At 43.1% G+C, this 128,711-nt stretch overlaps 1 protein-coding gene across 1 annotated transcript; it reads right to left on the reverse strand.

Moving 5' to 3' along the window:
* Nucleotides 1-3,981: 3,981 nt before the first annotated feature.
* On the reverse strand, nucleotides 3,982-73,462 carry KCNJ4 (potassium inwardly rectifying channel subfamily J member 4). The gene is made up of 3 exons (XM_063426455.1): nucleotides 72,922-73,462; nucleotides 14,498-15,143; nucleotides 3,982-5,644 (listed from the first exon to the last, which is right to left on the reverse strand). Exons 2-3 carry the CDS (start codon nucleotides 14,515-14,517, stop codon nucleotides 4,342-4,344), a joined length of 1,323 nt encoding a protein of 440 aa, XP_063282525.1. The 5' UTR covers nucleotides 14,518-15,143; nucleotides 72,922-73,462; the 3' UTR covers nucleotides 3,982-4,341.
* Between the last annotated feature and the right edge of the window lie 55,249 nt (nucleotides 73,463-128,711).

The following is a 128,711-nucleotide window of genomic DNA, read 5'->3' on the forward strand; positions in this document are numbered from 1 at the left end:
GCTAAATAAATACACACAAACATACACACAGTCTGCTGAATACACACACACTGCTGAATACATACACTGCTGAATACATACACACACACTGCTGAGTACGCACACACACATAGACTGCTGAGTACACACAGTCTGCTGACTACACACAGTCTGCTGAATACACACACACACACACTGCTGAATACATAAAGACTGCTGAATACACACACACATATACTGCATTGAGGGGTACAGTGTATGTGTTTGTGTGTAAGGGTGTGGAGTGTGTGTGGAGTGCTGTGTGTGTGTGTGAGGTGCTGTGCTGTGTGTGTGAGGTGCTGGGTTGTGTGTGTGAGGGGTGTTGTGTGTGTGTGGGGGTTAGGGGTGCTGTGTGTGTGGGTGGGTAGGGGAGATTGTGTGGGGGTTCTGTGCTGTGGGGAGTAGGGGTGCTGTGGGGGTAAGGGTGCTGTGTGGGGGGTAGGGATGCTGGGTGTGAGGGGGAAGGGGTGCTGTGTGTGTGTGGGGGGGGTTGAAGATACATTAAACTTTTTGGTTTTAAAAAAGTATATTAAATCAGTACCCCCACCCCCCCTTCTTCTTACCTTTGATGAAGCGGGGGGGGGGGGGGGGGGGGGGGAGGGACACAGCCATCCCTGGTGGTCCGGTGGTGGTGAGTACTGTAGGGAGCAGCTCTCCTGTTCTCCAGCGCGATGCTGTGTGGAGCGTTGCCATGGTAATGTTCGGCAATGCTCCACACAGATTGCTCGCGGGAGGACAGGAGAGCTGCTTCGAGATCCCTCCCCCTGCTTCCTGTCCTCCCGACAAGAAAGCAGAGTAGGCACCTGCAGTAGGTGAACCTATGGCCGCGTGCCCACAGAGAGGGCCTGGCGTGCTACCTGTGGCATGCATGCCATAGGTTCACCATCACTGCTCTAGGCAATAATCTGCTGGGAAATCATGGGTCCTGGCATTCATGTGGATGTTACTTTGACACTTACACTCATTCATTCTGGCATTTACATTTGTCAGGATCTACACATTTATTGATTTATTATTTATTTGTTTTTTATTATTGTGTACCTTTCAGCAACAAATCAATTTAGTCATGTTTTTATTCGTGATCTGATTGATTTATAGATTTATATGAGTTTTTTTACTAATAAATATACATTTGTACTTTAAGTGTCACTTTAGTATTTCCAGGAGCGCACATACTTTTCTGATTTTGAGCTTACACTCAATTTAGGACGCTTGTAGACGTATGTTGTAGCCCACTTAATTGTTTGACACTTATTACACCTTCTCTATTAGTTCTCTATTAATGTACACTCATGCATGTCAATAGTGTTCCCTGATCGCAGTGGCCACTTTCAGCAGGATAATGCATCCTATCACACTGCAAAAATTGTTAAGGAATGGGTTGAGGAGCATGACAAAGAGTTTAAGGTGTTGCCTTGGCCTCCAAATGATCCAGATCTCAATGCAATTGAGCATTTATGGGATGTGCTGCAACACTAAATCCGATTCATGGAGGCCCCACCTCACAAGTCGTAGGACTTAAAGGATCTGCTGCTAATGTCTTGGTGCCAGATACCACAGGACACATTCAGAGGTCTTGTGGAGTCCTTGCCTCGATGCGTCAGAGCTGTTTTGGCAACACAAGGAAGACCTACATGATGTTTGCCAGAGGGTTTTAATGTTGTGGCCAATCAGTATATAGGCTCACTTTAATAATAGTGTTTTCTATTTTTATTGTTACTTTTTTATTATCTCTTGCTTGTGGTTCAGTTTTTATTGTATTTTAAGTTATGAAAAAATTTATTGATCTTGTGTTTTTTAATACATATGTTTTTTTTTTAATATAATATGTCTTTTGTAAAATATATCATCCTCATATCCGTATAGTAAAACCATCTATATAACCATTTTTATGTTAGAGGTTTATTTGAAAATTTGAGCAGAATATTGATTACACTGGTTTCAACTAATAGGCATTAGTTAAGTAATGCCTCCCAATCTAATTTTCCATTCGGCACAAGCCATGCTAATAAATATTGTTACCGCCTGGTAAGTGTGTCTTATTAATTTTAAAAAAACTGACAGGTATAATCAAGAGTCTGTGAAATCTGAGGTAGCTGTATCTTAGGCGAAACGCATTATTACACATACATAAGAACATCACGGCTTCACCTCACGGAACTGTTGGGGCTCAGGAGCAGACATTGGCACTCTGTTCAGCATTGGACTGTGGGTGTAAGAGAAACTGGAGAGTTGACCTGTTTTATTTATTTTGAATAAAGAAATTCTTTTATCTGCATTTCGACCCAGTGGATTCTGTACACTACCGTTTGCCTCTGCTTCTGTGAAATCTGTTATGAGAATGAAATAGTGAAGTAGTGTTATCTTTGGAGCCTGTAATTTTGAGCTGTACTTTATCTGCTCCCCTTTTGTAAACATTATTCTTTTCCCCTGACCCCTGTCCTCCTGTTTCTTCTAAAATAATTTTTAATAATTCTTTATTTTTGCAGTGCATATGTGTACAAACATGCTTGAGGTGCCCCAACACAGCATAACACAAGCAAATAATCATTTTTAACATTTAGGACAATGAAGCAGACATACACGTTTTTCAGTTCATGAAGTAAAGTAAAATAAAGTTAAACGATAATCAGGTAGTGAAACGTGTATGCAACGTCATGGTAACTTGTTTAGGCCACTGTTTGTGATAGGGGGTTGTATCTTAATCTCTGGTTTAGCTTTGGGATCGGTACTGCCTTTCACAGCGTGAATCAGTGGGTTTGGTCTTGGAAGATTACTACTCTAAGCTAAGGCCATGCTGGATGCCCTTGTAATCCCAGAGCCTGTGGGCTAGTGACTATAAGAGAGAAAGGCGTAGGTGCGCCTGTGGCCCGGTTATGCAATGGAGCCCATATGATATAAGCTGGATACCAGTCGCAACTTAAATGGCTGATGCTAAGATGGCCCACAGTATGAGAAGGTACCCCTAACCAAGGCAGCAGCGGGTGTGGGGGTTGTGGGAGGAAGGACTACACTGTTAGCTGTGGTTCGGAACTAATTAGGTTTGTGGCTCAATACTAAATATAGAGGCTTGGCCCCTAATGACGGCTCAGATGCCTAAAGGCCACTTTGACGTGGGTCAACAATAATGCAAAATGTGGTGTGTTAAGAGAAATAACATTCAAGCAATAATAAAAAAATTAAACGAGTGCCATTCCTGGCATGTGTTTTTCCTAATTTTATGCAAATTTACACTATATAATTTTTTTCTTTTTTATGTCATTATTGTGGATTTTTGCAAATTGTATTAATGAGGTAGAAAAAGTGTGTATCACTTATTTTTGTAGAATAATTTGCTCGTTTCTCTGGAAAATATATTGCATTTTATTAAAAAGTGTATTGTGCTTTTTAATATAATAGATCATTATATTTAATGGCACAGCACACCTAATTATTTGTATTGCACACTATTTGTCAAGTCTCTTGTTTCAATCCTTCAATCCAACGTTATCATTTAACAATATTATCTTACCTATTCCGATGTAGAGTATAAGTTTCAAGTTTCGTTTTTTGGTGCCAACATAAACTTAGCATTAATTTACATTGTAATTGAATTGACATTTGCAGCCCGGGTCACCAAATTAACCAAATCACTCTGTAGAGAAAAACATTATTTTCACGTTTTATTACCTTACTGATCTTTGTGATCTGCAAATATTGACATGTGGCTTCCAGTAATTCCTCAAAGATTATGAACAAACATATTAAAGATAAATTGAAAACAATAGCGCTGAACGAAAAAAAAATATCAAAAAATAAAACACTCCGTTTTCCTGCTCCTTACAGTCGATGAAGAGTAACCAAAGCTACAATTTCTCTTTCAATAAGTGTAAAATGTGTTTTTCTTTTCTTTTTTTTTTTCTTTGGAGGGTAATTTGAATAACTGAACAAGTGATATAGGATTTGTAGAAATGTTATATAGTCTAACAGATTGGAAGAACACAGATTCAAGATTTATTTCTTGTTTTATCTGTACAAAATATTTATATACACTGATTTCAAACAATCTTTGCTGGTCCCCAAAATGTGACCACATTCTGCCCCTCCGTATTATAACCAATAAAACATTGTTGTATGTGTCCTACATATATGTCTTCCAGAACGTAAAGTATTTTCTGAATAAGTCATCAGAACATATTCGGTAAAACCTTTTGGTACGGCAACAGATTGTTATTTAATGGGTGCCAGTGTCTTCAGACATAAGTGTAAATGCTTTAGTTTTATAGACACAGCCAATATGTAATCACTGCCAGCACAGAAGATTTTTCTATCTAATTAGCTCCGTCATATAGCCGATTCTCTACGATAGGAAATGTTATCTAATGCAATGGAAGCCTGGAGACGGTCTAGCTCTAGATGGCTTCCCATGACATGGATAACTCCTTCATCTGCAACGCCACCGACTGCATCTTCATCCTCATCCTCCTCTTGGCTGAGAAGGGCTAGTTCATTCTCATAACAGAAGGCGCTTGGTGATGGTAAAGCAGTAATACGACTCTCATGCATTTCCCGGGCACTGCACACAGGTGTGCCCGGAACTTGGTAGGTCTTGTGGAAATGCGAGTAGTCAACTTTGTAGTGATTCTTCTCTTCAAATACAACAGGTTCAAAACGATGTCCCCAGCGAATCTCACTTGCTAAATAGGAGCTTCGAGCTTGTGTTGTCATGGCTGTAGCTTCTACCATACCTTCGAGGATAACTACAATCTCAAAGTCCTCCACCTCAAGCTGCTCCTTACCCATGGAGTAAAGTGGGCTTTCCTCATCAATTTCATGCACAATGATGATAGGAGATACCAGGAATATGCGATCCAGTCCACTATCATATCCTACATTCAGGTCCTTCTGATCAACAGGCAGGTATTCGCCCTCTTGAGTAACATAAGGTCTTATTAGCTGAGCACGAACATGTGCTTCCACAATATGACTTTTACGTAGATTACCCACTCTCCACATTAAGCAGAGTTTTCCATCTCTTTGTGCAATGACAGCATGGTGACTGAACAGCAGTGTCTGGGCCCTTTTTTTGGGCCGGGCCATTTTGGCCATAATAGTTCCGATCATGAAAGAGTCAATGAGGCAACCAAGGATAGACTGGGCTACCACAGCAAGTATGGCTAATGGGCATTCATCAGTTACACAACGGAATCCATAACCTATTGTAGTCTGTGTCTCTACTGAGAAGAGAAATGCTTCCACAAAACTGTTGACGTGCATTAGACATGGCTTAGGTGGCCCTGACTTTCCCCCAGTAATAACCCCACTAACCAAATCTCCATGGATGAAAGCAACAAACCAAAATACAAAGGCAAAGAATAGCCAGGATGCCAGAAAGGCAGCTGAGAAGATGAGTAGCATATAACGCCAACGGGTATCTACACATGTGGTGAAGATATCAGCCATATAACGCTGGGACTTGTTGCTTAGGTTGGCAAAGTAGACATTGCACTGACCATTCTTTTTTACAAAGCGGTTGCGCCTTTTCCGTCGAGAATGTGGGTGATGGAGAGAAGCAGCCCAATGACCATTAACACCAAGAGATGGCAAATGGAGGCCTTCTTCATCTGTGGACACAATGCTGTATCTACTGTAGGAGACAAAGAGGAAAAATAATTAGCTGAAAATTTACTGTAAAAATTGCAGCATCTATAAGACTAACCCCTGAATCACTGAAATTCCAATGAGTTATTTTACTTCCTCGTTTGCTGCCCAATATCTGTCCTAATTGTGAGTGCAGCCCCACAAGTCTCTTTTCCCTTGAACCTTAACTGCACACATGCATGGTTGAGCAGCTGAGGAGACTTCTACACAAAGCACCATTCACAAAACTGATAACGGCAACTGTATGATTGCTATGATTTATAGATCATCCTATGGAATGCTGCTGAAGAATAAACTACTAAGAATAGACCTAATAGTCCAGAATGAGTGACTGGAATGCATTCTTTCTTCCAGTTTAGGGTGGATCAAGGACCGGACTGGGAACTAAAAGTGCAGGTTTATGGGATGTACCATCTCTCTCATTGACAACAAGAGGAAAGCCAGGATTGTTTGAGATAGGTTTCACTTCCTTAATGTTACTGACATGAACATCATAATGGAGACTGCCTCCAAAGAGGAAACTTTAAGTGAGTATCATTTTATTTAATTAAAAATATTCTAATATTTGTGTAATTTGTTAAAAATGGGAAGGGAAATTAAAAAATATATACATTGCATTGTATATCTTTTTTTTATTCTTTGGAAAAAAATGCAATAAAACTATAAATTTTAAAATAAACGTGGACGGTTTATCCCTAGCAAAACCGAAAGACCCCTCACAAACGCAATCCCATTTACTATTTAATACCGTCTAAGTCTATATTGTGGTGTTTGCCTGCTGATGGCCTCCACAGTTCCGGGTAAATTTTGACATCAATGTTAAAAAGCTGAGCAGCATCTCTAAATGTTCGTGATGATGCGTTGTGTAATATAACACCCAATGACACTGTAAAACAAACAAAAAAAAAAGCTAAAATATCTCGTCTTAAACTGATAAATTCTAAATTGATGAAATCCTTGACCATTTATAGCCTATGTGTGAATATTAAGGAATTACTGGTAGTGGGATAAGATAACATTGTCCACAAGATACTGTTGTGGGACACATAGCTCCTCTGCATTCTGCATGTTATGTAACACAGGATCCTATATTTTGCTCTCAGACTCGAACAAGTACCATCTGTGACTGTTTCACACACAGCATAACTCAGTTGCCGTGGCAACCTGCAGCCCTGGTGGCGTCTAACAGGAGCTCAGGGCTGTAATTTCAGCATCAGTCTCAAGCTAGGACACGGCAGGGGACTCAACTGTACCTTTTTCTACCACAACTCTCCCCCACCTCGATGCCCACGCACCCTGACTCACCCCTCTCTCTCGGAGTTGTGAAGCAATGTCATTCCCATGACATCATGATGGATTAATGACAAGGATGATAGGGGGAGGCCTAGCACAACTGCTTTCTGAAAGGGACACAGTTTGGTGGAAATTACCCCTCTACCCCTCCATTCTAAGTGCATTTTATCATGCAAAAAAAAACAATGAAAAAAAAATACAATGTAAGTATAAGGAGCGCCACTGATACTTTGTACAACGCTTAGGGTTCGATCTGGACGGGTTACTCCGGATGCCCAGCGAGGACCGGTGTATCCCCTGCTGGTCCAAGGAGGTGGGGTTAGGAGAGAGGAGAGCTGAGGGACTCTCGTGACAGTTTGCAAGCGAGGAGAGCAGCCGCCTCTCCCCTGCTCGATCCTCGGTAGACCTCAGCAGATGATTCCGGATTGGGTATAAGGATGAGTCTGGTGTCCAAGAGTTCACCCGGGTGTCTCCAGCACAACTGTAGCCCTCCAGATCGTGGGCGTTTTCTGTTTTTTTTCCCCCAAAGTAGTGAATTTTGTCAGGCTATTTTGAGTCTTTTAACTAGGACTTTTCATCACCAATGTCATGCCACTTGGCTTGATTCCATGGCGTGCCAGGTGCCCTGTTAGGTGAAGTGACACTATCTGGGTCAGGCATAGGCAACCTTCGGCATTCCAGATGTTTTGGACTACACCTCCCATGATGCTTTGCCAGCATTATGGGTGTAAGAGCATTATGGGGGATGTAGTCCACAACATCTGGAGTGCTGAAGGTTGCCTATCCCTGATCTGGGTCATCATATTGACCAGCATCAAAATGTTAATGCTATGTCTAACTTTATCTGACCCTAATCATAGCTAATGCAAGCTAACCTCAACAGCCTGCAGAAAAAAATCCAAGCACGTTTTGTTTGGGATATATCTACTAAATAGTGATTATTGTTGTTGTTTTTCTTTTAATCAGTGAATTGTTCCTTTAAAAATGTGTATATAACATGTCCAGCACACAGCAAACCATAGGTCCATGTAGACTTTATCATCTTTTGTTACAAATAAACACACCAGTAGATTTATATTTATACTGCTGTCTCGCAATTTGTAGATTCTGCATTCATATTGTATGGTGCATGGAGTAGCTTCATAAAGTCATGTGATAAACATGGCTCTAACTGTTTTTAAATTTTTTGTAGATTTATAGAATTTAAAAATCTATACTTCTATGTGTCTCTTTTTTTCAGTACAACTTTCAGTGTCTCTGAATGCCTCTTCTTAATTGATCGGGTATATAACTATTACAATTTGTCTTGAATTCTCGCAAAGGCTTAATTTTTCTCCTGCAAAAACAGCAATGCTGTGTAAAAGTAAGGGGTTTATTCACTGAAATGTAATAAATGAATTACCAACAGACTTGTGCATTTGGTTTCAAACAAATTGTGATTAGTTGAGAATTTTGGTGGGGTGGGTGAACGAGGGGGGGCACTGTAGGAACTTATAGTGCCAGAAGATTGTTTTTTTTCTTGGCACTACAGAATCCCTTTAACACACACCTGAATGCTCCAGACAAGCAAAGTGCTAAAAATGTGGCTTTTGTAGAGGTGATCACACTTGCTGATGATCAATTATTCAAGGGCATTGATTACCAGCACGTGTCTGCTTTTTAACCTCTTAATTCCTATGGAAGTAGTAAGGGTGTACTTAGTGTTTCACACGTAGTTTTTCCTTTTTGGCTTTATTTTTGTTAAAGGACCACTATAGGCACCCAGACCACTTCAGCTCAATGAAGTGGTCTGGGTGCCAGGTCCATCTAGGGTTTACCCTGCAGCTGTAAACATATCAGTTTCAGAGAAACTGCTATGTTTACATTAGGGTTAATCCAGCCTCTAGTGGCTGTCTCATTGACAGCCGCAAGAGGCGCTTCCGCGCTTCTCACTGTGAAAATCACAGGGAGAAGACGCTGACGTCCATAGGAAAGCATTGAGTAATGCTTTCTTATGGACTGAATGAATGCACGCACAGCCCTTACTGCGCATGCGCATTCAGCGCTGACGTCAGAAGAGGGAGGAGATTTCCCCAGCACCGAGGGAGATTTACCCAGCGCCGATTTCCCCAGCGCCTGGAGAAATTTAAGTGTTTAACCCCTTCCTCCCCCTTCAGCCCAGCGGGAGTGGGACCCTGAGGGAGGGGGGGACCTAAAGACCCTATAGTGCCAGTAAAACGAGTTTGTTTTCCTGGCACTATAGTGGTCCTTTAAATAAACCATGACACGTGTAATATGTTATGTGTTGTTGTTCATCTAATTTTAAAAACCTGCCAAGGAACAGACGGTTTTTATTATGTCCTGATATGTAAAACCATAAAATTCATAGAGGGTGTACTTTCTTTTTTCCATGACTATATATACTCACTAATCAGCCACAACATTAAAACCCCCTGTCTGTAAAGGTGCCCCTTGAGCTGTAAAAACAGCTATGATGAGTCGAGGCATGGATGCCACAAGACCTCTGAATGTGTCCTGGTGTATCTGGCACCAAGACATTAGAAGCAGATCCTTTAAGTCCTGCAAGTTGTGAGGTGGGGCCTCCATTGATCGGATTTGTTCCAGCACATCTCACAAATGCTCAATTGGATTGAGATCTGGGCAATTTGGAGCCTAAGGAACACCTTGTTCCTCACACCATTCCTGAACAATATATAGAATGTGACGGCAGATAAGAACCATTTGGCCCATCTAGTCTGCCCAATTTTCGAAATACTTTAATTAGTCCCTGGCTTTATCTTATAGTTAGAATAGCCTTATGCCTATCCCATGCATGCTTAAACTCCTTTACTGTGTTACTGTGGATGCATGGAATAGCCTTCCAGCTGGAAGGCTATTCCATGCATCCACTACCCTCTCAGTAAAGTAATACTTCTTGATATTAATTTTAAACCTTTGCCCTTCTAATATAAGACTATGTCCTATTGTTGTGGTAGTTTTTCTTCTTTTAAATATAGTCTCCTCCTTTACTATGTTGATCCCCTTCATATACCCCGTCTCGTCTTTCCTCCAAGCTATACATGTTAAGTTCCTTTAACCTTTCCTCACCAGTGTTCTGTACAATGGCATGAGCACTTTCCTCTTTCTACTGCTAATACCTCTCCCTATTCAACCAAGCACTCTGACAGCATTTCCTGCTGCTCTATTACATTGTCTGCCTACCTTTAAGTCATCAGAAATAATCACCCCTAAATCCCTTTCCTCGGATGTTGAGGTTAGGACTCTATCAAATATTTTGTACTCTGCCCTTGAGTTTTTATGTCCAAAATGCATTTTCTTGCACTTATCCACATTAAATGTCAGTTGCCACAATTCTGACCATTTTTATAGTTTACCTAAATCATTTGCCATTTGGCTTATCCCTCCTAGAACATCAACCCTGTTACATATCTTAGTACCATCAGCAAAAAGACATACCTTACCATCAAGACCTTCTGCAATATCACTAATAAAAATCTTAAAGAGAATGGATCCAAGTACAGTACCCTGAGGTACTCCACTGGTGACAAGCCTATGCTTCAAATATACTCCATTGACTAAAACCCTCTGTTGCGTGTCACTCAGCCACTGCCTTACCCATTCAACAATATGGGAATCCAAACTCAAAGATTGCAGTTTATTGATAAGCATTCTATGTGCAACAGTGTCAAAAATCTTACTGAAATCTTGGTAAGCAATGTCTACTGCACCACCCTGATCTAGTTCTAGTTACCCAATCAAAAAAATCAATAAGATTAGTTTGGCATGATCTCCCTGAAGTAAACCCATGTTGTCTCTGATCTTGAAATCCATGTGATTTTAGATGTTCAACATTCCTATCCTTTAACATGGTTTCCATTACTTACCCCACTACTAAAGATAGGCTTACTGGCCTATAGTTGCCCAACTCCTCCCTACTACCTTTCTTGTGAATGGGCACAACATTCGCTAAATTCCAATCTTCTGGGACTAATTATTTTAACAATGATTGGTTAATTGAGCTTGTCTTCACAACACCACTACCCTCAGTGCCTGAGCCTGTCTCCACAACACCATAACCCTCAGTGCCTGAGCCTGTCTCCACAACACCACAACACTCTGAAAGTGCTGAAAATGAATTATGTAGAGCAACAGACTGTGCAATATACCTTTATCCACAACTCTAAGTCTACCAGATCCTACAGTAATCCATATGCCTTTCCTACTACGTCTCTGCGGCAGTGGCTTTGCAGCAGTTCCAGCCTTAGTTTGTTCATTATGCATGTGTGGCAGAGAGCATTATCCTGCTGAAAGAGGCCACAGCTAACACGGAATGCTATTGCCATGAACAAGTGTATGTAGTCTGCAACACAAGCCATCACTATTTGGCCCTTGACAAAATCACTCATCTTTTCACTTTTTTTCCTACTTCCAACACATGAAGTTCAAAAACTGACTGTTCACTTGTTGCCTACCATATCCCACCCCTTCACAGGTGCCATTGTACCATTGTAACAATGTAATCAATGTTATTCACTTCATCTGTCAGTGGTGTGTGTGTGTGTATATAAATATTTATATAAAATATGTGTGTGTGTGTGTTATAATATTTATGTATATATTTATGTACATACACTCACATTATGCAGTGGTGGACATCCAAGTGAAAGGCAGTTATTTGGAAAAATTGCTGAGTGTTCTAAAATAATGCGATTTACCAATGGAATGCATTTGATTGAGAGAGTTTTCTTCTATTCTATACAAAGATCACATATGGAACCTCAATAATAAACTTCTTAATATTTTATGTATATTTTGTAAGTTGCTATTAAATGCCAATATTATCTGGAAATGCCTATTTTTGTTTACTAACAGATGATGTGATTGATGTTTACGTAAGAGAGTCAATGTCAATATCCCAAAATTTGAAATGTATTCAGTCTTCACTGTCATTCATGATGATTTTCTATGTATACGTGTTCAGGGTAAAATTCTTAGATTTAATTGATATGACGTATTTCTATATTTTCCTAATTCATATTTTTTTTGTTGCTGTTGTTATGATCCCAACCTTGAATATATACAGTCTGTACATTCTGCCGTTACTGTTGGTGTATCGTGGAGGAGAGGCACATGTTTAACAGCTATAATTTAACAATTCATTCTTCACATAACTGTAGTTTGTGCCTTAATCCTAAATAACCCATAGAATAATGCAAGACTTTTTTTTAAAATAGCAACTAATTTAATCGTTATTCATTATTCATACAATTTAGTGATAAATTCACAGCTATGCACTATTTAGTGAATATGTCTCTGAAAGATTTTGCTGTCAATCAATAAGACTGTTCATTCACGAAATACCAAACTGCAGTGAATCGAAAGCCGAATTGCTAAATCTAGGCAAAAAGTACTGATTTAGATTAATTCTCCAATTTAGCTATTGTCACTACTATTGAGTTTTTAGAGATTAACTCCTATAGTCTTTCTTATGAAAATAATTTAGGGATTATTCATCATCAATGCTGTACAATCTTTGTATACAAGATTTCTTAGTTCATTTAGAATGTTGATTTTGTACCAAAAAGTAAAAGTATAATTATTAGAATAAACCTCTGACATATTATTTTATATTTTCTAAGTCACTCCACCGCTGTGTCATTAGTTTTAATAAACAGTAGTAAGAACACTCCACAAAATTATATGTTATTGGCTTGCCCTGTGCATTTCTGCCAGAAAGGAAATAATCTGTATTTCAACTATACGTACTCCAGCTTCTGACATTTTTTCAATGACGGCGTTTATTTGTTAATCTTTGAATTGCCAGAAAGTTGTGCTACAATAATTAGCCAAAAATGGCTAATCTAGAAAAAATGACGCCCTGCAACCCGGTATGTACGCCAGTGTGGCCAGCCTCTTCTCCTGGGTGGCCCAGGAGCTGGCCACCTCATGGTCCCCCGCGAGGGTGGCCCTGGTTTCACTGGGCGGGCTAGCGCGCGCGTAGAGCACTCTCCCCTGAGCGCTCTCTGCCCAGCTCCCTTGCGCACCGCACTGATGCCGGAGCCGGAATATGACGTCATATTCCAGCTCTGGCATCAGTAAGTGGCGTGCGCGAGGGAGCTGGGCAGAGAGCGCTCAGGGGAGAGTGCTCCCTTGCGCGCCCGCAGGACCGGCCGCCTGGCAGCCCCACTGGATCCAGGGAATACCCTCAGCACTCACAAAGGTAGGGAGGCTGGGGGATCACATTTTTTTTTAAAAAGTGTGTGTGTATGTGTGTTAGTATTAGAGTGTGTGTGTTAGTTTTTGTGTCAGTGTGTGTGTTTCTGTGTGTGTCTGCTAGTGAGTGTCAGTGAGTGTGTTAGTTTTTGTGTGTGTGTTACTGTGTGTGTTACTATGTGTGTTACTGTGTGTGTTAGTTGTGTGTGTCTGTTATTGGGTGTGTGTCTGCTAGTGAGTGTCAGTGTGTGTGTGTCAGTGAGTGTGTTACTGTGTGTGTCTGTTACTGAGTGTGTTAGTTTGTATGTGTCTGTTAGTGAGTCTGTTTGGTGTCTGTTAGTGAGTGTGTGTTTGTCAGTGAGAGTGTATGTTTTGTAAGTGAGTGTGTATGTGTGTCTGTCTGTCAGTGAGTGTGTATGTATGTCTGTCACTGAGTGTGTCTCTGTCAGTAAATGTGTGTGTCTGTTAGCTAGTGTGTATGCGTCTGTTCTTGAGAGTGTGTGTGTTTAAAACCCCTTCAGCACTTACCTTTCCCCAGCGCCGTGCTTCCTTGGCGCTAGGGATCCCTCCGCCCCGATCCGCCTCTCAGCTCCGCATGCGCGTCAAGGGCCGCGCACGCATTCAAACAGCCCATAGGAAAGCATTACTCAATGCTTTCCTATGGACGTCCAGCGTCTTCTCACTGTGATTTTTACAGTGAGAATCGCGGAAGCGCCTCTAGCGGCTGTCAGTGAGACAGCCACTAGAGGCTGGATTAACCCTTAGTGAAACATAGTGGGGGGCCCACTGATCAATTTTCGCACCGGGGCCCCATGGGTCGTGTGTACGCCACTGCAGGTGGCATAACCATAAAGAAGGCAATTTTTCTAATCTAGCTAACCTGATGCATAAAAGATGTTCGTAATGTGAGTGTAGCCAATTTTGTATGCGACTCTGTACCCTGGATTCCAATATTTTGGGCCTGAGGGCCTCTTCTGTATCTCTCCTCATTCTTGCACATGCACGAAATGTGAGAAAGAATGCGATGTTTAGTTGTTACTATTAACGATCACTCATTATTCTAAGCTTGTTTTTTTTGTTAATTTCTACACTATTTGCAAGTTGATAATGAAATGAATGTTATGCAATAATACAACTTCTTATTACTTCTATTATATGGCAAATCAGTTAACTGGATTATTATGAAAAAGTATGTCAAATCCTTAAATGGGAATCTTAAAATCACAAAACTCAATAAAATATTACAAAGAGGCAGATATAAATGCTCGTATTCTAGCTTACACAAAAGCAAGGACATTAATTTAAGACAAGAACGAAGGGGGAACAGTCTTACCTGCTACGCATTGTATCCATGGCAGCTGTTATTACTGAGTCCCAGGTAACCAGTATGGGAATCCTTTCACTCTGTAGTATAACCGCTCAGGCCGTATTGGGCGATAATCCAGTGCCCGAGAAGAGGCATCACTAGTGTTCAGAAATCCATAACCATTTTCGGAAAAGGTACATTGCCATCAATGCTGGGTCCAGTTATTTGTAACCTGCAATGTACAGTAGTGCACCTTCTTGTAACAATTAAATGTTTATACCCCCTCCTCTTCAATTCAGGTGTAGTAGCTCTAAATCTGATGTTGAAATTGGGATGTTTGGCTCTTTACGTATTACTTTAAAAGTCTGCTTTGTCACGGTAACATGATTCTACTTGAGGTCACTTTTAATGAATATGTTTCAAATGATATATTGAATCCAGAAATCTGCACATTCTGCAGCATTGTGAGAGGAGATGTCCCCCAAACTCTATTTTTGGTGGCAGGAATGGGATCCACACGTCCGCAGCTTCTTAAGCAGTTTAACAATTGTCTTATAATTTTCTGCACAAAGCTCTTAATATCTTAAATCTCCGTAACACTGTGAAACGAATCCGCTTTTACTTTCCAGGAGAATCGATGACTGCCCCCCTGGGGTAATAATCCACTTTCTCACTGTAAGGGAAGAAAAATAGCAACAGATAAAAGAAACAGCAAGCCAAATCCTTCTCAAAACCATCTGCTGCAATATGAATGCTGTAGAACGCAGGTTATTTTTATCTGTTTCTTCATCTTCTACTTGCATAATAATTCATGATAGTCAGACATTACTGCATATGGATATGGATTTCAAAAGGGATATTAAAGTGTTGGGGTTCTGAAAATAATATCATATTACTGAGTAGATAAAATCTTTTGGTTAATATCTCTGACAAATGGTATTAGGTAATGCAGAACAGGATCATTATATTAAGTAAAAATAGAGGACATCGTTGTCTAATATAGCCACAGAGAGGTGGATACAAATTAATTGGACTGATCTTAAATATCAGATATAATTTATTCCTTATAGAACTTGCCTTGTGTCTGTGTGGTATTTGTGTTTTTTGTTACAAATATTTATTCCTAACGCTATAGTGTTAGTCTACCTATGTAGATTATTGGGCTCCTCCAGAAGTAATACAAAAATTATTTTACTTACCTTTCTTTCCCTGATCCGTCGATCTTACCACGATCACCCCACCTCCCTTAATTTTACATATCTCCTAACGGTCCCTATTTATCAGGGACTGTCCCTATGTTGGACCCAAATCCCTTTTCTATTGTAATGCCCATCTTTTGTAGGAGTGCAGTATTCTTGGTGTGTGTGAGTCTTTAGCAGATACCAGTTAGCTGAGTCTATAACGCAGCTCCACAGCAATATCACACACTGTAATGTGTCTTTAAACTACAATAAATGAGTTTAGAAATCAGTCTGTGTAAATACGACACATTGTTCTTGTTCTAAATTACATTTTAGTTCCATAAACCTATTTTATTTATTTATTTATTGTTTAGTTACCTAAAATTTCTCAGAACAGCCCTGCCCCTGCCCACAACTCCACTCACACCTCTAAAATGAAAGTATCGCTCTTTGTCAACTTAAAATGTTAGGCGTTATGCATTTAGCCTAAACTATATATAATCCAATTGTACTTGGGTTCTTAGGTAGAAATTTGTACCTTTTTTCAGATAAGTGTCCTCAAATATTTGTGTTAAGTAATTTCTGGTCCGAGCAGGTTTGTAGTAAAAATACACATTGAATTAGAGAAGGGGTGGGCAAACGGTAAACCCCCAGATGTTGGAGAATTCCAACTACCATGATGCTCTGCCAGCCTTTACTGTAGAATGGCAAAGTATTGTGGAATTTACAGTTCTAGAACATGTGGGGATCTAGTGTTTGCCCACTTCTGCATTACAGTGTACACCCTGAGAAAATTACCATCAAAATGTATTTTAAAAATATCAATAAAAAAGAGGTAAACAATAAGCATGTTTGCTTTAGTATTAACTAGGTGTATGGAAAGATAGTCATAATTTATTTCTTCTCCATTAGTTATCTTAAAATCACACAAAAGTACACAGAAAGACCTAAACAGAGGAAAAGGGTGACACGTCGGGTATGTATTAGCAGGCCTCCCAGTTGTCAGACACACAGATACCTTTGCTTACTTCATTAGACTATTAAGAAAGGTTGGGGGTGAAAGAGAGGTAAACCGATTGAGTACGGATAACTATTGAGTACAAGTTGGTGAATAAATACACTTCTGTGAGCAATAAAACAGGAAGGCGTAGCATGGAAATGTTGTAATAGGATAAAATGGGTTTTTTATATTGTTGAGAAAAAGGATGGTAGAGAGAATAACTGTGGTAAAACAAAAAGGACACTGTAGGCGCTATATTCGTTTTATCTCACCGAATTGATTATTGTGCCTGGCGTCTCCTGGCACTCTCCTTCCATTCAGTAGTAAACCGTTTTCAAGCAGTTTAACACTGAATAAAGAATCCTTGCTTCCCATAGCCCCACCCCGACTGCAGGTATGGCTAAGGCAGAGATTACGCACTGCCTTGTAGCCATAACATCTCATACCTGCAGTGGCACTGTGAGAAGGTGAAAGAGGTCAGCGGACACTCTCAACCAATCACAGCTGCTGCTCAGTCTGCTGAGGCTTGTGTTTCCACGTTAGCACAAGTTGCACAGCAGGGATGGGTTAATAGTGACTCTTGATTACCTTTAACATTAAAAACTGTCTAATGCTGAATGGAAGGAAAGTGCCAGGGAACTCCAGACACTATAAACACTCCAATTAGACAAAGACGTTATGGTGCCTATAGTGTTCCTTTAGCATTGAGAGAAGAGAAACTGGTACATTAACATGGAGGCTTTTGAACGCAGAAAACCAGAAATATTTTTGACTTTGCCACCCCATTAGAAACCACAGGTAAGAAAACATGAACTGTTAAACATTGCTATAAAATGCAGATATCTGATGTTCTCTAACCTGGTTATAATATAAAAGAACCTAAAATGAATAATTTTATTCTCTTTAAGATGTTTGAGGTTGTTCACAAATATAAGACATTTTTAATTGCATATGTAAAAAAAAAACTGATGGCAGGTGACAATACACGGTTTATAAAGTTTATTATGGCAGAGTCAATTTTGGATAACATTTCCCTTTACACGAAGAATACCTTTAATTAACAGTGACAGTTTAAATTTAGAATTTGACACATTCCATTACAATATGTTGTGTTAGACTTCCCTAATTTCTCCTGCAAAGCAGAACCCCAAATCTCAAGTTGATGCAGGGAATGAAGCAACAGCTGGTGGGTGCGTACATTTGGATGAGGAACGCCCCCTTGAGGATCTTGAGTGAGACAGGTAACGATTTCTGCTATGTTTGGGGAAAATGTAGCACAGTAATGTTTCTCTAATATTTGTAACTGCATTATGGAACATTAACCCCTTTCCTACTCGAAACACGTCTGTTGTAAAAATGTGAAACAATTATTCTATTATGTTTTTTTGCATTCATTTGTTTTTGTTTCACAATACCTACCCGATCAGTTTGCCCACATGACTTTCGTCAATCTGGACAATGAGGCTTGCAGGCCCCCTCTTAGCAACATGGTGGACGCAGCCTGATAACAGCGTCCCTATTTATATAATAAACGAACGCATTTTGTAATTTCTGGTCCTAGTTCGTCACTCGCAAGAGTGACCTCAACCAATCAGTAAGTACCTAAACATATGCAGCTTTTTAGCCCCATATTCTTTGTCCCGTTTCCTATAAGGTTATCTGAGAACGCATTTATTGTCTGTTTTAATTCCCTGGTATCTAACTTTAGCTTGTTTCTGACTCTTCCATTTTCTGTAACCCTTGACCTCAGCTTATTCTCTTGTTTGTGTTGTCTCTGTGTATTGTCCATGAATTTAATTAGTTCCGTGACCATTCTCTTTTATACCATTAAATGGACACTATAGTAGAAGGGTGCAAATATTTGAAATATTTCAACTCCATATGGCTCTGAATAGAAGAAAACAATACATTTAAAACAGTCTAACGATAAACAAAATAAAATGTTAAGGTAATTGCATACAAAAACACATAAAATGTATTCAAGTCATATTGAAATGTGCAAAAAATCTAAATAAGTTAGGTTTTGTCAAGTAGCCAAATTTATTACATTTATGATCCAACGGGATACGAACAATAGCAATGAAAACGATAAACTGAACTCAGACATAAAATGACAAGATTGAAAAGAATACACATTGTAACAGCATGGAGAAAGAAAAAAAACACTTCTGGATCTAAGTGACTAAGTGACTAAGTGACTAAGTGACTTCAGATTTCCAACCATAGACAAAAAAAACAGAGCATGATTGATGGGAAAAAAGATGATTGTTATGAGAAAGCCACTAAATATTTATTTTATTTACAGATCAAGTAAATGATCGAATGAGGGAAAAAAGTACAAACAATAAAAAAAAGTCTGTATTTCTATTGCCTCTCGAGTTTAGCTCCACTGTGCTAACCAAACCAGGAAGTAACGTGACCAATTGTGTGCTTAAAGGCCAGGGGGTGTAACCAGATTAATTTATAAAAGTGTCAATTTCTATTGAACTCTGCAATTAAAAAAAAACAAAAAAAAAACACACAGACCCACTCTTCACACAAAGTTTTCCAGCAAGCTAAAGTGCTTTAGTGGTCTGGAATGTCCCTTTAACCCCTTAAGGACACATGACATGTGTGACATGTCATGATTCCCTTTTATTCCAGAAGTTTGGTCCTTAAGGGGTTAAAGGGTATCACCATTGTCTGACTCACTGATGACGAAGGATGGCTGTCTGCATAAGCTGTTAAAGACAACTGGACATGTGTAAGATATAGGCTGTATGTTAAATCTGTCCAATCAGAGAACATCTCAGATATGATCAGTATGCCCCTAGAGGTTATTTTTGAAGTTCCCTACTAAACCCCCAGCAAATTGTCAGAATTTTATTTCAAGTGTATGATAAGTTCAAAAGTCTGAAACGCTAATTTAATATTATTACTTACAAGGTAGCCTAATGATATTGCACTGAGTTTGTAACGCAAAGGTTGTGAGTTTAATTCTTACGTGGAGAGGTGTTGTACCCAACAAAATTTCAAACCAGGTTGGCAGCACAAAGGGCAGAGACCATGACCACTAGGCTACAGTGGAACTCAGTTTTAAAACTAGTATGATGTGTTCTGTGGGGCTTTGTAATCCTATGGAAGCACTGTGTATTTTCTGTAAATGTCTCCCTCATAAAGGGAAACATAAATTGTTTCTCAAACCACAGCACTTTGCGCCTTCTGGAAATGTTTCCATGCTGCCACACAGGGACAGAACTACTGCAGGTGCAGCAGGTACAATGGCACTGGTGCCCACCAGAGTTTAGGGCCCATTCTTGGCCACCCATCAGAGCAGGAACACCAGCAGAGAGCTGAGGGTCAGGTAAGGTGAGGGGACGTGAGACCACACCCAGGCTTCTTTATTACTTTCAGGCAAGGTTCCATGAGCAGCAGGAAGTATAGGATTCTGATCCAGTTGCTGCCCCAATCTAGTCCTCAGTTTGCTCTGGGAGTGGCCTCTGATATGTGGCACAGGAAGGAGCCATCCCCTGTGGTGGCTGAGAGTCTATCTGCCTTTCAGAAGAAAGGGAAGAGGACTGCTTGTTGTCTGGCTGTAGAGGGTGGTAAATGTTGTTTGCTACCTTGGTACTTTAATTTATCAAATTAATTTCATTTCTGCAAAATTTCAAACATGTGTGGTATCTTTCTGGGAGCTGCATGGTGTGTGAATGTGGGTGTAAACAATTTGTGGTGTCCTGAGCCATCAGTTGGGCCAGGAGAGGTCTGCCAGGCAGTGAGGGCAGATTTATGACAGGGACCAATTCTTTAGGAACAAGAATAGGGTCCTTTCACAGTGTGTGTGTAGCAAGAAGAAAGAGATGATCTATTTTTTGGGATAAGGAAGTGGTTAATAGGAAGAGGAATGGGCCAATCTAAATTGGGAAGTGAGATGGTTATTTGGCAGGCAAATGGGGCAAATCTAATATGGGAAAAGAGAGCGTTCGTAGGCAGGCAATTGTGACAAAATCTAGTTTGTGCAGGAAGAGGGTTAATTGTCAGGTAAATGTGTCTGTCTAAATTTGCTTTGGAGAGGATGGAGGACTGGCATGGGGATGTTGGGTGACTATAGAGCTGAAGTGGGGACAATTTTGGTAAATTAGAGTTTAATTGTCTGGAGAGGTAGCCCCTCTCCAACAAAAGGTAGCACTAGGGACCTCTGTCAGGAGAAGGAAGGGGTTTATTAATTTTGTTACTGCTGCCAGACTATGCCAGATTTCCAGGTTGAGTCCCATTATTGTATTATCCTGTATCATCGAGTCTTTTTTATAAAATGAATTTTTCTGTGTGATAATTGTAATAATTTCATATTTTCGCATAATTATTTGTATTACATCCCCAGGACGTACTTGAAAAACAAAGTAATCTGAATGTACCTTTTCTGGTTAAATACTTTGTTATTATTATTATTATTATAATAGTGTAACTCATTAGGCTAAGCAATGTTCTACACACTATGACATCGTTCTAACCCTTTCATTGCCTCGAGTGTTCCACTCACATTTCTTTGCAATGTGCTGGTAATATCTCCTGCAGTCAAATATAAGAAAGTGTTTTTTTTTTTGTTGTTGTGGTTTTGTTGTTGTTTTTTAACATTTAAAATTTAAATTTAAATGTAAGCTATTTTCATATTCAATGAGTTCAATATACCAGGGGGTGGGGTTTCAAGAGAGAAGGGTTATAGTAAAATACTGTGACTGTAGTCTTGTGCCTCACCATCTTAAAATTTCACCATCTGCAACCAGGCCCGAACTAGCCATCGGGCAAACTGTGCAAATGCCTGGTGGGCCTAAATGGCCATGGGCCGCGGTCAACAGGGGAGATCAGAGGATCTTCTTGCCGACCCATGCAAAGCCGGCACTATCAAAGCGTTGGCTATGCGGTGTGCCATGACCGTCCAGTGTGGAGATCAAAGATCTCCCTCACCGGGTCCATTGGCCCTTTACTGCGGCTCCCTGCAGAGGAAGGAAAGGGAGAAGACCCGGGAGCTCTAGCATGCAGCTCCTCCGTGTTCTTCTTTTCGTGAAGTTGCTGCGGTTACCATGGCAATGCTCAGAGGCTGAATTTCTGAGGAGGAGGAGCTGTGACAAGAGTTCACTTCCCACCAAACCACCAGGGCTTGCAGGAAATGCCCCCCTCCCTGAGTAAAGTTAAGGATATAGTGGAGGGTATATATAACGTTTATTAGTATTGTTTTAAAATTCAATAATAATGTCCCCCCCCACACACACACACAATTTAGGCCTTCTAGCACTTTCAAACATTGCACCCATCAAACACACATACACACTGCACTCCTCACAAATCTCACAAATTCACTGCACCCCTCACACACACACACCCAGCGATGTATTTTCCACGAGGCTAACAAGGCATTTGCTTTGAGCAGCACTTTGAGAGGGGCAGCCAAAAAGTTGCCCCCCCCCCCAAGCGCCCGGACAGTTGCCTTGTTAGCCTCTTTCATGCGGTGTCCAAGAGTTGACCGGCTGTCCACCTTAGGGCCCCCCAGAGGTGGGCAACTGCTCATATTACAGGCGGGCAGCAGCAAAGCGCTGTCCTCTGAGCTCTTCTTCCTCCACTCCCTCGCGCCCCACAGTGATGGTGGAAGCTGGAATATGACATCAGTCCGGCTCCCGGCAACACTAAGCGACACGCGCGACAGAGGTGCAGGAGGTAATAGCTCCTTCACCACTTCCACTATGTGCTTGCCCGCCCACATGCTCAGAGAGCCCAGCAGCAGCTAGCCCCACTGGACCCCAGGGAAGAATCCACTCCAGCTCTCTTAAAGGTAGGGAGGCTGTGTCTATCAGTGAATATATGTGTGTCTGTGAGTGAATGTGTGTGTCTGTCACTGTGTGTCTGTGAGTGAATGTGTGTGTGTCTGTCACTGTGTGTCTGTGAGTGAATGTTTGTGTCTGTCAGTGTGTCTGTGAGTGAATGTATCTGTCAGTGTGTATATGTGAGTGAATGTGTGTCTGTGAGTAAATGTCTCTATGTGAGTGTGTGTCTGTCAGTGAATGTATGTCACCGTATGTGTATTTGAGAGTGTGTGCCTGTTAGTGAGTAGGTATGTCAGTGTTTGTCAGTCAAACTGTGTGTTCATCTTAAACAGGTAGGGTCAGGCAAAATGAGGTTGGGGTGCCTGAGTTTCATCATGCCTCGGGCAGCACAAATCCAAAATACACGACTGCACACAACCACTGCACTCCTTACAACCACTCCCACTGCACCCCTCACAAACACACTGTACCCCTCACAAACATACTACACCAGTCACAAACACTGGACCCCACACAAACACTGTCCCCCCCACAAGCACACTGTACCCCTCAAAAACACGCACTGTACACCTCAAAAACACACACTGTACTCCTTGCAAACACACTGTACCCCTGACACACACACATTGCACCCCTCACACAAACACACACATATTGTACACCTCACGCACATTGCACCCCCCCATGTGCTCACTGCACCCTTCTCACACAATGCACAGACTGCATCTCTGACAAACACACTCTGGATCCCTTATGCACACACTAGGTTCCCTGTATTCAACAAGCCCCTGCACACACTACATCACCCATAAACACATACACTACAACCTCTATACACACTATACCCCCTATGCACACACTATCTAACTCTCTACAGCCGCCAACCACACATATTACACAACACAACTGAAAACCTAAGTTGTCCACATGACTCACAAGCATGTTTTCTTAACACCCCCTTATTCTAAGTTATCCATGTGTCTAGCCATCTTACTCAATTGCAAGCTCACTATACCAACTAGGGCTAGGCATGCATGTTTAATTTGGGACGATTTGCATTTTTTTTTGCAATATATCCCAATAAAATAGAGAACGACACAAAAACAAGAAGAAAAACTACCACAACAAGAGGACATAGTCTTTAATTAGAGGGGCAAAGGTTTAAAAATAATATCAGGAAGTACTATATTACTGAGAGGGTAGTGAATGCATGGAGTAGCCTTCCAGCTGAAGTGGTAGAGGTTAACATAGTGAGGGAGTTTAAGTAAGTATTGGATAGGCATAAGGCTAGCCTAGATTTAAGATAAGGCCAGGGACTAATGAAAGTATTTAGAAAACTGGACAGACTAGATTGGCCAAATGGTTGCTATCTGCCGTCACATTCTATGTTTCTATCACCACCAGATGGAACTATGTAGCTCATAGTTAGTGATGTTCCGAACGGTTCGCTGGCGAATAGTTCCTGGCGAACATAGCTTGTTCGCGTTTGTCACGACGGCGAACATATGCGATGTTCGGTCCACCCCTATTCGTCATCATTGAGTAAACTTTGACCCTGTACCTCACATTCAGCAGACACATTCCAGCCAATCAGCAGCAGACCCTCCCTCCCAGACCCTCCCACCTCCTGGACAGCATCCATTTTAGATTCATTCTGAAGCTGCATTCTTAGTGAGAGGAGGGACAGTGTGCTGCTGCTGATTTAATAGGGAAATCGATAGCTAGGCTAGTGTATTCAGTGTCCACTACAGTCCTGAAGGACTCATCTGATCTCTGCTGTAAGGACAGCACCCCAAAAAGCCCTTTTTAGGGCTAGAACATCAGTCTGCTTTTTTTTTTTCCCTGTGTAATCTAATTGCAGTTGCCTGCCTGCCAGCGTGTGTGTCAGGCTCAGAGCATATACTGTGCCCACTTGCCCAGTGCCACCACTCATATCTGGTGTCACAATAGCTTGCATTTAAAAAAAACTAAACTTTTTTGACTGTAATATAATAGCAGTCAGTTTCCTTCACACGTGTGCATTTCAGGGCCTGCCAGGGCACAGTGTCACACCAGTGCAACTCATATCTGGTGTAACAGTAGTGTACATTTAAAAAAAAACAACACTTTTTTGACTGTGAAATAATAGCAGTCAGTTTCCTTCACGCGTGTGCGTTTCAGGGCCTGCCAGGGCACAGTGTCACACCAGTGCAACTCATATCTCGTGTAACAGTAGTGTACATTTAAAAAAAACAACACTTTTTTGACTGTGAAATAATAGCAGTCATTTCCTTCATGCGTGTGCGTTTCAGGGCCTGCCAGGGCACAGTGTCACACCAGTGCAACTCATATCTGCTGTAACAGTAGTATACATTTAAAAAATATTTTTTTTTTTACTGTAATAGATTGAATATCAGTTAGTTGTCTACAAGCGTGTGTGTCAGGCCTACATCGTCTACTCTGCCAACTTCTGCCAGTGCACAGTGCCAGTCATATCTGTTGTCACAGTAGCTTGCACGCATAGTACCACTAATCGAAAAAAGAAATGACAGGCAGAGGCAGGCCACCCCGCAGGGGCCGTTGTGGTCGTGGTGCTGTGATTCCCTTTGGCCCTAGAATAATGCCCAGTGTTCAGAGGCTCGAAAAGTTCTGAGGACATAGTTGACTGGCTAACACAGGACACCCAATCTTCTACAGCTTCCGCTTGAAACCTTGATGCACCATCCTCCTCCAGCTTAGCTTCGGGCACCTCTCAAGTTACCACTCGCCCGCCTGCCGCCACCACCAACACTAGCACCACAGCCGCTTCACTTGATATGTCAGAGGAGTTATTTACACATCAGTTGGTAGAAATGAGTGATGCGCAAGCATTATTGCCAGAGGATGTAGATAACAGGGATATGTCTCAGTCAGGCAGCATTACACACATGGACGTACGGTGTGATGATGATGATGTTGTACCCGCTGCTGCTTCCTTTGCTGAGTTGTCAGATACAAGTGAAGCGGTTGATGATGGCGATGCGTCCGTGGATGTCACGTGGGTGCCCGCTAGAAGAGAAGAAGAACAGGGGGAAAGTTCAGATGGGGAGACAGAGAGGAGGAGGAGACGAGTTGGAAGCAGGGGGAGGTCGTCGCAAGGTGCTAGTGGCACAGTCAGACAGCATGCATCGGCACCCGGGGTCAGCTAGACAGCACGCCAATTAACGCATGCTGTGCCACCACCAGAATGCCGTCATTGCAGAGCTCAGCAGTGTGGCATTTTTTTTGTGTGTCTGCCTCTGACAACAGCGATGCCATTTGCAACCTGTGCCAAAAGAAACTGAGTCGTGGGAAGTCCAACACCCACCTAGGTACAACTGCTTTGCGAAGGCACATGATCGCACATCACAAACACCTATGGGATCAACACATGAATACAAGCAGCACACAAACTCAAAGCCGCCATCCTCCTCCTGGTCCAGCATCTTCAGCCACGTCAACCACTGCTGTCCTCCTTGCCCCCTCTCAACCATCCGCCAGTTCCTGCTCATCTGCCCACAGTCAGGTGTCTGTCAAGGACATATTTGAGCGTAAGAAGCCAATGTCACAAAGTGACCCCCTTGCCCAGCGTCTGACAGCTGGCTTGTCTGAATTATTAGCCCGCCAGCTTTTACCATACAAGCTGGTGGAGTCTGAGGCGTTCAAAAAATTTGTAGCTATTGGGACACCGCAGTGGAAGGTACCCGGCTGAAATTTCTTTGCACAAAAGGCAATTCCCAACCTGTACTCGATTGTGCAAAAGGAAGTAATGGCATGTCTGGCACACAGTGTTGGGGCAAGGGTCCATCTGACCACTGATACCTGGTCTGCAAAGCATGGTCAGGGCAGGTAAATCACCTACACTGCGCATTGGGTAAACCTGCTGACGGCTGCCAAGCATGGAATGCGTGGCTCTGCAGAGGAGTTGGTGACACTGCCACAACTTGCAGGCAGGCCTGCTGCCACCTCCTCTACTCCTCCTACTCCATCCTCTTCCATAACCTCCTCGGCTGAGTCCTCTTCTGCTGCTGCGTCTTGCTCCACATCAACGGCACCCCCCCAGCTCCCCAGGTACTATTCCACATCCCGGATAGGGCAGTGTCACGCCGTCTTGGGGTTGACTTGCCTGAAAGCAGAGAGTCACACCGGACCAGCAATCCTGTCCGCCCTGAACGCACAGGTGGATCAGTGGCTGACTCCGCACCAACTGGAGATCGGCAAAGTGGTTTGTGACAACGGAAAAAAATTGTTGGCGGCATTGAACTTGGGCAAGTTGACACATGTGCCGTGCATGGCACATGTGTGTAATTTGATCATACAACGCTTTGTGCATAAGTACCCAGGCTTACAGGACGTCCTGAAGCAGGCCAGGAAGGTGTGTGGCCATTTCAGGCGTTCCTACACGCCCATGGCCCACTTTTCAGATATCCAGCGGCAAAAAAACATGCCAGTGAGGCGCTTGATTTGCGACAGCCCGACACGTTAGAATTCAACACTCCTAATGTTCGACCGCCTGCTCCAACAAGAAAAAGCCGTTAACGAGTATTTGTATGACCGGGGGCTAGGACAGCCTCTGCGGAGCTGGGAATTTTTTTGCCACGTTACTGGACGCTCATGCGCAATGCCTGTAGGCTCATGCGTCCTTTTGAGGAGGTGACAAACCTAGCCAGTCGCACCAAAGGCACCATCAGCGACATCATACCATTTGTTTTCTTCCTGGAGCGTGCCCTGCGAAGAGTGCTGGATCAGGCCGTAGATGAGCGTGAAGAGGAAGAGGAAGAGTTGTGGTCACCATCACCACCAGAAACAGCCTTATCAGCATTGCTTGCTGGACCTGCGGCAACGCTGGAAGAGGATTGTGAGGAAGAGGAGTCAGAGGAGGAATGTGGCTTTGAGGAGGAGGAGGAGGAAGACCAACCACAACAGGCATCCCAGGGTGCTCGTTGTCACCTATCTGGTACCCGTGGTGTTGTACGTGGCTGGAGGGAAGAACATACCTTCAGTGAGATCACTGAGGATGAGGAACGGGACATGAGTAGCTCGGCATCCAACCTTGTGCAAATGGGGTCTTTCATGCTGTTGTGCCTGTTGAGGGACCATCATATAAAAAGGCTGAAGGAGAACGACCTGTACTGGGTGTCCACGCTACTAGACCCCCGGTATAAGCAGAAAGTGCCTGAAATGTTACCGAATTACCGCAAGTCGGAAAGGATGCAGCAGTTCCAAAATCAATTAAAAAGTATGCTTTACACAGCTTTTTAAGTCCTATGCATCGCCAGAGCCCTTTCGGGGTCCACCCTCAGGGAACGACTCGACCGACAGGTAGCAGACTACCTCACCTTAACTGCAGATATCGACACTCTGAGGAGCGATGAACCCCTTGACTACTGGGTGTGCAGGCTTGACCTGTGGCCTGAGCTATCCCAATTTGCGATAGAACTTCTGGCCTGCCCCGCTTCAAGTGTCCTGTCAGAAAGGACCTTCAGTGCAGCAGGAGGTATTGTCACTGAGAAGAGAAGTCGCCTAGGTCAAAAAAGTCTAGATTACCTCACCTTTATTAAGATGAATGAGGGATGGATCCCGAAGGGAATGACAGTGGGCGATACATTCAACTTAAAAAACCTGATGAGGGGGACTACTTAACACACCACTCCTATCTGGTGGCACATTAGATTACATGCGCAGTGCCCCAAATTTGAAGTAGGAGGACCAACCAAGCATCTTTTTCCATCTTCCGGTTCCTAAAATCGATGCCATATACACGTCCCCTGATAGGGGACGTAACAGGGATTAAACAGATAAGAATAGTACTACTTAACACACCACTCCTATCTGGTGGCACATTAGATTGCACGCGCAGTGCCCCAAATTTGAAGTAGGAGGACCGATCAAGCAACTTTTTTCCATCTCCCGGTTCCTAAAATCGATGCCATATACGCGTCCCCTGATACGGGACGTAACAGGGATTAAACTGATAGGAATAGTACTACTTAACACACCTTATAGCAATGCAGAGAGAGGAGTCTGAATCAGAGGAGGAAGGTGGCTTTCAGGAGGTGGAAGACCAAACACAGCAGGCGTCCCAATGGCCTTGTTGTCACCTTTCGGGGACCCTTGGTGTTGTACGTGGATGGGTGGAGGAAGAGACCTTCAATGACATCAGTGAGGACAAGGAACGGGACATGGCTAGCTTGGTATCCAACCTTGTGCAAATGGGGAGCTTGCGGTTGTGCAAATGGACTGTTTGCGGTGCGTTAAACAGGGAGTTTGGTCTGTCACTGTGAAGCGGGCGTAACCCTTACACTACCTGATCGATACAACATCATACCTGATATTTTAAAGCATGTTATTCCAAACAATTTAGGAATGTTAGGTGATTTATGCCCTTTATGGATTAAAACCAGACTCTGCATCAACTATGTAATTTTCCATGGGAGTTTTGCCATGGATCCCCCTCCGGCATGCCACAGTCCAGGTGTTAGTCCCCTTGAAACAACTTTTCCATCACTATTGTGGCCAGAAAGAGTCCCTGTGGGTTTTAAAATTCGCCTGCCCAGGGGCGGGGCCGGACCGCCGAAGGGATCAGACGTGCTCTGTCTGAGCTCCCGCTTCAGGGCCGGGAAAACGGCACTAACTGGAGGCCAACGCTAAGCTGCAACTCACAAAGGCGACCAACTTGATTCCCAGCTACCGGGGTACGTGAGGATTCCTCCCAAGACCTTACCTGGAACTAGCAGTGGCCCGACAAAGGCCCGGAGCACACAGGAGCTTGAGCCGGGACGAGACGGCCGCTCTCCCGGGTCTCCGGCCGGCGTCTGGCTCCCCCCCCCCCTGGACCGGGGGGGTCATCCCGGTCTACACAGGCAGCCATTAATGCACCATCCTGGGCCTCAAGCAACCACCCTGCAGTGGATCACTTACAGAGCAGCACCCTTTAAGATGGCTGCCGCACACACGCCATGTGCGCGTTCTGCCGACATAGGTGAGCCGACAGCAGAGGAGTGCGACTAACACAGGTCAGATACAGGGACGAAGACACCTCTTACCACAGCCGGGGAGAGAGGGGCTGGAAGAGTTCCTGAACCCTCGGTCTGCAATTGACGACCCCTGGGGGAGCTGCGCTCTCATGCCACACGGCGTCTCAACCGGGCGCCCTTCCATGCAACATCAAGCTCACCAGCGTTGCACTCGACTACAGCCCCAGCTAGGGAGGAGAAGCTCGTCCGCCACCCAGATGAGTACCCGAGACATCTGCAAATGCCTGCGGATCCCTGTCACTGTGTTTTGAACCGGACTGCAGTGTCTCCAGGCCCAACATTCTTTAAGGGAACATAACCTTCAGGGACTCCATCCTCCATGCCAGCACAGAGACAGCCGCAGTCCTAAGCTTAACTCTTACCACCTAAGACCTAGTATCCCATGCTCTGCACTGCAACGGTTGCCCGTCCTACCTACTGCACCCACAGACCTAGGTCGACCGACAGCGATATACTCGCCCCCAATAGTCCTACCTAAGCATTGTTTAGCTGGCAGGTTAAATTATATTCACTGCTTAAAATGTACCAATGCTTACTAAGACATGCCTATCCTGTTAAATCTATGGCATGTCCGGCAATCCTACTGCATAGGGTCTGCCTGTTCTCAATTACTCTTGTATAACACATGCATTGTTATTTTCTCATTGGAAGAACAAACAAACAAAAATCGTACGAATACTCATATTGGTCATATAACTTCCTGGTGTAAGCTTGTATAATCTGGTGGCTCTTACTACTACCCCGTATACTGTCAGTCAGCTAAGCATGATGAATCTACCATTTGTTTCCGTATCTCATGAAGTATACTAGTCAGCCATGTTTAATATAAAAAAAAAATTTGCAACTTACAAGTGCCATGATAATGTCTTTGATGAAAAACGTATGTGTGCTGTTGTGGCACGTTAAACATGTCTGTCAATCACTTGCACAGAAAAATAAAGAATTGAAAAAAAAAAATGTGCCTGCCCATTGAAGTCTATGGCGGTTCGCCCGGTTCCCCCGTTCGCGAACATTTGCGGAAGTTTGCGTTCGCCGTTCGCGAACGGAAAATTTTATGTTCGCGACATCACTACACATAGTATTTTGGTGCCACTAAATGAGGCATAGGTAGAGGGCTTGACATTAACTCTGGTGATGGGAATGGGTGATATATCTATTTTTCTGGAAGATAGACCATTGTGAGTGGATGATGCCAAGTGTAGGAAGTTGATATAGGGCCAGCAGGCCATCTAAACATTACAATAATGGCACAAATGTGGGGAAACCATCAAACTCTGAACAAATTACCTTAGACAATTGTCTTCTGTTGACATTTTGATGCTTCTGAAATCTGTTTTCAACTTTTTTATTATTATAAAACATTTTTAAGAAAATTTTAGATCTGTTTTCAACTTTTTATTATTACACAACTTTTAAGACATCCAGAAATATATATATTTATATATTTTAGTTTAGCTGGATTATCAGAGAATTTACCGAAATGTGGGAAAAACACGTTTCTGATCTGGAAACAAATAAGTGTATTTAACAAAATCTTTCCAAAAAAGCCATTTAAATTGATAATACACAGAAGCTCATTCCCTGCCAGATGCAGGACAAATAAAGGATTTCATTTTGTTTGTTTGTAGAAAAGCCTTCCTGTCAAGAGTAACCCTATAAATACATTTTAAATCACACTAAGCTGCCCGAATAAAAAAAAAAAAAAAAGATCAATTTCTTATGTGTTTGAAAATTTACATTCATCTGGAAATAACCAGTGTATAATAGAGAAGCTGGGATAGATTTCTAAATACGTTGCAATTAAATAGTGAGAGCTGAGTACAAACCAGGATCAAAATGAAGATACATTAGATAATGCCAGCTAATAGTAGCAGTTATATGGCACATTAAAAATATAATTTAATGCAACACCAATATTAACCCACTATAGTGTTCCTCTCCTTAGTCAGAAATAAGCCCCCACTCCTGTTTGCAATAAAAATATTTTACTTACTTTTTTCCAGCGCCGAAGCTCCCACAGCTCTGCTTACTTCTCCACCTCCTGCAATGTGACAAAGGAGACATGGCCTCCTCTGCTGATGTCCAAGCCAATGCTCTCCGCTGAATTAATGTCTTTCTATGGGGGCTTCCGCATCATATTAATACGTTTTATTCAGTCACTGCAATGGAAGCGCCTCCTAGTGGCGATCATACAGACACCCACTATCATACAGACACACACTAGAGGTGAACTTAAGAACCACAAACAGAAGTGGGATACGGCTGTACAGTCTATATAGGGAACATAAAAGGAAAAAAAAAAAAAAAAACAATAGTGTGATACAATATATACAGTGAAAATGTGCGCTTAAATGGATGCACTCACGAGATAGTAAAGGTAAAACAGCATTCAAGGTGCCTCCCCGGGAAATATGGGGGGATGCTGGTATCCTTCGGTAGTGTCTAGCAGCCAAATGGGACACAGGACTCCAGGTGAGTAATGGTAGAAAATATTTGTAGTTTTATTTTCTTTAAAAGGTGATACAACACCAAGCAGATAAAATATAAAAGTGCAGCAGTAGGTCCAACGCGTTTCGTTCAACACAGGAACTTCATCAGGGACCGCACAGTAAAAGAAATCAACAGCAATATTGCAGATTGTAAAAAAATACACATCCTACTCACCCTAACAATAATCACTATAAATAGGGCTAATCCCAATGTCCCATTGGTCCTAAGTGTGGGGGGTGTCCTCCGGGCTGCTCTCCATTGGTCAAGGGATAGTATCATCCAGCTGATTCCATTTTCGGCATTTCAATGCCCAGAAAACGAGCGCGTTTTTTTCATACACCGGAACCGGAAGTAGACGTTTTCTTTCACTTCCGCGTTCCACGTGCGTTCCACGTGCGTTCCACATGCATTCCAAGGGCAGTCCGCACATGCTCAGTGGGTATTACACAACTATCTTAATCGGAAACATCCTAATGCATTTAAAAAAGCCCTTAAAAGCTCAAAACATAACTAAAGGTGCAATTAATCTCTAGAAAGAGAAAAAAATAAATTAATATATGATATACAAACATAATTAGTTACTTTAGTGAACTTGAACTTGTCATGTGACAAAATTAAACATTAAACATAATACTTCTGGTGTCTGTAGTTCTATGGAAATAGCAAACACCTTCTCTACATATCTATTTAAAGTGACAGACTCTTCATAAATTTCTATAAACCTCTTCTTTATTAAGGATATTGTCATAGTAAACCCCTCTATAGGTTTATTTTAAAGTGACAAGCACCTTATCTCCAAAAACCTGTTTAAAGTAATAGATTCCTCCGTGGATCAGTAAAGGTGACAAGCACCTATTATAAAATTATTCAAGTGACTCATACCTAATAAGCTGAAAAAATAAAAAACCATAACCTATAAATTTTACAAATGTTCCCTGAATATTATTAGTTAAGGACATTATAAATACCTGATTAGTACACATACAATATCCTTAATAAAGAAGAGGTTTATAGAAATTTATGAAGAGTCTGTCACTTTAAATAGATATGTAGAGAAGGTGTTTGCTATTTCCATAGAACTACAGACACCAGAAGTATTATGTTTAATGTTTAATTTTGTCACATGACAAGTTCAAGTTCACTAAAGTAACTAATTATGGTTGTATATCATATATTAATTTATTTTTTTCTCTTTCTAGAGATTAATTGCACCTTTAGTTATGTTTTGAGCTTTTAAGGGCTTTTTTAAATGCATTAGGATGTTTCCGATTAAGATAGTTGTGTAATACCCACTGAGCATGTGCGGACTGCCCTTGGAACGCATGTGGAACGCATGTGGAACGCACGTGGAACGCGGAAGTGAAAGAAAACGTCTACTTCCGGTTCCGGTGTATGAAAAAAACGCGCTCGTTTTCTGGGCATTGAAATGCCGAAAATGGAATCAGCTGGATGATACTATCCCTTGACCAATGGAGAGCAGCCCGGAGGACACCCCCCACACTTAGGACCAATGGGACATTGGGATTAGCCCTATTTATAGTGATTATTGTTAGGGTGAGTAGGATGTGTATTTTTTTACAATCTGCAATATTGCTGTTGATTTCTTTTACTGTGCGGTCCCTGATGAAGTTCCTGTGTTGAACGAAACGCGTTGGACCTACTGCTGCACTTTTATATTTTATCTGCTTGGTGTTGTATCACCTTTTAAAGAAAATAAAACTACAAATATTTTCTACCATTACTCACCTGGAGTCCTGTGTCCCATTTGGCTGCTAGACACTACCGAAGGATACCAGCATCCCCCCATATTTCCCGGGGAGGCACCTTGAATGCTGTTTTACCTTTACTATCTCGTGAGTGCATCCATTTAAGCGCACATTTTCACTGTATATATTGTATCACACTATTGTTTGTTTTTTTTTCCTTGTATGTTCCCTATATAGACTGTACAGCCGTATCCCACTTCTGTTTGTGGTTCTATACATATATATGATCGTTTTGTGGTGGATAACGATCTTGGGAGGCTACAGACTAATTGAAGTTAAGTAATCGATATTTAACACTCAACAACGTAGTTGTTTTGTTTTGCAGAGGTGAACTTAACCCTGGAATGTAAACATTGCAGTTTCTAAAAAAAAAACTGCACACCCCCTACCTATGTAAGGCCTGGACAAGATGGCGGACACACCTGATACTGTCGCCACGTGAGATCTAAAGGTATCACTCATGGAGTGATTAGACTGCATCGTTAAGGCTATTTGGCTGGAGGTACCCACAACTTCAAACCTGCAACTACGAAATAAAATGTCTCGATCTCCCACCTCTGGCCTGACCATCATTGTAGCCCTGCAACTGTGTTACCAGGCTGAGGGCAGTGAGCTTGTCTCACACCTCCTGAGAAAACATGCACGCGACACCAAGCTTCACATTGTTCACGGTGCCCAGAGCAAATGGGTGAGTGGGGATCGCATATGAGGTCTTTTTGAGGCCTGGGGCTGGCAGAGTAGATGGCTTTGGCTCACTGGAACTGTGTCTGGCTTGGGGGATCGAAGACACGTTTGTGTCTGATGGTGAACGTAGTAGAAGTTGTAGCTCACGCTAGGCCTTCTCCTTAGCAGCTTAAAGTTGGCCTTAGTTTGTCCAGGTTGCATGCCCATCCCATAATGATATGTCTTACAGGAACACCATCATGATTTAATTTTAAAATTTTAATTTCTTATTTTGTTTATTTCCCTTGTCTTAAAGCTGAAATGTTGGTTACATGACATTGTAGCAGCGTGACCATTGGCATGGAAAGGTTCTTTGTCCTTGTATAAAAGAGGTCTCTCGTTGTGACGAGAGCAATCTCGCCACATTGCATTGGAGAAGCCTGGCTGCCCGCCTCCTGCCTTTGGACTATGGCCCTGGGAGATTGGGCCCTTTAAAAACAGTATTCGGCCCTAACAGAGTGCATGTCACTCATTCTGGCCCTTTAAACACAGTGGGGCCATTCGGTACTTGCCCTGTGTGAGCAGTGATACTCCCAGATAGCTATGCCATGGAGCCTATTCATATAATGAAAGACTATGGGAAAGACTTTAGCTCAATGGCAATTGAACTGTGTGAATAGGATCTGAGCGCTATTCGGTAGTTTTGTGCGTTCAGATCCCAGCTATCTGGGGATATGTGAAATGTCTGTGTGTTATGTGTAAAAGGAGACTTTATGTATTTTAAAGTGTTTTATGTCTTTTTGCAACCATGTGGTTAATGGAGTCTGCCTCTAGCCCTGGATAATTGGATTACTTTCCCCTTTGTCTCCAGGATAGAGGCCTCTGTAAAACCTGCTTAAACCAGTTTGCCATGCTGCCAGTGTTGCGGTCACCGGCCCGCCGAGCCTCACGGTCGTGCCCGACCGGCACGACCGCACCGACTACACGAGCTTACCTGCTCGTCGGCGAGCCGGGAACCGCGCACGTAGTTCTTCCGGGCATGACGCCCGAATCCAATATGGCGCCGACCACGTGGTCGCGTCTATGGATAGCCCCGCCCCCGAGAATTATACTAACGTGTGCGTGACGTCACACGTTAGTCTCTAGCGTATTAGTCCGGCCATTCTAAGGTCCGGTTTACGCTCTATCCTGTTATTTTTCCTTTTCTTACTTATGTATATGTTTACATAGTTTCTGCGTGCTGGACCACATTACTAGTCGTGACATTACGACATGGCCATGGATCCTGCAGAACTATGCAAACATATGATCGCCTGTGAAAATAGGGTGGAGGATATGGACCATAGGTTAGACCAATTTGCCCAGGCATTTCAGACCTTGCTCCAGAGGACTGCCTATTTAGAGGTTCCTCCTGTACCACCTGTGGTTCCGCCACCTGTAGTGGTTCCCGTACCACATAAACCACCGTCCATAACCCTGTCACCGCCCCCTCGTTATGGAGGTGATTCTAAGGAATTCAGAGGTTTTTTAAACCAAATTGAATACCACTTTGAGGCCTCCCCAGGTTCATTCCCAACAGATAGATCTAAAATTGGCTATCTGATGAACCAATTAACTGGAAAAGCCTTGACCTGGGCTAACCCCTTATGGGAAAGTGGTGACGCAGTAGCCCGTGATTACAGTACCTTTCTAATGGCTTTTAAGGCTACGTTTGAACCTAAAGGCAGGGAGAAGAACGCTGCCAAAGCCCTTATGAGAATCAAGCAAGGCAGTCGTTCTGTAGCCGATTATGCCATAGAATTCAGGACATTAGCGTCTGAGGTTGATTGGACCAATAGTGGTCTGGTGGCTGCTTTCTCTGAAGGTCTAGCTGACTGTCATTCCCTTCGGGACCGACCTTAGGTGTGATGTATATGTCCCCTAAATTGACTAAGAACCGTTTTCTTGTCAAAGTAACCTTATCTTTCAAGAACACTACTGTTCAGTGTGAGGCTATGATTGACTCTGGGGCAGCGGAGAATTTCCTAGACAAAGAATTCTCTGCAAAACATCTCCTGCCCTTAAGACATAAAGAGAAACCTATAGCAGTCGAGGCCATTGATGGAAGGCCTCTTACCCAGCCTTTCATCACACACGAAACTCTGCCAATCACTGTTTCAGTGGGTATTCTCCACTCTGAAGAAATGACCTTTCAAATCATATCTTCACCTACAGTTCCGATAATACTCGGTTTCCCTTGGCTCCTGAAACACAATCCACATTTGGATTGGATTGAAGGAGAGATTGTGAGTTGGGGTGAGAGATGCAAAGGTGTTTGCCTTAAGCAAATCCCACAACCTATTGGTACCATTAATGTTCCTGTTGCACCTCCCTTGACCACACAAATTCCACCACAGTATTTGGATTTGAAAGAGGTTTTTAACAAGGTCCAGTCAGAAGGGTTACCTCCTCATAGACCTTATGACTGTACTATAAATCTATTACCAGGGACTATGCCTCCCAAGGGAGGAGTTTATGCCTTGTCCCCCCAGGAAAATCTTTGTTTGGAGGAATATATTAAGGATGCTCTCAGAAAGGGTCATATCCGTAGATCCTCCTCACCAGCCGGGGCTGGATTCTTCTTTGTCTCTAAAAAAGAAGGAGACCTACGCCCCTGTATCGATTATAGGGGTTTGAATAGGATTACAATAAAAAACGCCTACCCTATTCCCCTTATATCAGAGCTGTTTGACAGATTGAAGGGAGCTCGAGTCTTTACCAAGCTTGATCTCCGAAGTGCATACAATCTAGTCAGGATTAAGGACGGCCACGAATGGATGACCGCATTTAACACCAGAATGGGACATTACGAATACCTGGTTATGCCGTTTGGATTATGTAACGCTCCAGCGGTATTCCAGGATTTTATTAATGATGTCCTAAGAGAGTACCTTCACATGTTCGTTCTAGTGTATTTGGACGACATTCTCATCTATTCCCCAGACCTAGAGACACATCACGAACATGTGAGAATTGTACTGAAAACCCTGTTACAGAACGGCCTTTACTGTAAACTGGAGAAATGCCAGTTTGACCAAACGGAGATACAATTCCTTGGATACGTTATATCTCCGTCTGGTTTCCAGATGGATCCTCGCAAACTGGAGGCAGTCTTACAGTGGCCATTACCCAAGGGCCTTAAAGCTACTCAACGCTTTATAGGTTTTGCGAATTACTACCGCAAATTCATAAAGGGATTTTCCTCCGTGATTTCCCCTATAACCAATTTAACCAAAAAAGGAGCAAATTGTATATCTTGGCCCAAAGAAGCAAGAGAGGCATTTGAACGATTAAAATCTTTATTTTCCTCAGCACCTGTCCTGACCCATCCTGATCCATCCAAACCATTTATCCTAGAGGTGGATGCATCAGAGACAGGAGTTGGAGCCATTATGTCTCAAAGAGAAAGTCCTGATACGCCTTTACATCCCTGTGGATTTTACTCTCACAAACTCAAACCTGCAGAGAAGAATTATGACATAGGGAATAGGGAACTTTTGGCCATTGTACTTGCCCTTAAGGAATGGAGGCATCTCTTGGAAGGTTCCAAAGAGCCACTTTTGATCTTTACTGATCATAAGAATTTGGCTTATATTGGGGACGCTAAGAGACTGTCCTCTCGTCAGGCTAGATGGTCATTGTTCCTCTCCCGATTCAATTTCGTAATTACATACAGACCTGGTACTAAAAACACCAAGGCAGATGCACTTTCTCGGCAGTTTGAGACAGATGAAGTTCCGGAACAGGTGATATATCCTATTGTACCTCCTGAATGCCTCATTGCCACTACAGTTTCCGAAGTGTCTTCTCCACTCTTCTGTGCTATAATAGCAGATCAAACTCAGGCACCTGTGGGAAAACCTCCGGACAAACTGTATGTGTCACCTCAGATTTGTTCCATGATAACCTCACAGCGGGCCATCCTGGAGTCCATAAAACTCTCTCTGCCATCTCCAGGAGGTTTTGGTGGCCTGCTCTTAGAAACGATATCAAAGATTATGTTGGGGCATGTCAAATATGTGCCGTTTCTAAAGTTCCTCCTAGGTCACCTCCTGGACTGTTACAACCACTGCCCATACCTAGTGCTCCATGGACCCACTTGGCCATGGATTTCATTGTGGATCTACCCAGTTCAAACGGGTTTAATACAGTCCTTATGGTTATTGATAGATTCACGAAGATGGCACATTTTGTCCCACTTAAAAAATTACCATCTGCTCAAGTTCAAGTACCATCTGATCTAGTTCAAATATTCTTGAGAGAGATCTTTCGGTTGCACGGTGTACCCAAAAGCATAGTATCTGACAGAGGTACCCTGTTTGGTTTTGGCGTTCCTTTTGCAAACAATTGGGCGTCGAACTCTCCTTTTCGTCAGCATATCACCCTCAAACAAATGGAGCAGCGGAGAGGGCGAATCAGTCTTTAGAAGCCTATTTACGTTGCTTTATAAATGCCAATCAATCTAACTGGTATGAGCTCTTACCCATGGCTGAGTTCGCCAGAAACAACGCCACTCATGAATCTTCTAATCACAGTCCATTCTTTGTAAATCAGGGTTATCACCCCGCTGTTTTTCCTTCTGCATTCTCAGACACGGAAATCCCTGCTTTGAACACCTGTTTAGAATCGATTCATGATACCTGGGATTCCGTCCATTCAGCTCTGCAAAAAGCCTCATTACGAGCAAAGGTCCAAGCTGACAAAAAACGGGGCGCTAATCCTGTCTATCTTCCAGGTGACAGGGTGTGGCTCTCCACAAAACATATCAAGCTTAAGGTCCCGTCCATGAAATTTGCCCCTCGGTACATAGGTCCCTTTCGAGTTACCCAACGTATTAATCCAGTGACCTATTCTTTGGCACTACCGGCTCATATGAGAATAGCGAATACTTTCCATGTGTCTCTGCTCAAGCCCCTTACTTGCAATCGCTACACCAGGGTATCCACTCCTCCGCCCTTGGTAGTGGGTGATCAAGAAGAATACGAAGTCCGTTCTATCACCGCTTTCCTCTTAAGCCGGGTCCTTCCCGCCCGGTGCGCGGTCTTTGAGTGGGGGGTACTGTTGCGGTCACCGGCCCGCCGAGCCTCACGGTCGTGCCCGACCGGCACGACCGCACCGACTACACGAGCTTACCTGCTCGTCGGCGAGCCGGGAACCATGCACGTAGTTCTTCCGGGCATCACGCCCGAATCCAATATGGCGCCGACCACGTGGTCGCGTCTATGGATAGCCCCGCCCCCGAGAATTATACTAACGTGTGCGTGACGTCACGACGTCAACGCACACGCACGTTCTGGGGTCAGAGGTCGCCCTCTGACCAATCATAGCTTAGAGAGGGGTATTTAAACCCCTAATTCACCCCAGTACTTTGCCATGTCGTGGTTTCAGTTTCCTGGTTTCCTGAAAGTGCTATTTTCGTGTTTCTGATTTCCTGGTATCCTGATCCTTGGCGTTTCCCTGGTTATTCTGATCTCTGTTTTCCCTGACTTGGCTTGTTTTATCGGTATTGAGTATTTTCTGGCTTCCTTGACCTCGGCTTTCCCTTTGACCATTCTCTGTCTCTAGCGTATTAGTCCGGCCATTCTAAGGTCCGGTTTACGCTCTATCCTGTTATTTTTCCTTTTCTTACTTATGTATATGTTTACATAGTTTCTGCGTGCTGGATCACATTACTAGTCGTGACAGCCAGCCAGGGACCAAAATATACTTTTACTAACTTTTGAACCCCTGGTCTGATTCATGCCATTTTTTAATATGTTGTTCCCCTGAATGGATTGATTGTGAATATGTAATTTTTTATGTGAATGTGAAGTATGGTTTTAGAATTATGAATGTTAGGTAAAAAGTATGTTAAACTGTAAATGTTCTGGCCAGCAGATAATTGAGCTATGTATATTGCTAAAACTCAATTATCTAGCCTGGCCCAGAGGAGGAGTTTTATGCTGCATAAATTGTGAGTTCTGTGTGCCAGTAAATCAGTCCTGTTCCAGCATTAAGCCTTGGCTCATGTGTGGATTATTCGGCGATACCAGCAATTTATTACTCTGTGGATTACTTGCTGATGTTACTTTATGGGAAGAAGGGAATGCTTGACGGAGTAACGGATTGTACCGTCACACTCGTTATACGTTAACCCACACAGTTGTACATTTCAAGCAAACTCGCAATTTTGCTAGCTACCTTGGTGTTCCAGTTCATTTAAGCCATTGAGTACATACATGTAAGGATCGTTCCCTAGCATGAGTTACTTGTTGTAAAGGATACTGCTATCCCTGCAGAGCTGATCCTTGTAGCTTCTCCTGAAATACCAGCTGAAGTAGAGCACAGCAGTCATTATAGCTCCCAATCCCCAAAACATGAGTTGAGACTTCATTAAGAGGTAAAACGATCTAGTTTAATGCTGGCCAAACTCGGCCTTTTATGATGATCTCCCAGCAAGGGAACTGTGACACAAAATACAAAACCAATCAGTGTACAGTACAATTATTAAACACACCCACAGTAACAGTAAAAACACACCTCTCTATCCTGGAGATAATTGGCTTAAGTGGTTGGAGAAAACCTAATTATCTCCAGGTAGAGAGAAACATTTCTGTTTTACATTTTAACAAAACTGTATAAAAATCCATAACTCATATTTTGCCGAATAGAGTCCCCATGTCCAACACCCCCCCAGATAGCTCGGATCTGAGCGCACAATATAGCCGAATAGCGCTTGGATCCCACAAACAGAGTTCAAATGCTATCCAGTCAAAGTTTTAGTTCACTGGCTGTTCGTGCAAAATGTATCCGAAAACAGCTCCATGCTTCCAGCTATCTGGGATCAGTCTCTTTCGTATGTTGAAAGTCCCAAACGGTTTAGTGTTCGTGCCTAAATAAACGAATGGGATGGAGGTTGGTGAGCTTCAGCGGCGTTCGTCTAAATAAGTGTCCAAAAATAGTTCCAGAGCGTCGACGACAAACTACCGCTGAGCATTCGTCGATTTAAAATGGCCGTCGCCACGCGTTCGGCAAACGGACGCCGGCCACCCAGGCATTCGACAATTAAGCTGCGGTTCACCGTAGCTTCCAGGTGGCTAATAAGCAGCAAACTCCACAAACAGGGTGGTCGGCTGTTCAGCAGTTTATTCGGTAGTTTCCAATAAAAGGTGAGCACTTTTGGAGATTTGTCTTGACCATTTTGCCCCTGAGGAAGTTCAGTTATCTGAACGAAATGTATAGGGCGTGTTTTTTTAGTGCTTAGAGTTTCTTTATGTGGTTCCTTTTGTTTTTAATTTGATCCTGATGCTGCTGAAGGACCCCATCAGATAACATTGTTGTTGAAGGTGTTCCTGTATGCTGCCACAGTGATATCTATTTGTGATGTGCCTATTCAATACTTCTGTCTTGTAAGTGCAATATTTATTAAAGTTTTAAGCCGTTTTTCAAACTCTGCACTATTATTTCTTAATTTCTTTCTCCTACATGCTGGAATCAAAACACGAGGATATTCTTCATATTATTTGATATGCCTTCAATCAATCTGGGTTTGTGAGTGTACAATTTGCTATTTCTTTCTGTTTTAGAAAAGGCAATATTGCCCTATGTTTTTCCCTTTGTTTGCAATGTAGTTACCTATGTGTTGGTGCTGTGTATTCTGTTACTGAGGGCTGGGAGGAGTCCTTGTCTACATGCAAATATTGTATTATTGTACAGTATAGTTTTACCCATATTCTCTCCCAGGGGTCAAGTCCTGGGGAATAAAGTGTGAGAACTCACTCGAGTTCCACCCTCACCCCACCACCAGAAAAAAACAAACTTGCATGCATATATAAACACGTACACACACACTCAGGTGCACACACACACACTCACAGACACACACACAGACTCACAGACACACACACACACACACAGACTCACAGACACACAGGTACACACACACACATACATACATACACACACACACACACACACACACACACACGCACACTCACATACACATACACTCACACACACACACTCCCAGACACATACACTCACAGACACACACTCCCAGACACATACACATGCACTCACAGACACACACACACACACACTCCCAGACACACACACACACACACACTCCCAGACACATACACTCCCAGACACACACACATACACTCACAGACACATAAACACACCCACAGACACACACACATACACACCCCCAGACACATACACACACACACTCACACATCCACTCACAGACACACACACACACACTCACAGACACACACACACATACACACATACACTCACAGACACACTCCCAGGCACATACACAGACACACACACATACACTCACAGACACATAAACACACACACTACCAGACACACACACACATACACTCACAGACACACACACATTCCCAGACACACACATACACTCACAGACACACACACACATACACACAGACACACTCCCAGACACATACACAGACACACACACATACACTCACAGACACACACACACATACACTCACAGACACACACACACACTCACAGACACACACACATACACTCACAGACACAGACACAGACACATACACACACACACACACTCACAGACATACACACACATACACACTCCCAGACACATACACAGACACACATACACTCAGACACATACATACACTCACATACACAAAAATTATTATTATTTTTTTTTATTTATTTAAAAATGGCCACCCAGCCTCCCTACCTGGGGTCTAGTGGGGCTTCAGTGCGGCCGGCTCTTGTCTCGCTGTCAGACGCGGCGAGGGAGCTGTGTCCTCTCTGCTCCCTCTCGCCGCGCGGGCTGTCTGTTGATGCCGGGAGCCGGAAATTACGTCATATTCCGGCTCCCAGCATCAGCAAACGGCGCGGCGAGAGGGAGCAGAGAGAACACAGCTCCCTCGCCGCGTCTGACAGCGAGACAAGAGCCGGCCGGGGGGGATCCTTCAGGTGGCCATTAGGCCACCTCTTGGGCCCCCCATGACAGAGGGAACACGGGGACATTTGGGGGCGGCATTTTTTGCCGCCCCCTGAGTGCCTGCAGGACCATAAACGGGAACGGCGTTCCTGCACTAAAAAAAGTGCAGGAACGCCGTTCCCACGCGTTCCTGCAGGACTCGAGCCCTGTTCTCTCCTTAGGGTGTCTCTGTCACACGTGGTATATCTATATAGTGTAGATGTGGGTGCCTGGTGGGACTTAAAGGGACTCTCCAGTACCAGGAAAACAAACCATTTTCCTGGAACTGCAGGTCCCCTCTCCCTCCCACCCCCCATCCCAAGTTGCTGAAGGGGTTAAAACCCCTTCAGTGACTTACCTGTATCCAGCGCCGATGTCCCTTGGCGCTGGGTCAGGGTCCGCCCACGCTCCTCCCCCGCCGACGTCATCCGGCAGGGGAGACCTATTGAGCATGCACGGCTGCCGACGGGGGAGACCTAATGCTTTCAATGCTTTCCTATGGGTATTTCAGTGACGCTGGAGGTCCTCACATAGCGTGAGGAAGTCCAGCAACGTTATAGCACACTTTTCATGTGCTATAAACACGGAAGTGCCCTCTAGTGGCTGTCTAGTAGACAGCCACTAGAGGAGGAGTTAACCCTTCAAGGTAAATATTGCAGTTTATGAAAACTGCAATAATTACACTTGCAGGGTTAAGGGTAGTGGGAGTTGGCACCCATACCACTCCAATGGGCAGAAGTGGTCTGGGTGCCTGGAGTGTCCCTTTAAGAAACTTGTCAAACCATTCTTAAACAATTTGACAAACAACTCTGAGAGGGTGCCAGGGCACCTACAAAGGGCTGCTTATAGTAGGGATATCTGTCAAGTGTTTTAGATTAGTTCTTTGTCGTGTTTATTGCTAATCTTTGGTAAAATGACAATGCCACTTTGTAAAGCTTTCGGTAGACCACATTAAAAATTCTTTGTTTCCACATGTCTTTCGTTCAGTTTGTCTCCTGAGCAATATAACTGTGAATTCCTGTAAACTGTGTGTGTCGTTGGCATGGGATTGTATACAAAATCTGCAAACCTCCATTCGTTTACAGCATTACTGATGTTGGAGACGGCGGAAATCACTGACTGCCATCATATGTATAGAAACTGGTACATTAATGAGGAAAAGGCCCAAAGTATCTGTACCTTTACCAGTTGAGACTAATGACGTCCAAATATGATGGTATTTTAAATTAATATAAAAGTAAAGGTTTATTTCGCCAACGCAGGCTCAGAGCAAGCTGTCACCAACGTATGTTTCTCACAGCAAAACCAGGAGAAAAGTGAGAGAGGAAGACATAATTAACCGTTTACCTCTATCTAGTGGGTGTTATTGGGAAGAGTATTGTTTCAGCTTAGAGGATGATACAAATAATACAAATGGTACATACTCACAAAAACCCAAATTGTATCTTTTTATTCCAAACTCATCTGCTTTATAAAACTAAAAAGTTTTTAAAGGCTTTTTTTTGCCAATATATTTAGAGAAGGCATGTGCTTACAGGTTTATATGCACCTGAGAAGGCTTTTTCTTATTGTAGTCAAAGTGATAAAAAAGAAAGTATACACACTAACCACAAATTATAAATCTGCTGAATTGAAAGGGTCCCAGGTGTACCTCACTAACACCCAAAATGGTAAACAGTGAAACAAAAAAGTGGAAACCACATCCAATCGGCATATAATATAAAAATACAACCTGGAGAATAAAAACCAGAGTTGAAGTATTCTATATGAGAATAGTATTGAATCTAGAATGATAAAAAATACAGATCATAGCGTAACACAATATAATAATAATAGTGAGAAATGTGGTGCTGGTAGCAAACTCACAAACAAAGGTAGAAATCAGGCCTCTCACCCCCCTGGGGTATATGTAGTAATGAGCTTGATAGTAGATTCAGGCAATATAAATGTCTTCAAAGGAATGGATAAAAAGAGCCAAAGAAAAGAAATATATAAAATATTAAAAAATTAATAAAACAATAAAGAGTTTTTAATATTTTATATACCGGGTATTTCTTTTCTTTGCTCTGCTGCCCAAGTTGGAATTGTGCTCCAATTGACCAGTTCCCACCACGCTGCTATTCAGTTCCACTTGGAGTGGAGATATGCTTGTTACATCTCTATGTTTGTAAGTGCAATCTAATAAATATATTTGGTATTTTTCCTACATACTTCACCATGTATGGCTCTTTTTATCCATTCCTTTGAAGACATTTATATTGCCTGAATCTACTATCAAGCTCATTACTACATTTACCCCAGGGGGGTGAGAGGCCTGATTTCTACCTTTGTTTGTGAGTTTGCTACCAGCACCACATTTCTCACTATTATTATTATATTGTGTTACGCTATGATCTGTATTTTTTATCATTCTAGATTCAATACTATTCTCATATAGAATACTTCAACTCTGGTTTTTATTCTCCAGGTTGTATTTTTATATTGTATGCCGATTGGATGTGGTTTCCACTTTTTTGTTTCACTTTTTCTTAATGTAGCTGGCAGTAAAGGTCAGGAAAAGGGATATGGGAGTATCTCACACATGTGTAAGTTTTATATAAACATAGCAAAATGTTATTGTGTGTAAAAGGGGTTGGGTGAGTGAATAACCGGGTATTGTATGTAAATTGAGTTTATAAATATAAAAATTGTATTGTATGTAAAGCAAATGTAGGAGTGTGCATGCAATATTCTTTGAGGCTGTGGATGGTAGAGGGGTGTCTGAGAAGGTCCTGGGCACATATCTAATTTATGGTGAAATCCTGCCTGCAGATTATCAGGACAGGCTTAGACAGTATTGGGTTTATATGTAATGTAGGGTGAGTTTCTGGCTGCAGATTAGCAGGATAGGCTCAGACAGACCTGAGTTTATATGTAATGTAAAATGAGCTCCTGGCAGCAGATTAGCAGGACAGGCTCAGACAGTATTGGGTTTATATGTACTCAGGGCCTGCTGGGGGCGCCCACCAGGAAGGCGGCGAGAGACTCCTCCCTCGCGCGTCCTCTGTAATGCCGGGAGCCGGAATATGACGTCATTCTGGCCCCGGCATACTAAACGGCGCGCTGAAGGAGTGATGAACTGCCCCACAATGGACCCCAGCAGGGAGGTGAGTTTTTGAGTGTGTCAGTGAGTGTCTGCCTGTGTGTGTGTTTGTTTGTCAGTAAGTAAGTATGTCAGTGTGTGTTTGTGTGTGTGTGTGTGTGTCTGTCAGTGAGTGTATGTCTGTCAGTGAGTGTGTGTGTGTGTTTGTGTGTCTGTCAGTAAATGAGTGTATGTCTGTCTGTCAGTAAGTGGCTGTGTGTGTGTCTGTCAGTGAGTGAGTGTATGTATGTCAGTGAGTGAGTGTATGTCTGTCTGTCAGTAAGTGAGTGTACTGTCAGTGATTGTGTGTCTGTCAGTGAGTGTATGTATGTCAGTGAGTTTCTGTGTATGTGTATCTGTCAGTGAGGACAGTGCTGGGTTTATATGTAATGTAGGGTGAGGCAGGGGCGTATTAGCCGCGAGGCAAACAAGGCATTTGCCTTGGGCGGCATTTTCCAGTGGGCGGCAAAAAAAAACGCCGCCCCCAAATGCCCAGGGCAAATGCCTTGTTAGCCTTGCGGCTAACTGACATGCTGGGCTGTGGGGCGGGCGGCTGACGAGGGAGCACTTCCTCTGAGCTGTCTGCTCAGCTCCCTCGCGCACCGCAGAGTGAGGCTGGGAGCCGGAATATGACGTCATATTCCGGCTCCGCCTCCCAGCCTCACTCTGCGGGCGGCGCGCGAGGGAGCTGAGCAGACAGCTCAGAGGAAGTGCTCCCTCGTCAGCCGCCCGCCCCCCCCGACAGCCAGTGCCGCCCGCCCAGCAGCCACTGGACCACCAGGGAGGAAGAGACACCCCCCCCAGCATTCCCAAATGTAAGGAGGGCGGAGGGGGGTGTTTAAATAAATTTAAAAAAATGTGTTAATGTGGGTGAGTTTGTGTCTGTTAGTGTATGTGTCTGTTAGTGTGTGTCTGTTAGTGTGTGTGTGTGTGTGTGTCTGTTAGTGAGTGTGAGTGTGTCTGTTAGTCTGTGTGTCTGTTAATGTGTGTGTGTGTGTGTGTGTGTGTCTGTTAGTTTGTGTCTGCTAGTGAGTGAGTGTGTGTCTGTTAGTGTGTGTCTGTTAGTGAGTGTGAGTGTGTCTGTTAGTGTGTGTGTGTTTCTGTTAGCAAGTGTATGTTTCTGTTAGCTAGTGTATGCGTATCTGTCAGTGAGTGTGTGTGTGTGTGTGTATTTAGAATGCGGGGCGGGGTGAAGGGTTGGTTGGGGGTGGCGCGGGGGGGCGCCTGAGTTTTGTCCTCCCTAGGGCAGCACAAAACCAGGATACACCACTGGGGTGAGGACAGGCTCAGTCAGTATTTGGTTTATATGTAATATAGGGTGAGCTCCTGGCTGCAGACTATCAGGACAGGCTCACACAGCGCTGGGCTTATATGTAATATAGGATGAGATCCTGGCTGCAGATTATCAGGACAGGTTCACACAGCGATGGGTTTATATGTAATATAGGGTGAGCTCCTGGCTGCAGACTATCAGGACAGGCTCAGGTAGCGCTGGGTTTATATGTAATGTAGGGTGAGCTCCTGGCTGCAGCTTGTAAGGACAGGCTCAGACAGTGCTGGGTTTATATGTATTATAGGGTGAGATCCTGGCAACAGATTATCAGGACAGGCTCAGACAGCGCTGGGATGTTATTGTAATCTATTATCATTTTTATATAACAGTTATTATGCATGACTTTCTAGCACCCTTTCTCATAGACAGTAAAAGGATTTGTGATTGACAACATTTCTGTCAATACAGAAATGATGTATACTGGAATCTTCACAGAACCTCCTCAGTCTGCCCCTGCCTCTTCTGCATCATAAACAATATGTATGTACTAATCTAAACTACCGGTAACTTCTTACAGGCTATAGTAGGGAATTTAATGGTAACTAGCAGTGAAATGGTTAACCGTGCGTTTTAAAGCCGCAGCCGGCACAGCCTGACTCAGAGATATTCATAGCTCCTACAACCAGCTGTGTCGTCAACTCAGGGGTTCAGGCATATTATTATATCAATTAGCATCTTAATGAACTGAGCAGCATCATCTAAAACTGAGCTTGGAAGGAGAGCTATGGGTGCAGGCTTCCACAGTGTGAAACCTCTAAAACTAGAAGGCAAGGGGAGCTTTTTTGTGCAAACTCTTTTATTACCTCTAGCCTTTTATTACCTCTAGTCTGGCTTTTAGGAGACCTAAGATTTCAGAGTCATGCTAAAAGTACACCGCAAACAAATCACATGGAGCCCTAAGCTATTCCTATTTTTGGATTACAAGAATTGCAGCCCCCCCAACAATCCCAATTAGGGCAGGACAGTCCTGATTTCGGAGTCCTGTCCCAACGTCCCGATTTAGTTGTTTGGTGTCCTGTAGGGGGACACCAGGGAATTGTTCTTGAGCATCACAGAGCAAGGGCATCATCATCACTGCAGTGTAATGGAGGCCAACCAGACAGACCCATGTGGTCCTTCAATGGGCGTGCTCAATTATAGGTCCGCACACCCAGTGCGATGTATGAAGTATAATAAGAAAGCTTATGGACCATACGTAACACCACCTGATGCAGTTAAAGTGCCAATGTTACTTTTTATTTATTTATTTTTTACAACGATTTTTATGAAGTCTTGCTCAATTTGCACTGGAATTTCAGTAAAATATGGATTAGTTTATATGATATTGGACCCAATTTCCTTGGCAAAATATGGCCATTTGTAGACAGAGGAGAGGAGGCTCTAATATTCAACTCACCTCATCACTCCTGCTCCATAATCTCCATCAGTCACATTAGTTCAGCCGTTTAATCCCCTCATGGCCCACTCATAATATTAATAATAATTACATAACCACTCATCCCTCAGCCAACCATCACATCACCCGACCCCCTAATCCACTCATAACCAATATCCCAACAAACCCTTCAACTAACAAATATAATACTGTATTCCCTTAAATCCTTATCACATTGTCCTAATACCCTTAATCCGCACAGCCTACCCCATAAACATCTCACCCAATCCCTGTAATTCCTTAATTAGCCCCAGTAACATTATTGCATCCCTGTAATTGCCTCATCATCCCCAGCCCAGAACAATACTCCACCTATGTAATCCTATCACCATCCAATGTACTGATCACTTTACCCTATCACAATAATTCCTCACTTATGATGGCTGATGGGAACAAGCATCTTCTTTTTAGATGCTGGCACCTTATTGGTCATTAAACAAATCTATAGAAGCTTGGTCAGAACTTCCTTAGAATTTTATTTTGCACTCTGAATAGATTAAGCCACCAGGTGTTGAACACCAGGATGAAGAACTTGGCAGTTGTAGAGAGCAAGATGTTCAGGTAGATATGTCTGCTTTTTCCCTCCTTCTTCACCCTTTGTAGGATCAATTGGTGGGATATAAAACATTCAATTTATGTCTCTGATCTTAACATATCTCAGACAGGGTTTCATATATTAGCAACATAAATTTTTGTCACATATAGTGGGATATATAGGATATATTAATAATAGGTAAGTGAGAATTCATACATCATTATGTTTATAGGTATTTGTTATGACCCTGATTGTATTTTGGAACATACAACCTTCTAAAAATTCCATCAGAATGTATAAACTATAATCATAAACCTGACAGGTACAGTTGCATAAAACTTCTGCATTACACTGGAGTGACGGGACATTGTAGGTCTGCAAAGAATCCATGGAATTTTTTGAGCTCCGGACTGAAGGAGGAAGCTCACATAACCAGTCCTTACATAGAGCAATGACACTTATTCATCTAGAGTGGATATTAAGGTGCTCCTTAAACACAAAGACAAAGGGCATCTTTGTTGCATCATTGGATCTAGAGATGCTTGAAGAAAAGATTAAGGGGAAAGATTCATATTAATTGCATCCAAAACAAGTCTTGATGTCACTGCACAGTTACAGTACCCCCATCATTGATCTCTGCTTCCTGGTGCTGGTCTAGAAGGGATAGAATATTTATATACCAAAGGAAGCTACCACCTGGCTAAACCTCGCCTGGCCACAGAGGTCACTAAAAGTGATTGTTCAACTAAGGCAACAGTTAAACAGCAGTGCTCAATAGCAAGAGAGACATGGATGTCCCTCATAAAATTTCTCATCCCTTGCACTGACTTTATGCCATATTATCTCCTTTAATTGGAGGTTGCCTCTAAGACATATTACTTAAGCGACCACTTAATGAAATATCATAGATCTTGGACAGGAAACAAGGGTGGAATGGTGGTAAAGCTTCAAGACTTTTCTCAATCTCAGGCACTTTTATAGGCCCTAGATATTGATCTATCCAAAAGTGACTCACAAAGATTTCAATTGCAGCTGTCTGGGATGTAGATAGTGTTTCCCTTTTATTTATTTTTTGTCAATCTCTTTTTTTATTTGGGGTAAGGAGGAATAACATCACACATATAAAAGAGTTATAACAAACATTCACATGTGTATACAAGCTTAGCATGAAGAAAAACAGGAGTACTGCATTGCTAATTAGTGCAATGGAATAAACTCCTAGTTAAGTCTACCTCTTTTTTAAATTAGGGAGATAACAGGTAGGTACATATGGCTATTCAGGATTAGGATGGTAGGAAACAAAAAGCATGGTATAGGCTCATTGTACAGAAAGGGTTATTAATAAGAAGATCACCTTATAACATGCTATAGAAATAGGTAATAGGCTGAAAATTTCCACTGGGAAGAAAACTAAAATAAGTTAAAAGACAACAGGCCAATAAAAATTGTGAATGGGCACAACATTCGCTAACTTCCAATCTTCTGGGACTACTCCTGTTAACAATGATTGGTTAACAGATTTATTTAACCAATCATTGTTAACAGGAGTAGTCCCAGAAGATGGGAAGTTAGCGAATGTTGTGCCCATTCACAAGAAAGGTAATAGGGAGGAGTCTGGCAACTATAGGCCAGTAAGCCTTACTTCAGTAGTGGGGAAAGTAATGGAAACCATGTTAAAGGAAAGGATTGTTGAACATCTAAAAACACATGGATTTCAAGATCAGAGACAACATAGGTTTACTTCAGGGAGATCATGCCAAACTAATCTTATTGATTTTTTTGATTGGGTAACTAAAATTATAGATCAGGGTGGTGCAGTAGATATTGCTTACCCAGATTTCAGTAAGGCTTTTGATACTGTTGCAAATTGAAGGCTTATCAATAAACTGGAATATTTGAGTTTGGATTCCAATATTGTTGAATGGGTGAGGCAGTGGCTGAGTGACAGGCAACAGAGGGTTGTAGTCAATTGAGTATATTCAAAGCTTGGGCTTGTCACCAGTGGGGTACCTCAGGGATCTGTACTTGGACCCATTCTCTTTAATATTTTTATTAGTGATATTGCAGAAGGTCTTGATGGTAAGGTATGTATTTTTGCTGATGATATGAAGATATGTAACAGGGTTGATGTTCCAGGAGGGATAAGCCAAATGGCAAATGATTTAGGTAAACTAGAAAAATGGTCAGAGTTGTGGCAACTGACATCTAATGTGGATAGGTGCAAGATAATGCATCTTGGATGTAAAAACCCAAAGGCAGAGTACAGAATATTTGATAGAGTCCTAACCTCAACATCTGAGGAAAGGGATTTAGGGGTGATTATTTCTGATAACTTAAAGGTAGGCATACAATGTAATAGAGCAGCAGGAAATGCTAGCAGAATGCTTGGTTGTATATGGAGAGGTATTAGCAGTAGAAAGAGGGAAGTGCTCATGCCATTGTACAGAACACTGGTGAGACCTCACTTGGAGTACTGTACACAGTACTGGAGACCGTATCTTCAGAAGGATATTGATACCTTAGAGAGAGTTCAGAAAAGGGCTACTAAACTGGTTCATGGATTGCAGGATAAAACTTACCAGGAAAGGTTAAAGGATCTTAACATGCATAGCTTGGAGGAAAGACGAGACAGGGGGGATATGAAAGAAACATTTAAATACATAAAGGGAATCAACACAGTAAAGGAGGAGACTATATTTAAAAGAAGAAAAACTACCACAACAAGAGGACATAGTCTTAAATTAGAGGGACAAAGGTTTAAAAATAATATCAGGAAGTATTACTTTACTGGGAGGGTAGTGGATGAATGGAATAGCCTTCCAGCTGAAGTGGTAGAGGTTAACACAGTAAAAGGTTTAAGCATGCATGGGATAGGCATAAGGCTATCCTAACTATAAGATAAGGCCAGGGACTAATGTAAGTATTTAGAAAATTGGGCAGACTAGATGGGCCGAATGGTTCTTATCTGCCGTCACATTCTATGTTTCTATAAAAACACAAGAGCAAGATGGCGTCCACTGAAAGCATGTTAACTCTAATCCTAAGCAGGGGACCTTCAGGGAACACGGAGTCTCCAATCATCCGATTCCAGAAATTGGGAAGCATCTGGGATTCACAATAGGGTGGCAGAGGGCAGCTGTGAAACGGGATCCAGGTAGGGCATATGATGAGTAAATTTGGCATCTCTCGGCCACAGACTCGGGGACTCTCAGAGTCCAAGGCCTTCCCATGCATGGGAGAGCAGAAGGACGCGCTAGTCTCTTGCCACTTTCAGGGGGCAGCCCTTTGCCGGTGTGGGCGATTCTTTGAGGCCAAATCCCTACTGACTTTCAGCCCAGGTGGGAGAATAGTGGTAAGGACTGGCACTTGCAAGCATGCTTTACCTGGAGGGGGTCCCCTCACTTCTTGCTGCACCCTCCAGAGGCAAGTGTGGTGCTGCAGCTGTATGCACATCCACAGCAGCCCAAAATCTCTCAAAAATTGCGTCCAGCTTTTTGAGGGATCCCTCGATTGCGCTGGGTTGAATGGTCTGAAGAAGAATAAGGCTTTCCCTGGTTAGAGATAAGGTTTCTGTCATCTTTGTGAGTTGGAGAAAAGTATGTTTAGGTAGTCTAGTCCAGTGGGGGCCAGGATATCCCCGCCGACCCGGGGGGGGGGGGGAAATGGGACAGTGGAAGATTTCTGCAAGGGTCAATGCCACACCGACTAGGGAGAGCAGCCGCCTCTCCCGCGCAGCTCTGCACTAGGCCCCACAGTTTCTCCAAAGAGATCTGCTGACTGGCACTATGTGGTACCGATCCAGGTCATTCTGGCTGGTACAGACGACAGGTAGGGCTGTTTTAGTGCCAGTTGAGATTGCTGGTATACAGAAAAATGGTTGATTGAATCATGAAGATGAGGAGTTCCAGGAAGATGCATCTGGCCGCCATGAAGTTCAAGCCCCGCCCCCCAGTGTTTCCCTTTTCAAAAAGGATTCCAATGTCAAAGACAAAGCAAACGCTAATGATGGCAATCAGTCACACAATTCTATGAAGTCCAAGGGCTATGACAATGAGTGAGCTAGGTCAGAGAGGTCATGTTAAAGCAACTTTTTTCTTTTACAAATGTCTTTGGTTTTATCTGTCATAGATTTCTTGGATGCAGTCAAACTGTACTTTCTCACTAATCGGCGTTTCTGACTTTCGGTTACTTCCCCTCCCCCTCCCGACACTTTGATTTCAAAGCGATGTATCAATTTGTATTATATATTCTCATGCTCCATTTGCTCTGGCTGACTGATCTTTGGCAGCATTTACTCTGCTACGAACATATTATGTTGTTTGGACTTAACTTGAAAACTATTATAAAAATTGTAGTAGGGGATTTTATTTATCATTGTCATTTTGTTTTTGCTCAACAAGCTCAACTACTCAATAAAAAAATGTGATTACAAAAAAAAAAAGAGTGGTATAATCCCAGTAGCAGCTGTATTATTATATTTTGAGTGGAATAGTTTTTACATATATTATACAGCTAGAAATATTTAATATTATGAACACTTCTAATAATTGGTTCAACACAAATTTGAAACACCCCTGCATCTAATGTCACAGGTCCCCTTTAGGTAGGTAGACAATTAATCTATTTGTTGTGCTGTATAAATCATAAGCAAATATACAGATTAAAGATATTTAATTCAAACTATATATTCTATTTGCTAGCTATAATAATAGCTTTGCTACCCTGGCTGATTCTGTCTCAAGCTCCATTTATAGACTTTTGGTAAATGTTAAAGTAATTAATGAATATATCTTCCTATATATTGTTTATGTTCTTTCTTGCTTAGTTCTAATTAACTGGTTAATTTCGCTTAAGATTTAACAAATAGCGAAGACAACTCCTGAAAACCAGCCCACACAAATGTACTGTCAGTTCAACATTGTATAACTACATTATGCTTGACTAAAATGCTTTATTTGTGCAAACCATTTGGTTCAACATTGTAACTGCAATTTAAATATATATACTGAAAGACAGAATGTGTAGGAGACCGTGTGGACAAACTCCATACAAGAGCATGTACAACACAGCTTCCGCTTGTGATGTAAGTGAATGAAGAGGTGGGCTTATTGCTACATTCTTGCATGCAATTAAGCAACGGTGTGCAGGGACCTAGTGACAAGGGTCCTCCTTGCAAGGAGTAAGAAACATATCTCTAACAAATGCACTAGTTCTCTTTAAAGGGATACTATAGTGCTAGGAATCAGTGTTAATTTTGCCGACTAAAAATTTTAGTCAACTAAACCTAGACTAAAACTAGACTAAACTAGACTAAAACTAAAATAATTCAGATGACTAAAATACGTCTAAAGCTAAAATGGCTTTTTAGTCAAAAGACTATGACTAAAACTAAATTGAAATTTGCCACCAAGTTAACACTGCGCAGAGGGGCTGTGAAAGTGGAAAGAGAGACAGACCAGGGATTCGGAGAAAGACACCTACTATAGCTCCCACATGCCCCCCTTCCCCCTTGTGCCTCCTCCCATCGCATAGTAAGGGTTAAAATACTTTTACTGTACTTACCCGATTCTAGCACCGATGTCCCTCGGCGCTGGGCTGGTGCTCTGCCAGCTCCGATGTCGCCCACTGGGGGGTGGATAATGCGCATGCGTGGTCTGGGTGCCAGTAGTGATCCTTTAACTTGCAAAGAAGACTTAATGTGAGGAATCTTCACTCCCGTACACTCCCTCCCTTTATGTGCCAGTATTGGAAGAGAAGCTTATGTATGTCCTTAAATAGAATACTTCACAGCACAATGTATTTCATACACATCTGGCAATGAAGGGGTATACAATAAGACTTATCAAGTCCAACATCTGATTTTTTTTTTAATTTATTTAAGAAGATTATGACGCCACTAAGCATCTGTTGAAAGAATTGGTCTCCATCTCCCACATGTGCCACAATAATTGAACTTCATCCAATATTCTATAAATAGCATGAGCTGCTTTTTTTTCCCTTTTACTTAAAATTACCTTTTTTCCGCATTATACTGTGCACGGTTATATACTCTCATGCATAATACAGTGAGGTGGAAGCTGTTAATATGGTGCTTTAACGAACACAATGGGGTCTCTTTGTCAAAAGTTCTTATTTCTCTTACATGAGATAAATACAGAATCTTTTTGTGTCGTTCCTTGGTGCATATTAATCAAGCAGGGAGAAATGTTAGACATGTTGATGAATTACCTCCATAGAATAACATAGATGTCTTGTTCTTACAACATGACAGAAATTAGAGCCTTTGATTTACAGATCCCAGAGAACATTGCACCTGTCTCCACAGCGTGTTCTGTAATGTTTCTGAGAGTTTAAGTAACAAAGGTGGAAATTTTACTGGAAGAAACGGAAACGTTCAAAAACATTTAATGCTAATTAATATATAATTAATGATAAAAAATGCTTGATTAAACAATTTTTTTTCCTCCACAAAGGGAACCAAAAATGATTTGTGGATGTATCGTTTTGGAAATAGGTAACTGACTGTTATCATTAACCAACTCACTAGTGATCATTCTATTGAGAATCACCGTATAAGATTATCTATTGCTACAGCGATGGGTGAATTTATGAAACCAAAAATTGTGAAGAACGAAGGTACTGATATTTTAGGCCGAACTGGCCAAGTTCAAAAGAGTGTTAAAGGGACACTATAGTCACCCAGACCACTTCAGCTCAATGAAGTGGTGTGGGTGCCAGGTCCCCCAGGTTTTAACCCTTCAGATGTAAACATAGCAGTTTCAGAGAAACTGCTATGTTTACATTGCAGGGTTAATCCAGCCTCTAGTGGCTGTCTTCCTGACAGCCGCTAGAGGCGCTTCTGCGACGCTGGGTGCGAAAATCGCATCCAGCGTGCAGAACGTCCATATGAAAGCATTGAGAAATGCTTTCCTATGGACTGTTTGAATGCGCACGCGGCTCTTGCCGTGCATGCGCATTCTACTCCACTGAGAATTGTCCCTCTCAAGCCACTGGTGCTTCTTTTTAATCTTTTTTATATGTTTCTGCCAATCCCAGAAGTCGGAGCTGCTGTTCCAACGTTACCGTTGGACAAGTTGCTATCTATTAATCCAAGGGCATGTGCCTTCCTGTTACGATGGGCACCCAGTTTATTTCTTTTGTTTCTGTAGTTTATTTGTGAAACGATTTAGGGTTGTAGAAGTTTTCAAAAATATGTTCATTGTTTTAAGGGAAAAAAACAACAGGTTTATAGCCATAAAGGTTATTTGACTCATTTAATCTGTACACACATGGGCCAATGGTGATCATAGAACTTTGCTATTGAAACGGTTTTGTGTGATTAGGCCAGGAAACATCAATTGAAGTCTGCCATAAGGATCAATCAACTGGTGGCTTCTCACACGAGTACTGCTTTTCTATTGTCAGAAATACTTTACATATTCTGGGTGTGATGCCGAAGTTTAAAGGACCACTATAGTGCCAGGAAGACAAACTTGTTTTCCTGGCACTATAGTATTAATAGGTCCCCCCCACCTTCATGGCCCCCCTCCCGCCAGGCTGAAGTAGGAGGAAGGGGTTAAACACTTACCTTTCTCTAGCGCTGGGGACTATCCTCCTCCTTCCAACGTCATAGGCTGAATGTGCATGCGCAGAAAGAGCCACGCACGCATTCAGTCAGTCCATACGAAAGCATTACTCAATGCTTTCCTATGGACGCTGGCGTCTTCTCACTGTGAAAATCACAGTGAGAAGTGCGGAAGCACCTCTAGTGGCTGTCAGTGAAACAGCCACTAGAGGCTGGATTAACCCATATGTAAACATAGCGGTTTCTCTGAAACTGCTATGTTTACAGCAGGCAGGGTTAACCCTAGATGGACCTGGCACCCAGACCACTTCATTGAGTTGAAGTGGTCTGGGTGCGTAGAGTGGTTCTTTAAAGAAAATAATATATACTTCCTGTTCAGCACATAAGGGAGCTAAACATGAAAAGCAACATGTAAATCACCTTAATTTTCTGAAGCAGCAAAGGATAGCTCAGATTTAACATGTATACCTTTGTATAGAAGCATAAAGAAGCATGTACCAGCAGACTTTCTATTTCATAGACTTTTTCTGCTATGGAATGACATCTTCGTGCAGTGCTTGACACATTTGCCTTGAATCTAGGAGACAGCCAACAAACTTAGCTGCAAGGTTTTTGTTAACTAACAAAACTTTATTTTACTACATTTTTTTTAATAACTTTATTTAAACTACAAAAATACATTGCTTAAAGGGACACTATAGTCACCAGAGCCACTACAGCTTAACGTAGTGGTTCTCTTGTCTATAGCCTGTACCTGCAGGCTTTTTAGGGTAAAAGACAGTGTTTACATTGCTGCCTATTAACACATTTTGTGGCAGTCACTCAGAACGCCACTAAAGGTGCTTCTTAGCTCAGTGCTGCACACTCTTCATGGAGGTGCAAAACGTTCCTTATAAAGATACATTGTTTCAATGCATTTCTATGAAGAGATGCTGATTGGTGCAGCATTTTGAGCATGTGCAGTAGCCTCCCAATGCTTTTCTTTGGGAAGTCATTTGATTAGCTAAAATCATCAATCTAGAGCCATGGAGGCAAGGCCAGCCACAGTGAGATCGACACAGCGTGAGAAAAAAAGGTATGTAAACACCTTTCCCATGCAATCTGAGGGGGCGGTCACCTAAACAGACACACCTACTGACAGACATACACATTAATTGACAGACACACAGATACTGACAGAGACACACACACTCACTGACAGACAGAGACACACACACACTCTGACAGACAGACACATACACTCACTGACAGACACACACTCACTGACAGACAGACAAACAGTCACACTCACTGACAGACACACACATTCACTGACAGACAGACAGACAGACACACCCATTATCTTACACACTCACAAATGACGTTATAATTAAATTTGGGAGAGTTAGAATGGTTTCTTTCCCTGGGGTCCAGTGTGGCTGCTGAAAATATATAAATTTTTTAAATCTGTGTAATGCCTTAAAAAATAGGGGCCATTTTAATGCATAATTCTATGTGTTAAAGCAGAGAAGAGGTTAAATGCCAAAACATTTAAGTGTGAGATGGGAGCACAAAGTTTGCTTGACAATAATATTAATAATGTTGTAAAGTGCAGCAGAATCTGTTGGTACTGTATAAATGCTAATAATAATAATAATAATAATAATAATAATAAATTGCTCCAAACTTGGATGACATTGATTGGCTGCGATTTGTTGGCCCAGCACTCTCAGTGAATCTATGCTGGGCTGTAGTGGCTATGTTGATTAGAGTGTCCCTCCTGGTACATAAAAGCAATATCAGCTAATTATGAGATTTAAATTTATTTTTGTAGCAAGTTACTAGTAAAGTGGCTAAGGTGGCTTCCATGCTCAATTCTAAATGATCAATTCAGAAATAAAGCACTTCTGTTTAAATATACAAATATTATTTTTATAATACATTGCTTGTAAACTGTTGTATTTGTCCTAATTTATTTTCATTGAACGATGACTTACATGAAAAACAAATTGTGCCACAAAAGATTAGCATTATAAAATTAATATAGATTATTGTGTAGAATTAATTATAGGCATTGTAAATCTGCTGCCATATATTGATATACAGTTTCTCTTATAAAATACGTCCATATTCCTAATTTATTTTATTCTTTTTTTATGATAAATACTGTCCATTTAACCAATATGTTTTGTTGTTGTTGTTTTTTGTTGTTGTTGTTGCAATTGAAACAAATGCAATAAAATTGTACCCATAGGATGTACGATTCACAAGCAGCTTAATTGTGAATGAGGTTAGATAAAGATCAAGTCTTTTTTTAGCAGCTGGTTACCATAGGAACACTAAACAGTAAAACAATATTTTTACCTATAATTTATTCTTGTAATGTATACATGGATACAAAGAATTGCATAATCTGGCAGTACGTTCAAGCAAATGTTGCTTTTCTTGCCAAATCTGTATTAAAGCTATATTCATTATGTCTATATGACCTCTAGACCTCGTATGTTGGCCCAGCAGTGGTTGCTGACACGTGGTGGGAATGGTTTAGTTATCTGCACATGTCAATACTCCGTTAGTGTTCCTCAGATGTAAGTGTCGCTCTTCTATGTGGCCATTTACATCCCTTCATGTGTCTCTCTCTGAAGTTTCAGGCTGGGATTGCTTGCATTGATGGAAAAATAATAGCGTCAGTGTATCGATCCTCTATGTGCTGTTATAGCCCCAAGATAGAGACAAACAGCCAAAGAGAAAGAGATGTGGAGAGAGGGGACAGAGAGAGGGGGAAGCAGCTACTGATAAAAGGAGATAATGAAGGAAGGAAAAACAGAATGAGAAGGAAAAAGAGACAACTAAAAAAAAGTTAAATGTACTTTAAAAAAAGTGATGAAAAAATAGTGAAAATAGGATGAGAAATGGGTCTAGTACTCAAAAAAACAAAATACATAATGCGTGATAGAACATAACTGAGATACTAAAATGGCAATCACAAGGTATATTCTGGTAGCCTAGGTTACGCGGCCAACAATATCAGGGTTGGAGATTCTTAGCATTATCTCATAAATTCAATGTCATATGGGTTATTTTAGACAACTTGTTCAGCTGGAGAAGCCCTGTGTTTATATAACCTCCAGTCGAGGAGTTCAGGAATATCTACCGGTAGTAACTTTTATGTATTTATATTTATTGGTAGTGTTAAATCAGTTTGATAGAAAAAAAATAAAAACGAAAAAGGTAACAGAAGTTGTCAAGTTTAATTTGACAGGGAACTGCAAATTTTAGGAGAACATTTTTAATTTTCACATAATACTCCAAGTCATGTACATATATTTAGTTCGGTTATTTCAGCCTTAAAGGGATTTTAAAGTGCCAGGAAAACGAACACGTTTTCCTGGCACTGTAAATTTCCCCTTTGTCAAGCCCCCTCCCCTCCCCGCCCCCGGCACTTAAGGGGTTAATAACCCCTTATTAAGATAACGGACAAAAATTCAGTTTCAGTTTCGGAAGTCCTTCCAGTGGCTGTCCGGTAGACAGCCACTTTAGGAGAAGTGAACCCTCAGAGGTAATTACTGCAGTTAAAAAAAAAAAAAAAAAACTGCAATAATTACACTTGCATGGTTATGGGTGATGTGAGTTTGCACCCAGACCACTTCAATGAGCTGAAGTGGTCTGGGTGCCTACAGTGTCCCTTTAAGTTTTCAATTGGAGCATTCACATTATGTTCCAATACAATGGTTAAACCTTTGTGCAATAAATTTGTTAGAAAGGGACTAGCATTATGAAGGGTCGTTTAAAGCACCCTTACATGTTTGGTGAAATGTGTGAGTTAGATAAAAGTTTGTTTTAAAAATGAAAAAAAACATATGTCCATCTTTTTTTGCTCCTTCTTTTTAATCTGTAGAACTTAATTTTTATTTCAAAAGCACTACTGTAAATGCTGTTATACTGGAGGGTATAGTTCTTTCACTCCGGTTTGGTAAAGGAATCTCAATTGTAATTTTACAAGATATAGGCATACACAGGATGCCTAGCAAAGGTTTGTTAGGTATGGGGTCTTTGTGTGTAATGGTGGCTACACAATATTAAGCTTTAGAATTTGTATGAGCCCATCAAAGGACAACATTACTATCTAAGCATCGAGATGGGTGAAGACAACACCAACAATGAGAACAGGTTCAATTGCTAATATGGATAATGGTGGAAGACACAGTGGCATCGCTATGGTTGGTGTCACCCATGGTGTCACTTCAACCCCCTTAGTAATGTGTTTTTTTATTTTCAGTTATGTGCAGAGTACATGAATGTATTACACACATCCTCTGTATTTTGAGTGTGATATTATGAGATGTGTGTGTGTTTGACTGTATTGGTTGATGAGTGTGATGTGCGTGGGATCTATGTGTGATTGGGTGAATGTCTTATGAGTGTGGTTGGCTGAGTATGATTGTGTATGGTGGCTGTGTGTGAGAAGGCTGAGTGTGGGGGTTGCGTGTTCCTTAAAAAATTAAAAAAAGTTAATTTAGTAATAGGGTTTTCTTATCTGTTGTTTCTTTTGCACACTAATCATAATTTTTTAATATATGCCATTTTCAGAACAATTAAATATCCCCCACAGAGTTATACAAACACACATACACACATTCATACACTCACGTACAAAAACATACAGACGATTACACAAAACACATATAAAGAAACACATACACTCTCAAACAGACACTGGTCGACTGTGTCTGTATAAGTGTGTGTGTCTGTCTATGGCTCTCAAATATAGACACATCATCACAGACGCATATACACACATGCATACACACACTCATTCTGAAACATAGTAATATAGACAGACATATACACACATGCGGACATAGTTATACAGAAACTCATACAGACACATATATACACACATACTGTAATATAGTCAAACAGGCACAGGAACAAACTCATACAGAGATACGGTCATACAGACACATGTGCACCCACTGAAGTTAAGTGACACCACTGAGAAGACATAAGAATGCCAGAGCAAGTCAAAGGAAAATGTGACACCAAATGAAGAACTATTAAGACTAGCTTAATTAGAACAACTGAAACAGGCTCCTGGAGAGACATTCTGCTCCGAAGGAAATATGAGACAGGTTTTAGGGACAGAGAGGCATGACGGGATGTAATGCTTGAAGTGAGACATATTCAATCAGAAGATGAGGATAAAATGAGATAGACAGAAGGAGAAAAGGAGAGGTTACAAGAGAGAAACGTTGGAACAACTTAACAAAAATATCTTCACAAAGTATTACTGGCTAAAAACCTGATACAAGAATTAGAAAAACACTGGATTAGATCATCAGAAGTAGGCCTTGAAGCGCCGTAAATCAAAATGAGTGTCTTGCTCATTTAATGGTGGTAAGACTGTGTAGAGTTTTAAAAGCTAAATAATCATTCACCACACTCTTAGATGATCGTCAGGGTCTTGCATCTGATGAATACATGGAGTATCGTTAAATTAAGAGGTTAATAATTTGATTCAACATATATGCCCTGTATAAATATAAATGTATATACATTTATATTCATTACAGTAGTGGGTGTGAAGTTTGCAATGAAAGCACATCACCATTAAAGTTCAAGTTATTAAAGCAGTGTACCCCATGTCCTTAGAGTGCAACCAGAAGTACTCATCTATAACTAGAACTGGGGAGATAAGACTGTAACTCCCATCATGTTTATGCAGGAAACACAATCTGTAGCTAAGGCAAAACTGTTAAAACCTCTGGATAGTCCCTAAGCACAAAAATGGACACTGGAGAAGCTGTGGACAGTATATCCCAGCATCTTGAACACAGGTGTAACAATTTACTCCCTAGAATAGTTCCTTACCTCTATACGTGAATGCTGAGACACTGTAAATGGTCTCCCAATGCTAATCCTGTGATGTTATCCTGGGATAGCCCAACTCAGAGGTCAGCAAAATGTGGCACACTAGGCTTTCAGATCCTACTGCAGAATAGGATGCACTACACCCCTCCTTCTTGATGAGCTGTATAACAACTCCTTGGGAAGAATTGGAAACTGTTACCTTTTCACAAATGTCCCTATACTCTTCAGGCATAATAAAAAAAAAAAAAAAGACAAATATAGGGTATTTTCTGAGCAAAACTAGCATTCATATTTGTATATTTCATTCTAGCATTATGAAAAGAGAATTGTATGTGCTTTTATATATTGAAATCATTAACTTTCTTTTATTATTCCTGACAGGTTGTAATTTAATATGTCTTTAAAAAATAGAGAAACTTATATCTTTTATTTAAATAAACTCTCATGAACGCCCCTGTATTCCTTAGCCCTTTTTAGCACAATGTAGCTATGCTTTAGTTTTGTCAAAGCGGTGACCGCTGGTGAAGCTTTAAGATGGTGGGGCGCCAGACTCCTCCCCCACAATTTTACTTCTCCCTATACAGTACAGAGATACTCATAGAATACAGAGAGCTGAGCAGAATACAGAGATGCTCATACAATAAAACAAGCTGAGCACAACATAAAGTTATCTATAAAACATAGAGCTGAGTACAATACAGAGATAACCATAACACAAACAGAGCTGAGGAAAAATAGAGATATGATAAACAGAGCTGGGCACAATAAGGAGATACGTATTAAAGGACCACTCTAGGCACCCAGACGACTTCAGCTTAATGAAGTGGTCTGGGTGCCAGGTACCTCTAGGATTAACCCTTTTTTTTATAAACATAGCAGTTTCAGAGAAACTGCTATGTTTATAATGAGGGTTAATCCAGCCTCCAAATCCTCTAGTGGCTGTCTCACTGACAGCCGCTAGAGGCGCTTGCGTGATTCTCACTGTGAAAATCACAGTGAGAGCACGCAAGCGTCCATAGGAAAGCATTATGAATGCTTTCCTATGCGACCGGCTGAATGCGAGCGCGGCTCCTGCCGCGCATGCGCATTCAGCCGATGACGTCGCGATCAAGATGGAGAGGAGGAGGAAAGCTCCCCGCCCGGCGCTGGAAAAAGAGGTAAGTTTAACCCCTTCCTCTCTCCAGAGCCCGGCGGGAGGGGGTCCCTGAGTGTGGGGGCACCCTCAGGGTACTCTAGTGCCAGGAAAACGAGTATGTTTTCCTGGCACTAGAGTGGTCCTTTAATATGCTTTATCTATCTATCTATCTATCTATCTAACCATCCCCTTGCTTCCCCTTACACGAGCACATCTTCAGTAATGTTCCTGCTATGATAACTTTAGCTTTTTATTAAATATTGCTACTATGTTATGAAACATGTCAGCTACTCCATTAGCTCTCAACACACAGTGTATACAGGGTTAAAGCAGCAGCATACTGATAGACTCCTTATTACCTTTGCAGCTGGCAATATAATCACTCTGCAGTGGTAACATGGAGCCAAGAAGTATTTGAAATTATTAGCAGGATCAACAATCATGACAGATTAAAATCAGAATCAGATCAGTCCTCAGTGTCACAGCTCCAGTCCCGCAGTTTAAAGCTTTGCAACTTTTCAGCTAGGCACAGCCAGTATTGTTTCAGGCCTAAGCTGTAGAGTGACTGAGCACTTCAAAGAAGATGGTGGGTGTGTGCAGTAGGAGGTTTTAAAACTATTAGTGGCAGGCAGCACAGTGTTCTGTCTCAGAAATTTCCCCGCTCTCTTGTCACACCTTGGCTTCCCTGGCTTTTTTATATTATTATATATTTGAGTACATTTCCTTGCCTAATCAGCACTCAGCAGTCACTAAGGCTATTGGGGGAAATAAAAAGATAATATTAAACACTTACATTTGGCAGAGGCCCGGAGATGCTGCTGTTGACCTCACCCTGTGAGCTTCCAAGATGGCTTCTTGCTTCTCTCTCTAGTGGGCACTATAGCCTCAGCCCCTCATGCTATCAGCCGATGATGGCCCCTGAATAGAGAGGCCAATAGCATGCCTTCACTCATGGGCAACTGGTTCTGCTGCCCGAATGGCAACAAATTACTTCTAGAAGGACACTAGGCATGTGCAAAACCTGCTGAAACAGGGCAAGTTCCAAACTAGCCCCAGTTTATGCCATGCATAGATGCTCTCAAGTAAGCTTTTCCAAACAACTACCAATAAGGTGGCAGAGGTCATGTAGAACTAAAACCCATAACATAAATATAGAGACACTACTTTTTTCCCATATTTTTGGCTTACCACCTTCCCACTAGAAAAATAATCCTAGTGTTTCTAAACTACTGCAAATATTTTTTGCACACACATAAAAACAGGGACCAGTATAGAGACTGAATTATGAAGAATCTAAGATTTTTTGAGAAAATATTTGTGATTTACCGGGACACCATCAACCCATCCCTCTGGGATCCAGAAAGAACTGTTCCATTCTTCCTCAGGAGTAGTCTGAGGCAGGAGGCGGTGACCTGAACACCTCACAAAATACATATTACTAGTTTCCATGTTCTGCTGTTCTCCTGTCTAAGTTCACCCTACTGTTCTCTCTACACTCCAAGTTTAGTAACTGTTTCCCCTTAAACAGGCCGTGATACGATCCCCCCCCATGACCCACAACACTATCCACCAATCCACGCACCTCACACCCGACACACAACCTCTGCTAAGGCTCTGATAGAGGCCCTAGCAGTGGTGTATCCTGGTTTTGTGCTGCCCTAGGCAGGACAAAACTCAGGCGCCCCCCTCCCCCATGCCACCCCCACCCAACCCTTCCCCCCGCCCCGCCTTCTAAATACACACACACACATTCACTGACAGATACGGATACACTAGCTAAAGAAACACACACTCGCTAACAGAAACACACACACTCACTAACAGACGAACACATACTCACTAGCAGACACACTCACTAGCAGACACACACACACTCACTAACAGACACACACACTCATAGGCAAACACACTCACAGGCAAACACACTCACACTATCAGACACACACACACACACATACACAGTCAGACACACACACACTAACAGACACACACACACACACACTAACCGACACACACACTAACAGACTCACACACACTAACAGACACACACACACTCACTAACAGACACACACACACTAACAGACACACACACACATACACACTAACAGACACACACACTAACAGACAAACACACATACACACACACTACCAGACACACACACTAACAGACACACTAACACACACTAACCGACACACACACTAATAGACTCACACACTAACAGACACACACACACACACACACACACTCACTAACAGACACACACACACACTAACAGACACACACACACACTAACAGACACACACACTAACAGACAAACACACATACACACTAACAGACACACACACTAACAGACACACACACACACACACACACTAAAAGACACACACACATACTAACAGACACACACACTCACTAACAGACACACACACACTAACAGACACACACACTAACAGTCACAAACACACACACACACACACTAACAGACACACACACACACACTAACTCACATTAACACATTTTTTTTTACTTTAACCCCCCCCCCCCCCAGCCTTCTTACCTTTGGGAATGCTGGGGGGGTTCTCTTTCTCCCTGGGGTTCCAGTGGCTGCTGGGCGGGCGGCGCTGGCGGTCGGGCGGCTGGCGAGGGAGCACTTCCCCTGAGCACTCTGCTCAGCTCCCTCGCGCGCTGCAGCCTCACTCTGCGGCACGCAAGGTAGCTGAGCAGACAGCTCAGAGGAAGTGCTCCCTCGTCAGCCGCCCGCCAGCGCCCCCCAACCGCCCAGCAGCCCGATCGGCATGTCAGTTAGCCGCAAGGCTAACAAGACATTTGCCCTGGGCATTTTTTTGCCGCCCCTTGGAAAATGCCGCCCAAGGCAAATGCCTTGTTTGCCTCGCGGCTAAAACGACCCTGGGCCCTAGGCTTACACAGGGGCACAAACGCCAACTTATAACGCGATAAACGACAAAACTAACCTACCACATTATGCCCCCTTCCCAAGCAACAGAGGATTGTGACACCCAACCACTCAAAAGAACATAACACAGACCATGCACTCGCCTTACTTAATTACACCCTGATCTCCTTATGTGTACCAATAGCATGGGCACACTCGCCTCACTTAAAAAATTGTGCGAAGGGAGTTTATTCCATGAGTACAGTATTAGAGTGAAAATGAACAAGGCTGTGAAAGATCACATGTGTTGTAAGGGTTGCAGACATAAGGTATACAGAAGGGAAAGAGAGCGGGCTGAGTTTTGTTAAAACAGACTGAAGGAGGGATGAGTGGAGTGAATAATAATTATATTCAGACAGTTTTAATGATAAATAAATGTGCTATTACACCAGCTTAAAATATAGGCAGAAAAAAACTAAAAAGTCTGTAAATGGCATTAAGCCTTAGTTTATAACATATCCTTGTCCTGACGTTGCAGGTTTGCTCTCTGGAGTCATGTGTCTACAGATACCAGAGACCAAGTCCCCATAAGGCACTGCAGAACTGTACTATTGAATACGTTCTTGCTATACAATCTACACTGACGGCGTATAGCCCATGGACAGAATTATTTAAAGGACCACTCTAGGCACCCAGACGACTTCAGCTTAATGAAGTGGTCTGGGTGCCAGGTACCTCTAGGATTAACCCTTTTTTTTATAAACATAGCAGTTTCAGAGAAACTGCTATGTTTATAATGAGGGTTAATCCAGCCTCCAAATCCTCTAGTGGCTGTCTCACTGACAGCCGCTAGAGGCGCTTGCGTGATTCTCACTGTGAAAATCACAGTGAGAGCACGCAAGCGTCCATAGGAAAGCATTATGAATGCTTTCCTATGCGACCGGCTGAATGCGAGCGCGGCTCCTGCCGCGCATGCGCATTCAGCCGATGACGTCGCGATCAAGATGGAGAGGAGGAGGAAAGCTCCCCGCCCGGCGCTGGAAAAAGAGGTAAGTTTAACCCCTTCCTCTCTCCAGAGCCCGGCGGGAGGGGGTCCCTGAGTGTGGGGGCACCCTCAGGGTACTCTAGTGCCAGGAAAACGAGTATGTTTTCCTGGCACTAGAGTGGTCCTTTAATGGCACTCTGTGCATGTGCGGCCATATTTTTGGAGCTTTCCTGCCTTTTTTTTTTAGCTGGATCCATTACTGTGGGCATCACTAGTGGTGTTACTGCATCATTAGCATATCACCTTACACCAGTCTTCCCCCAATGCCAGTTTCATACCTTCCAAGTTGAGAGGTATGGCATTTTATCTTTAAAATATAATGCACACCAATCCTTGGTCTCAATTTAATATTTTTGAAAAGCCATCACATATGATCACAATCATGTTAGGAAATATTGCTAGCTTGTTTGAGCAGGTCTTCCTCACCCTTTTCTTTATGAGAAGAGCTGCAGAATATTTTGGTGGCATATAAATAATAATAACAATATTAATAAAAACATTTCTAGCAGATTGTGAACAATTTCAAAAGCTTATCCAAAAATATTAAATCGAGGCCCTTGTTTGCATGGCTTTGCTATCTTATATGCAGCTCCAGCTCCTCCGTATGTCAAACATGTTTCGTTAGAATTAAATATTTGTCTTGTTTACCTATTGTACAGCACTGCAGAATATGTTGGTTCTATGTAAATAATTGTACCTATCACGATCTCTGTTGGTGCAGGCACCATCCATGATAGGATGGACAACAAAAACTTACATAGTCAAATAGGCTGAAAAAAAATATTCAAAATAATCTAATTCAGCCTTTTCACACAGCTCTGTGTCAGCTGTTAAAAACAAAACAAAAAAACCTAGCCTGAAGTGTTTTTCAATTTTGCCACAAAATGGCGGGCCGGGGATATATTTTTATTCCAACTTGGCAGATTTTCTGAAGTCTTAATGGGGTTAAATACCTTCTATATAGCACCGTGAAGTGTTTTTCTAAATGTGCTGAACATTGAGTAATGCCTTTCAAATTTAAATCAATGCTCAGCCAATCCTCCAAAAAAAACATTCCTTCTGGAGATCTCTTTCCCATGCAATTTTAAAGTCCAACTTAGATTGGGGCCTAGCATTAATAACCAAATACAATCTCATGTTTAGGGGAAGCCGAATCTTCCAAATTATATTTCAGTTGAAGTTTATCAAATCACATCATCCAAATTAGTAAGAGAGTAAATCCACATAAACCCTAGGTGTATCATACTTCAGAACAGATGTTGGCGTAGCTCTAGACCACAAAACACTACCATTAACTTCCTTATACATGATATCCCAAGTCATGAATAAGGAAGTTAACGATATCCCTTTAAAGTCATCTTGGTAGTGGGAATTGTTTCCCTAATCTTAGGCAGTAACTTACGTGGAAGCCATGATACCTCTTTAATTGAATGGGTAAGCAATTTATCTCTCTCGGTCAAAAACTAGTGAGGCAAGTTGGTGTCTGAATTGAATTTAAAAAAATGGGCCGAATTTGCTGCAAAGTAATAATTTCTGAAGTTGGGCACACCCAAGCCACCATGCGTTTTAAGATCCTGCAACACAGACATCCTTATTCTACTAGGTTTTTTCGACCAGATGTACGGTTTTATGGCTGTGTGGATCTTCCTTAAAAATGATAATAGAACCGACATTGGAATGCCACGTAAAAAATACGAAACCTATGGATGGACATTCATCTACAATCATCTTCAAACAAATCCTACCCAGCCATGATATTTCCAATTCCTTCCAACTCTGTCTGTAAATCTGGCCAAACTTTCGCGAGATTACACACGTGCATTTTCGACAGGTTTTTGGTAAGAGTAATGCTCAAATAAAAAATGTGCCTCCACTCAAAATTTGAGGTAGCCGACACTGCTTGAGTTTTAGTTTCATTCAATCTAGATTAGAAGTACCGTCACCAAATTGTTTTAATATGGACATTACGTAATGAAGTGAGGAAGCGGGATTTCTTAAAGACAATACAACATCGTCCGCAAATATTCCCATTTTATGCATGATATTTTTAATTTAATATTTTCTTTTGTTGGATTATTTCTAATTAATTTGGTAAAGATTTCTTTTTGGAATACTCACATTGAGTATGTAGGTAATTCATTGAAATTCTAATGCAGTCAAAAAGATATCACAAGACACATTGTGCACTAGTCTTATGGTAAAGCCCAACGTTGACAAAACTTGATAAAGGGTGGAGCTTCCACTGTCTGGTTTTGTCACTTCCCTCAGCCGTCACTAGTTTTTTGGGGGAGGATGGATTTTTTTTTTGGGGGGGGGGGAGGGGGAGGGCTTGTTATCAAAGAGCCCAACCATATATTTTCACTTAAACCCCTCAAAATACCTGTTTGAATACACTACAATAATGTAGACAACAGAGCTCACAATTTAATGCTATCTATAAATGTTACAGTCAATGTGCAGACAACAAGTAACATATTTACACTATTATGTTGTATTTGAAATATTACATATTTTTGTTGTATTTTTCTAAACATTAGACTATACAATTAAACATTTTTTTTTTAAATGTTGATTTAATTTTACAGCACCAGATCTACCTGAGTGTTTGATTCATTATTAAAATAACCAGAGCACATCAAATGAAGGTGTTGAGATTTTAAGAATTTAATTCTGAAGATCTGATGCAGAAATGTTATTGCACCCCGATACTGAATGTATTAGAGGATATTTGTTCCACGGCACATATGCTATATCATCTGCAAAGTACTAAAAAGTGCATTATGTGATCTGGCAATAGGAAAGAATAGTAAACCATTGAAACCTACAACAAGATGTTGAATAACAACATTCTAAACTTTTTTGGCAAATACGATTATACTGATTTTAAGATGTCATCACATACAGGGATCCAAGGTGTTAAAGCAGCTGGGGAAGGAAGGGTTAAGTGGTTCTTAACTGAACTGCCATCAGATTCTGTGTTTCTATGGAAATATATGAGAAATCGTTTGGGTTTCAAATATGGCTTCTAAAACGAAGTGCTTGCCTTGACATTTATCTTAAACTGTAGCAAAGTTTTACCCAAAATACTATTGGACTAATGGACCCATTATCTCACGTAATTGCATTTTTCCATCACGGTGGTGTTAATTGTTCCAAAAACTGCAGAAGGGGAAGTGATGGCAGAATTATCTTGTAGCTCTTTTTCATGGATAATGAGTTGCATTAAAAATAGTTTTAAAAGAACCTTTAAAAAAAATATATATATATATTCTTTATATAGCCAGTATCAGTATTAAGATACAACAAAAGATGTGAAATAACTTTTGTCTACCATAAAATAGTCACTAGAAGGTTTATTGGAAACTAGGCGGCTTATTCGCTATCCATCAAATTGTAGTAGAGTGATGACCAGCTTGCAAAATGTAGACAAAAAAATGTCAATTTGGAGAAATTCACTACAGCTTTTGGAATTAATTTTGTGGTTCAGTTTTCAAATCAGTACAATTTGGTGTTTAGTAAATCAACAATTAGGTTTAAATTGTATAAGGCTTGGCTGCAGGATTTTATAATTATTTTTAATCCTGTCCTAATTGGATTTATTTAACCCTGTGTTCACATCCCTGCTGATACCTAAAGGTTATGCGAAAGACCACCATGAAAGCAAATCAATACACTATCTAAGAGTAACAACTGATATGTGCTCAGTATTACAAACCTATTAAATGCAAAAGTTCATTTTCTTCAACTCCAAAACTATTTTTCCTTGCATTAGAACTGTGCTTAAAATACATGGTTAACTAATACATGTACCACGGAGATATAAAAATAACTGTTTGATGTTAATATAATTATTACCTTTCCATGCCTGTCTATATGATACTAGAAAAGTTATATAATTACGGCACAGTAAGCTGGCATATTAACGTTAACAGTATATTGTGTCTCTCGCTCCGTCTCCTTGTGTGTTTTTTATTACATAAGCAAACACCCATCATTTTCATCTGTTAGGCACGTACATATAATATCTATTGTTTCCGAGGCTATTTTTCTGTTAATATACTTATGCATTTATTTGACATTAAAAACAACTACCTGAGAATAATTCTACAAATTACAACACTTTCTAGAAAGACACAAGTACATATTCTGCAATAGATATATATATATATATATATATATATTGAGAGGGATAAATATGGTGAATATATAATCTCAAATATAATTAATAGGAACACACACAGATAAATATGTATTATGAATATATTCAGTATAGATACACACATATTGTTCTAAAATGGATATATATAGTTATTTATGTAAGTAACACCACCACTACATGTGTTTATTCCTATTTGTAATACACTAATACATATTGACATACTATATATATTTATGTAACCAGTGCAGTTGTTCATCTACACACACCTCTGTATATCATATTGCCCATTAATATGAGGAAAAGTCATCCCGGACCTGCACGTCATGCCCCGGTTACCTACAGCATTGTGCACTAAAGCACCAAACTCCCAAAACATTTGTAAAAAAGTACAGAGGAGAAGAAAGCAGAATGTCTTACCCGAGTACTGTCGGAGATGTGCCCAGGCTGCCTGTGGAACTGGCACTATGTGGGTGCAGATACACTTTCATTACATCCCCCTGCCTTTCTCCTCCCAAATCTCTAACTTTCCTCAGCACCGAAACAAAAATTGCGAGCAGAATGTTCCTAAGGTGACACGTATCATCTGACTTGGATAATTCCTTACTCCCACTAATATTTACCCATTTTCTATTCCACCCTTTTGTCTGTTAATCGGCTAATTCTGACACTTCTGATACATATACTATGTCTCCTCTCTGTCCTCTTTTTAGTGACTTCCCTTGGTTTCCCTTGCAGTGCTGTCCTTCTCAATCTCTCTACCTTTTATCATCTCCTTTGATTTATGCTTTTCTAACGCTCTCTCTCCTATTTGTATATTTTTAAGTCTTCCCTTGCATTATCCTCACTATCCTTTTCTCTCTGTCCTTCTTGAAAATATTCTCTTTTTCCTTTCTTTTCTCCGCTGACACTTTTCTTCAGTTCCCTCTCCCTGTGTCTCTCCGTGTCTCTCTCTGCTGCCTCTCTGTGCCCCCTCTCTTTCACTCTCTCTTTCTCTCTGCATCTGAGCAGTTTGTGGTTGTGCAGAGGAATCTGACAGCACAGGGCTGGGTGATCTTCATCCTACATGTGATCACAGCTGTGTATTCACAATGCAGCCTGGCAGGAGATAACAGGGCTGTGGACTCTTAGGGCCATGTATTAAGAAATACAGTTTTATAGTCACCTGCAAATTGTGACAGTTGATCTCGTACCAAAACTAATTCTCATACTGTTACGCCATTCTACTGCAAAGAGGCCAAATGTTTCCCCAAGGCATATTCTAAATATCCAGTGATGGCTATTCAAGGTTTTTGGTGTCTGTGACATTAGATGCAATCTATACGGATCTATTTGTATTAATTACAGAGTGAGAACTCGGCCTTTATTCCTAAATAATAAAGGGTTAATATGAGAACAAACCCAGAATCTGGACAATGCAAGAAATAGAACTGACAAACTGTCCATCACTTAGTCAACGTCATGGAGCAATCTTTCTGTTTAGGGAAGTACACGGGTAAGAAGTGACAACATTTCGACCAGGACCAGCACTTGACTAAAATGCTGTCAGTTGTTTTGTGTGTGCCTGCCAAGGTACAAAAATTCGTAACTGGATTTTAAGTAGTGCTGAAAGTTTGTTTTTGTTTTGTTTTTTAAATATTGTTTCTTGAAATTTTATATTGTATTATTTTTAAATATCGGACCTGTTTTGACTGTGATATTGGCCTTTGTTTATGCTCATGATAGGTTTAGACTTCTCAAAAGTTTTATGGAATCAAAGAAAACCTTTGAATTAGTTATTTTATTGACATTCTCAAAAATGCCTACTTTTATGTTCTTCATACAATAACTCCTGGCCATCCCGGTGATACATACTGTATAAGAAGTAACCACTTCACATTACGTATTATCACAGTTTCATGAGAGTACCTAAGTTAATAGTCCATTATAGTTCTGTTGTATGTCATCGTTCAGTCTCTGGGTATGACATAGTTATTGGTGCCATACTCAAGATAATTTGGGAAATCCGTTATATTCATTTGTATTATAAAAATAATTCTTAGAACAACAATACACCAGGATAATTTTCTCAAAATGAACATTGTTTCCATTAGGAGCAGGTCGTCACAGCACAATCTGTGCAACATTAATGCTTCCTAATTTAGTGCTGGTTTCTCTAGAGTGCAGAGTAATGATCCATGCCTCTAGGCCTGCTACTGGTGCAATAATAACGAACTGGACGCCTGCGGTTCTGTATTTGAATGGAACACGTGTTTTTTCGAGCTAGTCAATCCATTCAATGTAAGCACTCATTTTATATAAGATTTACTATGATAACTGTTTCCACAAGGTCCCTGTATAACTCAGTTATATTGTAGAAACGCATCAGGGATTACCTGAAGTGATCTCTGCTAAGAAAAAATTGTAACCTCTTAACCTAAGCTCTCCGTTACTGAGATTGTTCCTATTCAGATTTAATCTCTGGACCACAAATTTGCTAACTGAGTATACTTAGCGATAAAGTTCTATCTGAACACCCTCAGACACTGAAAGTGATTTGGGCCACTGGAGACAAAAATCACTCTGCCCTCCTCCGCTAGACTGCCAGGTTTTACCAACCATAACTGTAACCTCTTACGAGTTGTAAACCTGGTTTACTATCAGTAGGGGAATGTGAACCCCCATAAATATTGCAAGATACAGCTGTAATTACTAAAAAAAAAGTCTATAGAATCAAAGGGATGTCTTTCTTGCATTCTGATTTATCTTGACCAGTCAGTGATCAGTATATAGTGTGACCAATACATAGCCCCTAGGCATTAGAATGTCCTGAGGCTTTCTGCTCGTGAGTCTTACTATGTTGTAGTGAATTATTTACAAGAAGGTAGGTAGTGACCAGCCATAGACGGAGCTGACCGTGGTGCTAACGTGCCATCTATATAACAATATTTAATCTAATTTACTGAATACATTAGAATGAGTTAGACACCTATCTTTTTTAGTAGTATATCTAATGGTATTCTATTTCTCATTGCATAATGAGCTGGGCACCTCAATTCATTATAGTTCTGTTGCTGTTTTTTGTCTTAGGAAAGTACAGTGTTGCACAGTTATATGAGACTTCTAAACAAGAAGATATATAACCATAGCAAGCTTCATTTTTTAACACTCCAGTATGTGTTTTTTCCTTTTTTATTATTATTGTCATTTATTTATCTATTTATCTTTCCTTTTTCCTTCTTTCTTTCTTTCTTTTTGTTTCTTTCTTCCATACAAAGCTCCAATGGAAACAGAAAGCAAATACTGGCCGCTGACTACAAACGCAGAAGAAAGTCAAATCCTATAGTAAGGAACAGTGTATGTGGAAAAAAAGAATGGCATGGTGCAGAGTATACAGAATGGGAGCTGGACACAACTTTGAAGATTTCTGTCTGGAAAATGTTTGTTGCCTTAGACATTAAATCTGTTCTTTGCTTATTGGTTTCAGATGAATAATAGGTGACCCCAGACAACACAGGGTTAATTGTTCTTCCCCCACGTAGATCAGCGTGATGGCAAATGAAGACCCATCGAGCACCTAGAAAAAGAACCCAAGCCAGTTCTATCAGATGTTGCTAGGAGACTTTCCGAAAATAGTTTAGGTAAATGGCTCAGGCTCCTGTCTGTTCCTCTAGCAAAGAGAACGACATGTATACATATTTTTATTTCCTGCCTTGTCATTTTTAGGGGTTATTTTTACAACATCAAAATGTAACAACAGAGAACAACCTGCGCCCTGTTAAACAATCTTTAGGAAGATTAAGAGTTTATCAATCCTCAATTTATCAATTTAGAGTTTTCATGAAAAGAGTACTTGTTTAGGTGACATAAACATATACATAGCTAGCCATAGCTATGTTTATATCATTGACCAGACTGAAACTGCCAGAGCTTCAAATTCCATGTCATTGTATGGAAAGAGAATTGTCAGTCAATGTGTGTATGAAAGGGAAAATTCCATTTTTATTCGACAAATAAAATAATACAACATTTTTGAGGTTCCCCAAGAACCCTAAGAAGTTGAAAGCGACCTAGTGAATATTTCTCACCCATGTGCAGGGGGGCTCACTTCCACCGTCTGCCGCAACCTCACTTAGCTCCATCTCTGGTCCAGCCACCGCCATACTCTCGTAGTGCCAATGTACATTTACTCCCAGCATGTCTGCCACCATCTTCCTAAAACACCCTTGACAACATATGTGCCTATTTATTGAGAAAATATTCCTATTAAACACTTTATAGATGCTGTTCTACATTAAGGAGTGGTAGTGTGTAATGTTAGAACCATAAATCCGGTTTTACAAACATATTTTATTTTACGTTGACCTCTAAAAATAGTATTTTCTGCCAATTTATTTACACACCAGAGAGGCCTAGCCTGCCGTTGACCCTTTAACTGCTTATGAACCAGGGCTGCATGATTTCTGACTGTGCTTTCACTGGGAGAGAAACATCTTAGTGGCCTTTACTACATTCTTAGTGTGCTAACAAGTCATTTCTCCAATGTGGGTTCTGTCCACCAACACAGATGTTACTAATGCGAAAAAAAACAATTTAAATGAAATGTATGGAGATGCTAGCAATTTGGCTAGTATACGGTATAGATGGAATTTTATGCTTTATAAAGTGCCACAATACCATTGTTTCGTGATAGATGCAAAGCAGAAACTGCAAAGACAGGTTTCTCTTTATTAGCGTTGACTGTGGGGGATATGTAAGCAAACCGCATCTAGCGTAGCATTTTGAGCATCAGTACAGTTAATGAGCAATGGGTTATATTTAGCAATCGTTGTTTATTAAGCGTTTTAACTTATAACCCCAATTGCAATGTATATTTGTACCATAACAACACGATGTACAGACTTATCTCACCTTCATAGATAACTTAGGTGGCTTGTGATTATGATGGGTACTATATGTGTATATAGAAACCCATTAATTAGGTGTATTAAGTATACAGAGATAAAAAAATGCAGAAAAACCTGCAACTCTCGGAAATTTTGAAGACATGTTGTTGTTCTCCGTCACATGGTTGCCTAGTTATATGCAAACCTGTCTTCACGGAACTCCTTCAAGATGGGTTCTAATGAAGGAAAAACCATGAGTTGTGAAATCACAGCAATATCACTAAGAGGTATCTGTGCCAGATGAGCTGAACTTGCTGTAAAATATTAATAAATAACAATATATCCCCTAGATTGCCAACTAATTTGAGCAAGTCCTTCTTCACGTCTTGTTTCTGTATCACATTACATTGTCGCGATTCCTTCGTTTTGTTTTATATTCCCGTGTTATAGTGTTGTGGATCATGTTATCACCATATACATTGTAATAATAATCATTATGTTCCCAGAATAAAATATAAAAAATATATATATATTAATATTTGTCATTCATTCCCTTGACAGAGGAGATGGACTGTAGATTGATCTTATTTTGTTGAGCTCATTTGTTTCTTCTATCTGTGAGAAAGAGCGATACAAATTTATAGGAAAATATAATTTTTCATTTTTTTTCACTGCTGCTTAGTAATCAGTTTGTGACTTCCAAATGGTGGATAAGACAGCTTTCTTTTTTTTTCTTTTTTTTTCTTCTTTATTTAAGAGTCAAATATATACAACAACAATATTCCTTTAAAGACAAAGTTAAATGGATTGACTCAAATTATACATCATAATATGTTTTTTAATACCTGTGCATATATTAATTTGGTTTCAAATAATACAACAGTTAGGTAAAGTGAAGGCAGGTATACAAGGTAAGCCATAGGTAGTGTTGTCAGTAAGATTTAGTAATACAGCTCACTATAGTAGTTATTGTGTCACATGTGCCCTAGTGCCCCCTCCCTACTGTCAGTAGTCAAACTGTTTTGAGGGATTTATGAGTAGGGAATGAAGACATGTATGGTAGGCATGTGCATGGGGAACATTTTCAGTTCGGTTCGGCATTCCGAAATTCGGAATTTTCGCAATTCGCCACTTCAACACTTCGGAACTTCGGCAACTTCGGAACTTCAGCACTTCGGAACTTCGGCACTTCGGCAGTTCGACACTTCGGAAATTCGGCAACTTCGGAACTTCAGCAACTTTGGCACTTCGACACTTCGGAACTTCGACACTTCGGAACTTCGGCATTTTGGAACTTCGGCATTTCGGGACTTCGGCACTTCTATTGCAGCCGCTTAATAGATAATTCCCATGGTAAAAATGACTTAGTATTAGTAAATTTTGCCCCTACTCGCTAAATACCAATAGGGGGGGACCTATTGTCATCCCCCTGGCCCCCACCCCTGAGCGGGGTAACCAATCAGAGAGTTATGAGTCAAATTACACAGCGTGGGAACATTCCAAAGAACTTTCCCATGCTGTGTAAAATGACACAGAGCACTCTGATTTGTGGATTTCAAACCAGCCAATCAGAATGCTGTGACAGGTAAATGTAGAGACTTACCTGTCAGTCTCTTCTTTTACCTGTCAGAGCACTCTGATTGGATGGCTTAAACCCACCAATCAGAGTGCTCTGAGCCTAATTGCAGGGCGGGGCAAGGCTTTATAAGTCTTCCCCCGCCCTGCAGAGCTCAGTCTGCGCGGAGCCCTCTATGGGTGAAGAAGGATTATTTCTTTTTGCGCTCTTTTTTTTTTTTTTTTTAAATTGCGTCGGTTATTATGGTTTTTTATTTGGCCTTTTTTGGGGCTGAAAAAAGAAGATTTTATAAGAAAGAAAACATTGAATGGTAAGTTATTATTTTTTTTATAGGTTCTTAGTTAAAGGTCCCCCCCTCATTATTTTTAGGGTGAGGGGGGTAGGCAGGGGGGTCGTTTTTTTGGGGGGGGAGGGGTGACTAGGGGTTTGGGGACCCCTAGTCACCTGGGGGACACACACACATTTTTTTAGGGCCCCCACCCGTCGCTTAGGAGTGGGGGCGGGGGGAGGACAATAGGTCCCCCCTATTGGTATTTAGGGCCCCCACCCGCCGCTCAGGGGTGGGGGCCAGGGCGGAGGACATTAGGTCCCCCCCTTTATTAGTATATAGGGCCCCCACCCGCTGCTCAGGGGTGGGGGCCAGGGGGGAGGACCTTAGGTCCCCCCCTTATTAGGATTTAGGGCCCCCACCCGCCGCTCAGGGGTGGGGGCCAGGGGGGTGGACATTAGTTCCCCCCCTTATTTTACTGTAGGGCCCCCACCCACTGCTCAGGGGTGGGGGCCAGGGGGGAGGACATTAGGTCCCCCCCCTTATTAGTATTTAGGGCCCCCACCCACCGCTCAGGGGTGGGGGCCAGGGGGAGGACATTAGGTTCCCCCCTTATTATAGTTTAGGGCCCCCACCCAACGCTCAGGGGTGGGGGCCAGGGGGAGGACATTATGTCCCCCCTTATTATAATTTAGGGCCCCCATCCGCCGCTCAGGGGTGGGGGCTCGGGAAGGGGGACTTTTTACTTTTTTTTAACAGTGAGCAGCCACAGGCTGCTCACTGTTTAATAGACATGCCCCTACTCGCGGTATAGCGAGTAGGGGCATAATTTACTAATACTAAGTAATCTTTACTTAGTATTAGTAAATTTGTCTGAAAGACCAATTTAGGGTCTTTCGTGGGAATTAGGGAGTTATCTACTTATTCATTCCTGTCATTACATTGACTGGCCAAGTAACTTACAATTTATATGAATGTATGTTACTTGATTGTTGTAAGTGCTGCAAATGCTTACAGGTGAATCATGGCTATGTTTGTATACTTTTTATTTAAAATTGTATGCAATGTAACATTTTTCTTCTTTCACTGGGTAAGTATATTAGTACTTAGGCAATACTGTGCTTCGGAACTTCGGCACTTTGACACTTCGGAACTTCGGCACTTCAGCACTTCGGAACTTCGGCACTTCGACACTTTGGAAATTCTGCATTTTCGGAACTTCGGGACCTCGGCAATTCGGCACTTCGGCAATTCAGCACTTCAGCAATTCGGACATTCGGAAGTACCTGAATGTCCGAATTGCCCAAAATTCGTCCGAATACATATTCGGACCGAAACGAATTGCACATGTCTAATGTATGGTTCTACCCTGGTCTTTAGATTATTAATATTACTGAAATGTATAAAGATGTTTCACAAAGCGATACAATCATGGAAAATAGACAGTATAGTATAGACAGTATGGAAGTCCCAGTGACCCTAAGCATACTTCATTTTTGCTATTATTTATATTTAGAGTGTAATTTTTTATATATAGGGCCATACAAAAAAATAATATTTTATATTCCATTAGAGGAACCCTATAGTGTCAGGAATACAAATATGTATTCCTGACCCTACGGTGTTAAAAACACCATTTAGGGGGTGGCGGCGTAAGCTGTACACCAGAACAGTCGCACTTCTCATGTGCTCTCTAAACTTTTGCCCAAAAGGGTCTGATTTCAGGTGATTTTGAAAGCCACTTGGTGCAGAGACCAACCCCCCACAGAGGGGTAACACAATGGGTCGCAAAAATAAAAAACCCAGGCCAGAAAAGGGCCCCCTAGAGCCGAGATATTGGAGATCTAAAAAGGCCATCTGGGAAAATATGGCGCTACTGGAGGACGGATCCTCATACTCCTCGGAGGATCTTCTGTCTGAGTCTGGCGCAGGTGTCTCTAGTGGCCGGAAACCGGGACCGGGGTCTCCACAGACAGAGGATCAGGACCTGGTGACTACAACCCTACTCAAGAGCATGTTTGCTGAGCAGCGTTCCAACATCTCTGCAGATATGGCCCGCATCAAAGAAGCCGGGAAAAACGCACCAAAAAGGGTCGCGATATTAGAGGCCTCCACCACTGAACACAAAACTAGGCTTACTACAGTGGAAAGAAAGCTGGAAGAATAACAGCAACAACACATGCACACTACAAACAGAGTGAAGGCGCTGGAAGAACAGAGACGTAAATACAAACTGAAGATTCCTGGTATACCCGAGTCCATGGGTGTTGACAACTTACCTCACTTCATTAGACGGCTGCTGGCGGTCTGTCAGCCACCAAAACAAGCCAAAATGGTGAAACTAGATGGCATGTTCAGGATACCTAAACTGGCTGGTGCACCACCCGGTGCCACACAAGACCTCATTGTCCGCTTTTTGTCGCTGAAGCAGAAGGCTCAGTTCCAGGCAACAGTGAAAGGCAAAACGCTGATTACCTTTGAGGGCACTACTCTACAACTGTTCCCTGACCTCACCAGAAACACCTTGCTCGGGAGACGATCCTTGAGACCTCTACTGCAAACCAAGTTGCTTACAGATGGGGCATGCCGTGAGCCCTTCTATTTACATCCCAGGGGAACTTACCAGGAGCTGGAGAGGCATCTGCAAGAGATGGGCTTTCGTGCCGCTCCCAGTGCAATCGGGACAAACTTAACCTGCTTAGACCCAGCACAAATTCGGGACTTTACACCACGGTCCTCAGCAAGCACGCCACCTCATAAGGATATCACCTGAATTACATGCCTGATGTTTGGAGAGTTCCAAGGATTTCTGGCGATATAAGCCTCCTGACACCCCGAGACTCACCTGAACATCACATAATTCCCTCATTGTTTTTTGTTTTTTTTTATATTCTTTATTTTGGTTGTGCACGGAATAAACAAATCGCTGGTATGCGCCACAACAGCGACATCCAGTAGAATAGGCAAACATCGGCATTACATGTCATGGTATTCGTAATACAGGCACATTTTTATAATGTTAATAAGCATAGACAGGCTTAGCAAGATAAAATAGAAATAACAGTCAGGCTATTCATGCTGTTTAAAACGTTTTAACTTGCGCTATTAGTACAGTTGGTCATTTGGTATGGTTGTACTGTAACAAGGCTTGTTCAGCATTTAGGCTAGGCTATAGGCAGCACAGGTTAAGTATATGTTCAATGGTGGCTACACAATCAGGCTAGTACTGAACATTGATGGAGTCATGGCAATTTGACATTCTTCTACAATTGATTGACTGTTGCAGAATTAAAAAAATGATGCTTGGTAAAGGATTAACTACTAATATGCCGGACTAAACAGTGCAGTGGGGTCTAAAACACAAAAGGAGAATTAGCAAGGTAACATTGCTGTCTAGATTATTAGGTATCGAATATTAACCCCAGGCTGGATCGATCCTGGTAAGGTTAATTGGAGATTTGTCTCAGGTCAGTCCGTGTACCGTGCAGCATGAGAGGCGCAGAGGGAGTCAGAGGTCTTCAGCCAATACCTCGTACAAGCCATCGAGGACAGTTCATCCAATGGTCGGGTGAGGCTAGTGTCTTTGAGTCTGCCGGAGGTGCTGCAGAGAGCTGGTCCCTTGTATCCCAGGAGTGTAGTCTGCGAGCCTGGTCAGCGTCGTGAGGGTTACCTCTGTGCTGATTCGGTGCTGTTTGCTCTGCTGGGCGGAAGGTTGGACGGGTGGATCGTCTGGTCCTGCTTTGGGGCTTGAGGTCGCTAGCGTTGCTGTGTGTGGGCCTCGGTTCTGTTTCCCGCCTTGCTGAGCGGGGTTCCTTCCGTCTGGAGGCTGCTCGTGGGTTACAAGGTGGGTTATCTGGCAGATGGCGCCGAGTGGCCGGGCGTATCCACGCCTTTACTGCCCTCATCGCTAGTTTGTAGCTTTGTCTCTGAGTTTTGAATTTCGCCCAGAGATTGGTGCTTAGCCGGAACACAAAGTCCAATGTGTGCTTCAGTGGTTTAATATGTGGTCGCTTGGTAGTCGGTTGCTCCTGAGCCCCCTCTTTGGCCGGACTCGATTTGTTTTGCTTTGTCTCTCGCTTAAAGCCCTCGCCATTCGGTGTCAAGAGGGAAAGCCCCGCCATTTTGGATCCCCAATCTGGGTTGCGTGGCTCGGTGCAGTAGGTATGTGCGGATCAGGTCTGTAGGTCGCTTGGGAGGGACCGGGATGACCCCCGCCGGTCTAGAGGGGGGGGGATAGGAGTGCTGCAGGCTCCGTTACCAGAGTACGAGCGGATCAGCCGCTTCCACTCAGCTCCACTCCGGGTAGGCTGCAGCAGGGTTTCCCAGGTACTCAAGAAGAGGTACACCCGAGTTTGGTGTTGATCAGTTTTTCTGGGATCCCCTGTCCTGAGGTGGGTATTGGGCTTAAGTATCCGTCGTTTTCGCCTCGTTTAAGCCGTTATTTTAGCCCGTTAGCCAGGAGCTCCGGCTTGCTGCGTCCAGCTCGCTCGGCGTTCAGGCTCCGCCCCCTAATTCCCTCATTGTTAATCACAATGTTTTATAATTTTCTTTACTGTGTTCCTCTTCACTTCCACTTGAATTTACTGGATACACGTCTAAACCTTAAACATATGCATATGCTGTGTATCCTACAAACAGTGATACAGAGATGCTGCAGACACCCGTAGGGAAGCAAAATATACCTCTCTTCCTACTCCTTACTCAATTTATTCCCATCTAGCCACTAAAAATACATTAACTAGGTGGGGGGACAGTACCACACAGGAGCCTTACATGGTTCAACACTAGATCTTTAGCTGACTGGCCCTCAGACTTCTGTATTAACCCATACTACTATCTTACACGTTTGTATACCTTTACTTTACAAAAATCTCATTCTACACTCCTCTATACGGGGCAATAGGGCAGACACTAACCTAAGTTACACCTCACACACTGTCATGCAATAGTGTTGTTTACATCATTTGTTACTATCTGACTTTACACATTATTGAATGAGAAAAAGAAAGATTTTTTTTTTTTTTTTAAACCCACTATTTAGGTGTTAGGTGCACGTGGTGGCATTACCGCAGTCCTCGGCCAAGTGGCCCGAATAGATATTACTTACCTTTGGTCCCAATGGCTTCCTGTGCTGGTTCGTAGGACAACTTCAGTCCCTATAAATAAAATAGTTTGCTATAACATCATAACCTTAAAGGGACCACGTCATCTAGGAGACCAGGGAATACCAGGGAATTTCCCAGTGGGCCGATGGACTTGGGGACGGCAGTGCAGCACCTGACATATTTATTTTTTCCTCCTCTGAGTTTTTGTTTGGGGGTTGGGGCAGACAATTACCTAGGTGGCTGCTAGAAGCTGGTACATTTACAGAGGTGGCAGCCAGCTGCAGCAGGGAGAAGTGAGAGTCTCTCACACATTGCCAGCTTCTCTGCACGGCCAGTCTGGTAGCAGCCAACCCCCGCACTGGAGCTCCGCCCCCAGCCTCAGCCTGGTGAACTTTCACACAGGAAAAGGAAGTACAGGAACAGTGGTGTACACATGACCCATGGGGCCCCGGTGAGAAAATTGATCCGTGCGCCCCTCACCACCCCCCCCCCGCGCTTACTCTGCGCTGGCCGGGGCCGCAACACATGGCGGTGGGCACCTGGTCGCAGGGGTTGCAGGGTTGCGACTCCTGCGACCGCGGTATGTACGCCAGTGCATGCAGATGCACACACACTTAAAGGACTACTACAGACACCCAGATCACATCAGCTCAATGAAGTGGTCTGGGTGTCAGGTCCCTCTAGTGTTTTTTTTTTTTTTTGTCAATCTTTCTTTTATTTAAGACATATATAATGGGGTACAGAAGAAGAAATATGGGAAACGTACCAGTGAGTTACATCAAAGGGTAGTTACATCAGTATTGTCAGTACAGTACAGTTTCAGGATATTGATGCCTCATTTTTTAAATTTTTTATGTTAAACACAAGCTAAACCATTGCATATAAGTAACTTGTATGCTGAATTATGCTTTTCTGAGCTTTAGTCGTATGTGTCAGGGATGGTTACAAGTGTAGATGCTAACATAGATTGAGTGCCTGACGTATGAATGATAAAACAAGTTTACATATCTATGTCCAGACGCTTTATGCTGTAGGTGTGTAGGCTAGTAGACATGGGGAACATAGGCTAACAACTCGCTATGGATACATAAACAATTCGGGTGCTGGCTAATCTCGCCTATCCACTGAGTTGGGTACCAGTTGAGTCGCCCTGCTTTGAACTAACAATAAGCTTTAATCCTAGTGTGCAGGAAGGTCGGTGATTACCCTGCCTAGCTGGGTGGAAGCGTGAGCACTATTCCTCGTAGGCAAGGCATTAAGATAGAGACATAATGATGTTCACTAAACATGCAATATATGCAAACCAAAAATAGAAACTAACATATGGTAGTTTTAGTTCAGATGCATCTGAGGGGTGCACATTAGGTAAGACCTGGTCAGCGGTGTCTGCAGGAGAGAGTCCCGGTTTGCGAGGAATGTATAGCTCGCGTGTCAGTCCTCCAACTTGCCCACTCCTCGCATTGGAGGGCTGGAGCCTCGCCAGTGTGGCTTGTTCAGCCGATGCCCCACTTGTCCCAGGGATTGATTTCAGCTGCAGTAGTTGTCAGAAAGGGTTCCTCCTGCGCAGCATCTCGGTTTGCAGCTTGAACCCTGAGATGTAGGTTTGTGCCGCGCTGGTCTGTGGGTCTTGGGTCTTTGTTAGGGAGGATGGTGCCGTCGGTTTGGAAGGTCCTGCTGGGGGTTGCAGTGGTGGTCATCCGTGGTTTTTGAGGCATGGAGAAGGGTTGTGTGCGGCAAGGGGTTTTTCCCCAGCTCCAGGCGTAACTGAGGGTCGAGACCACGTGGCCACAGACTCGGGGACTTCTTGAGGCCGGGTCTTTCCCTTTATGGGCGCTGAGGAAGGCCCAGGTGGTCCTCCGCCGCCGCCGGCGGGTGGCTTTCCTGCGGTGTGGTCGGTGTCCCGGAGGGAGTCTCCTGGTGACCCTCGGCCCAGATGGGCATGCCGCCTTTAGCGTTAGGGCGGCCTTGCCCGGGATCTGCCCTTTCCGCCCTCCTGATTTTGTCAGCAGCACCAACCTGCGCATAGTGGGGGTGAGGTGGGCCTCCCTGCTCTCCAGTTTCTCCCAGAATCTCCTGAACAGTGCGTCCAGGCGCTCGTGTAGGGGTTGTAAGGGTGCGAGCTCGACAGCCTGTTCCGCGGCCGCCATTTTGCCAGTATCGGTTTGCCTGTCAGGTCCATGTTCCAAGTAGTTGCCAGCGTGTGCAAGCCATGTTGGTATGCGTTACACGATGGTTGGGACCGGGATAACCCCCACCGGTCCAAAGGGGGGGGGGAGGCCCGATGCTGCGGGTGCTGCTCGAGTAGGTGAGCTGGGAGAGCGGCCGTCTCTCCCCTGCTCTGCACGGTGTAGGCCCCATGCCTCTGGTCCGGTGTCCCTGCGGTCATTTAGGCTTATAAGGTGTCCCCCAATTCCTCTGCTTCTGCGTTTCTCGGTGAGGTATGTTGGGGTCTAGGTTTGGGTGATTAATCCACCGTATTTTGTCAATAATCGGTTCCAGGCTCGGGAGCTCACAGAAAGCACGTCTGTCTAGCTTCCCGGTCAGGCTCCGCCCCCCAGGTCCCTCTAGTTTTAACCCTGCAGCTGAAAGCATAGCTGTTTCAGAGAAACTGCTATGTTTCACTGAGGGTTAATCCAGCCTCTAGTGGCTGTCTCACTGACAGCCGCTAGAGGAGCTTCCGCGATTCTAAGACACTGAACGTCCATAGGAAAGCATTGAGCAATGCTTTCCTATGGGCGGTTTGAATGCGTGCACGGTTCTTGCCGTGCCTGCGCATTCGGAGCTGAGAGGTGTCTGTATCAGTGGTAGTAAGCTTGTGTGCATCAGTGAACTTGTAGTTTGCTTGTGTGTGTGTATCAGTGAGCTTGTAGTGTGCTTGTGTGTTTGTCAGTGAGCTTGTAGTTTGCTTGTGTGTTTCTCAGTGAGCTTGTAGTGTGCTTGTGTGTGTGTGTCAGTGAGCTTGTAGTAAGCTTGTGTGTATCAGTGAGCTTGTAGTGTGTTTGTGTGTCAGTCTGTGAGCTTGTAGTTTGGTTGTGTGTTTCTCAGTGAGCTTGTAATACTGTCCCCCTACCATAGACCTAATCACCCACAATACTGCCCTTATCCCACCACACTAAAGCACCATTCCCCACAATACTGTTCCTAACCCTACCACTAATGCCCCAACCCCCCATAATACTGCCCATATCCCCCCACACTAAAAAATCAATCCCCCACAATATGGCCCCTGTCGCCATACAAAAATAATCAATCCGCCACAGTACAGCCTCTACTCCCCAATACTACCCATATCTCCCCTTGACTAAAGCCCCTGTCCCACACACACAGTACTGCCCCTATCCCCTTACTAAAGCTATATTGTACAGCGCTACAGAATTTGTTGGCGCTAGATAAATAATAATAATAAAGTCCCTATGCCACACAATTCCGCCCCTATCCCCCACACTAAAGCACAGTGACACAAAAAGGGGCTGGTGGGCACGCAAGAGACACAGGAAGGTGTAAGACACTAAAGTGGGATATGATACACTAAAGGGGGTGTAACACACACACAAAGGGGTAACACATTCAAGGGGGGATATGTAACACTAAAGGGGGTAAGAAATCCAAAAGAGGGTTTCAAGGCACACAGGTGAAGATATATTTTTTGGGGGGGAAGGGATGGTGGCAAAATGCATATTCGCCTGTGTAGCCAAAAATCCTTGCATCGACCCTGATTCTAAGGCTCTGTAATACGTCTTTCTGATCCACCTTTTGTCGGTTTCCACTTTTCTGCATGTTGGGGTAAGACTTCCGTGACATTATGGTAGGGCCATGGACCCTGCAGGAATGGGAACTCCACAGAATCAATGCGAGGCTAAGTTTGAGAAAATGGACCATAGAATGGACCAATTCACTCAAGCATTCTAAACCTCGTTAGCTAGAACAGCTCACCTTGCTCCTGAAAACCTTGCACCTATGCCTCCCCTTCCTGTGTCTGTGGTGATTGTAGCCTCTGGTTAGAACAGTATGACTACCAACCTGTCAGATAGATTTTTATTTTGAAACATCTCCAATGTCTTTTCCCACTGAAAGGTCCAAAGTCGGTTTCTTTTAACCGACAAGGCTTTGGAATGGGCTAATCCTTTATGGGAGGCAAATAAAGACTTGGTTAATGATTACAAGACTTTTGTAAAAGCCTTCCGTAAAGTGTTTGATCCACCTGGCAGAGAGAAGAGTGCAGCTGAATCCAGGGGCGTACCTAGAGCATTTGGCTACCGGGGCGGATCCTGTGCTTGGTACCCCCTCGCCTCTCCCCCCCCCAAAAAAAAAAACCTGTAAAAAATGTTAAAGGTTTTCTTTTTTTTTTTACAATTTGTAAACTTTGCAAAACCGCTGTCAGCCCCTCCTACAAAACCCTTGTTCTGCCCCGCAACCTCCTACAAAACCCCTGTCCTGTCCCCTTCTACAAATCCTGTACTGCCCCATCTACAAAACCACCGCAACCCCCTTCCACAAATCCCCTGCTTATCCCCCCTTATAAAGACTTCTGTCCCAATACAAAACCCCTGCCCCCTTCTACAAAATCCCTGCAGCCCCACACACACATTTACAGGCAGACAGTCACACACTCAGTTACAGACAGACAGTCACACACTCAGTTACAGGCAGACAGTCACACACAGTTACAGGCAGATAGTCACACGCACACAGTCACACATGCAGTCACAGACAGTCATGCACACACACATACACACACACATACACACACACAGTTACAGGCATGCAGTTACACACAGATAGTCTCTCTCTCACACACACACACACACAGTTACAGGCATACAGTTACACACAGACAGTCTCACACACACACATACACATACACACACACACAGTTACAGGCATACAGTTACACACAGACAGTCTCACACACACACACACACAGTCTCACACACAGACACACAGTCACACACACGCACACACAGTCACACACACACAGTTACAGGCATACAGTTACACACAGACACACAGTCACACACACACACATACACAGACACACAGTCACACACACACACAGACACACAGTCATACACACAGACACACAGTCACACACACTCTTATTTACAGTGGGCTGGAGGAGGACTGGATTCCCTGAAGCCTGTGGGGAAACATGGATTCCATCTTGCTGCACCTCCTAACAGCAGCGGGTAAGGGCCATATTAAGCCCCGCCCCCACTGCCGGTTTGGCTCCGCCCCGATTTTTCATTAGCTCCGCCCCCACTTAACCTCCGTGCGGCCAGTTCAGCAGCTCTTAGTGTGTGTGAGAGCTGTTCTGGCCGCACGGCACCCTAACTAACATGGGGCACTGTGCAGCCGTACAGCTCACACAGTCCCCTCCAGCTCCCAGACCAAGCTCATAGCACCCCCCACCCTGGTGGCACCCAGGGCGGACCGCCCCCTCCACCCCCCCTTAGTACGCCACTGGCTGAATCTCTTATGAGGATTAAGCAGGGAAACAGATCCATAGCGGATTATGCTATTAGTTTACGCACTCTTGCCTAACTAATGAATTGGACCAATATTGGTTTGGTTTCTGCATTCATGGAAGGGGTTAATGATAACATTCTGGATGAGGTGGCAGCCAGAGATCTTCCAGCCCTTCTAGAAGACCTTATTGACTATCTAATCGACATCGATAATAAGCTAAGGGAAAGAGCTCAACCGAGGAACTGTGTTAGACTTCCTTCTGTTACCCCATGGGCCTCGGCTCCTGAAGTTTCTTCATCCACAAATACTGAGCCCATGCAGCTATGGGTGACCAAATTGTCCAAGGCAGAGAAACTGTACAGGAGAAAAGCCTATATATCTGCCTAAATTGTGGCCAGAAGGTATATCTTAGATTGGCTTGGAAAACTGTTGCACCTATGGTCTCTCAGGGGACTGGCCTTGGGTGTGACATCTGAATTCCCTTTATTGCCTCATAAAAGATTACTTCTCCCCATCACCTTAACATGGGGTGAGAAGTCTATAGACATTTCAGCACTCATAAATTCTGGAGCAGCTGATAATTTTATGGACAGAGGTTTTGTCAGGACCCACTTACCAACCCTAAGAAAGAAGAAGACACCCCTGGCCGTTAAGGCCATAGATGGTAAATCTTTATATTCTCCATTAATCACTCATGAGACAGAACAGTTGACTATGCGTTCTGGTCTGTAACACACAGAGAATGTATGTTTTCAGGTGATCACCTCCCCTTCTTCCTCAATATCACTGGGCTATCCTTGGTTATGTCTGCATAACCCCACTATTGACGGGAGCCAGAGAGAAATCATATCATAGAGTGATACATGTCAGTAGAAATGCATAAAAAAAGGTTACACCTGTTCATAGCATTAATGTTCCTACTGCTCCTCCACTGTCTACAGACGTACCCTCCTCTTACATCACCTTAAGGCAGTGTTTGATAAGAGTGAGGCAGACAGATTACCACCTCATAGGCCTTATGATTGTGCTATAGATTTCCTACCTGGTACTATGCCACCTTAAGGAAGGGTTTCTGCCTTGTCTTCCCAGAAGAGTACTATCATGGTGTATATTAGAGATTATTAAGCAAAGGGTTTTATACATAGATCTTCATCTCCGGCTGGGGCTGGTTTCTTTTTTGCATCCAAAAAAGAGGGAGATCTACGCCCCTGCATAGACTATAGACAGTTGAATCAAAATAAAAAATGTGTATCCTATTCCCCTTATCACAGAGCTTTTGACAGAATAAAAGGGGCCTCTGTCCAAGGCGCTGGGCCAAGCTGGATCTGAGGGGTGCATACAACTTGGTACTCATTAAAGAGGAGCATGAGTAGAAAACCGCCTTTAACACCTGAAGCAATTATGAATATGCAGTCATGCCTATTGGCCTATGTAATGATCTGGAAGTTTTCCAAGATTTAATCAATGATGTCCTCAGAGACTTAATACATTCGTTTGTGATAGTGTACTTGGACGATATTCTGATATATTCCTCTGACATAAGTACACATCACGTACACATCTTACACGTACACGTTTTACAAACACTTCTCGGCAACGGTCTGTATTGTAAATTGGAGAAGTGTTTGATCAAGCAGAGATCCATTTCTTGGGTTATCTTATTTAGGCCTCTGGATTCAGTATGGATCCTAAGAAGCTGTCAGCTGTTGTTTAGGGATTAAAACCTTTCCAGAGGTTCATAGGGTTCGCCAACTATTATAGAAGGCTAATAAAAAAATTCTCAACTATTATTGCCCCTATCACGAACCTCACTAAGAAGGCTGCGCTGGGAACGAATAGCTCCTACTCCTACCTCAGAAGCATCTACTTCCAATTCAAAAGGAAGTGAAGGGTCAGGATGTCTGAGGAAAGGAGTGGAAGCAAAAGCTCTTTTCAGGCTCTCAAAGGCTTCCCTTGCCTCAGGGGGCCAAGGTGTTGACCTTGTGATTTGTGGCGTCCTGACCCAGCTTCATAATTGTCTTCATGATTTTCTGGTATCCTGACCTAGTTTTGTCTTGACTCTGAGTATTTCTGTAATCCTGACCTTGATTTATCTTGACCTTGTTTCTTGCTGTATTAATACGTTAAGTCCAGCCATTCTAATGCTCAGTAATACGTCTTTCGGGTCCACCATTTGTGGGTTTCCACTTTCCTGTGTGTTAGGGTAAGACGTTTGTGACAAGAACAACCACATTAAGCTGTAGTCGTTCTGGTAACTATAGTGACTTATTATCGCCAATTCTGTTTTCCCTTACAATACTCTTGACCTGGCTATATCCTGGGGCTAGTGGAGCCAAAATGCAGTTCTTGAGTGTCCTGTGCTCAGTGGTGAGTTGATAATTGTCCATTGTCCTGCAAGGACACTGAGTTTATAATTTTAGAGTAAAATCTCAGTTTTAAAATATACTTTCTGGACATTTAAGCTGGCATATTGTAACAAAAGCATTAACTATAGCATTGACATTTTCTGAACTTAATCCTTTTTTTTAACCTCAATTACCATGTTAGGTTATGCTGCTATGTGGGATAATTGTAAGTTTGCAGCAGTATCTCTGTGTCTAAATGTCATTATCATTCCATTCTATAAGGTTTGTCTGCTTATTGAGTAGATCTGCTGGGAGGTGTAGAGAGGTGGTTAAGAGCACAGTATTTCTGGATGGTCAATTTTGCTGCATTACACAGCCAGTGTGAAGCAAGCTTTATTTAAAACACACACCATTTGCCACCTTATCTAAATAAGAGATTTGACCTGTATTGATGGTAAAAACCTTATGATAGCTAAGTACAGCATTATTTTTATTGTTGATGCCTGTCTGACATCTTGTTAAAATAAACCTCTATTTTTTTGATACAACTTGATTTTGTATTTTATTTTTTAAACAGTGGGACGCACTGAGAGAAATGATAGTGGACAGTGGTGAAGGTTGCTCTATACACGTTTGTATGTATTGGGGATAGGTTCCAAGCACCCCAGCATATACTGAAATAGCGGATTGTAGCAAGCACTATTAGGGTATTGGGTAAAGTGAAAATTCAAGTGAATTTCAAATGTAAAATATGGCTAGTTTGACCTTAAATTTGAAAATTCACATTGAATTGACTTTAGTAAATAACTCTGTATCTGTATACAGTAGTGCACATGATGATAAAGATTCATTTATAAATTTGGCTCATTAAAACATTAATAACAATATCTAATAATGAAAGGTGATTCTTCGGGTGATTCTGGTTCATCGGGTGATGACGATGCTAATGGTTGGATTTCATGAGGAGTCAATGTTGATGGTTGGGTATCCTCGATAATTGAAGTTTTTTTTTTCCGATGAAACCTTTTGGAAGAACGTTGTGATTGGACGTTGTTGCTTATTTCTTTTTAACTCATTAAAATGTTGCTATAAAGGTTGTAATACTTTGGTGATCATATGGGTGACTTTAAAAGGCTGTGTTCCATTCAAGGATCGTATGCCATGAGGATCGTATTCCATAGATTTGTCCTTTAAAGCCTGTGCAATTCCAAACAATTTTGCACATTTTTCTAATGTCCACACTGCTGGTCCTTCTTCCAATTTCTTCAACTGTAGATGATTTAACAAGTTCGTCCAATTATTTACTTGTTAGAACGTCTTTGTGGCCATCAATATTTTATTTCACTTCTTCATTGAGCATATCAACAAATCTTTTTCCGACAACTTGCCTTGCTGCATCTATTATTTTCCTGACTTCTCCATCGATCCCCAGTAAGCCTTTAAAATCTTTCACAACTTCACTCCAAAAATTCCACTCCATCAGTCTTTCATGGTATTTCCCTTTTATTTCATCCATTGCAGTTTGTTTATGGTGTCAGCAATAGTGAATGTTTTTCAGCACTGCATCATTTGCTGATCAAATGCAATCAAATACCAGGTGGGCTTATGTTGCCTTGATACAACGAATAATACTCTGGTCAAGGGCCTGAAGCAGTGTGGTTGTATTTGGAGGTAAAAATACAATCTCAACGTTTTTATCTTCATAGCAAAGGTCAGGAGATTGTCTATATTTAAGAGAACTTTACGTGGCAACCCTTTTTATTTGAAATATGTTTTTTCTTCTGGAACGATTCCATGAACAAGGTGGCTGGCATCCAAGCTTTTTGGTTATGTTATCAGGATATGAGAAGATATTTTTTTTGTTTTTGAGAGTTCTTCGCTCTGTATACTATGCCTGGCTTTATCATATGACCCGCAGCATGGCATTGTCAAAGTTAATCTGTTCTTCCATGCTTCATGCCACGACGCCTGCTTTGCACTTGCATGAATGTAGGTGCTGTTGGGCATCTTCTTCCATGGAATCTTTTTCCTGTTTCATCTCAATTGAAGATTGCTTTGGATGGCATCCTTTCTCCTTAATCAACAACTTCAACTTCTCCAGTTACATTTTTATTTTTCTCACCAAACTTTTAATTTAATAAAGTCCCTACACAAACACTACACTCCTATACATACCATACATGGATGAGCAAGTGTGACCAGGGAGGGGCACTGTGAGGATTCTTTGCGCAGGGCGCCTAAAGGACAAAGGCCGGCCCTGCTCTTTGGCACATAAAGTTTGACAACATCACTATCCTTGTGCTTTGGTTCCAATACTTTGGTGCTTATAGGTGGCTACTTCAACACACTCACTGCTATACCAAGAGAGTTGATGGGACCCCTGGAGATTTAATTATACCCAGAATGGCGGACAACTGCGTTTAAGTGAAACCGCAACAAGAGAAACAGCGGATATGTGGGTTTCCCTGTACGTTACTATTTTGTAATCATATTACCGCTGCTGCTAACCTATCCCTATAGCATCCCTTCTAGATAATATAGCCAAGACACCACAACTGTCTCTGTTCAGCTATCTTGTGGCTTTTTCTACTAGCAAAGTAGAAACAAAAAGCTATGGTTGGGTGTTCGTGCCACTAGTGGCATAGATCTCCTGATCCAACTGGCAACTCCGAACATTTTTCACTGAACACATGCAGTCTTAACGATCAGCAGTTTAGGAGATTAGTTAATTGCTTTTAGGCTTGATCAAGTGTTACAATAAAGTAATAAGCAGTATTTCTTTTACATTCTAAAAACATATCGTCACTCTTGGAATATGTATTTAAAAAATGGTATACACTTACATTTATATATAGAAAAGTGCCTTTTTATTATAAGTATTGGTTGACTTGTGCCTTTTAAATAGTGACCAAGGTGAGAAGCATATAGGCAATGTTGTCATAGCGAGATCTAATTGCTAATCGCAAAGCATCATATGCATATGAGTAGTACTGTCACTTTTTGATTTTTCTAAACGATAGCATCTTTATGGAGTGCTCATGAAGACTTGCTAAAATTCCAACACAATCAGAAGATATCAGAAGACAAAATATAGACTTCTTTGCCTTATAGACACAAGTAGACGCTCCCGTAGATCCACTAGTTTCTACAGAGAAGCAGAGAATTTCCAAGTAAAATATGAAAAATCATATATGCGTGTGCAAAGCAAAATCGAATGCCGTAAGTTAATTATATAATGTATTAATAATACTTTAAACATAGGCAGCGTAGGCATGTGTAATTATACATATAAACAAGAACATGTATTTTCGATTTAAATTATAAGTAATATGTACGTGGTTTAAACGCTGCTATTTCTTCCCGTAAAAATATCATATTTCACTAGTCCATATATAGTAATGCTAATGATTTAACTACTGAAGGGGTTAAAATATATGATTATTATTATCATTGTTTTCAGTTATTTTCTTCTTTTTTTTTTTTTTTTAAACCAGAGCTGGAATTGAAAAGTGAATAGTCTTATCAGCAGTCTGACTTCCAGAGAGATACAAATATATATATATATATATATATATATATATATATATATATTTTCCTTTTACATATCAACACAATTAGTTAAAAAGGATAAATTTAGCACCTCAAGGAAAAAATAAAATAGCAAAAAAAAAAAAAAAAACAAGATCTTTTGCCAAATTCGGTCACTGTGGAAATAATTCTAAAGCAGGGCCCAGTTACCGTGGAAACGCAGGCGCTGCGTGGTGGGTAGAGAGGACCAATATAGATCGGGAGAAAATGTTGTCAAGTCCCCCCCCCCCCCCCCACCTTCCTAAGTTTGAAATGTATAAATGACCCTTATAGAGTAAAGGAGGCAGTGATTGGGGCCATTTCTGCTAAGCAGTGTTGTACAGTAGTACATTTTCTAGTGGTTAAAATAATCAATGCATCCATTTCAGTAAGTAGACAAATAATTTAGAGTGAAAAAAAACTGATAGTTTCAGTGTACAATCTGTAAATGTCTTATATTATATAAATACATATAGAACTCTTAATTCATTTGTAATCCATTTATATATAGAAACTAATATGTGTGATTTAAGAAAGAATCGTCAGTTGTTTTTTTTTTTTCTTCCATGTGCATTGGAGAGTGACACAAATATAATTAACAGTTGGAGTTCTGTGTGTAACAGTGCAATAATATCAAACTCAGTAGCTACAATTGTGAATGACAGTTTTTGTTCATAAAAAGTGCTTGTTTCATTCTTATTTTTAGATTGGGAGTTTCAGCATGTAAAGCGCATACTTCGTGTGAATTAATAACAAGGGAATACATAGTATAGAAATGACCTGCACAGTTTTTCATTAAACTAAAGATTTTAGAAATGTAAATAAGAATTATCCAAAAAATAGCTGTTTTGGATATATTCTCCAATGCAACTCTAGTCACCGCTTGGCTATTTTTGTCTATATTTTGCAATACATACTTTAGTGAATAAGCCTTCTTGTTTGAAAATTTAGGAAGCAGTACAAGCTAGTATATGAACATAGTTAAGAGCTACACAGAGGATAGAAGAGGTAAAATGTTAGAAAGGCGCAGATTGTCCGGCTTTAATAAAATAGAAACATAGAAACATAGAATGTGACGGCAGATAAGAACCATTCGGCCCATCTAGTCTGCCCAATTTTCTAAATACTTTCATTAGTCCCTGGCCTTATCTTATAGTTAGGATAGCCTTATGCCTATCCCACGCATGCTTAAACTCCTTTACTGTGTTAACCTCTACCACTTCAGCTGGAAGGCTATTCCATGCATCCACTACCCTCTCAGTAAAGTAATACTTCCTGATATTATTTTTAAACCTTTGTCCCTCTAATTTAAGACTATGTCCTCTTGTTGTGGTAGTTTTTCTTCTTTTAAATATAGTCTCCTCCTTTACTGTGTTGATTCCCTTTATTTATTTAAATGTTTCTATCATATCCCCCCATGTCTCGTCTTTCCTCCAAGCTATACATGTTAAGATCCTTTAACCTTTCCTGGCAAGTTTTATCCTGCAATCCATGAACCAGTTTAGTAGCCCTTCTCTGAACTCTATTTAAGGTATCAATATCCTTCTGAAGATACGATCTCCAGTACTGCGTACAATACTCCAAGTGAGGTCTCACCAGTGTTCTGTACAATGGCATGAGCACTTCTCTCTTTCTACTGCTAATACCTCTCCCTATACAGCCAAGCATTCTGCTAGCATTTCCTGCTGCTCTATTACATTGTCTGTCTACCTTTAAGTCATCAGAAATAATCACCCCTAAATCCCTTTCCTCAGATGTTGAGGTTAGGACTCTATCAAATATTCTGTACTCTGCCCTTGGGTTTTTACGTCCAAGGTGCAATATTTTGCACTTATCCACATTAAATGTCAGTTGCCACAACTCTGACCATTTTTCTAGTTTGCCTAAATCATTTGCCATTTGGCTTATCCCTCCTGGAACATCAACCCTGTTACATATCTTAGTATCATCAGCAAAAAGACATACCTTACCATCAAGACATTCTGCAATATCACTAATAAAAATATTAAAGAGAATGGATCCAAGTACAGATCCCTGATATACCCCACTGGTGACAAGCCCAAGCTTCTAATATACTCCATTGACTACAACCCTCGGTTGCCTGTCACTCAGCCACTACCTTACCCATTCAACAATATTGGAATCCAAACTTAAAGATTGCAGTTTATTGATAAGCCTACTATGTGCAACAGTGTTAAAAGCCTTACTGAAATCTAAGTAAGCAATGTATACTGCACCACCCTGATCTATAATTTTAGTTACCCAATCAAAAAAATCAATAAGATTAGTTTGGCATGATCTCCCTGAAGTAAACCCATGTTGTCTCTGATCTTGAAATCCATGTGATTTTAGATGTTCAACAATCCTATCCTATAACATGGTTTCCATCACTTTCCCCACTACTGAAGTAAGGCTTACTGGCCTATAGTTGCCCGACTCCTCCCTATTACCTTTCTTGTGAATGGGCACAACATTCGCTAACTTCCAATCTTCTGGGACTACTCCTGTTATCAATGATTGGTTAAATAAATCTGTTAATGGTTTTGCTAGTACACCACTAAGTTATTTTAATAGCTTTGGGTGTATTCCATCAGGTACCATTGACTTATTTGTCTTTACTTTTGACAGTTGAAATAGAACCTCTTCCTCTGTAAACTCACGTGTACTAAATTACTCATTTATCCTTTTTCTTAACTGAGGTCCCTTTCCTTCATTTTCATCTGTAAATGCTGAACAAAAATATTCATTGAGGCAGTCAGCTAGACCTTTATCCTCTTCAACATACCTTCCTTTTGTTTTTAATCTAACTAATCCTTGTTTAACTTTTCTTTTCTCATTTATGTATCTAAAAAAAGTTTTGTCCCCTTTTTTACTGACTGTGCTATTTTCTCTTCTGTGTGTGATCTGGAAGCTCTTATAACTTGCTTAGCCTCTTTCTGCCTAATCTTATAGATCATTCTGTCTTTCTCACTCTGGTTTTTTTTTTTATAATTACTAAATGCTAACTTTTTGTTTTTTTACTATTTTGGCCACATCTGCGGAGTACCACAGTGGTTTCTTGAATTTTTCGCTTTTAGTGACAAGCCTAATGCAATTTTCTGTTGCCTTCAGTAGTGCAACTTTTAAATAATCCCATTTCTCTTGGACTCCATTTAATTGCTCCAGTCTGATAATGACTCCTTTACACAAATTCTAATTTTAGAAAAGTCTGTTTTTCTCAAGTCTAAAACTTTTGTTTTTGTGTGGTGTGACTCAGTCACTGTTCTTATATTAAACCACACTGGCCGATGATCACTGGATCCTAAACTTTCACCTACAGTAATATCGGATACCAAATCTCCATTTGTTAACACTAAATCTAGTATCGCCTCTTTACGAGTTGGCTCCTCAACGACTTGTTTTAGAGACAATCCCAGTAGGGAGTTTAGAATATGTGTGCTCCTGGCAGAAGCAGCTATTTTTGTTTTCCAATTCACATCAGGAAGATTAAAGTCACCCATGATGATAACTTCCCCCTTCATTGTCATTTTAGCTATTTCTTACCAGAAAGATGCAAACAAAAATACATAAGCAGTGGTCCTTATAAAGCATGGGCGCCCAAAAATTAGATCCCCAGATGTTGTAGAACTACAACTCCCATGATGCTTTGTATGCATGCCTTTAGAATGATACAGCATCATGGAAGCTGTAGTTTTAAAACGTCCAAGGATCTACAAACTAAGTGGTCAGCCTCAGATAAAGGCTGAACTTGATAGGCGCAAGTCTTTCATCAGTAACTATAAACAGCCGGTGAGGGATTGGAGAGTAAGGCCAGTGGATATGTTGGGACAAGTGGACATGGACAGAATTCAGTCAACCATACCTTAAACATAACAAGTGACACCTCAATAATAATACAAATACATTCACATGCTTACATATATAGAAGATAACCTGCTGGTTCACCTGCAGAGCTAGGCTATAAGCATGATATTAATATTTTGAATAATGCGATAAATGTTTTCAGATTACTTTTATCCAGGGGAACCAGGTTTGTTCAAATACATAAAGCTTTAATTTGTGACTAAAAATAAAAACATTTCTGAAACTAGCAATTAAAGGATCATTCTAAGTATTTTAGATTTTTTTTTAGATTGTAAAGGTTTTGATGCAGAATATAACCTGCACCATTTCTCAGCTCAGACAGTGGCTTAGAACTGTATTACTTTGTTAAATATTTTATTAGCTATAAACCAGCCCACCAGAGTTGTCAATGAGGAAGTGGAATTGTTCAGTTCGTGGCTGCCTATATTAGTTTTGTCCATATTTTGCACACACCACATGCACAACTTGGGCACTCCAGAGGTATTGCATGCATGGTTTGCCACGCTGCTGATTCCTGCATTGAACCTGCACTAGGTTTATGATATAAGGGCAGACCCCATTTTCCAGAACTAGAGGAACAAATGTCTAGTCATACAATTTCCTTTCGTGACGCATGATCTGCAATCAGTCCTTTCTACCACCTGTCAATCCATCTCTCTCGGGAGGACTGAAGAGTGCAGAGTGAGTTTTTCTATTACAACTCTTACGCTGTACTGAGAAGGAATTTCAGCCATTTAAGTCCACTCTTGAGTTCTTCAGATGAGCTCAGTATATCGACAGCAAGGAATGTCAGCTTTTTCGGGATACTGTCTCACAGATACCCTGCCTACACTGTCACACTTCTAATTGCAGGCCTACCACACATGGCAGGTCTGGAGAGGTTTCTGAATAGTGGAGCGTCTTCCTGGTCAAGGACAAACAAGATCTACCTATATCTGACACTTGATGTACAATTAGGAACTTTTAAGAATTTTTTTTCTCCATTCTATTTTTTCCTATCTGTATAATGCATAGAAAAGGATTAAGAGTAAGGGATGTGCATGGTTTGGCACTTCCAAAATTCGGGATTTCGGCAATTCGGGACTTTGGCAACTCGGCATTTCGGTTCAGTTCGGCACTTCCGAAATTCAGGACTTCCGCAATTCAGCACTTCTGTTTGGTTCAGGACTTTGGGAATTCGGCAATTCGGGACTTCAGGAATTTGGCACTTCGGACATTCGGAAGCACACAAATTGACGAAATTCATCCGAATTTAAATTCGAACCGAAACTAATTGCACATAGCACGAATTGTCTATTAAGAGTTACTTCCACACACACACATAGGCACATACGCAAATAGGTACATACTTACAGACACACAAAGACAAACACACACACATCAACACACACAATATCACAGAAATATACACACACTCATAGACACACACAATTCTCAGGTTTCGGTTCTTTCTTCTATGTTGCACTGTTTGGATGATTTCCTTATTTTTGGTATGCCAGGTTCGCCGGATAGTGTTGAACTGTTGTGGAGTTTTCAGTCAGACAGTTCAGATTTTGGGTTTCCGACCATGGAAGACAAGACAGAGGGCTCTATTTCAGTGCACTCCAAAGAGATCGATACAGAGAATATGGTTTTTCGTCTTCCTGAAGATAAAGTGAAAACGATGCGTGTTTTGATGGATATAGTTATGCGTGCTCAGAAGGTGTGGCTGCAGCAACTGCAATCTCTACTAGGGCACCTCCAGCTTGCCTGTCGTGTCATGCCCATGGGTCGTGCATTCTGTCAGCGTATGTCCCTGGCGATGGTCGGTAATAGGCAAGCCTTTCACTTTATTTGGATCACAAAATGTATTAAAGCCGATTTGCTTATTTGGAGTTTTTGTATCGACTTATAAAGGGCATACTTGTTGGCAGCAAGATGAGGTACCAAACTCTTGAGTAATTTAAGGATGCCTTGGAGTCGGCGGGTTTTGTGGCATACTTAAGGTGTCTCTGGCACGTTGAGTGATGGCTGGAAGCATGGAAGCAGTTAGCTCTCTCTTGGAATCTCACATTTCTGGCTGTTACCCAATGTGGTGGCAGTGGTGTTATAGGGCATGATTTTGCAGCACAGGCGGGTAGTCTTTCTCACTGATAACATGAGCGTAGTGATGGTAGTTAATCTGGCTTCATTTGATGTTGGCATTGTTAAGGCAATTGGTGTTGTGCTGTCTGGAATTTAACATTTTGTTTAAGGCAGCACATGTTTCAGGGGTAGACGATTCTCTCCTGTGCTTTCAGTGGGAGAGCTTCAGGTAGGTTGCTCCGCAGGTGGCTCTGCTCACACTGCAATGCCCACAGTTTTTGTGGACTCTCAATTTGGGAATTTGAGGTTGCTCTTCTATAACTTGCTGACTCTGGGTTCTTGGAAGGCGTATGTGTTGGTTTGGGAATCCTGATATCAGGAATCAGTGGCTCCTGGGATCGGTCATTGAAGCAGAGTAAGTTGTTGGCTACTCTAGCAATGTTATCTCGAATGTGGGAAGTTTTCTCATCGGTGCCTCATCGGCTTTAGCAGCTATGTCTTTTCTTTGTCAATTGTTGGGTTGGGAGGATGTTTTGAAAGACTAATAGAAAGGAAATGACCGCAGAGTGAGACCGAGCTAACCCTCCAATCGAACATGGACTGGATGGGCAGAGAATATGGGCAAAACCCAGGAGAATAGACAAATGGAAAAAAATCCCTAAGGTCTGTGTTGTTGGGAGGAAGAACCAAGGTCCAGCTCCCAATACTAGCCAGCCAAAGGAGTGCCCAAAGGGTAAAGAAAAGTAATCTAAACCCACGGTATAACGAAATAATACAAATCGAAAATAAAAAATCTTTAATGGAGAAATATTAATATTAAAAATCTATAGTAGATGACCAAAGAAGTGCTACCAAACAACAAAAACAAAAAAATGTCAAACACATTAAAATGGGTCTAGATATAGTCTACCTAATAAATCTGATAGATATCAAAAGACTGGAACTGGATATTCCTTGAGACGGTAAGGTACCCGGACATGTTAGTTGATATATATATATATAGAATAGGTAGACAGAGATAGCTGCCGTGGGGCATAGGTGGTAGGAAAGATAGTTTAGATAGTTAGAGGATGCTAGTAAACAGGTCCTTCTATGAAATCCTACATATAAACTAGGGATAGTGGTCAGAGCCTCTTTTATAGAGGGAAAAGTGGATATAACCAGAGTCCCCCCTTGTGGCCTGAATATAGACTAAACCCCAGAAAATGAAAGTAAAGTGAAAAAAGAGGGGGGGGGGTGGAGGGAGGAGTAAAGCGGTATAGACTACCTCCCAATGAGGATAGGTATATTGGTACGGAACTGGAGTCGCAGAATGGTGGATCCTGGTATTTAAGTCTTTGGTGGGAAATGCTGGAAAATCCACCTGAATTGTAGACTTCAATATAAAGGTCACTTAAGAAAGTATAAGCAACCCCCATGCCAATATAGACTATATAGAAGGACCAGGCAAGATCTTACTCCCCTATGTTGAAAGCTAGTATCTTAGAAAAGTACTTGATAAAGTGAGTCAGCAGGAACAGGATACATAGTTTCTACATTTAAGTGTAGTACGTCAATCCCTAGCTATCGGAGACCAAAAGGGAAAATAAATAACTACAGATAAATGAGGTATCAATCTGCTAGTATTCAAACTGGATACATAGTCTAACAGATCAGTGGAATCAGGATATGTAGTTATTCAATCTGAATATCGTGCAGCAGTCCCTAAACAGCGTTGTAGCTAGAGAGGGAAAGGCTAGAGAAAGCTCAAGCTATGGTATCACATGAGCAACAAAGTCCTGCTTATGCTAAATCATAGTAGCAAAGGCTTTCACTAAGAACCCAAAGAAAATTATTTTAAAAACCTAGAGTTGGCGTCTAGCTCGACGCGCGTTTCAGCGCTATGTGGCGCCTTTGTCAAGACTTCTTGGTTCAACAAGTCCTGAAAGATTAGCATCCCTTGTTGGTTCACTTGCTTCATGCGCTCTATGTGGGTTTTAGGCTTGGTCTGTGAATCTCCTTCTGAGTCTCTTCTTTTCCAAGTGGTTTTTAGACTGTGTTTTATGCTGCTTTGCACTTTGGTGAACAAGAGGCTTCCTTGCCTAAGGATTCCTCTCCACTTTCCTTGCTCGACGTGGATCTAGGTGATGGCTGGATAGATCTCCGGATTCACTGGTCCAAGATGAACCAGGTGTCGGTAGCATCGATTAGGATTTGTGCTACAAGGGGGCATGGTGTCTGGTATCTCTCCTGCTGTGTTTCCTGCTGATGCGCCTGGGTTTACCGGGTTCGCAACTGATGCACGAGAATGGGTCTGCTATAATGCTGTGCCACTTTACGAGAGTGTTTATGTTAGGCTTGTTAGCAATGGGAGTGGATCAGGCCGGATTCACCTCTCATTCCTTTCTTACTGTTGCGGCATCTCAGGCACATTTACTGGGTTCCATGGAGGCTTCGCTTCGGCGGCTATTGGAACTCTTGAAGGTGTTGGCTATATGTTCGCCCATACCTTTTGTGAGGTTAAAGTTTATGTTGTTTCCTTGTTCCTTTAGGATCCCACTCTAATTTTTTATGTATTCTGTGGCATTCGTATATATATTGGGCAGTACGCAGGATGGAGGAAAGGCTGTATGGCAGAAACCTGGGACTCCCTTATGGCACAGTCAGGATTAGATGGTGAGGTATTCAAGGTTTAGGTGAGCTCAGGTATATCCGGAATGTGTGGACTTGAGGCATTTTGTATCGGGTCCTGTAGTAATTCTGCCCTGTTTAATTATGTGGTGCTGATACAGTCAGAGGTGGCTTGGTTATCCAGTATAATGAACTAGAGGGGGATAACAGGGTTCTGGTTAGGAGTGACAGGGGGAACTTGAACCACATCAGTCTAGATATTTTTAGCATGGACTTGCAGACAGGAATGGAGTTGGCACTGGCTTTGAGGAGGGGACATACAGCACCGTCCCTCAATGAAGCGGAGGGACAATGCTGCGGGGCTGGTTTCTACTTGCTAGCGTACAGATTGGAAATGTCCGCCCTAACGGGCTTGGAGAGTTATAGTGTGCGTCTTGATTGAAGATGGGATGCAGGTTGTCGAAGACTCTTGGAAATCGTGGACAGTAGCTGTCTATTGGTTTATTAGCCATTAGCTCACAGTAAATATTAAGTTAAATAAAGCTGTGGCTGTTGCTCTATCCAAATAGAAATTCAGTGTGGTCTGTTTATTTGGGAAAACTGGGTTTTGGGGTAACATGTGGTCAGCAGTCATGCACTGATGTTGAAAGGGAAGGCCTGGCTCGCAATCTCTGTTTCAGTTCATCCCAAAGGTGTTCGATAGGGTTGAGGCCAGGGCTCTGTGTGGGCCAGTCAGCTTTTTCCACACCATGTTTTAATGTACCTTGCTATGTGCACTGAGGCACAATCATACTGGATTAGAAAAGAGCTTTCCCCAAACTCTGCCAAACAGAGAAGTGTGATCTTTCACTCCATAGAATGCTTCCACTACTTCAGATTCCAGTGGCGGTGTGCTTTACACAATTTGATCTGATGCTTGGCATTGTATTTGGTATGTGAGGTAGTGATGTCGTGAACATAAAATTTTCCGTTCGCGAACGGCGAACGCGAACTTCCGCAAATGTTCGCGAACGGGCGAACAGTGCGAACCGCCATAGACTTCAATAGGCAGGCGAATTTTAAAACCCACAGGGACTCTTTCTGGCCACAATAGTGATGAAAAAGTTGTTTCAAGGGGACTGAAGTGGAAATCAATCAATAAATTGATTATTTTGTGTATCTGCCCCTGGCTAAATTAAAGAAACAGTGCATGCACACTCCCTGAAGTAATTCACACCAGACACAAGTTTCAGGTTAATGAAGAACTTGAGGAATGTTTATTAGAGGGGGGTGGCATGCCCCTTATAAAGCAAAATTACATCATAAGCATTGTCAGAGATAACATTGATTTATACATCAATAATTGGTTAGGGGTTAAGTGGTTGATTCATTGCTCGTCCTACCGGGTGTGATGTCACTGGTATCTTGCGAGTCTCCCCCAGATTCCAGCGCCATCTTGTTAGTATGAGTGTTATTCGATGACTAAGGGAAACTCCCTGGTCCTAGCGGCCATTTTAAGTAAATCATGTGAAACGATAAATGCTGATTGAAGTAAAATGAAGTAAATAGACATTTTACTAACGAAAATAAATCAGGCCCTGAAACGCACACGTGTGAAGGAAACTGACTACTATTATTTCACAGTCAAATTTCTAGTTTTTTTTTTTTTTAAATGTACACTACTGTTACACCAGATATGAGTTGCACTGGTGTGACACTGTGCCCTGGCAGGCCCTGAAACGCACACGTGTGAAGGAAACTGACTGCTATTATATTACAGTCAAAAAAGTTTGTTTGTTTTTTAAATGCAAGCTATTGTGACACCAGATATGAGTGGTGGCACTGGGACCACCTTAAAAATATTGGATATCGCTAAAAATCATGATCACTATATACTTTCTCTACAAACCTCTAAAACGAACCAAACTACTCATCCATCCGCTATACCACTTTATCCCACCTAGAACTAGTGCCCAGTTAAAATACTTGACTCTTAGTTACCCACACCCAGTCATGCCACACACATTTCACCACTACTCTCACTGAATCCCTCTGACTACGGCTAATTCATCTTCTACATCAGAACACTACTCCTAAGATTGGGTTGTATCCATGTCTCGGGTCTTTCATTTAGAATAGGGGCAGCTTCGGTCTCCTTCAACACTGACACTCCAGTGCATATTATTAAAAGATTGGGCAGATGGAAATCCTCAGTCTACAACCGATATATTCCTCATCCCGAGAAAGAAATGAGGAAAGCTTTTAAAAGTTTGGCTTTGTAAATTTGATGCAATAAGTGTGTTTTTCTTTAATACCTTTTCACCCTCTTTGCATGAACCTGATTTACATATATTACTAATATGTTTCTGAACATATATATTATATTATTCACTCACTCACTCTCTGGGCCGGCCTAAGACATCATGCTGCCTAGGTCCAACGATAAATTACTATGGGGGATAATGTATAATAAACACAGGTTACTGGCTATGGGGGGATAATGTATAATAAACACAGGTTACTGGCTATGGGAGGGATAATGTATAATAAACACAGGTTACTGGCTATGGAAGATAATGTATAATGAACACAGATTACTGGCTATGGGGGGATAATGTATAATAAACACAGGTTACTGGCTATGGGGAGGATAATGTATAATAAACACAGGTTACTGGCTATGGGGGGATAATGTATAATAAACACAGGTTACTGGCTATGGGGGGATAATGTATAATAAACACAGGTTACTGGTTGTGGGGGGATAATGTATAATAAACACAGGTTACTGGCTATGGGGGAGATAATGTATAATAAGCACAGGTTACTGGCTATGGGGGGATAATGTATAATAAACACAGGTTACTGGCTATGGAAGATAATGTATAATAAACACAGGTTACTGGCTATGGGAGGGATAATGTATAATAAACACAGGTTACTGGCTATGGAAGATAATGTATAATAAACACAGATTACTGGCTATGGGGGGGATAATGTATAATAAACACAGGTTACTGGCTATGGGGAGGATAATGTATAATAAACATAGGTTACTGGCTATGGGAGGATAATGTATAATAAACACAGGTTACTGGCTATGGGGGGATAATGTATAATAAACACAGGTTACTGGCTATGGGGGATAATGTATAATAAACACAGGTTACTGGCTATGGAGGATAATGTATGATAAACACAAACACAAAAAAAACTAATACCAAAAAAAAAAAAAAAAAAAAAAAAGAATGCAGCTTCAGAATTTATCTAAATTGTATGCTGTCTAGGAGGTGGGAGGGTCTGGGAAGGAGGGTCTGCTGCTGATTGGCTGGAATGTGTCTGCTGACTGTGAGGTACAGGGTCAAAGTTTACTCAATGATGACGAATAGTATCCGTGGCGAACGCGAACAAGCTATGTTTGCCAGGAACTATTCGCCAGCGAACCGTTCGGGACATCACTAATATGAGGCTTGCATGCAGGTGCTCAGCAATGGAAACCCATTCTATGAAGCTTGTGCCACATCGTTTTTGTACTGATATTAATGCAGTGGAAGTTTGGAAATCTTCAGGCAGAGAGGTAAACAGCAAGTACATTAATTATATTATTTTATATAGCAAACCATGAGGGAGATACACCTGGTTTTAATTAGGGACTGGGACACTAAAGCAAGGGAGGGCTGTCAGACTTAGGCCTGGGGGGCAAATTCAGTCAAGTGGTCCATTGCCTGAACAGACACACTCACTTGCTGATTTGACCCACACTAACAAACACATACTCACTGACAGGCACACACACACACAGACACATTGTTACAGGCATACTGACTCACACAGACAGACATACTGACACACACACACACAGACAAACTGGCACACACACAGAGACATACTGACACACACACACACACACAGACACAGACATACTGACACACACATACATACTCATACACACACATACACACACATATGATATGGGTTGCAATTGGGGGAGAGGAGCTGTGGTGAGGATGTTATGGAGGCTATGGGCAGGGGGCATGGGGCTGAGGAAGGGGGCCAGGAGCTGAGAGGGGGGGACAGGAGCTGAAAGGAGGGGACAGGAGCTGAGAGGGGGGGCAGGAGATAAGAGGGGTGGACAGAAGCTGAGGGGAGGGGCAGGAGCTGAGAGGAGAGAACAGGAGCTGAGGGAGGAGGACAGGGGCTGAGGAAGGGGGTCAGGGCTTAGGAAAGGGACAGGGGAAGGGGAACAGGGGCTGAGCAAAGGGACAGGGGCTGAGGAAGAGGGACAGGGTTGAGGAAAGGGACAGGGGCTGAGGAAAGGGACAGAGGAAGAGGGACAGGACTTAGCAAGGGGACAAGAGCTGAGCAAAGGGACAGGGGCTGAGAAAGGGGGACAGGGTTGAGGAAGGGGACAGGGGCTAAGGAAAGGGACAGAGGGGACAGGGGCTGAGCAAAGAACAGGGGCTGAGCAAAGGGACAGAGGCTGAGCAAGGGGGGACAGGAGCAGAGCATGGGGGACAGGGACTGAGGAAGGGGAACCTGGGCTGAGGAAGGGGACATGGGCTAAGGAAAGAGGCTGAGGAAGGGGTAAGGGGCTGAGGAAAAAACAAAATAAACTAAAGTGTATTCCCCTCTCCCTGAGTCTTACTTTAGGGAGGGGTGGGCAGGACCCAGGAGCCAGCAGTCAGTGGAGTCAGCCGGCCTGTCCTAATTATATCAGAAGGAGGGGGCGTGACTTCCCACCCTCTGTGGCCACGCTCGCCACTTTGAGGAGTCCTTGCGGCACGGTGTGCTCACTAACATGGGAAGGGTCACTATTATGGCATTGTGAAAAATGTGCATAGACACTGTGTTTAGCATACCCCCTCTGTATATTGCCCAAGTGTTCCAGTATGCGAAAAAAAGAGGGAAAAACCATCATTAGGTATTTGTAACCTCTCAAATAATATTCTAATGAACAAGGAATTAGAAGTCCTTAATAAGGTCCTTAAATTCGCACCGACTAGTACTAATAAACCTTTTAACACCTTCATAGATATCCATAAATTTATCCGAAAACTTTAAAAGGAACAGCAGCTGGATGATCTTTATGCACTGATGAAAACTCGGACTGAGTTGAAACGCGTCTGCATAACTGTGAATTTGTGTGTCACCATATGGGACCTGCACAGCCATTTTTTAACCTTTATTTGTAATAAATGTGTTTATTTTTATATCATCACTGCTGCTTTTCCTGACTTTGGGGAATATCATCCAGGATTCTCCATATAGCCTTTTGAGGCACCTTTGGGCATTATATACAGAGCCTGGCACGGCTCTGGAATTCGTGAGTGGATTCAATCACTTTTATATTCTTTTATTTGTATATACAGTCTATACTATGTACCATTCTTTTGTGTTGTTATAGGTACCTACTACATGGAATATTTTCTACACACATCTGTACATGTATAAGTATTATTCTTTGGCCATTTTTTATTGGTACTATTGGTACACAGGAAGTGGTGTGTGTATTGGGCACTTGTTGTTTTCAAGTGCTTTTATTTTACTACTTTGATTCTAGGGTGTTGGGGAACACCTTCTCACTCCATTACTGTGTTTTATTGTTTATTCTACTGTGTAAGCGCCATCCACTTCATCCCTTTTTCTATTTACAGAAGGAATTATGACCCTTCAAGCTTTGCTTCCATGTCCGCTGTACTTCATGAGACCGAATGCCAGTCTCATAGATCACGAACTAACAGATCTACAAACAAAAGGGGCTATACAACCGGCTACGTCTCCTGGAGGATTCTTCAGCAATATGTTCCTGCAACAGAACGCCTGGCGCCCCGACTGGGTACCTTCTGTTGACGGATAGTGATGTACCGAACTGTTCGCTGGCGAATAATTCCTGGCGAACATAGCGTGTTCGCGTTCGCCACGGTGGGCGAACACATGCGTGGTTCGATCCGCCCCCTATTCGTCATCATTGAGTAAACTTTGACCCTGTGCCTCACAGTCAGCAGACACATTCCAGCCAATCAGCAGCAGACCCTCCCTTCCAGACCCTCCCACCTCCTGTACAGCATCCATTTTCGATTCATTGTGAAGCTGCATTCTTAGATAGAGGAGGGAAAGTGTAGCTTCTGCTCATTTGATAGGGAAATGTATAGCTAGGCTAGTGTATGCAGTGTCCACTACAGTCCTGAAGGACTCATCTGATCTCTGCTGTAAGGACAGCACCCCTAAAAACGCCCTTTTTAGGGCTAGAACATCAGTCTGCTTTTTTTTCCTGTGTAATCTAATTGCAGTTGCCTGCCTGCCAGCTTCTGTGTCAGGCTCACAGTGGATACTGTGCCCACTTGCCCAGTGCCACCACTCATATCTGGTGTCACAATAGCTTGCATTTAAAAAGAAAAAAAAATGTCACTGTATAGATGGAATAGTAGTTAGTTGTCTGCAAGCGTCTGTGTGTCAGGCCTACAGTGTGTACTCTGCCAACCTCTGCCAGTGCACAGTGCCACTCATATCTGGAGTCACAATAGCGTGCATTTAAAAACCCAAAACCTTTTTTTTTTACTGTAATAGATTGAATAGCAGTTAGTTGTCTGCAAGCGTCTGTGTGTCAGGCCAACAGCGTGTACTCTACCAACCTCTGCCAGTGCACATTGCCACTCAAATCTGGTGTCACAATAGTGTGCATTTAAAACCCAAAAACTTTTTTCACTGTTATAGATTGAATAGCAGTTACTTCTCTTCAAGCGGGTGTGTCAGGCCTACAGCGTGTACTCTGCCAACCTCTGCCAGTGCACATTGCCACTCTTATCTGGTGTCGCAATAGATTGCATTTAAAAACCCAAAAACTTTTTCACTGTTATAGATTGAATAGCAGTTAGTTGTCTGCAAGCGGGTGTCAGGCCTACAGCGTGTACTCTGCCAACCTCTGCCAGTGCACATTGCCACTCATATCTGGTGTCACAATAGCGTGCATTTAAAACCCAAAAACTTTTTTCACTGTTATAGATTGACTAGCAGTTAGTTGTCTTCAAGCGGTTGTCAGGACAACAGCGTGTACTCTGCCAACCTCTGCCACTGCACAGTGCCACTCGTATCTGGTCTCACAGTAGTTCGCAGGCATAGTACCACTAATCCAAAAAAAATGACAGGCAGAGGCAGGCCACCCCGCAGGGGCCGTTGTGGTGCTGTGATTCCCTTTTGCCCTAGAATAATGCCCAATTTTCAGAGGCCACGTACCCTGAACTTGAAAAGTTCTGAGGACATAGTTGACTGGCTAACACAGGACACCCAATCTTCTACAGCTTCCGCTCGGAACCTTGACGCACCATCCTCCTCCAGCTTAGCTTCGGGCACCTCTCAAGATACGCTTGCCGTCACCACCAACACTAGCACCACAGCCGCTTCACTTTAGCTGTCAGAGGAGTTATTTACACATCCGTTTGAAGAAATGAGTGATGCACAACCATTATTGCCAGAGGATGTAGATAACAGGGATATGTCTCAGTCAGGCAGCATTACACACATGGACGTACGGTGTGATGATGATGATGTTGTGCCCGCTGCTGCTTCCTTTGCTGAGTTGTCAGATACAAGTGAAGCGGTTGATGATGACGATGCGTCCATTGATGTCATGTGGGTGCCCGCTCGGCAAGAAGAAGAACAGGGCGAAAGTTCAGATGGAGAGACAGAGAGGAGGAGGAGACGAGTTGGAAGCAGGGGGAGGTCGTCGCAAGGAGCTAGTGGCACAGTCAGACAGCATGCATCGGCACCCGGGGTCAGCCCGACAGCACGCCAATCAACGCATGCTGTGTCCACCACCAGAATGCCGTCATTGCAGAGCTCAGCAGTGTGGTATTTTTTTTGTGTGTCTGCCTCTGACAACAGCGATGCCATTTGCAACCTGTGCCAAAAGAAACTGAGTCGTGGGAAGTCCAACACCCACCTAGGTACAACTGCTTTGCGTAGGCACATGATCGCACATCACAAACGCCTATGGGATCAACACATGAGTACAAGCAGCACACAAACTCAAAGCCGCCATCCTCCTCCTGGTCCAGCATCTTCAGCCACGTCAACCACTGCTGTCCTCCTTTCCCCCTCTCAACCATCCGCCACTCCGTCTCTCGCCTTGAGCAGTTCCCGCTCATCTGCCCACAGTCAGGTGTCTGTCAAGGACATGTTTGAGCCTAAGAAGCCAATGTCAGAAAGTCACCCACTTGCCCAGCGTCTGACTGCTGGCTTGTCTGAACTATTAGCCCACCAGCTTTTACCATACAAGCTGGTGGAGTCTGAGGCGTTCAAAAAATTTGTAGCTATTGGGACACCGTAGTGGAAGGTACCCGGACTAAATTTCTTTTCACAAAAGGCAATCCCCAACCTGTACTCGATTGTGCAAAAGGAAGTAATGGCATGTCTGGCACACAGTGTTGGGACAAGGGTCCATCTGACCACTGATACCTGGTCTGCAAAGCATGGTTTTGGTGACACCGCCACCGCATGGAGTTGGTGACACCGCCACGACTTGCAGGCAGGCCTGCTGCCACCTCCTCTACTCCTCCTACTCCATCCTCTTCCATAACCTCCTCAGCTGAGTCCTCTTCTGCAGCTGCGTCTTGCTCCACATCAACGGCACCCCCCCAGCTCCCCAGGTACTATTCCACATCCCGGATACGGCAGTGTCACGCCGTCTTGGGTTTGACTTGCTTGAAAGCAGAGAGTCACACCGGACAAGCACTCCTGTCCGCCCTGAACGCACAGGTGGAAAAGTGGCTGACTCCGCAACAACTGGATATCGGCAAAGTGGTTTGTGACCACGGAACAAATTTGTTGGCGGTATTGAAGTTGGGCAAGTTGACACATGTGCCGTGCATGGCACATGTGTGTAATCTGATCGTACAACGCTTTGTGCATAAGTACACAGGCTTACAGGACGTCCTGAAGCAGGCCAGGAAGGTGTGTGGCCATTTCAGGCGTTCCTACACGCCCATGGCGCTCTTTGCAGATATCCAGCGGTGAAACACCATGCCAGTGAGGCGCTTGATTTGCGACAGCCCGACACGTTGGAATTCAACACTCCTAATGTTCGACCGCCTGCTCCAAGAAGAAAAAGCCGTTAATGAATATTTGTATGACCGGGGTGCTAGGACAGCCTCTGGGGAGCTGGGAATTTTTTTGCCACATTACTGGACACTCATGCGCAATGCCTGTAGGCTCATGCGTCCTTTTGAGGAGGTGACAAACCTAGTCAGTCGCACCGAAGGCACCATCAGCGACATCATACCATTTGTTTTCTTCCTGGAGCGTGCCCTGCGAAGAGTGCTGGATCAGGCCGTACATGAGTGTGAAGAGGAAGAGGAAGAGTTGTGGTCACCATCACCACCAGAAACAGCCTTATCAGCATCGCTTGCTGGACCTGCGGCAACGCTGGAAGAGGATTGTGAGGAAGAGGAGTCAGAGGAGGAATGTGGCTTTGAGGAGGAGGAGGAAGACCAACCACAACAGGCATCCCAGTGTGCTCGTTGTCACTTATCTGGTACCCGTGGTGTTGTACGTGGCTGGGGGGAAGAACATACCTTCATTGAGATCACTGAGGAGGAGGAACGGGAAATGAGTAGCTCGGCATCCAACCTTGTGCAAATGGGGTCTTTCATGCTGTCGTGTCTGTTGAGGGACCCTCGTATAAAAAGGCTGAAGGAGAACGACCTGTACTGGGTGTCCACGCTACTAGACCCCTGGTATAAGCAGAAAGTGGCTGAAATGTTACCAAATTACAACAAGTCGGAAAGGATGCAGCATTTGCAAAATAAATTAAAAAGTATGCTTTACACAGCGTATAAGGGTGATGTCACAGCACAACGGGAATCTAACAGGGAAAGAGGTGAAAGTCATCCTCCTCCTCCCACGACCACGCCGGCAATGACAGGATGCTTTAAGGACGTGTTGTTGATGGAGGACATGCAGAGCTTTTTAAGTCCTACGCATCGCCACAGCCCTTCGGGATCCACCCTCAGGGAACGACTCGACCGACAGGTAGCAGACTACCTCGCCTTAACTGCAGATATCGACACTCTGAGGAGCGATGAACCCCTTGACTACTGGGTGTGCAGGCTTGACCTGTGGCCTGAGCTATCCCAATTTGCGATAGAACTTCTGGCCTGCCCCACTTCAAGTGTCCTGTCAGAAAGGACCTTCAGTGCAGCAGGAGGTATTGTCACTGAGAAGAGAAGTCGCCTAGGTCAAAAAAGTCTAGATTACCTCACCTTTATTAAGATGAATGAGGGATGGATCCCGAAGGGACTGACAGTGGGCGATACATTCGACTAAAAAAGGCCTGATGAGATGAGCTGCCTTGGGCTAAAAATGGTCCACACGCTGCTGTATTTTAGCTCTGAATGCCAGTTGACTTGCGTGACTTATCCGCCACCAACTAGGGTTCAAGCCGCAATGTTTTAGGGCACTTTCTGCCTGGGAAACAAACATCAATTTTTCTGCCCGCTGCTACAGCAGCGGCTGCAACAATACCTAATTTTTCAGGCATGTGTACATGCCTAATTTTTCGGGCCTCTGGTGCTGCACTGTGGCTTCAAAAACCAAACCAAAAAAAAGGCACATAACAGGGATTAAACTGATAGGAATAGTACTACTTAACACACCACTCCTATCTGGTGGCACATTAGATTGCACACGCAGTGCCCCAAATTTGAAGTAGGAGGACCGACCAAGCATCTTTTTCCATCTCCCGGTTCCTAAAATCGATGCCATATACACGTCCCCTGATAGGGTGCAAGCTCGTTATTCTCTTGGGCGCCAGCTCGTTATTCTCTTTTTCACTTCACTAGGGACACTTTACTGCACTATGGGCACTTAGACCCACTCTTTGTCTTGCACAGTGTTATTCCTAGCCAGCATATGTGATGGGAAATCAGACAGTCATCTAAATGTTTAGATTGAGCTTTAGCTTAGCTGCTCACGGGTGGGGCGGGCGGGAGGACAGTAGGTCCCCCCATTGTGATGTATGGCCCCCACCCACCGCGCAGGGGTGGGGGCCGGGGGGAGGACAGTAGGTCCCCCCCCTTATCCTTATTTACTGAATATTCCCCTGTATAACAATGTTTGGCATTTAGTGAATATTCCCTATTCTGCTCTGTGTCAGTGTGTATCAGGGTCTCTGAGGACAGGTGTCAATCCATATCTGCCAAGTGACCCTATGTAGGGGGAACAGTCCCTGTTCTGCTCTGTGTCAGTGTGTATCAGGGTCCCTGAGGACAGGTGTCAATCCATATCTGCCAAGTGACCCTATGTAGGGGGAACAGTCCCTATTCTGCTCTGTGTCAGTGTGTATCAGGGTCTCTGAGGACAGGTGTTAATCCATATCTGCCAAGTGACCCTATGTAGGGGGAACAGTCCCTATTCTGCTCTGTGTCAGTGTGTATCAGGGATCCTTAGGATAGGTGTCAATTCATATCTGCCAAGTGACCCTATGTAGGGGGAACAGTCCCTATTCTGCTCTGTGTCAGTGTGTATCAGGGATCCTTAGGATAGGTGTCAATCCATATCTGCCAAGTGACCCTATGTAGGGGGAACAGTCCCTATTCTGCTCTGTGTCAGTGTGTATCAGGGTCTCTGAGGACAGGTGTCAATCCATATGTCAAGGTGTCAATATGTCATATGTCAGGTGTCAATCCATATCCATTGTGATTTAGGAATGTTAGGTGATTTATGCCCTTTATGGATTAAAACCAGACTCTGCATCAACTGTGTAATTTTCCATGGGAGTTTTGCTATGGATCCCCCTACGGCATGCCACAGTCCAGGTGTTAGTCCCCTTGAAACAACTTTTCCATCACTATTGTGGCCAGAAAGAGTCCCTGTGGGTTTTAAAATTCGCCTGCCCATTGAAGTCTATGGCGGTTCGCCCGGTTCGCCGGTTCATGAACGTTTGCGGAAGTTCGCGAACCGAAAATTTTATGTTCGCGACATCACTATTGACGGATGCTCCTAGTGCTTCCCGAGGACTCCAAGCATTCCACTAGAAACCATAACCACCGCAGACCCCACGAACCGCCGCAGCTTGGTTGGGGTCTCGCCATCTTCCACCCACTCTTGACCCAAGACCAGGATCCAGCTTCCAGTAGATATACCTCTCTTAAATCCAGAGAGCAGGAACAAGCTCTTACCAGAGGAGTATAGTGATTATCGCAACCCCCAGAGTGTAGTTCTCCAATCCCCCAAACATGAGCCGAAACTTCATGAAGGTACAAGATGATCTGTTTCATGGTGGCCACAGCTTGGCCTTTTATGCAGGTCCCCCAGCAAGGGATACTCCCACAGGGACCTTGTGGAGGACTGGAATACAATTACAGTAGCCAATGAAAATATAATACAATGTGAAATACTCCAACACAAACAGTAAAATCCCTCCCCTCTATCCTGGAGATAATTGGCTTAGTAAACTTAATTACTAAGCTGTAGTAAACTTAATTATCTCCAGGCACAGAAAATATCTCTAAGTTACACCTGCAACAAAACACATTAAAATACATAACTGATATTCTACAGAACTGAACCACCACATTTGACATATCCCCAGATAGCTTGGATCTGAGCGCTCAATATATCCGAACAGTGCTCAGATCCCACGAACATAGTTGAATCAAGTGTTTTCATCGACCGTTCGGCAGAAATCTGTCCATAATTAGGTCCGTGGCTTTTAGCTATCAGGGTCGGTCTATTTTCAATGTTAAAAATGCACTATAGTACAAGGAAGGGTAGAGGCAGACTTCCAGCAAGGGCTCATGGGAGATTGAGGAGGGACAAAGCAGCCAGTTTAAACTGGTCTGGCAGTGTCCCTGGGACAACGCCCTGCTGGGGAAACAATTGGATAGGATAAACAGGGAGGGGAAGAGGCATCATCTACCTTCGCGGCGGCGGCCTCTTTGTCTGACATTTTAGCGGCTGCGGATTTTGCTAGCTTTAGTTTACTAATAATCTTAATTTTAATAATGACATGAGGCGAGTATTTTCCCCCTTGTTGTTTTTCTTCCCTCCCTTGGCTTTAGGTTCAGGCTAGGGCTCATATGGTGGCCTTATTTATACTGTTTAGTTGATTTTCACTGTTAAGGTATTCACTTGTATGCTATGCATTTCTGTGCATGTTGTTGCTATTGTCTATAATTTAGCATGGTATCGCTGTGTTAGTTAGACTATGTTGGGTATTTATTACATTTAACAGTAATCTTACGGGGGGCGGAGCTTGACCGCCGAAGAAATGGCCGTGCACTAGGAGAGCTCCGTGGCGGCAATAACCTAACAGCTCACACTGGGGGCAATGAAGCCCACATCAAATAGCAACAGACCGAGCGCAACACTCACCAACCACACCGGAACGCAACAGGATGGGAGGAGGGAGGAAATCAAAGACCGGAACGGCCGTGGCTCCAATCTTCAAAACCAGGCCGGAAAAAGAGGCGTCAGGTACGCACAGCCAGCAGGCCTCAGACTATAACTCAGACACCAGCACAACCAGCCACAAAACGGACACATCAGCACCCCTCACTAGAAGAGACCTGAAAGACATGCTGACAGAGATGAAATCACTAGTGGCAGAGGAGCTGACTAAACACTTAGCTCCACTCAAGGAAGGGCTCACAGACCTCTCCAAACGCACTCAGGTGATGGAAGACAGAATGGAGGAAGTAATAGCCACCACCTCCACCCACGAGGCCTCCTTAAAAGAACTACAGGAGCAAATAACATACTTGGAAGACATGCAAGAGGACCTAAACAACAGGTCCAGGCGTAATAACATTCGCATCAGGGGGCTCCCTGAATCCTCCGCACCAGAAGCACTCACCACTATGCTACACGAAGCATTCAGCAGCCTTCTACCTGACGCCCCGCCATCGGATCTCCTCCTGGATAGAGCCCACCGGGCCCTACGCCCGCCCTCCTCAAACCCCACGCAGCCTCGAGACATCATCATCCGCTGTCATTACTTCCACATTAAGGAGGCGATAATGCGGGCGACAAGGGAGACCCCATTACAAATCGAAGGTCATACAGTACAACTATATCAAGACCTAGCACCTACCACCCTGCGAAAACGGCGGGAACTGAAACCACTGACCCAAGCCCTACAAGCACAGAGGATATGCTATTCATGGGGCCATCCCTTTAAGATAATGGTACGCCACAACAACCGTACACTCACGCTAACTAGACCGTCAGAGGCCCAAGACTTTGCTGCGCAACTAGGCATCCACGACCTACGCGGAGACCTGAACACAGCCTCACAACAGCCTATGTCAGAACGCCGAATGTGGGACCCGCAGCCTCAAAGAGACCGCAACAGAGGACAACGCTCCTTACAGTCCCACGCCTAAATCCAAGAACCTGAGCCGTTGCCGCACCCCTACCTGTCCCACAACTTCACAGCTCTACACCGCAGCCCACCCAGACAACCAGATGACTCACAGACTCACACACCGGAGGAACACAGATTGCAGACCCAGCTACAGACCCCCGTTGCAGAGGACGGATGCCCTCCCGCTTCCTGCCTGCCCTCCGGCCTCTGCGGGGCTCCAGTGATGACCACTGACAACCACAGCGACTACGCACACCACCAGCACAGGCCGCAGTCGGGCCTCCCCGCGCCTAGATGCTCACCAGCGAGACCACACAACAAACTAAAGAACACCGCAACACACCCTTCAGCCACATCTGGAGAGAGCCCCGGCGGGTTGCGGGACCCACCGGACGCTGATCGCCCCTGCGCTCAAGAGACAAAGATCCTCGAGAACTCAATTGACACTGGGCAAACCGTAAGAACCAAAAAGGGACACTCTGTGTTTAATGCGGGGGGATGGGGGAGGGGGAGGGAGGGGTTATCGGGGGCCCTGGCGGCCGTCCCCCCCTCCTCTCCGAGAGGTGGGGGGGCGGAGGGCCGCGACGGCACCGAGCACCGTGGGGGGAGTGCACTTGGAGAATCGCTCCGGACTTGGCCCCTAATCGGTGAAATATACACAGAAAAGCCAAGGGCACCCTGGGATTCGCACTCGGGAGGGGGGACGGGGAGGGTGGGTGGTCCGGGGCTCTGGTGGCCTTCCCCCTTCCGGAGGGGCAGGGGGGGCGGTGGGCCGCGACGGCCCCGGGCAGGGAGGGCGGGGGACCCCGGGCCGGGGTGCTACCACCAAGCAGAACAGGGGTGCCCAGTATTTGGGGATAGGCGGCGGGAGGGAACTGACGGCTTGGGGCCCTGGCGGCCTTCCCTCCCCCCCCCCAGCAGGGTGTGGGGGGAACGGCGGGCCGCGACGGTCCCGAGACCGGGGGGGGCTGAACCCTGACAATACATGGCTCATATTTACCTCTGGTGTGCCCGACGATGTCCCATAACGGGGCCGAGCTTACTACTGACCGATCATCGGACCACAACAGACACACCAATAGACCTAGTAACACACCACTCAACATGACCTAATGACGACAAGGGGTGCGACACAGTCCCTCATGTAAATAGTTTAAGCAGGTCTCCGGAGACCAGCCCCCTCCTTGTTCCCCAACAGCACCTAGACCCACACCCTCACCCCCCGGCCTCGGACACCGGGGGGCGGGACAAGGATCGGCCCCCCTGTTGCATCCTAAGTTCAACTTACCCAGGTTCTGTAATAAGTCACAATTGCCCAAACGAAACGAAAATTGCCTGCCACCTGCTCCCACGTGGACGACCACTTCTCCCCCCATGACCTGACCCGTGCCGCTGGTCCTGGACCTTGTAGGCCCGAGATACTACTGGCAACACCATCCACCTTTGCTGGCAATCGACATAAGCCCAGCATACCCACCTCACCCAACCCAACTACCCAACCCAACTACCCTACCTCACCAAATCCCACTTCTGCCCTCTGGGGACCACCTGGGCTCCGAACCCCTTCCTGAAACCTAGCGCACCCACACCAAACGACACAGCACACAGCTAACCCACCCCAGGCCATGCCACTCCAACTACACTGTGTTTCCATCAACGCAAAGGGCCTCAATAACCCTAAAAAATGACACTCCCTACTACGATGGGCTCACAGCCAAAAAGCAGACATCCTCATGATACAAGAAACCCACTTTACGCCCCATAAACATTTCCCAATCAAGAACAAACACTACAACCGCACCTTCCTTGCTAACTCGCCAGATGCAAAAACCAAAGGAGTGGCCATCACACTCAAATCATCATGCCCATTGACCGATGTGCAGGCCTTCCCGGACAAACAAGGGAGATACGTAACGCTCACAGGCGGAATAGGCTCCACAACCTACTCCATCACCTCCCTATACGCCCCCACGATCCCTGACCGATTGTTCTGGCACACGTTCTCCGCCCACTTAACAGCCCACAACGCCACATTCACCATCATAGGGGGAGACTGCAATGCCACCCACCAACCAACCTTAGACCGCACCACCAAGTCCTAAAGTGAACCGTGACCCTCTCTCAACGACACCCTCTTTTCCAGCTTCCTAAGCACACACAACCTACTAGATATCTGGAGAGCCCAACACCCTTCCACCCTCGACTATACATACTACTTCCATCCCCACAACACCTACTCCCGCATCGACTACTTCCTTATCTCCCCAAACATTACCTCACGAATTACACACACCTCCATAGGCCACATCACCAGGTCGGACCATGCCGACATCTCCCTAACCCTCTCCATTCCCAACATGACGCGCCCATGGACATGGAAACTCAACTCACAACTTCTCCAAGACAAGCTAGTCACCATATCCATCGCAAAAGACATCAAAGAGTACTTCACCCTGAACAACCCGGCTGTATCCTCCCCAATCACTTTTGTGGGCGGCCCATAAACTAAACAAACTAAACACAAACACAAACTAAACCCGACCCCCCTACACCTTGAACAGCTCACAACAGCCAGGTCCTTACTCAAAAGCCTTTCCCTCACAGCCACAACCAAGGCACTCACGTGGACCAAACAAAAATATTACGAGAAAGGCAACAAGGCAGACTCTATGTTAGCAAAACGCCTCAAACACCTGACTGAAACAAAACGAATATCCAAAATTCGCACCTCAGACGGCACAATGAGTGACGACCCACACACAATAGGTGAAACATTCCGACAATACTTCACATCACTATACAATCATACCCCAGACCCCCCAGCTGACCTAATCCAAGCCCTAACGGACAACTTCCTTAGGAAGCTCTCCCTCCCCTCCCTCACTGAGGAAGCCAGATCTCTGATCGCAGCAGACATCTCCCCAGAGGAAATTCTGGCAGCAATAAAGACCCTGAAGCCCAACAAAAGCCCAGGCCCCGACGGATTAACGGCCATCTATTATAAATCCTTCGGAGACATACTTACTCCCAGACTATGCACAGTCTTTAATGCAATGCTAAAAGGAGACCCACTACCCGCCGATATGACACAAGCCAACATCACCCTCTTACCCAAACCAGGAAAATACCACGACGAACCAGGCCACTACCACCCCATATCCCTCTTAAACATTGACCTAAAAATACTAACCAAAGTAATGACAAACAGACTTAACCCCCTTCTACCGAAACTCATTAACCCGGGCCAAGTAGCCTTTATACCGCAAAGACAAGCACAAGACAACACACGGAGAACCATAGACTTAATTTGGTACGCCAACCATAAGCGCCTCCCAACAATAATACTTTCCCTAGACGCCGAAAAGGCGTTTGATCTCCTCCTCTGGCCCTACCTTTACGAAGTACTCCACAAATTTGGATTCCCACCGGAATTCACTCAATTCCTAAAGGCCATGTATCACACGCCAACCACACAACTACTAATCCCCATCATCTCTCCCACCTCCTTCCCGATACTAATCGGTACTCGCCAAGGATGCCCCCTATCCCCCCTTTTATTTGCCATCTCTCTCGAACCCCTCCTAGAGACCATACAAAACAACCCACAAATAGAAGGACTCAAAATAAGGGACGAAACATTCACCGTCGCTGCATATGCAGATGACATCCTCCTGACCCTAACTAACCCCATCCCAACCTTAACTGCCCTTATGTCAACCCTACAAGACTACTCAATGATATCGGGATACCAACTAAACGCCACAAAATCAGACCTCCTGCCACTCAACCTCACCGACCCCACTACCTCCACTTTGCGAAGTAACTTCCCCTTCCACATCTGCCCAACGGCAATTACATACCTAGGCATCCAAATTACCAACGATACCACCACCCTCTACACAGCCAACTACCCCCCCTCCTGCACAAAGCATATCTAGACCTAGAACGCTGGAAACCGATGACCATCTCCTGGCTCGGTAGAATAGTGTCGGTCAAAATGAACCTCCTACCCAAATTCCTTTATGCATTCCAAGCGCTACCCATCCCCTGCAACAAAAACGACCTCAATCACCTACAATCAGCCATATCAGCCAATCAGGTTAATCTGGAATGGAAAGAAACCGCAAGTCCGTAGAACCACACTATACGTCCCCAAGCCCTCCGGAGGGCTGGGCCTCCCCAACCTCTTACACTACTTACATGCAGCCCACCTAACACAAATACAACACTGGCACCTCCCCCCCCGCTCACAAACGATGGGTAGACCTGGAGCACCTCATCTTCGGTAGGGACCATTCCTCTCAATATATGTGGATCCCAAAACCACACAGACCGCTACCACCTCCCACATCACCAACGATCACCCACTCCCTAGATCTCTGGGATCGCCTCAGCGACAAGTACGACCTCTCCACGGGCCTATCGCCCCTCACACCAATCCTCCGCAACAAAATGTTCCCACCAGGCCTCACACCACGACACTATGCCCACTTTGAAGACAAGAATATAGTCAGACTAGGACACCTCTATCCCAATGGCAAGCCCCTACAATACACGGACATCCCCAAAACCGAATCCCTAACCACATACGACTACTTCCGATACCTCCAACTCCGAAGCTTCGCAGTAACGGACGCGGTTCGCATGGCAGCCACCTCGACCCTGACTGGGTTCGAGAGGGACACCCTCCGCTCACCAGCCAGAAAGAGCCAAATATCAAACCTATACACAGCATTAACCACACACCATACCCAGGTGGCCCTCCCATACATCGCAGCATGGGAGCGCGACCTGGGGCCCCTTGAAGATCCCACCGATTGGGCAGACATCTGGGCATCCATCAAATCCATCTCAATCTGCGTCACCCATAAAGAGCAGGCCTATAAAATGCTCTTCAGGTGGTACCTAACCCCCCTCCGCCTAAGGGCAATGAACTGAATACCCAATAACCTCTGCTGGAAAATGTGCGGTGAAACCGGCACATTCCTCCACTGCTGGTGGACATGCCCCAAACTCACTCCTCTATGGAAAACAATCACAACACTCTTAACCAGAATACTTAACAAACCAGTACCTCTAGACCCCTGGGCTCTCCTGCTCTCTAAACCTATCGACACATTCACCCGCAATGAAAACAAACTCATCGCAAGAATAGCACTGTCCACACGCAGAGCAATAGCCGAAACCTGGTCCACATCCCACATACCCACTCAACCCCAGATAAACACCAAAATAACTGACAACATAGCCATGGACAAGCTGACAGCGCAAGTTCATGACACCCCAAAATCATTTCATAAAGTATGGGACCCATGGCTGGACGGACACAACGCACTCCCATGGTGATCCACAGCAACCACACAACCCACACCTCCAGTCCCCCCAACCCAATCCCCCCACTCGGAGTCCCGGGGAGTAACCAGGCGGGCAGCCTCACATCACCTCCCCTCCTGAACACCCCCTTCTTCCCTCTCCCGACCCCTACAAACCCACCTCCCCTACCCCACCACCCAACAGACCAACAACCTGACTCATACGCCAGGCACCGCTGACTCAACCCTATCTAACAAACCATTCTACAGCAGCGACCTTCACAGAAGCCAACCTTCACCCCAAAACGACCACCTATAACAACTCTGGCAAAACAGACATACAAGCTCTATCCCTACTCTCCACCGACGAAGCTAACAAACCAGACCGGGACCCAGCACAGAGTGCCTTACAATCCTAACCTCCACATTGAAGCACGCAAACAAATAACATGATGGACCGTGTGAACCCCAATAGCGGTCCACGACAGACGGGATAGACAACGACACCCCTGCCCAATGAGCCAGACTCGAATGCAAACAACCCAAGGTCGTACCTAATTGTTGTTATCCAAATAACCACCCTCTTCTTTACCCTTTTTCTGTAAAAACGTTCATATGTTCATATGAAACCTGAAAATGAAAATGAAAATAAAGAATCTTTAAAAACAAACAAACAAAAAAAAAAACAGTAATCTTACTAGTTAGCCAGACGATGGTTGCTTATGTATTTCATGTTTACTTGCTATACCACTAAAACTTTCTCGGTTTCGTTTCAGCTTAATGCAACACAACACCAGAACCGGATTAATTCATGAGAAGATGTTTCTGCATTCCGACTGAAGTATGGATTTTATGGGGACAATCCTTATTCGTTAGAATTTTTGGACTGTTCCTGGTTCAGTTTATGATTATTTTTTACTTGTGATGTCGCTATTTTCAAGAGGAAGTGCCTCAGTGGGAGGGGCTTGATATATACTCTGCTTGTCTCTTATTGGTCATTTGTTTTTTATATGTTCTTTGCTGCTATTGGAGTAGTAAAGAAAGTTAATGCAAAATACTCACCTCCTGTTAAGATTATTAGTATACTAAAGCCATCATAATCTTCAATTACTGCCCAGATTTGCATAATGTTTTCACTGATAAAAACGTAAGAGATTCTGATCTGGATGAAGCACAACTGTGTTTACACTCTTGGCTCCTATTTTGAAATCGGCAATTTCACCAAGTCGAATTCTGGCATATGCAGTTAAAAATGGCTTTGCGTACTAATACCACTTGTCATATCGATTCCTGAGAGAAGCTTTTCCAAGCTGAAATTAAAAAAGAATTATCGCCATTCTGCAACGTCACAAGAGAGATTAGAAGGACTATATGATTTCTTTTGAAAACTATATTGCGCAAAACATAGATTTTTATACTCTGCTTCATGAGCGATAACAAAAGTTAGAAAGATTGATATGGGGGGATAGAGGCAGTTGGTTGCGTAGTGGAGAGCAGTGGTAGCAGGGCTTCTTCTCCGCTGGTTACTCCCACAGCTATTCAGGAACAAACAGGAAACTTCAAGACAGCAGGCACAAGTACAAGATAATCCACGAATATCCCATCATCCTTCCCAATAACTGGACGACACTCAGTATTAGGAGCAGAATTTAACTTTTAATGGCTAGGCTGGCCTTTTATGCAGGTTTTGCCCCAAAGGTTACCACCCCGGTGGACCTTGTGGGGCACCGGTAAAAATATAAAACAACCACTACAGACAGAGGCAAGTAATAAGTCACTCATATACATTACACACAATCCCTCCCCTCTGCTCAGGAGATAATTGAGTTAATTACTATATCAACTCAATTATCTCCAAACAGAAAAATCTAAATTTTCATACTTTTCTGGAAATACCCCAAAAACATGTCATACACTCATAATTCCAACATCCTCTGATAGCCCCGATCTGGAGGGGCAACATACTAAAAAATCACCCAAATATGTTTAGGGGTTCAACAGTTTTATGGAGGTCTTAGTTTTACCGACCGCACACGAGGTGTAAGCCGAGAATAGTTCCATGGGTTTGGGTTGTGCGGTCGGTCTCCATTCGGGAAGTTGAAATGCATGAAAGTACATAAAATTATGGTTTGTGTCTTAGTTTGTGCAATTCCTCTCGTTCGTGTGATTCTTTTTACTGAATGCCACTCTGTTCCTTTGAGTTAACACAAACTTACACGAAGATGGAAGTCTCTGCGGTGTTCGTGCCGTTGAGTGTCCAAACACCGCTGGTGTAATTTGTATGCTAAGATGGCCGCCGCCACGTATTCATGTGACGAATGGCGGCCACCCAGGAGATCACCCAGTTTGTTTGTGTGTTTGCAATTAAAGAGTGTGAACCAGGTTGGGGAGGTTAATTGATGCCACGCTCCTCGCATGGGTGGCCTGGTTGTTCGGTATTTAAGTCGTTTGACGAACTATATAGTGGAAATAGCTGAACAGAGGGGTATTACCGAACAACCAGACGAACGATACAAAATAATAACTTGTTACTTGTTTCTACAAGTAACGAACAATTGCAATCCCAATAAAATAAAGCAACAAAAGGGTTATGCACAGCCGAGTCTACAGGGAGTGCAGAATTATTAGGCAAGTTGTATTTTTGAGGATTAATTTTATTATTGAACAACAACCATGTTCTCAATGAACCCAAAAAACTCATTAATATCAAAGCTGAATATTTTTGGAAGTAGTTTTTAGTTTGTTTTTAGTTATAGCTATTTTAGGGGGATATCTGTGTGTGCAGGTGACTATTACTGTGCATAATTATTAGGCAACTTAACAAAAAACAAATATATACCCATTTTAATTATTTATTTTTACCAATGAAACCAATATAACATCTCAACATTCACAAATATAAATTTCTGACATTCAAAAACATAACAAAAACAAATCAGTGACCAATATAGCCACCTTTCTTTGCAAGGACACTCAAAAGCCTGCCATCCATGGATTCTGTCAGTGTTTTGATCTGTTCACCATCAACATTGCGTGCAGCAGCAACCACAGCCTCCCAGACACTGTTCAGAGAGGTGTACTGTTTTCCCTCCTTGTAAATCTCACATTTGATGATGGACCACAGGTTCTCAATGGGGTTCAGATCAGGTGAACAAGGAGGCCATGTCATTCAATTTTCTTCTTTTATACCCTTTCTTGCCAGCCACGCTGTGGAGTACTTGGACGCGTGTGATGGAGCATTGTCCTGCATGAAAATCATGTTTTTCTTGAAGGATGCAGACTTCTTCCTGTACCACTGCTTGAAGAAGGTGTCTTCCAGAAACTGGCAGTAGGACTGGGAGTTGAGCTTGACTCCATCCTCAACCCAAAAAGGCCCCACAAGCTCATCTTTGATGATACCAGCCCAAACCAGTACTCCACCTCCACCTTGCTGGCGTCTGAGTCGGACTGGAGCTCTCTGCCCTTTACCAATCCATCCATCTGGCCCATCAAGACTCACTCTCATTTCATCAGTCCATAAAACCTTAGAAAAATCAGTCTTGAGATATTTCTTGGCCCAGTCTTGACGTTTCAGCTTGTGTGTCTTGTTCAGTGGTGGTCGTCTTTCAGCCTTTCTTACCTTGGCCATGTCTCTGAGTATTGCACACCTTGTGCTTTTGGGCACTCCAGTGATGTTGCAGCTCTGAAATATGGCCAAACTGGTGGCAAGTGGCATCTTGGCAGCTGCACGCTTGACTTTTCTCAGTTCATGGGCAGTTATTTTGTGCCTTGGTTTCTCCACACGCTTCTTGCGACCCTGTTGACTATTTTGAATGAAACGCTTGATTGTTCGATGATCACGCTTCAGAAGCTTTGCAATTTTAAGAGTGCTGCATCCCTCTGAAAGATATATCACTATTTTTGACTTTTCTGAGCCTGTCAAGTCCTTCTTTTGACCCATTTTGCCAAAGGAAAGGAAGTTGCCTAATAATTATGCACACCTGATATAGGGTGTTGATGTCATTAGACCACACCCCTTCTCATTACAGAGATGCACATCACCTAATATGCTTAATTGGTAGTAGGCTTTCGAGCCTATACAGCTTGGAGTAAGACAACATGCATAAAGAGGATGATGTGGTCAAAATACTCATTTGCCTAATAATTCTGCACTCCCTGTAGTATAAAAAGGGAACTGTAGCAAAGCCCATTCCGCTATAGGGGGCATTTGGGGTGATATAGGTTATTGTGTGCTGCAGAGTGTATGTGGGGAAATTGGGGTTGTATTTAATGTGCAAGGGGGGAAATAATGGTGTAAGGGCTGTAGTGTATATTTACGTTTGGAGGGTGATAGGGATTGGGGGAGAAATGTTGTGTAGTGTGGGGAATAGGGGCTGTGGTAGGCGGGATAGGGGCTGTAGTGTGGGAATTTGGCTTTAGTAGGAGGGATGGTGACTATTGTGGTGGGTAAAGTAGGGGAGGATAGGGGTTGTAGTGGGGGTGGGGCGGGGGGGGGGGGGGGGGTGAGACTATAGTAGAGGGGACAGAAGCCAAAGAGGAGGATACAGCTGTAGTAGTGGAAAGGGGCTGTATTATTATTATTTCTATTGGCATTTATATAGTTCCAACTTATTCAATAGTGCTTTACAATATTATAAAAGTGGTAAATGTAACAATAAATGAGAGTGTCAGAAATATCTCCCTCCCTCTCACCAGCGAAGGGCCTTTGGGCTTTTGAGGGCACCGGCTCTTGAGGACCCAAAACAAGTACAGGGCCGGCTCTCCCTGGGCCGGCAGGGGAGATCATTTGATCTCCCCTGTCGACCCCGGTACATGAGCAATGCAGTGGGG

The sequence above is a fragment of the Pelobates fuscus genome, chromosome 7, assembly GCF_036172605.1.
Source record: "Pelobates fuscus isolate aPelFus1 chromosome 7, aPelFus1.pri, whole genome shotgun sequence".
In the NCBI taxonomy this organism is placed as follows: Eukaryota; Metazoa; Chordata; class Amphibia; order Anura; family Pelobatidae; genus Pelobates; species Pelobates fuscus.

Bases quoted from the DNA above. Each gene is read 5' to 3' on its own strand.
- KCNJ4 (XM_063426455.1), bottom strand. From the start codon at position 14,517: ATGGATACAATGCGTAGCAG. The intron at 5,645-14,497 runs GTAAGACTGTTC...TGTCTCCTACAG, and splicing joins ATGGATACAATGCGTAGCAG to TAGATACAGCATTGTGTCCA.